Source organism: Emys orbicularis, chromosome 17 (assembly GCF_028017835.1).
Source record: "Emys orbicularis isolate rEmyOrb1 chromosome 17, rEmyOrb1.hap1, whole genome shotgun sequence".
NCBI classification, from domain to species: Eukaryota; Metazoa; Chordata; order Testudines; family Emydidae; genus Emys; species Emys orbicularis.
In genome coordinates, this window is record NC_088699.1 from 1,246,627 (window position 1) to 1,389,065 (window position 142,439).

The 142,439-nt window shown below is 46.0% G+C and overlaps 6 protein-coding genes across 6 annotated transcripts in view; 4 read left to right on the top strand and 2 right to left on the bottom strand.

Annotated features, from left to right (window-relative positions):
* WDR81 (WD repeat domain 81) overlaps positions 1-1,631 on the top strand; it is an 11,774-nt gene extending 10,143 nt beyond the window's left edge. The window contains exon 10 of the mRNA XM_065418270.1: positions 965-1,631. Coding sequence (XP_065274342.1) covers positions 965-1,291 — 327 coding nt within the window. The 3' untranslated portion in view covers positions 1,292-1,631. The remainder of the gene's footprint in view (positions 1-964) is intronic.
* Positions 1,632-7,310: 5,679 nt separating this feature from the next.
* On the top strand, positions 7,311-16,460 carry SERPINF2 (serpin family F member 2). Its single transcript, XM_065418461.1, has 10 exons — positions 7,311-7,426; positions 8,684-8,747; positions 9,413-9,484; positions 10,863-10,937; positions 11,508-11,964; positions 12,316-12,459; positions 12,703-12,906; positions 13,792-13,934; positions 14,521-14,725; positions 16,135-16,460. Exons 1-10 carry the CDS (start codon positions 7,311-7,313, stop codon positions 16,458-16,460), a joined length of 1,806 nt encoding a protein of 601 aa, XP_065274533.1.
* Positions 16,461-23,932: 7,472 nt separating this feature from the next.
* On the top strand, positions 23,933-29,036 carry SERPINF1 (serpin family F member 1). Its single transcript, XM_065418357.1, has 7 exons — positions 23,933-24,010; positions 24,420-24,621; positions 24,703-24,858; positions 25,819-26,022; positions 26,970-27,112; positions 27,990-28,200; positions 28,634-29,036. The coding sequence occupies exons 1-7, from the start codon at positions 23,933-23,935 to the stop codon at positions 28,891-28,893; spliced, it is 1,254 nt and encodes a 417-aa protein (XP_065274429.1). The 3' UTR covers positions 28,894-29,036.
* Positions 29,037-29,383: 347 nt separating this feature from the next.
* Positions 29,384-40,663, bottom strand: SMYD4 (SET and MYND domain containing 4). The gene is made up of 10 exons (XM_065418219.1): positions 40,470-40,663; positions 40,245-40,389; positions 38,354-38,434; positions 36,119-37,289; positions 33,814-33,996; positions 33,169-33,338; positions 32,084-32,216; positions 31,461-31,577; positions 30,958-31,081; positions 29,384-29,779 (listed from the first exon to the last, which is right to left on the bottom strand). Exons 1-10 carry the CDS (start codon positions 40,601-40,603, stop codon positions 29,626-29,628), a joined length of 2,412 nt encoding a protein of 803 aa, XP_065274291.1. The 5' UTR covers positions 40,604-40,663; the 3' UTR covers positions 29,384-29,625.
* Positions 40,664-41,155: 492 nt separating this feature from the next.
* Positions 41,156-87,356, top strand: RPA1 (replication protein A1). Its single transcript, XM_065418160.1, has 17 exons — positions 41,156-41,262; positions 43,702-43,749; positions 44,131-44,209; positions 44,828-44,936; positions 45,889-45,977; positions 59,491-59,580; positions 61,457-61,589; positions 62,456-62,558; positions 63,800-63,868; positions 64,019-64,211; positions 64,965-65,104; positions 70,191-70,339; positions 79,458-79,590; positions 80,905-81,081; positions 82,748-82,855; positions 85,791-85,877; positions 86,274-87,356. The coding sequence occupies exons 1-17, from the start codon at positions 41,230-41,232 to the stop codon at positions 86,382-86,384; spliced, it is 1,851 nt and encodes a 616-aa protein (XP_065274232.1). The 5' UTR covers positions 41,156-41,229; the 3' UTR covers positions 86,385-87,356.
* A 28,259-nt stretch (positions 87,357-115,615) lies between these two features.
* On the bottom strand, positions 115,616-119,764 carry RTN4RL1 (reticulon 4 receptor like 1). The gene is given in 2 exon segments (XM_065418493.1): positions 115,616-117,023; positions 119,757-119,764. Coding segments are annotated over 2 exon segments (1,416 nt in total).
* Between the last annotated feature and the right edge of the window lie 22,675 nt (positions 119,765-142,439).

Consider the following 142,439-nt stretch of genomic DNA (forward strand, 5'->3'; position numbering starts at 1 on the left):
GCTGTGGTGGGGTGTCCTGCTGCCGGTGGCTCCTGCAGTATTCAGAGGGCGGTGGGTAGACATGCCCATTTGTCATCTTTCCCCCACTCCTTAGAAGTCTTTTCAACTCTTGGTTGACTTTTTTTTATTTTAAGGTCACCCCTGTCGCGCCCTTGCCAGGGCTTTGCCTTGGGATTGGGGCTGTCAGTGACTTTTGGTGCCCTAGATTCTTCCAGCTCATGTTCTATCTGAGCCAGCAGATCCCTGGTCTCCTTGCGGATGAGCAGGCGTGGGCATTGTGAGGGGCAGGCCAGACACGTGAGCTGGGGAGGATGGGAGGGTGCTGCTCTCTCCCTGAGGCTAGCAGCCCCTCCCCGCTCAGGACCTCATTCTAATGAGTAACTCTTGTCCATATTTACCTGCCCTGAGGGAGCAGCACTGGCGTTTTTGTGTCCTTGACCCAGTTCAGGTTAAACAAAGTTCACCTGCGTGGGTTGTTTACCCCCTCACAGCACTGCTAGCCAGAGTGCAGCGGCCCCAGCCCTTTGCTCTCCTCAGTGCCGTGTGTTGCACAGTCTCAGCTGGGCCCTGAGCTCTGCATCCCTGAGCGGGGTTGTGCTTTGGGGACCTGGGCTTGGGGAGGAGAGAGTCTGGCAGTGCTGCCCACTCGGTAATAGTAACAGGCTGACAGAGGAAGGGGCAAGCCCCTGATGTGCAGGGAGAGGGCTGTCAGGCGAGGCAGAGATGCATGCTGTAGAGATGCCAGTTGCCAGACTGCACTCATGAGTCTGAGATGGGAGGGTGTCTAGGACTGACAAGTTCTTGCCAGCAAGAGACGCTGTAGGTGCCCTGGTGAGAGACGCTCAGTGCTACTCCTGTTTGCAGGGTCAGCGTCTTGTGATTTGGGGAGAGGAGAGCTGGGCTTTCAGGCCAGGGGTGGTCTTAGCGCAGAAACACTGATTCACTGGCACTTTCTCTCCTGCAGGCTGCAGAGGGCAGTGTGCTAATCAGCTCATCTTCTGATCACTCCCTGACTGTCTGGAAGGAACTGGAGCAGAAGCCTTTGCATCAGTATAAATCTGCTTCTGACCCCATCCATGCCTTTGACCTCTACGGCAGTGAAGTGGTGACCGGCACTGTGGCCAACAAGATTGGCGTCTATTCCATGCTGGAGTCGTCGGCCTTCCCTACCAGCACGACCAAGTTGAGCTCAGAGAACTTCCGGGGCACCCTGACCAGCCTGGCTGTGTTGCCCACTAAATGTCATCTTCTCCTGGGTTCCGATAATGGTGTGATACGTCTCCTGGCATAGTGGCCTCCATGGCCTATCTGCCTGGTCCCCTGTGCAGTCAGTTCCACTAGCTCTGGTAGTGGAACGTGAGGCCAATACCTTCGCTCATGGGGGAAAGGGGTGAGGTATTTCTCCGGGATACAAGATACAGGGACGTGGCTGTTCAGGAGTTCTCAGTAAATCCTCCCTAACCCCTGCCTGCAGTCGAAAAAGCCATAATGGAGGAACCTCCACTGCTGCTGGGAGAAATCCGGGCATTGCAGGGCAGCATCACCCCCCTGCAAGAGGCCTGGAGCCTTCCACACCGTGTGTGCCTGATTCCCCTGGGACTGAGCCGCTCTCCAGAGAAAGGCGGACACTGGGCGTTCTCCCACCTCCCTCCAGCCCAAGAGTGAGAGGAACACAGCCACTGCCCTCCACACTCCAGCCCAGAATCGCTGGAAAGTCACAAAGGGGTGGGGCCAGCGGAGCCTGGGAACTGCCTGGTGTTGGGCATGCTCCTCTATGGGGCCTGTAGGGCACTGGGCTATTTGGAAGGTGAGGGCTGAAGGGACACAGTTGGGTTCTTTTTCTCAGTTTGCTTTATAGTCTGCTGCAGTCCTATGAACAACCCCACCCCCGCCATGGCATCCATCTGGGAACCCTTCCCAGCACCACTGTGGCTTCTCACTGATTCTAGGGCAGGGGCAGGTAGCCGAGCCAGCCATTTACCCAAGGCATAACCACCATCTGTTTGAGGGTGGGAATGTGCCCACAGAGGGGTGGGGCAGCCCCAGCTGCCAGGGGAGGCAGGAACTAGACTTGTCTGGGGGGTTTCAGGCTCCCAGTCAGGCCCTCTGCCCCGAATCTCTGCATGCTCCTGGGCGGGGGGGAGGGGGAGGATGTACATTTTTCCCTAGCTCCTGTCCCAGAAGAGGCAGATCCACGTTCCCCATGGCGGGGGAGAGGGGATTTCTTTTGCGCGCTCTGGAATGAGGCTGTGTTGGCTGCTCCTTTCGAAGTAGGGGCCCCATCTGAGCTGGGTGGAGTTCAGGCTCGCCGGGGAGGGCAGCTTGAGCCCCTCTTTACCTCACACTCTACCCTACAGGCTTAGGACAGTGAGGGGCAGGTCCCAGCATGCCTTGCACCCACAAAGTGCTGCCCTCTGCCCCTGGACTCCACCTCCTGCCAGAGACCGTGGCTAGAACAGCCCTCTCCAGGCAGCAGTGCTTGAGCTGTGCCTGAGGGGAAGAGGGCATTCCCTGGGCCCATCAGTGAGGGTAGCTGCCTGTCCATACCCCCGGCTTCGGTCTGCTGTAGGCTCCCTCTCGGTCTCTTGAGCTACTCTGACCCTTTGCAGAATGGTGCTGAGGGGTTGGGAGCCTGACGAGAGGGGCCTGGCCTGAGATCAACACTCAGCCTGGTGGAGGTGGAGGGGAGGCGACTGGGCAACTCCTGCTGGCTCTGGGTGGAGCTTAGGGACTGTGGGGAAGGGCTGTCATCCGGCCCAGGTGGGAGTTCCAGGGCTACCCACTGCTGGGGGGGGTCTCTACTTCCCACTGCCCTGTGCTTGCAGACGGAGGGTGGGGGAGATGAGCACTTAGTCCCTTGCTATCCCTCCATTCGGGGGTGGGAGGGGAGCTCTGTCCCTTGTTGCCTATTAACCATTTGCAATAGATGTAAATATTTATTCTAATAAACCCTTTGAAAGAGACCACGAGAGGAGCCTTTCTGTGTGTGGTGCTGGGGTGTGCGGTGTGGCTGCATGCGTGTGTTGGGGGAAGAGGGGCAGTAGTTTTACTTATGGGAAAGGGATGATGGCCTCCTTACACACCTTTCTGTAACGTAGGAAAAAACCTGTGCAATCCTGGGGGACGTCAGTCTGAGTGACACATGCTGGTGTTCTCATGCTGCCATTACGAAAACAACCTTGGGACTTTCTAAACATTCCTAACTCAAAAACTGTTGCAGTCAACATGGGAGAATTCTATATTAGACCTTGTCTTAACGGATAAAGAGGAACTGATCACAAAACTAAAAGTTAATGGTAGCTTAGGTGGGCGCGATCATGACTTTATTCTCCTTGCACATTATAAATGTAACGAACTCCAGACCAGTTATATATATTCTTGGTGCTTTAAGAGGGCCAATTTCACAAAGCTGAAAACAAGTATGAGCCAAATCACCTGCAAGGAAGAATTTAATCAGAAAAAAGTGAATGATAGTTGGGAATCATTTAAGAACCCCTTACTAGATGCCCAAAAAAGCCACAAACAAGGAGAAAGGCTCTGCTGATTAAAAAACTGACCTGGGTTAGAGAGGAAGTGAAGGCAGCTGTAAAAAGTAAAAAACAAAAAAACAAAAACCCAACTCTCTCTCTATAAACAAATGGAAGAGGGGAAGCTGTTAGTAATTAATATAAATTAGAAGGTAGGAACTGTAGAAAATTGCCAAGGGATGCAAGGCGAAATCTATGGCCAGCACTGGACAAGGAGTTTTTAAAATATATGGGGGGGAGAATCCTTACAATGGTTTTGGTTCATTACTATATGGAAATGGTAGAATTGTTAATAATACAGAAGTTTTCAATAAATATTTATTCTATATTTGGGGAAAAAACATGATGCAGTGTCATCATAGGGTGATGATAACACTCTTTCCAGTCCATTTGTATCTCTGGAGGACGTTAAACAGAAGCTACTCCAGTTAGGCATTTTAAAATCAACAGGTCCAGATAACTTGCATCTAAGAGCTTTAAAAGAGCTGGATGAGGTGCTTGCTGGACCATTAATGTTGATTTTCAAAATCTTCAAGTACTGGAGATGTTCCAGAAGACTAGAAGATGACTAATATTGTGCCAATTTTTAAAAAGGGTAAATGAGTTGACCTTTCAACCTGACATTGATCACAAGCAAAATAATGGAGTAGCTGATATGGTAGTCAATTAATAAAGAACTAAATGAGGGTAAGGTAATTAATGCAGATCAATACAGGGATTATGGAAAAATAGATCTTGTCAAACTAACTTGATATCTTGTTTTGATGAGACAAAGTTTGGTTGATAAAAGTAATCGTGTTGATGTAATATACTTAGACTTCTGTAAGGTGTTTGACTTGGTACTGCATGACATTTTGATTACAAAAAACAATATAAAATTAACATGGCACATTTTAAACGGATTAAAAACTGGCTAATTGATAGGTCTCAAAATGTAACTGTAAATGGAGAATTGCTATCAAGTGGGTGTGTTTCCAGGGGGGTCCCACAGGGATTGGTTCTTAGCCCTACGCTATTTAACATCCTTATCTGTGACCTGGAAACACAAAATCACTTCTGATGAAATTTGCAGAAGACACAACAATTGGAGGAGTGGTAAATAGTGAAGAGGGCAGGTCACTGATTCAGAGTGATCTACGTCGCTTGGTAAACTGGCTGCAAGCAAACAATATGTGTTTTGATATGGCTTAATGTCAACGCACATATCTGGGAACACAGAATGTCGGCCATACTTATGGGATGGGGACTCTATCCTGGGAAGCAGTGAGTGAAAAAGATTTGGGGGCCGCGGTGGCTATTCAGCTGAATATGGCTCCCCATGTGACGCTGTGGCCAAAAGAGCTAATGTGATCCTGGGATGCCTAAACGGGAATCCTGAGTAAGAGCAGAGAGGTTATTTTACCTCTGTATTTGGCACTGGTGCGACCGCTGCTGGAATCCTGTGTGCAGTTCGGATGCCCACAATTCAAGAAGGATATTGATAAACTGGAAAGGGGTCAGAGAAGAGCCACAAGAAGGATTAAAGAACATGTCTGATAGTGATAGACTCAAGGTGCTCAATCTATTTCACTTCACAAAGAGAAGATTAAGGGCTGACTTGATTATAGTCTGTAAGTACCTACATGGGGAACAAATATTTAACAATGGGCTCTTCAGTCTAGTAGAGAAAGGTCTAACATGAGCCAATGGCTGGAAGTTCAAGTGAGACAAATTCAGACTATAAATAAGGTGGAAAATGTTAACAATGAGAGTAATTAAGCATTGGAACAATTTACTAAGATTGGTGGTGGATTCTCCACCACTGCAAATTTTAAAAGCAACATTGAATGTTTTTCTAACAGCTCTGCTCTAGGAATTATTTTGAGGCAGTTATCTGGGCTGTGTTATACAGGAGGTCAGGCTAGATGATCACAACAGTCCCTGCTGGCCTTGGAATCTATTAGTCTATGGGTGGAAATGGGTGCTGCATGTTGTGTGTGTTTGGGGGAAAGGCCTGGGGTGTAGCTGGATGGTGGAGGTGCAGTGCGGCTGTGTGTTTGGGGGAAAGGCCGAGGGTGTAGCTGGATGGTGGAGGTGCAGTGCGGCTGTGTGTTTGGGGGAAAGGCCGAGGGTGTAGCTGGATGGTGGAGGTGCAGTGCGGCTGTGTGTTTGGGGGAAAGGCAGAGGGTGTAGCTGGATGGTGGAGGTGCAGTGTGGCTATGTGTTTGAGGGAAAGGCAGGGGGTGTATTTGGATGATGGAGGTGCAGTGTGGCTGTGTGTTTGGGGGAAAGGCAGAGGGTGTAGCTGGATGGTGGAGGTGCAGTGTGGCTGTGTGTTTGAGGGAAAGGCAGAGGGTGTAGCTGGATGGTGGAGGTGCAGTGTGGCTATGTGTTTGAGGGAAAGGCAGGGGGTGTATTTGGATGGTGGAGGTGCAGTGTGGCTGTGTGTTTGGGGGAAATGGGTGTGCAGCATTACCAGGGTTGGGGTTGTCGGAGAGGGTTGCAAAGTGACTACTCTGCAGCCAACAGTTTCTCTGCTCTGAGCAGTGACTTGAAAAGAACCAAGCCAGATCTCCTCATGTAGGCTCCCCTGACGGAAGGGGTGCGGTTGAGCAGCCCTCTGCCTTGCCAGCTTGGAGTAGGTTGTGCTGCTGACCCTTGTATCCAACTTCTACCTCAGTATGTTCTAGAGCGCCTCTCCCCCTCCCTGGCCTTTCAAAGCAGCTTCCCAACAGAACACTGACCCGTCCCAAATCAGCCTCCTCTAAAGCAGCTTGTGGTAACAGTTCTCAGGCCTGTCTTGTTTTCACCTGTTCTCCCCTCCCTAAACTCTTAAGGCTTCTCCCTGTAGTCACTGTGGGGGCCAGGGCCTACTCCAGGGTGTATGTGTGTGGGGAGGGGGCAGCGGGCCTCCTGCCCTCACTCGAAGGCTCTAAGCCTAGACTCAGCTAGCACTGCCCTGGCTCAGGCCCTATGGTCCCATTCAAATTCTCCACCCCCCCAGCACTCTAGTCCAACAGTGATAGTAATGCATGAGGCCGCATCACCCCCAGAGACAGGTGAGGCTCATTAGCTCCGCTGTACAGAGGGCAAGCTCAGGCCAAGGTTATAGCGAGCCAGTGAGAGAGCCAGGATCGTGCCCTTCCCACAAGACCATCCTGCCACGTCCGAGTGGGGGCTTTTCTGGTGTGTGTGTGTGTGTGTGTGTGTGTCAAGGGCTCACAACACTGTCGCTGGTGGGGAAACCCAACTCTTCATGATGTGTGGCATGGGCCAGAGGGTGTCAGCTCAGCCCAAGCTGAGGCCACTCCACTTCCTGCTTGGACACACTGCAGCCAGCAACTTGGGCCCCGGCCATGTGTCAAAGGGCTACAGCCCCATGTTTGCTGCAGCAGGAGGAGAGGCTGGGATAGATAGACTAGAAAGCTGGAGTTTCTCGCACAGAAAACTCTAGGAATAGTCGCAGGGAGAGGAACCCAAAAGCCATTAAATCCCAAACCTTGGCTCTCCCATTTGTGGCCAGGCGTAAGGGGTCTGCACGCCCCTACAGGCACAAAGGGGATCTGGAAAGGGGGAGAGACTCAATTAGACAAAAGATTCCACTTGTTACTTCTACTCTTGGACTTTCAGGAGTAACATAAGTTGGTAAAATCAGGGTCACAGCTGTCCTTGGGGTGCAGCGACCTAGAGCCCCACAGAAAAACACCAATTCTCTCCATCCCAGAACAAATGTTTAACCGGATGTACAAGGTCAATATTTGCTGAAAGGGAAAAATCTTCAAATAAGGGGTGGTGCTGAAGGTCATGCCTGTCACTGCCTGGCAAGCGTGGGCTGGACAAGGGGCTTCATCCGCCCCATGCAGAGCCATCGGCTGGGTAGAGAGGGTGCCAGCACCAAGAGAAATGCTTAGCAAACCGAGGTAAGGGGCAGAGGAACTGGGGGGAGGAGGGATTTGGCAATAAACTGGGGGGAACTGCTCCGGAGGGGGCCCCACAGTGTGAAATTGCCCTAGTGGGTGGGGGGGTGGAGAATTCAACAATGAGCTGAGGGCCAGGGGCCTCGGGGATTGGATTGAAGTTTGGGGTTGCATGTGGGGCCAGCTGTAGGATTTTTTTTTGGGGGGGGGGTTGAAATGCCCTCAATCTCTTCACATATGATTGGCAGATGGGGGGAGAAGGGCTGCAGCCCAGCTTTTCCAGGTTAAGCTAGGGACTCCCTGGCAAACTGACGCTGCCCCCCAGGAATTCAGCTCTGTTTTGGGGGTGGTGCTGGGTGTTTACCCAATCAAGGAGTAGGAGAACGACCCCCACTAGACCAGGGTGAGTGCTTGGGGCTGGAGCCGGGTCCCAGCGAGGTGCAGGCCAGTGCGAGTGGGCAGGGCCATGCCTGAGGCACTGACAGGGAGCCTGGCCCCCCAAGTGACAGGAACAAGAGTGTAGCAGTGGGAGGGGCTGTGCTTGCCTGTAAGGGGACTATGTGAGTGGTGGGAAGGGGAGGGCTCTGTGCTGCAGGCCAGCTATTGAGGGGGCAACACTAGTGATCAGCTCTGACATTGCACTTTCCACCCACAACCCTCTACAGGCAGCACCTGCTGAATCCTTGCAGCTCCCTAAAAGGCAGGTCAGTTTCACTGTCCCCCATGGAGGCACAGAGCAGCAGCAGAACTGGGACTGTCTCTGACCATCAGCCAGGGGCCTGTCCCTTCTCCTCAGCTTTGTGTGCCTGGGCGAGAGAGTGGAGAAGCTGGGCCTCTCCCTGGGTTGTGTGGGACAGATTTCATGGGGGAATCATTAGGAAACTGTAATTTGCTCTCCAGCCAAATGAGGGTGAGAGGGGTTAGAAATGCAAGTGTCCAGGGAGAATAAACTCCTGAGCAGTGCTGGGTCCCGGTCTACTCTCTGGCTGCAATGCCTTGGGGTTGGGCCTGGACTCCAGTGCTGCTTCAGGGACTGTTCTCTTCAGCGTCATTCACCTTGCCGGCTGCTGTCTCCCTGAGTTGGTTTCCCAGCAGTTTGTGTCTGTTCCTCCTGGATCCTGCTTTCCTTTCCTCTCCTCTGGACTCATAATCTGTTGCTGTTCTCATTGTAATAATGGGCAGGCACAGTGCAGGCACCCTGGGAGCAGAGAGGACCCAGGGAGTAGCTTGTGAGTGTCACTGACAGCTTTTGTATTCCAGAAATACGGCGATGCTGCTCTGGGGTCTGCTGCTCTGCTTGTCCACTCTGCACGATAGCCCAGGGGTAAGCCACAGGCACAAAGCATTGCCTTCACCCGTCCTGCAGGACATCTCCTCTGTCAGCACACTCTTCACCCCAGTCAGCCGGGGGCAGTGGCGGGAACAGGGCAGGCTGGATTAGAACAGGGCTGATCTCCACACAAGGGCTTATAGACCTCAGTTTCTTTATCCAGTCTGATGGGACTGTGGATGTGCTCATGATCCAGATAAATACCCCTGAGCTTCAATGGTCGCTAGTGGCTGTGAGTTACAGGAGTTCATCAGGCACTGTGATTTCATCCATTTGCCTCCTTGCTCTCATGAGAGCAGATCTAGAATTGCTCAATCTATCTTCTATCTCAGCCACTATTCTGCATGCCTCTCTCCTGTTCCCTCTCTAAGCTAAACAGTCCCGATCTTTCCAGTCTCTCTCTAATAATTTCCATCACCCACCTCGGGACTTCCACTTCTGTTATATCCATTCTACAAAGAGGTTAGAACCATCTCTGCTTCAGTCAGCCAAGGGAACCGCAGGGGACGTGCTAGTCTCTGGCCCCGTCTGGAGGGACGTGGCAGGAAGTGAGCCAGAGGGGAGTGATTTCCTCATCCGAACCTAGAGGAAGCTATTTGGTATCCAGCTCTGGGCCTCTTCCCTTTCCCCCAACTCTGACTCAGGAAATTTCCTTCCAGTTTCCTTTGGCACATGCCCTTGAGATGGAGACTCCCCCCTCTGACCACGCCGCCCAGCAGGAGAGCCCTGAGGTAAGCGGTGACAGGCTCCCATGTGTTGAGGTTACTCCGGGGTATTTGTAAAGCTCTACCAGCTCACCTTGGTCTAGTCCTGCCAGGGCCACCTTCAAACACATGCCAAAAATATGGGGATGTCCAACTTCACTGTGTGCAGAGTTTGCCATACGCACTGCGTCCCAAATATGGTCAGGCAGCCCAGCTCCAACTGACTTTCAGTGACACCTCACTCCCTTATGCCGGTTTGAAAATCCCAGCCTGAAGTGAGAGGCCAGCATATGGTGTAGATCAGTGGCTCTCAACCTTTCCAGATTACTGTACCCCTTTCAGGAGTCTGATTTGTCTTGTGTACCCCCAGTTTCACCTTATTTAAAAACTACCCGTTTACAAAATCAGACATCAAAATACAAAAGTGTCATAGCACACTATTACTGAAAAATTGCTTACTTTCTCATTTTTACCATACAATTATAAATCAATTGGAATATAACTATTGTACGTACGTTTCACTGTATAGTATATAGAGCAGATTGTCTATATGAAATTTCAGTTTGTACTGACTTCGCTAGTGCTTTTTATGTAGCCTGTTGTAAAACTAGGGAACTATCTAGATGAGTTGATGTACCCCCTGGAAGATCTCTGCGTACCCTAGGGGTATGCGTACTCCTGGTTGCGAATCACTGGGTATAAGGGACAGAAATTGATGTGTAAAGAGATTGGCTGGTGAATTAATTATTCAGTCATAAAACCAATAAAGGAAATTACCAGCTGTGGGCCAGCAAGAATAGAGGCTTGTGTCTGAAACTGTCTGTCTTGGCTTTACACTGTGCCCAGCCCTGTGTTACCCGAGTGCTACATGGATCTGTTCAAATACACACAAGGAAACCTCTGTATGTCTCTCCCTCTCCCCCTGCTATTCTGTAGGGAGGGTTTTTGTCATTTAGGTGGAGTTACTGAGGGCCAGCTAGGTCCAAGAAGTGACCAGCATTGTAGATGTAGAGGCTGTGACACCCACAGAGAATGCTGCAGAGATGGTGTGAGGCAGATCTGCAGTGCTAGATGTGTGGAGAGGAGGAGAGTTCGGGGTTGAGGATGATGCTGGAGCTACAGACGGAAGAGGCAAAGGGAGGCCTGAACAAGAAGGGAGCCAGAACTGGGGTGCAGGAGACTCCTCGTGCCAAGAGAAGGATGTTAGCCAGAGATATTTAACTGAAGGAAGCTGAGATGAAGCCATCTTTTCACTTAGACAGGGCAGATGAAGAGAGTAGGCAGAGAGGAGTGATTGATTGTCTTGGAAGACCCCGGCTTGGCCCGTTTTCTTTGGAATAAGGCACTTTCTATTTTCCAAGTTTGTGCTCATGTGAAATCCTGAATAACTGCTTTCAACCTTCAGGGCCCTGCAGTGGAAAATGCCACCAGCATAGAGAACCCGGAGTGGGATCCCTCAGCACAACCACTGACCAGTCAGGTAACAGAGAGGATGGGGGCACTGGCCAGAGCTGGGACTGATCTGCTTCAGGCAGAGCAGTCCAGGCACAAGGGGTGATGCTGTCACTACCTCAGCATATTCTGTCCTGGGATGTACTGTGTCAACACACACCGGCCACCTCGGCACTAATACTCCATAGTCAAAGAATACACACAAGTTTTGAGAAGGGACTGGCTGCAACAGGTCCCTTATCATCCTCCTCTTTAGTGTAGGTCATCATCTGGTTGCTATTATTGTCAGGGGACTTGTTCCCTCTGTTCTTCAGTGCAGCCCTAATAGTAGCTGCTCAGATGTCAGGACAGTGCTGATCTTTCAGATTGCTGATCAGTTCCCTCTGGGTAGCCTCCCTCTCACTGACTACCTGCAATGCTTCATCACAGAGCACGTAGCCTGTGCCAGCTAACTAGGCATGCTGCCTCCCTACCAGTGTGAACTGGACCCATTTGTCCCCTCCCTGTGACAAGCCACATGCAGTCCCAGTAAGAGAGTGAGGATGCAGCTCTGTTTCCCTGCTTTCTCTCAATGTAACTTCCTTCTGTTTCATTACAGCACTCTGAAGAGGCTGGAGCCTTAGAAGGAGATCCACAGTTTGTTCCCACCACCACTCTTCTGCCAGGAGTGGATCCAACCCTGCCAAATGCTGCAGTGTCGGATTCCACCTCTGACACCTGGGAAGACATCCATGGGCCTACACTGCCACTTCCTACCACTACCAGCACCACAAGCCCCGGGGCTGGCCTCACAAGCTCAGGGGGCCATCTTGTCACCGGGACAGTAGGAGATCACAAGCAGGTGCTGGAGGTGCAAGAAGTTGATTCCTCTGAAGAGGAGGGAGAAGGTCAAGAGAGAGGCTGTGACATGTCTCAGGAGCAGACACGCAGGCTAGCAGAAGGTCTGATGAAATTCACCATCGATCTCCTGACAGAGGTCCAGATGGAGACCAGCAAACCCAATGTGATCCTGTCTCCCCTCAGCATCACCCTGGCATTGTCCCAGCTGGCACTAGGTAAATTACTAGGTTCAAACAACACAAGCTTTCGCCCTCTATGATGTTCCCTCTAGGAGAAGCACCCATAGCCAATGTCCAAAATGCAAACACTAAGCTGGGCATCCTCCCGCCAATGTTAATCCTCTGGCTTTATCGACGGTTACCCTCACTTGAGGCTGGTCTCAGTTTCACTTGCTGGGACAGCATGGACCCAGTCAGGAGGTGCTGGGTATTGCCGCTAATGCCTTACACTCAGACCACCAGAGTCTCTCTGGGAAGACATCAGATGCCCAGCCAGAGAGGGAGGTGGTCAGAGCACCTGCCCCTTAGCCCCTCAGATATTGACACAAATCTGACATTGCTTTTAAGGAGCAGCAAACCAGACGGAGAAACGCCTGCTGGAGGCGCTGCACCTGGAATCAGTGCCCTGTCTCCACCAGCTGCTGAGCAGCATTCGCAGGCAGCTCACAGGGTCCATGCTCAGTGTAGCTTCACGCATCTATCTGCAGAAAGGTGAGAGCCAGGAATGGGGAATTCCTGTTGGGGTGTGGCTGCTGAAATAAAACTCTCTGGGACACACACAGATTGAAGCAGCTGTGCTGATAGAACAGTGACACCCCTTAGTTTCCTGAAGTACTCCCTGTGGGGAAGCCCCTGCTATCTGGTGAGCACATCTGGCTTCACACCGCACTGTCTGACACGCTGAGTGAGTTTCATCAAGGCCAGATGACCTCATGTCGAGTTCCTTCCTTGCAGGGTTTGAGGTTAAAGAGAAATTCTTGGAGAACTCAGAGCGATTCTATGGGGCAAAGCCTGTGACCCTGTCTGGGAACAATGAAAATGACCTCATAGCCATAAACAAATGGATAAAGGAGGCAACTGAAGGGCAGATATCCACTTTCCTGGATCAGCTCCCTGCAAGCACTGTGATGCTCCTACTCAATGCTGTCCACTTCCAAGGTGAGCTTCAACGCACTCCACAGTCCCCACTTTCCAGGCCTTCCCCTCAGTGACTAGCTGGGGTTCCGGGTCCTTTCCCCAGGTGAAGTGGCTGCATGTACCCAGGTGGAATCTCCTTTAATTTCTTCCCCATTTTGCTAGATCTCTCTTCCTCCCCCCTGCATGTATGCAGTTCCCCTTGTTTAGTCTTGTCTTCAAATCTCATTACAGCGCAGCCTCCTGACTTCCTCACCTGTGCTACACCCGTTAACTGACCAAGGAGCCAGAACTAACCCACAGCATCCCTGTCACCTCACTGGTCCTGATCCCTGGGAGGCAGCACATCATCTTGCTCTTCTTAGCCAGGTCGCACACACTTCATTAGGTGCCCAGCAAGGTGCTCTGAGGTGCTCCTGCTAAGTCGTGGCCAGGTTACAGCCCAGCACAACCTTAGCCTGGTCTTCCTCTAATTCCCTGAGGGCTGAGTACCTCTGTGCTGTCAGGGGCCTGGCCTGTACACTCGCAGGAGCTCCTTGCACTATCCCTGATGCTGGCTTCCTTCCTCAACCCCTGCATTACTGGCTGCTCTACAGCTGTCTCTCTTCTCCATCCCTGACTTTACCCTGCACTTACAGACATTCTCTACTTCCTCCCCACAGCACCTCAGTCTTCTCCCTCACTGAGGCACAGAGAGGGGATGCCATTAGGCCTTGGCTCATTCCACTGCACCACACAGCCTCTCCTGAGGATAAAGACATCCTGCACTCAAAATTCTTCCTGCTATGGCACTTCTTTCTCCCTGCTCCAGTCATCACTCACCTGTTTGCTGATGTGTTGTCAGGCACTTTCCTTTGTTTTTCATTCAGGTTTGGGTTTGATTAATTATAAATTTATGGCTTTGGACAGGATTTTGGAGGCATAAGTTTGACCCCAGCCAGACTGGGCCAGATGTATTCCACCTTGACGATCAGTTCATAGTTCCAGTTGAGATGATGAAAGCTCAGAAATATTCCCTGAGCTGGTTTACTCTGGATCCCCTGGAGGTTCAGGTAAGAGTCTGTCTGGGGTGCTGCTGGGCAGCTACGGGAATATCCCTTTGTTATTGCAATGCCCCCACTGCATCGACGTTCTATGAGAAGAGATGGGAATACCTGTTCACAGACGCAGGACACAGAAGTTCTTTTCAAACATCCTTTGCCTTCGTTCCCTGAAAGGCTGTAACATCTTTTCCCTCAAATTCATGGGATGATGGACTAGATGGGACCTAATGGACGTTTTGGATAAGTCTGAGAGAAATGAAGCAACATGGAGATGGAATTCTCCCATGAAAAGTGGGAGGATCTCTTCAGAACAGGGCCACTGCAGTGTAAATGCAGTTCATTTTACAGGGGGGCCTTTGTGTTTCTCATATCTTTGGTCTCCACCTGCCTTGTGGATAAATACTGGATCTGAGCATTAGCACTATCTGCTCCAGTCTGACCGCTGACTCCCTGGGATAAACAGCCACTCCACTCCCACCATGCTGCCCTCCTCCCCATGGCTAATTGTTCTATTGACAAATCGCTTTCTGAGCCCTCATTGTCTTTGCTTGGCTGTTTCCTGTTCCACCAGTTCTTCTGATTGGTTTGTTTCCAGGTAGCCAGGTTTCCCTTTAAGGGCAACATGAGTTTTGTGGCCATTGTCCCAAACCAGTTTAAGTGGAACGTCTCCCAGGTGCTGGCGAACCTCAGCCATGACAAGCTGCACAGCCGCTTCCCCAAGGAGAAGCCCACCATGGTAAAGATGCCCAAACTGCATGTAGATTACCAGCTTGAACTCAACCAAGTCCTCAGCCAACTAGGTAATGCCCAGGATGAGGTTTGCACAGCATGAATGGGTTGGGCTGACTGCAGTTATCTGTGCACTGAAGCTCAGAACTGATCTCCTTGCTCCAGGCAACTTCAAAGACCTTAAGGAGTCTGGTGGCACCTTAAAGACTAACAGATTTATTTGGGCATAAGCTTTCATGGGTAAAAACCATAGCTATGCTATGCATCTGAAGAAGTGAGGTTTTTACCCACGAAAGCTTATGCCCAAATAAATCTGTTAGTCTTTAAGGTGCCACCAGACTCCTTGTTGTTTTTGTAGATACAGACTAACATGGCTACCCCCTGATACTTCAAAGACCTTGTAACTCTTTACTCTTCTCCCTGTTCCCACCCTTTGCTTTTTTAGCACCAGCCTTTTCTCTGCCCTGTCTTCACTGCAGTTCCTGTAGCTGTCTCTCCCTATCTTCCCCTCCTTCAGCTCTCCATCTCACTTCCAAACTCAGCTGTGACCACCTTTCCCCTGCCTGTGACCTCAATTTATTTTCCCTTGATGTTGGGATGTATGAACTGCTAAGACAACTGTGCTTCTCAGTGACAATGCAGATCACAAAGCCCAGAACAAAGTGTGTGAGAACTAAGGACAAAACAGTCTTTGTTAAGAGGGTCTGGACCGGGTTATGAAATGGACCTTCCTCATGGACACAGCATTTCCAGCATAGCAGGAATGACATTCACCACAAAGCCCCCGACCTACCCAAGCATCCTTCAAAAAACAAAATCTACAACCAACCAATAAACACCAAGCAGCAAACAAAATATACCCCACCAGAGCTTCCCACCCCTTAGGAAGAAATGCCAGAGACTCTATGAATTCCACTAGGGACAGCACTGTGGAAGGTGCTCAGATACCATGCTGTGGGCAGCAGTATAAAGCCCTAGGATAGATGGTCAGTCCATATGAAAGATGCATATGTTTGGCACTTGCAGCTATCCATACAGGGAAGGACTGATAAATCTGGCCAGAGTGCACTTTTCCTTACTCTGCCTGCCCATTCCCTAGTATGGGATCTGGTATGGTGCACTGTCCAGTCCCTAGTGTTGTGTACCGAATACAGTGATACAGATTGTTGCTTCCTCTACGGAGAGGTTCTCAAACTGGGGGTCAGGACCCCTGGGAGGGTTGCGAGCTGTCAGCTTCCACCCCAAACCCCGCTTTGTCTCCAGCATTTATAATAGCGTTAAATATATTAAAAAGTGTTTTTAATTTATGGGGGGGGGGGGTCGCACTCAGAGTCTTGCTATGTGAAAGGTGTCACCAGTACAAAAGTTGAGAACCACTGTTCTACAGGGATAAAATGAATGTCTGAGCCAATGGCATGCCATGGCACTGAACTAGTGAGTAGACAGGCTTCTGTTTGACCCCAATTTGATTTCTATTTAGGCCTCGGGGAGTTGTTTTCCGCCCCAGACCTGCAGAAGATCACAGATGAGCCTCTCTTTGTATCCAGCATCCAGCACCAGTCCACCCTGGAGCTTGCAGAAGATGGCGTGGAGGCATCAGCTGCCACTAGTGTCATGATGTCTCGTTCACTCTCCACTTTCAGCCTCAACCAACCCTTTCTCTTCATTATCTTTGAGGAGACAACAGGCATCCCACTCTTTGTGGGCAGCATCCAGAACCCCAACCCCAGCGCTGCCCAACAGAAAAAAGAGCCACAGGACTCACCTAATCTGAAAAATGGCATCAAAAATAGTATCCCCAAATAAGGGAGGAGCAGTGCCTAGGAGTCCTGGGACTGCTGCCTGTGAGACCTCTGTAGCAGGGTCTCTCTCTCCTGGCTGGGCTTCCATCAGAAGCCCTTCTGCCCCATCCCAGTGGGTCCCCTCTGGCAGGGCTCTCTCTAGAGCCCCTCAGCACCACTCTTGAGCAGCAGTGCTGGTACCAAATTGTCTTGAATACTCATTAGCTTCTGACAATGTCTCTATGCAATTGGACAAAGACAAGAGGTGTAAAAGCTGCTCTTCCCTCTGAGCCCCTTATGCACATTCCTTGGTCAGGACATTCGCCAAACAGCAGGACTTGCTTGTCACTAGATAGGCAAATAGCAGCTAAATCAAATTGATTAGCAGCCAGTCGCCTTCCCTGGGATGTGAGTCTCAGCTACTATTTCTAATAAAGGTTCTGCCTAGAACATTCCTGCACCAGTCCCCTGGGTACTGGGATCTGCTGGGTGTGTGCGCAAGGGAGGGGGCTCTTTTCTATCCCTGGCACCAGCCCTTCACCTGGGATGTTGGAGGCATCTTTTGTAAAGTGTTTTTTAGTAATTTTTATGTTGGCAGAATAATAAAGAGTGAAACAGATGATGTTTGGCTGAGTTGTCACCTTGAGAGATACCCGGCAGAGACTGGAAAGGGGCATAGCAGGGCAGCAAACAGGCGGAGTAACTGCAAAGACTGGGGGAAAAAAGAGTTACTGGGGCTTGACTGAAGGATGGAAGGTCCTAAAGGGTCTCATGAGAAGTGAGCAGTCCTTTCTCCTTACTCCAACTCACACCACCAGAATGAGGAGCCACAGGATGAGATTAATGGCTAGTAAATATGGAACCATTAAAAGGACATTGCCCATTCCCCTTTGGAAATCTCAGCTGAACATACCAGAGAATCCACTAATGTGGGTGGATACAAAGAGAGGGGCGATCCAGTCTGATGCCGTAGGGTCTGAACTGAGCTGTAGGGGTCAGGAAGGAAATTTCCCCATTAGCAGCACAGCACAACTGGCTGGTCTTTGCCTTCCTCTGAGGGAGGAATTTGTACTGGGCATTGCCAGCTGGCAGGCTGCTGGATGCAATGGATCCGTGGTGTAACCTGGTCTGGCACATCCTACGTGTGGCTTGTTATCTTATGTTGGGTGCTCCTGAGCCTGCAGAACAATGCTACAGGAGTTTGACATCTTCCAGGACATGACTGGATCTCCTTGGGGTCAGAGTCACTTCCTTCTGTCAGTACAGGAATGGTGTTCACCTGGAGCTTCACTTCTGAGCTGGGTACAGCTCACTGGATCCCTGCTCTGAAATAACTCTGCATGTCTGACCCAAGCAGCAAAGACTGATGGTTTGGGGGAAAAGCAACCCCCACCACAGCAATTTAAGCTTTGTTACGTTAGTCTTGCTAGTTTCAGTGTTTCTGTAGCAATTAACAGTGAATGTCTACATGCTGACAAAGGGAATTTAGAACCACTCTTTGTTGGCCGTAGCAGATTCTGCTTCTCATCACTTCTAGGAAGCCCTTCTAGGGTATGTTTACAGTGCATCTGGGAGCGAGCCTCCCACCCTGGTCCACAGACCTGGGTTAGCAGGGCTCACGGTAGTGTGCTAAAGGTAGCTGTGTAGATGGGGTGGTTTGGGCTCTGAAGCCCACCCTCCTCCTACAGGTTTCAGAGCCCAAGCTGCAACATCTACACAGCTACCTTTAGCACACTACTGTGAACCCTGCTATCACAAGTCTCTTCACCCAAGCTGAGAGGCTCACTCCCAGTCACCACACAGATATATCTTAGTGGTTTTGTTTTCGCATGGAAGTAGCTAAAGAGCCAGTCACCTTCCCAACAGCTCCCCCTTTCCTGAGTAGATCTGCCCCAACCAGAGAGCAAGTTGCCTGCTGGCATCTCCCTCACTGACTGTCCTGCACTTTCTGTTGGGATTGGAGGGAGGGGGATCGACTCACTGACCACAAACTTCAGGGACACAAGAAACTTTTTAGAAGAAAGCAACTGGCTCAAACCTGCAATTACCAATAGACAACACACATGGTTTACAGATTCCAAGTCTAAGGGGAGACCAGCTAAGAATAATTCCCAGCCCTGTGACCCATGGAATAACATTTACTGGTCAAGAAGAGGGTGTAATTACTCTACTATGTAATTAACAAGTAAACCAGAAGGAATCCAGCTCTATTACCAGGGCCCTCAGGGAACATTTCAGATTGCTTTGCTCTCATAATTACTGCCTTATTTTAGAGATGCTGGTCCATGCCTTCGTTAGGTCTTGCCTTGGCTACTGCAACTTCCTCCTCCTTGATTCGCACCTTGCTGCATTCCATACTATCCAAAATCCTGCAGCTAAAGTCATCTTCCTTCCACACCACTGCCTTCCGGCTCCCTTTGTGCAGAATGTATTTTTTCTTCTTCTTCAAAGCTCTGAACAACTCAGTTCTTATTTCCTCCTACTCCCCTTCATTCTGGTAGTTCCCTCCTGCTTTTCTTCTCCTACTCCCATCTTCACTTTGTTCCAGAGGGCAGTGGCTAGTTCCTGCTATGCTGTATATAAGGCACAATTAACTTTTTATGGTCAACAAATACTCTGTTATGTCAAAATTAATTCATGAGATTTTGTGCAGTCTTTTGAGGCTCTCTGATGGAGGGGGCTGTAGAAATGCAAACTATTATTAACATCCAGGCTCACGACTTCCCACCACAGGACAATGCTCTTGCTTCCTAACATTCATACATCTTGGTAGTGACCCTTGAACCTATTCTGGTAAAGCAAAGCTCTATCATAGATTGTAAGGCCGGAAGGGATGACTGTGATCTTCTAGTCTCAAATGTATGACACAGGCCATAGGACTTCCTTGAATTAATTCCAGTTTGAACTAGAGAAGGTCTTTTAGAAAAACATCCCATCTTGATTTAAAAAATTCCAGTGATGGAGAATTTCCCATATCCCTTAGTAAGCTGTTCCAATGGTCAATTACCCTCACTGTTAAATTTATACCTTATTTCCAGTCTGAATTTTTTGAACTTCAACTTCCAGCCATTGGATCTTGCTATAACTTTTTCTGTTTGAAATAGTTTGAAATAGTTTCTATTATCAAATTTCTGTTCCCCCATGTATGTACAGGACCTCTGCCCTGAAAACAATTGCCCATAGGGTGAAGCCATCACTAAATTAATATTTCTTGATAACTTTCATATTTGAAATGTTATTGAATTTCTTCACTATAGCAAATCCATATGAATATCAAACATACAAAATGTCCATGACATAAAGCCTAATGCTGTTCAGAAAGAATATGCCCTATTTTAAATAAAATAAGCCACTCAAACCAAAATAAAATGTCCACATGGGTTTGCACTGGTTTAACTAAGTTTGTTTAAACTCACAACTTTAGTTAATCTGATGCAACTCTCCACATAGAAAAGGACTAATTGACTTAGCTAAAGCAAAATAGGTGTGTTCACACAGCCTTTGCATGGGTTAAAAAAATCACACCTATAGTTAAACTGGTGCAACTTTCTTGTGTAGACAAGGCCTTAGTAAGAATCAGCCCAAAGCCTTTCACAAAAGGCATTTTAGTACTAAACACATACATTAAAAAGAGGAAGTGGAGAAAAACATGGGAAATGTCAACTGCTAATCTCCAACAACCAGCGTCACTCAGCCTCAGGTGAATGCAGAAGGGGTCTCAGGGACAAGCTTATTTCCACAGATCTCTGCTTACAATACAAGTCCAGAAGCAGTTTCCACATAAGGCCGTAACTGTCCATCTTATTACTGCTCAGGAAGACTGTTTTTTCTCACTTGGCCATGGTCAATGAAGCAGCACTGACCCACAAGAAACCAAATGGGATGATTTGCTTTTCCAGCTCACAAAGATGCTGGTTTGCGGTTTATGTGGATCTCCAGTCATCCCCTCTTCCCATTAGCTGAGGGCCTGTAGGCGATGAGTGCATGTATGAATAAGTCTCATTGCCTAGAGAGTAAGGCCTGCAGCGCAGCAGGGATAGATTCCAAGACAATCCCAAATGTGGGGTTTGGTACAGCTGCCTTCACTACTTTCAGCATTTCCCTCTAGACAAGCTGCTTGCAGCAACGGTCAGATAGCCACAGTCCCATCCCATCTCTCCTTCACTGAGCATATTAGGTCATTCTTGTTAATACTGACACTGCATCTTGGCTAGAGCCACTCCTGGGTCCTTTCTCCTTAGTTGCTTTAAATTGATATTTGGATCCTGCTGCTGGGTTGAGGTTCTTGCTACGTTAAATGGAGTTGCTGCTATATTAATGATGCTACCGCAGCTCCCACACAGCCATCACCAAGCATTTTATAACCCCCTGAGGTAGGGAAGGAATAGTCCCATTTTACAGATGGGGAAGCTGGGGCACTGAGACGGGAGCTAACTTGCCCAAAGTCACACAAGGAGCTTGTGGCAGAGCACAGAATAGAAGCCAGAGAACTTGGTTCTCAGTCTTGTGCTTTAACCACTGACTGTTTCTCAAATAATGGGCATTTGCTTTGGGAGCTGGATCAAGTGTAGGGTTAAAGCCAGCACAATGCAGTGACAATCACAGGATCAAAAAATAAGAGCAGACCACTTTAAGAGAGCCCTGGGAAGTGTAACCTGAAGCCTGCTGAAGGCTGGGCTTGGGGGCAGTCTGCTGGCAGGCAGCAAAGAAAGCAGATGTGGCTGTTATAAACTCCATGCTGTTCAGACTCTCATCAAGGGTGGTAACATAGGACAGCAGTGGCTGAGAAGAGTCCGAGGTAAGGAACAATTCACCCTGCTTCCAGACCTGTTGGCCCACAGCTAGTAGCAATCGGAGTGCCCAGAATGATGGGAAGGGCACAGGAATGAGCCGGGGGGAGGGGGCTCTCTTCCAGGGCCTGGGAGACAGGAGTGATGGTCCTTGCTATGGTATGGCCTGGAGAGTGAAGAATTCCTCCTGGGGAAACAGGAGTAGGCTGGAAATGGGGGACTCTCCGGCTTCTCCTGGAGCGATTGAGGGCCAGAAGTGTGCTTGGGAACAAGGGTCCCTCCTGCAGGCTCTGAGGATCAAGCATGGATGGGCAGGGGGTTACAATCCTGCATCAATTAGCACTTGTGTTGCAGTTAGATAGTTTTCTTTGCAATAGAAACAGTCTAGCAGAAAACTGAGTCAGACCCTCTTGGTGAGGTGCTCTGAGACACCCCCCCAATAGAGAGAAACAGACCTCATAGGTGGGGTGGCTGTGAGATCCCACACTCAAATGTGCGTAAGGATAGTTAGAGACCTTCAGAACTCTCTAGCCTGGGGGAATGCTGTTTTATTTCAGAGCTGCAGAGATCCAGGGAAGGGACAATTCACGCTTGGAAAGTATCTTCTCAGCTTGTTTCCCAACCTGCTCTTTCTGAGTCTAACATCAAAGACTGCGTGCTCTAGATCTTTTCCTTTCTTTTTAAACACAGCTATATATTTTAAAGTTACGCTAGAAATCACCCCAGCTCTGCTCCAGCAATGACTTTTTCTATCTGCAGTTTTGGCTGTGTGCATCATAACTGCACAAATAGACTCCAGATGTTCAGGCCCATTCAAGCTCAGCAGGGCTTTGTCATTCTAAAATGGAAATCACTTCTTGGCAAAGCCTGAGAAATATGAGGGTGGTGACAATCTTGGCAAAGATGATAAAATCTGGGAATGCACTCTCCATTCTCATGCTTCCAGGAGCACAGAGCAGTTGGGAGCAGAAAGTATTGTAGAGCCTTTTTTCAGAGAAAAGACCACACTTCATGGAAAACCCACATCTCATGCCTAGCCCAGAGCAAACCTCTCACACTAAGCATAGTGGTTGAAAGCCAGGTGAAGAATCTGCTTGCAGCAGGCATCCTCAGACAGCATCCAGCCAGAATCTCTCTGCTCACGTGTTCCACAGGAGGCAGGCCTACTCAGAAATCCCACAAGGCTCACTCTCACAGGAATGAAAAGTCCCTGAATCACATCCACCCTCACACCACCTAACATTGCTTTGGTCCAGTACAGCAGCTCCACTCAGAGCATATTTTCTGCACTGGAAAGAAATCCAGAATACCGCTCTCCTGGGTGGGGGATGGTGTCTGAGCATAGATGCAGGGAGAGAATCCATGAGTCTTGCGAAATTGGACTGCATAGCCAGTTTCATGTCTGCTCTAAACGGAAACAATGCTACAGCGGAATCTCTTTTGGCAGGGATGCTGTAGAGGAACAGTGTTTCCTAAAGCAAAACTGCTACCATGGAGAGAGGGTCTAGGGGAGCTTTTTCTTGTAGGGGAATCCTCTGCCTGAACAGGCTGGTCCCTGAATTGTAGTCGTTGTGGACACGTGGCTTTCAGAGTTTGCAATTCTACCAACAGCCATGTTTGCTTTAGAGCTGCATTTAATCTGAAACACATGTGCAGGCTCCAACTCCTCGGGCTGCACTGGATCACAGGGGTTAGTTAAATACAAGCGCCCTTCCTTTAATTTCTTTGCAATTTATATAAACACTGCTTTCACCCAGTCCCTGTGGCATCTGACCTCAGGGACATGGCATCCCTGCAATAGCTCTAATTTACCGAGGATGAAAGTTTGGGTAACACTACCCCTTGAACCAGACACATCATTGTACAGAATCCTCCCATGGAGACACTGGGGAGGTTAACATTGGATTTCTGAAAAAGAACAGGATAAGTGGGTCTAGGGAGCTTGGTGTTTTTTTTCTATCAGGAATCCTGAGTAAGCCCAGTCCGGTCCTTTACCTCCTCTCTGCTTTAGCCTCTACCCCATGGTATGCATTTAGGGTAGGAAGAGTTCGTGGGAGCCCGTCAATGATGCTATTTAATAAGCTACTGAGCCAGAGTGGTAGTAAGGTGCTCATGCAGCCAGTAATCCTCCAAGGATAGGGCTACTCAGTGAGCAAGCCTGAGGCTAAGAAGTGAATTGGAGGGCTGGGCAGTGTGTGTGTGTGTGTGCATGTTCAGGACAACAGCAGTAGCCCATTAACTATCTTTTATTTCATCCAGCGTTAGTTGTTGCACTTGCTGCTTTTGTATGACTATTGACTTTTTGAATGCATGGGATGTAAAGCAGCAAGAAGAGTCTCTTGTGCACTGATCTGATCTAGTACCTTTCAGGGCCTTGGAGTCTGGTGTCTTGTCTGAGAGCCAGTGTGATTTGCATCACATCTCTACCTCTGCTTTTGGGCTCAGGCAACACCTGCTCACGTGTCCACAAATGTGCATGCCACAATCTCAAGAAGCTCAAAGCAGCTGGAGCTGACCAGCTGAAGAAGCCACAGGCTGAGGATTTGCAACTGATCAGCTATGCACACCAGGTCCTGCTGCAGAGAGAGATGCTAGATGCACATGCAGTTCCTGCTAGGTGTAGCAGACGGAGCTAGCTGGAACAAATAAGTAGGCAGATTGACTAGGGCAAACAGCTCTATTGTGTTCTTCCCTTCTAGGTTCCATCATGCAGACTCTGGTTGTTCTCCTGTGGCTAGGGCTCCTAGCCTCCCCCAGCAGATCTCAGGACTCGGCTGCAGAGCAGGTGAGTGTGATACAAAACGTGACAAGGAGAGTGAGAAACTTGGAGCATAAAACTTCCAAAATTAAAATTCTAAATGGGAATATTAAACACCATCCTCCAGAGCTGCCAAGGACAACCTAGGACCATCATGGGCAATGACATGGGAAAGGTAAGTCCTGCTCTGCCCAGGTAAAAGCATGGTGGAATCTCCAGTAGGTACAGCAGGAAGGACTGGGTTCTATTCCCAGCTCTGCCTATGACATACTGTGTGACCCTCCGTTTTCCCAACAGTACGACAAGGCCAGTACTTCCCCAGCTTACAGAGAAATGTCTGTAAAGCACTTTGAAGGTGAACAGTTCTCTGGCTATCATACTGCTCCTGCCTTCTGACGCATAGCAATTCTAAAGAAGTGTTTCTTGTGCCTGCAAGGACTCCGGTACCCCTGAAGGAGGCAACACAGAGGCAGCTGAGGAGGAAGATCCCTTCTACAAAAGCCCTGTAAACAAATTGGCAGCTTCAGTCTCCAACTTTGGCTATGACCTGTATCGCCAGCAGTCAAGCAAGACTCCTACCGCCAATGTGTTACTGTCTCCCTTCAGTGTAGCTACCGCACTTTCTGGCCTTTTACTAGGTGAGTCCCTACTCCTCCTCCTCACACATTCTTGTGCATGGCTGGAGGAGGGCCTCATGCTCCTTTATTTATGGTTGGCAGGTGCTGGAGAGCGAACAGAAGACCTGATTTCTCGTACTCTCTTCTACGACCTGCTTAACAAGGCTGAGGTCCACAACACCTACAAGGAGCTGCTGGCTAGCATCACTGCACCTGTAAAGGGCCTAAGAAGTGCCACCCGCATTGTTGTGGAGAGAAGTAAAAACCTTTCTTCACCTGCCTACATAAATCTTGTCTTTGTCCCTGAGCAGCAGTCAGTAGAGCAGAATGGATGGGTCACAGGCACCAATGGCTTCAGTTACAGGACCCAGCTGTGTCTGGATCCTAAGCAACTGCTTCTGCCCTGTGCTGATTGCACCATGCAGTAACAATGTTGGGGGTCCCTATATAGAGCTTGGAAAATGTTTATTAAAATCAAAGAAGTGCCAACAGGGCATTTGGCAACAGAGCTGCTGGCACAGAAGGGACCCAAGAAGAACCTGCTTTGATAATTTCATCTCCTCCCTAAGCCTCACTCCAGCTGCGCCTACCTCCCAGGAGCCATCTAATGTATTTTCAATTCCAGATACAGTTTGATTATATCTTTTGCTTTACAATAATGATCAGCCCCAGCCTGAAGACAGATCATATAGGACTGTTTGACCCCTCTGAGTCAGTTAAAATGCCATGTTTCACTCTGCTCTAGACCATCTTGATAAGAATGCTAAAATCTCCCACTTCTCCCCCCCCTTCCCCCCGTCAACCTGATGGCTTGAGGAAGATCCAAGCTCCTCAATAAGCTGTAATCATGTAAGGAGTGTAGGCACAGGGCTAGAGTCAGACACCAAAGTGGTGGCAGCTACAGGCGGGCTTTCGGTTCCTATCACCAATCTTTACCCATTAGTTGAAGGTTTTGCCAGACTACAGCATAGGATGTGGCTGTGAGACTAGATAAATACATCAGTTCCCCACACAGCTTTAGTCAGACTCTCTAGGTGTTTGCACATGCCTGTGTATCACAACAATGGGTATTTAGAAGACTAGGGCTTAGATATCTGTAAGTATGTCAGGAAAGGGCATGGGTTGCTCACTGCCAGGCCTTCAGCTGTACCTCATTGCCTTGGGATTTCGTCTCTGATAGAGGGAGTAGGCTGCAGTAATGGTCTTTCTGCCCCTCAGAACTGAGAATGAAAATGGGGTTTGTGAGCCAGCTGGAGAAGTCCTATGGGACACGGCCCAAGTTGCTGACTGGCAATACCCATTCAGACCTGCAAGACATCAACAACTGGGTGCAACAGCAGACCAAGGGAAAGATTGTCAAATTCCTGAAGGAGATACCTACAGGCATCAGCATCTTCCTCATCGGGGCAGTTTATTTCAAAGGTAAGAGCTTACCGTCGTTCATGGGCAGGGGGAGAGAGGGGGCTGTCTCCTAATTGCATGCCAGAAAACACAGGAGGGAAGATCACATTCTGGCCAGGGCACATTGAAGAGGTAGGCAGAAAGACAGAGTGACAGGAAGAAACTTCTTTGAACACATGGATATAGATTCTCTACTGTGAGTTTAGTAAAGGAGGTGGGACAGATGCCTGATGAACGTGGAAAGAACTTCCCCATGGGAGGAATCACTACTCACAGGAAGCTGAGTCTTGACCTGCTTGCAAAAAGGGGTCAGGGAAGGAGGAAAGTGAAAGCCTGTAAGGATGAAAGACAGAATGTCCTGCCCAATGGAGGGAGATTCATGAAGAGTTCAGATGGGACTGTGCCTGCCACACCACCCCTCTGCATGGACAGGAGATACTGGGGAGCTGTTCTAGGGAATCCAGACATCAAGTATTTATATTACAAGACCAGCTATTGGCCTAGTCAGGCTCAGGGCCACGTTGTGCTGGGTGCTCCCCAAACAGGGGTACAGAGACAGTCCCTGGGGCCTGGAGAGTTAACAATGAGCAAATACACAAAGGGTAGGTGGAGATTAGCAGTACCACTTATAGTTATATTTTATTTATGTAATTATAAATACATCAGCTCTCTCCAGCTGCTCCTCCACCCAACCAGCATATGTCAGCTGACTTCATGTCCAATCTGGCCAAACCTCAGATGGGATGGAAGGGGCCAGAGCGCCAACAGTAACAATAAGACAAAGTTGCAAGTATAGCTGATCCCAGTAACTGGCTTTCTGACCTCTATCATCCTCCACTTACCAAGACCAATCCCCTAAAGCAGGGCTATTTCATGTATGAAACCACAATACCATTCCACTGGCTACACACCCAGGCCTTAGGTTTTCCCATTATTCCTGAATGTTCCTGTTTTATTTTTAAAAATAGGACAGTGGGGGACCAAGTTTGACCCCACAAAGACTGTGCTGCAGGACTTCCACCTGGATGAAGACAGATCCGTGAAGGTGCCCATGATGTCGGACCCCAAAGCCATACTGCGATATGGCTTCGACTCAGACCTCAACTGCAAGGTCAGGTGAAGGACTGAGCAAGAAAGAGAATGTAGCCCCTGTGCAAAATCACCTCGCTCTAGACTAGGGAAAGATCCATCCTCACTCACTAGCTCCCCCGCACCAGGAGGGTGAGTTCTGCCCCTCCCACCAAACTCCTGTAACTCTTATTCTTTACACCAGGGCAGAGAGCTTTGGGTTTGCTCAGAGAACTCCACATCCCCATGATCATATAGCAAGCAACTACAGCTTTAAGTAGCACAAAGGTCTTTCCAGTCTGTGCAGCCGCCCCAGCTGGGCAGGGAGGAAAGGGATAGGTTGCAGGGAAGGACAGGCTTTGGTAGAAGTTTCTGACTCACTGCCTTTCAAAAAGTGGAAAGTTATTCGCTCTACCACGTGGTTCCAGCCTGTTCCTAATGGAGCTCCACCCTCTGGTAAGCATCCTCCCTCTGACAGGGGAGGGAAAGTGCTGCTTCTGGGAATTCATCAAGGCTGTTCCTGAAACAGCTGGAAAAGTTGCTAGTGAGCTAGGCAGGGCTGGCCCTGGGTCGGACTCCCAGAACTGGGGGCTGTGCATAGCACAGCATCAGTATGGGGTGGAAGTTCCAGCTGAGAATTCCGCTCCCCCCCATACTACAATTCAGTACAGATTCTCACAGGAAAGATGTTGCATTTTGCATTTCCTTTCACAGCCGGAGGGACAGGGTTTGGGCAGAAGTCTGTACTGTGGAGGGGCAAGGAGAACCTGTGGTATAGCAGATAAGCAGGGTGGGAAGGAAGAACCTGGTAGGTGGAGTGGCTGGCCGGCCAACCAAGGTTCAGAGACCACAGCTGGCACTGGGAGATTCTGCTGGTGTGTTTAGAGATAACGCCTTGTCTTTTTTTACTACACTTCCAGATTGCCCAGCTACCACTGACAGGCGGGGTCAGTGCTATGTTCTTCCTGCCACAGAAGGTGACCCAGAACATGACCTTGATTGAGGAGAGTCTCACCTCGGAGTTTGTCCGTGACATAGACAGGGAGCTGAAGACAATTCACGCTGTGCTGAGTATACCCAGGCTGAAGCTGAGCTCTGAGGAGGCACTTCGCAGCACACTGCAGGAGATGAGTATGTACACAGAATGGCCCTCTGCAGGCTGCTGGGGCTCAGAGCTGCTCCTTCAGCGTCCCGAGAACAAGCAGCCAATGGTCACAAGCTAGGTCCTGCTGTCATATGTATGGACTTCATTGACAACGGCAGCTCATGCTTCCATTTCTCACATAGGCTCTGCCTGGGGCCCACTCCCACCATCTCCCAATGAGCTCAATGGGCCCTATGATTAGGGCTGCCAATTTTGGTTGGATTTATTCCTGGAGATTTCATCACATGACAATCTTTAATTCCTGGAAACTCCAGGCCAATCCTGGAGGGTTGGCAACCCTACCTATGACTCCTCCCCTCTGCAGCACTAGTAGTACGGCCCCAATCTGCAGCACTGTCTACTTACCCTCCCAGAAGGCCCCTTCTTCCCAGCTAATGGAATCTTCCTCCTTTCCCATAGGGCTCCAGTCGCTCTTCACAACACCTGACTTCAGCAAGATTTCTCCCAAATCCACCAAGCTCTCTCATGTGCAACACAAGGCAGTCCTGGAACTAAATGAAGATGGGGCAAGATCCACACCAAGCCCCGTAGAGAATGCTGCTCGCCTGACCTTCCCCCTCGACTACCATCTAGACAGACCGTTCCTATTTGTGCTGAGGGATGACACCACGGGAACCCTCCTCTTTATTGGCAAAATCCTGGACCCCAGGAGCACTTAGCTCCCTTGACAGCAGCCTGCAATGTTAGAGTCCTCCAGAAAGGCTGGGGTAACTGGGAAGGATGCTGGGTCCCTGCTCTGCTGCACAGTCAAACTTGCAAATCTTATGCCTACATGCTGCAATAAAAGAGCTTTTGCCACGAACATCTCAAAGCGCCGCAGTGTTCTCCCTTGTAACACAGGCCCTGGTTTGGTTTGCATTGGGTCCCCGTACCAGTTTCCCAGAGTTCCTCCAACATCACCATGTGTCCCCTGTGGTGAGCCCCACTGTACTGGCCCAAATTCTATTGAATCCCCTTCATTTTGTGGCCTCATTCCAGCCCTCTGTGTCTCACGTTTGCAGGAATAGGTGTGCTGAATGACAGGCAAGCACTTCAGTTTTCCAAAGCAAACAATAATGGTGGGTGTGGGGGGGCTGTGTGCATAGGGCCAACATTTAACCCTCCAGGGAAGAACCACAACTTCAGAAAAACGCATAATAGGCTCTCAAATGCTTTTCTCAAAAGCATGTTAAGAAATTCTACAGCAACATTCCTTTCTCTGAGACAGCCCTTCTGTCAGTACCCCAGTGGTGTCCTCTCCCATTTCAGCAGTGATCAGCTTCATTCCCTGGCCCTCCCCAGGGACATTTCAGAGCTCACCCAGCTTGTAGCCAGGCCTTGTTTGCATGGCTGCTCTGCCACATGGAGCTTAGCTTCCTGAGGAGAGTCAGCACTGCAGCTTCCTTTGTTAGTCACTCAACCCTGGGAAGGAGGCTTCTGGGCAGCTCCAGCAGACAGGCTCTCATCTCCTGCAGTTCCTGGACCTGGGCATTCTGAGGGCCACAGTGCACACACAAAACTGTCTCTGCTCTTTGAATTGTGCACAGAGCTTCAGACACTGCAAACCTGAAGTACAGAGGGAAGAAGTGTGAGAAAGATTTAGGGGACAAACTTCCCTCAGCACATTTGATGAAGCCATTCATTCAGCACCCTTCATCCTGACCTCCATTTCCCCTAAGCCAGGACAGCTCAGGCACCTCTTCCTTCTTTCACTGAGACAGAAATTCCCTGATCACAGGGGTAGGACTCACCCCCCACATCCCATCACTATCAGGCATAGGCGCTGACTTCGTGGGTGCTCTGGGGCTGGAGCACCCACGGGGAAAAATTGGTGGGTGCTCTGCACCCACCGGTAGCTCCCCACCCCGCCTCAGTTCACCTCCGCCTCCGCCCCTGAGTGCGCCGCTGAGTCCTGCTTCTCCCCGCTCCCTCCCAGCGCTTGCGCTGCGAAACAGCTGATTCACGTGGCAAGCCTGGGAGGGAGGGGGAACGCAGCGCGCTTGGGAGAGGAGGTGGGGCCAGGGCAGGGATCTGGGGAGGGATCCAATAGGGGCAGGGAGGGGCGGAGACTCTGGGGCAGGGGTGGAGTCGGGGGGGTTGGGGAGGGGGCGACCCACTGGTGCTGACAAAAGTTGGCACCTGTGCTGTCAGGTAAATGCCCTCTGTTTTAGCTAGGGAACTCAAAGTGCTTCACCCTTGGAAAAACAGCCATATCTTATTGCCACTCTTGCCAAGGTGGGAGACAGTTAAACCAGAAATACTGATAAAAAAAGGCGTCTACAAAAAAAGTAATGGGATCTGCTGGCCAATGATTAGAAGAGAAAGCATCTGGGGCACTGTCACTTTAAAAGGAAGTGTCAGCAGCACTGTAGTGCTGGGGTCTGAACACTCTATGGTACCTGGGATGCCAGAGAGGCTGTAACAGGAAAGGGGGAGATAGGACAGGAGTGGGACAGAGGAATGGGTGGGAAGGATGCCAAAAGGAACACGAGATGGCTCCCTAGCCAACTGAAGGAAACTTTCATTTGATCCAAATACTTCACAGCCTCCACCTCATCCTGGAGGAAAGGCAGATGTTTCCCCTTTGCCAGAACATCCAGCAGTCCTGGAAGACATCTCGCAAAGGGACTAATGATGCCAAGGACTTCCTGCCACACCCCCATCTCAGAGACACAAGGCACATGGACTAAAGCAGGGAAGAGCTGTAGAACGAAGGGTGAGATTGTTGGAATGGGGCTCTTTACCCATTAAAGAGGATCTGTGCCAGTTTGAAGAGTTCATGACCCGTTTCCACACTGGACGGTCCATGGCGAGCTTCCACAATTTGAATGCTGCGCCGCAGGTGCCTCGCTGCTTCCTGCCACTTTCCTGGCCAAAAAGAGAATGGATTATTATAGCTCCCTTTCTATAGCCACTGCCATGGAAGGAGCTCAAAGGACTTTACAACCTTAGTGAACTAAGACTCACAGTCCTTCTAGGAGGTAACAGAGGGGTGCTATCCTCATTGTACAGAGTGGGAAACTGATGCACCCAAGGTCACATAGCCAGTCCCTGTTGGCTGGGAATAGAGCTTGTGGCTAAAACTAGATTCCTAAGAAGATTCTGCTATGTCAGTTTAGTGGGCTGCAATAAGAGAAGGGAGGTGAGAAAGGGAACAGACCAGTCAGGGAATCTCCTTCTACTGACATTAGATTTAATAGGCCAGCCATAGGAAAATGACCCCAGAGGGGAAAGGAAGACATCTTACCAAGTGTGGCATAACCCTGTGCCAGGTGATCCTCAATCTCGCCCACCAGCATGTGCTCTGCAGACAGGAAGTTCTCAGCATCCACCCGGCACCTCATCAGCAGCTCAACAGCCTGATCTGCAAATCCAGGTAACAAAAGCACTTTACCCCGAGACACAAACCCATTCCGGGTGCCAGTTAGCCATGATCTGTGAAGTGAGATTGGGTCCACTCTCTTCCCGCCCCCCAGCCTTGAGCAGTTAGCCCTGGACTTTATATGCTGTTCTTGCAGAATTAGCTAGGGTCACCGTTTCTATTTCAGTCTGAAGCCTGTCTAACCTAATGCAGTGTCACTGGGGGCAGGGGGGCCTTCTGAAACATTGGGTCTGGGCCCGAACCTTTAACATTTCCCTGAATTCCCTCATATTCCAGTGGAGCAAACGTGAGTTTAGCCTCCCAGTCTGACCAGCAGTATAAGCAGCCTACCACTTGTGCTGGGAGGGATTCCAGCTTCATATCAGCAGTACCTAAATGCTTGGGCAAAACTGCCATCTGGTGGCTGGCACCAGGATTTCGCTATAAAGATTACTTGCACTTGTGTAATGAACTGAACAAGGTCCAAGATAGATGGCTGGCTCTCTTACTGGGCTGGTTGTCTTTGAGAAGTCCCAGTGCTGTTCTAACTTGCAGCCGAAGGTCCCATAACTGGCGTAGGAGGTAATCCCTGCCAACCAATAGTGTACAAGCACCACTGGAACAACGAAGCACATCTTCCCCCTGTGGAAGTCATAGAATCATAGGGACCTCAAGAGGTCTTCTAGTCCAGTCCCCTGCACTCAAGGCAGGACTAAATTATCTAGACCAAGCCACCTCTACAATCATTTCTGCACACAGAAAGCACAGAGTTGTGTATCTCTACACCCCTGTAGTGTATTACAGGGCTATTACACTGTTTCCCAGCCACACTTTAAACAAAGGGCCTGTCCGTGTGCTGGTGTTAGATCTTCAGAGCTCTGGAAGAAAGCTGAAGGAGTAGCCCTGGCAATGGTGCCAGCCTGAGCCCACTTAGATAAGGCCAAAATAGGGCATGAGCCACCCCATTAATCTTCATAGAAAATACACTTTTTCTTCCCTCTTTCTTGAAGACTCATGGCTCAACAGCTGTTTTAGAAGTAAAAACAACAACATGGCTGTGCAGGGTACTTTACAAAAACAGATGAAACAGAGTCTCTACCCTAAGAGCTTACAATCTAAAGACAAGACCAGAACAACAGGAAAAGAGACCACCACGAAGTTGGCGGAGGATTAGGGCAAAGATCATATGATCTTGTGGTTGCTCGAGAGAGTAATGCACACATCCTGTTAGGGTCCTAGTAGGACTGTTTTTAGTTTATAAACCTTCCTTGAGAAATGGGTTTTGTGAAGGGATTACTGAGAGCAAGGGCACAAGGCAGACACATTAAGGGGTTTCCAAACATCTGGAGGATTGTGGGGGTGGGGGTAGAAAACAGTATTGAGTGGGACCTCTGGACAGGCTGGAGAAGTACAAGTCTTCCAAGAGGGTTGCTAGAGAATAACGAGACCATCCCTCACTTCTGCCTAGTCCCAAGAGCAGGGGCCCTGGACTCAGATCCCCACCTTGCCCTCACAGTACAATTCCAGAGTGCAGAGAATATTTAGTTTTACTAACACTTCAAAAGTTACACAGTTGTGATTATGAAACAGTTACCTGCATTGAAGCATGGCAGCTGGAACAGCAGAATATATCCCCTGTGGCTGCTATGCCTGTGACATCAGACCCCAACTCATCCAGGCAGGCCTGGCATCGACACTCAAAGAAATACTGACAAAGGAGCCGTTGACGCCTCTCAGCAGCCCCCATTCTGCATCGGTGAGGCCCTACAAAGGGATGATAACAAGTCAAAGAGATAATACTTTAAGAAAGCAGGAAAGCTGGGTACCCAATTACAGACTAAAATCCACCCTGCCATGGATTGAGAGGGAATATATAATCCGTGGCTTTATTACATTTTGGGTTTCCCACCCACATCTGAGGCCTTGCAATGAAATCAAAGGGACTGAAGAAGGGGTTGGTGTCGCCCAGTGCCTCTATGTCAGGTCTATAAGCTGTGGGTCCCACATCTTGAGATGCAACTAGAGAGTGACTGTAAGAGACAAACAGCAGGAGTAGGAGGTCTCATGCTGATGTCATTGATGCAGGGTTGTGCACACCCACATGCATGTGTGGATAGAACAGAGATAAATGCCAAACATGTTTGGAAATGTGACCCTTGTGGCCATGATACTGCAGGGATTGCAGAGCTGAAAGGTCACTTGCGTACCCTATGTATTCCTGAAAGGGACTGCAACTTACCATAGCAATGGACAATCTCTTGCCCTCTTGGGATTGGCTGCGATGCCCTGACTGTGACAGCAGTCCCACTGAAAGTCACACTAGTATTAGGGTCGCAGGAATGGTTCAGGAGGCTGGTGACCGGGAAGAGGGCTGTGGCCAGGCGCACCTGCTCACTATCTGCAACGATGCTGTCTCCAGACTCTAAAGACCACACAACATAAAAGGGGCCAAATACATCATGAAATCAGACTTAGTGACCTACTTTGCTCATATTCCAGGCACTGAATCTAATCACAGCAAAACATCAGCAGCAAAAAAAAGTTTTTGGTGTCTTAATGTAATAAGACAAATTTGAAAGCGGCCATGCTCACAGTCTGACCATGTGGAGATGGTTTTGGGTAATCAGCTCCCTATTTGAATCCACAGGGAAAGCAAAGAGTTTCTAGACTGATGAAGGTAAGTTCTATTCTTCTAGAATGCTACTATAATACAAATACTAAGTTTAAATATTTGATTTAACTACTGTTTAACTGAAATATTTAAAAAAACAGAACTTAAAATTATAAATTTAGAAATCTTTGCATCCAAATAATTTCTCCCTGCATCCAAATGAAGATCAGATTCCGTAAGGTCTACTCTATAACGTCATTATACTTGACATTATAAAAAGATAAAAATAATCGAATTCTGCCAACAGATGTGTCTATTTTTAAGCATTTCCCCCCAATTTTTATCAATTTAAATTTTCACAGCTGAGAGAAATTATGGGGGGAAGTCAGACAATCATTAAATGGCAGTAGACATTGAGATTCAAAAAGTTAAAGCTTTATAGCTGTTAAAACACAAACTGTCAACATCCCATGTGAAAATATACAAAGTAAATATCTTTAAATCAAACTCAAATCAAACTAGTTCTCAAGCAGCATTTTTCTTACTTTCCCTATTTGTAAATTTTGATGGAAGTATTTTTTTCTGTTTGTGTAGGTATGGTGAAACTGATGTTTACTGATATTTGCTGAAAAAAATCTAATTCTTCTAGTTATCTATCAAACTAGGGAAATGTGGTCTAGATGAAACCATCATAAACTGGGTGCAAAATTGGCTGAAAGACTGTACTCAGAGTAGTTATCAGTGGTTCACTGTCAAACTGGGAGGGCATACCCAGTGGAGTCCTGCAGGGGTCAGTCCTGGGTTCGGTACTATCCAATATTTTCATTCATTCCATTATCCAAGTCATTGAGAGTATGCTTATAAAATTTGCAGACAACAACAACCTGGCAGGGGTTGCAAGTACTTTGGAAGAAAGGATTACAATTCAAAACAACCTTGACAAATTGAAGAATTGGTCTGAATTCAACAAGATGAAATTCAATAAAGATAAGTGCAAAGTACTCCACTTAGGAAAGAAAAATCAAATGCACAACTACAAAATGGGGAATAACTGGCTAGTTGGTAGTACTGTTGAACAGGATCTGGGGGTTATAATGGATCACAAATTGAATGAGTCTACAATGTGATGCAGCTGTGAAAAAGGCTAGTATCTTTCTAGGGTGTATATACAGGAGGTAACTGTCCCACTTTATTGGCACTGGTTAGGCCTCAGCTGGAGTACTGTGTCCATTTCTGGGTGCCACAGTTTAGGAAAGATGTGGATAAATTGGAGAGAGTCCAGAGGAGAGTAATAAAATGACAAGTCAGATTTTCTAAACCTTTTAGAAGGAAAGGTTAAAAAAAAAGGTCATTTAGTCTTGAGAAAAAAAGACTGGTGGGGGGGAGGGTGAGTTGGAAAACAGTTTTCATATATGTTAAGGGCTCTTATAAAGAGGATGGTGATCAATTGTTCTTCATGTCCACTCAAGGTAGGACAAGGAATAATGGGCTTAATCTGCAGTCCTGGAGATTTAGGTTAGATATTAGGAAAAACGTTTTACCTATAATGATAGTTAAACTCTGGTATGGACTTCCAAGGGAGGTGGTGGTATTTCCATCATTGCAAGTTTTTAAAAACAGGTTGGATAAATATCTGGCAGGGATGATCTAGGTTTACTTGGTCCTGTCACAGCACAGGGGGCTGGAGATGATGATTTCTTGAGGTCTCTTCCAGCCCTACATTTGTATGATTCTGTGCTGGGCATACCACTGGGAAAGAATAAGGAAGTTTCCATTGTAAAAGAGACTATGAGGTTTTAGGGAGCTGATACTTACACAAAGTTTACCTGAGTGCAGTGGGATCTCTTTAAGAGTGCTCATCCATTTGCTATATCCCTCCCAAAGGACAATCCAACGAGGACAAGACAGAAGAAGAGTACAGTTTCTCACTGACCTGACTCACGGATTGCAGTCACCGCTTGTGCATTACAGTGCAGCTGCAACATATGTCTCAGCATTGCTTCTCCCAGAATCTTCAGCTCCAGAGACAATTCAGTAGACATCTTCACATGTGCTTTCAGTTTGGAGTGGCTCTCACATGACCCCTGACTCAAAATGGTCAGATCTGCTTCTCGCAGTTTCTTGCATATGGCTACTATGCTCAGGCTGCAAAGGAACTTATGTTCAGGACTGTGCTTTTCAGCATGGGTCAAAAGGTTGAAGACAGCTTGGTAAGAACCCCGGTACTGTCCATCATCCTCACAACCAGGAATCAAAGGTTCTGCTTTCTCAGAGAGACCCTCCATGCCAGCTGTGGAATCTTGTGTCTCATCCCGACTCTCACCTCTGGTTTCAGCCTTGTGAAGTTCCTTGTCATCTTCATGAAACTGCTTCATTAAGCTGCTAACCTCTGCAAATCCAGCCACTAGAACAGTCCTTAAGGCAACATGGGAGAAGACCCCTAGTGTGAGCAGCAATGCCCCTAATGGGCACTCTGTACTGTGATAGTGCTCCCATGCCAGCTGTGCACACTTCTTGCTGCAGTACTTGGCATAGCTACACCCCCCGCAGGGCACTGAAGCCAAGAGCTGCTTCAAGCAGCGATGACAGTGGAGGTCCGCATTAGTGACCCTAGTATCCCAGGTTGTTTCAGCACTATCCTGGAGCAACAGGCTCTTCCCTGGGCTGAGCACACTTACAAAGGCCTCCTCTTTCACCAAGTTCTCCCCTGGCAGAATATCTTTGGTGGCAACCAGATGACGTCCACTGCAGGAGTTAAAGTTCAAGCTCACAGATGAAAATGCACTTGAAATTTTACCATTTTCTTCCCAGAATTCCAAGTCCTTTTGAGTTTTGCTGAGTGCTTCCGGCACCGATACTGGGCTACTCTCCTTCTCGTGTGCTTTCACTTTAAGTTGACTGATTTTTCTTAGCAGAATCTGGCGTGTGGTACTAGTCAGACTCTGATCCATAGCTATTTTACTCTCTATTTTGCTGATGACCCCTGCTGCCTCCTGTAATCTCCCCAGAAGAAGCAGACACTCAGTTTTCCGCAGCAAGATCTTAGGCTGCAATCTGTTTGGATAGCCCTGGGCTTGAGCCCTGTCAATGTCTTCTAGACAATCCTGGAAGCGAATACAAGAGGCCTTTTAAATGACTTTGAAAAATGCCAGAAAGAGATTTTTACTCTTCTGCCCCATCTGAGGTTGGGCACATTTCATTTATTTAGAACTGCATTAACTAAGTTTCTGGTCCATGACTGACCAGGGGTCAGAGTAAAGGCTTATACAATGCTGCCACTTTAAAAGTGAGACCATTCCACAGAGAGAAAGAATGCAGACACTCCCGAGGAATTCAGAAAGGCACCTGCAGCTTGAAACAGTTTTAAAACCATATTGGACCACAGCCTCTTGTTCTGGTATTTAAACTTTGTTCTTTATTAATCTTAATTTGGATTTAAATAAACTCAGGAAGACCTATCCCAGGTCTAATGTACAGGGTTTGGATAATATAGCTTTAATTAGTTAGTAAGCCCTCTACTGGCTTTCCCTCTCTTCTAGGTTTCAAAAGTCACCGTAACACAGAGCAGCAGTGTATAAATGTAGCTAGGCATTGCACATTGTATACAGTTAGTAAATACAGTTATTTGGACTTCACTATGCCAGTGTGGTTTCTTCATATTATGTTTGCTGTATAAAGAGCAAAGGACATAACAACAAGCCCTAGGCACCGTTATCATCCACTAAAACTGTACCATAAAAACTATTACAAAAACAGCAGCAAGAAGACATTACAAACCAGATTAAAATCATCCACCACTCAGATTCCCAAAAGAGAAACCCTACTCTAGTCCTCCCCAAATGCCATTTTAAGCTAATTTGGACCAAGAGCACACAGTGTTGAGCAGTGGTCTCCCACTGAGGTATGGCCTTTTCCAATTTAGTGGCACTTCATTTTAACACCTTCAACTAGCCTGATTGCTGCTGTATTTTGGGAAACATAGTGGGATTATGCAGTGCTGGCACCTTCAGAAACACACAGCATGCCACTTTTTTGAAGTTGTGGCACAGCATATAAAACACAGTTGAATAGCTGCAAATCTTCACTGCCATTACTGGATTCGCTATACCCAGCTTTCAAAACGAATAGCTGCTGGTTTGTCCTTGATTGTGTCAAATCTAGTACTTACCTCAAAGTGACCCAAGTGAAAGAGGGCTGCAGAACGATTGGCATAACACAATGACATTTCTGGGCTGTTGTGGGACACTGCCTGCAAAGACCCAAAAGAGTAGTAGCCACATTAAGAAAGAGGAATTGGTATATGTTCTATGGGTAGCTTGGTTTCTGGGACATGAAATATGCGTGGTCATGGCTGGGAAAGGGAGAGGAGTGGGGTGAAGAGAGTCAATTCAACCTGTTATGTGCCAACACTGGACTATTGTACTGGAGATTTTCATGCCCAATCTGTCATTATCCTATCTTGCTTATCTTGACCTCTTCCATCTTTATTCCACACCATAATGGTTAGGAGGGCTCGTGAGATTCTTGGATGTATAAACAGGGGAATACAGAGGAGCAGGGAGGTATTATTATCTCTGTAGATTACATTAGTAAAACCATTACTGGAATCAAGTATCAGAGGGGTAGCCGTGTTAGTCTGGATCTGTAAAAAGCGACAAAGAGTCCTGTGGCACCTTATAGACTAACAGACGTATTGGAGCATGAGCTTTCGTGGGTGAATACGTCTGACGAAGTGAGTATTCACCCACAAAAGCTTATGCTCCAATACGTCTGTTAGTCTATAAGGTGCCACAGGACTCTTTGTCGCTCATTACTGGAATATTATTCCTGATTTTGATGCCTACTCTTCAAAGAGAGATGTTGATAAATTGGAGAGGGTTCAGAAAAGAGCAAAAATATTACTCAAGCTCTGAAAATCCTGCCTTACAGCAAAAGACTTAAGAAGCTCAATCTATTTAGTTATTATCTAGTTAAAAGATGATTCAATCACAGTCTATAAGTACTTGCACGAGAACATTTCATTATGCCTTTTTCTGTTAGACTAAATTCAGACTTTAAATACATTGCAAAATTTTAACAGAGAGATTAATCAACCACTGGAACAATTTGCCTAAGGACATGGTGGATTCTCCATCACTTGAAATCTTTAAACTAAGATTGGATGTCTTTTTAAAGACACACTATAGCTTAATCACAAAGAATGTATTTGATGTAGGAATTACTGGATGAAGTTCTATGGCCTGTGTTCCGTAGGAGGTCAATTAGATTATTAGAAAGGCCCTTTCTGGCTTTAAAAATGTATTAATCATAATACACCTCTACCCTGATATAACACAAATTCTGATATAACGCGGTAAAGCAGTGTTCGGGGGGGGGGGGGGGGGCCTGCACACTCCAGCGGATCAAAGCAAGTTCGATATAACGCGGTTTCACCTATAATGCGGTAAGATTTTTTGGCTCCCGAGGACAGCGTTATATCGAGGTAGAGGTGTAATTTGCCCTTCTCTAGAGTCTTCCATCCAAGGATCACAATGCATTTTACAAAAGCCTATAAATTAAGCCTCAACACCCTTGTGAGGAAGATGTTTTTATTTTACATATATAGAAACTAGAGAACACAGAGATCATAGATCCAATCCTGAATGTTGCAGAGCATTCTCAGCTCCCGTGAAAATTACCGGGAGTTGAGACAGCTTAGCACCTCTCCAGACTGAGCAAAGACTTGCCCAAGCCCATAGCAGAGATGGGAATCGCATGTGGTCAGGCTATAGCAGAAAAACAGTTACTAGAGAAGACTGATTGGCTACAAGCAGGGTCCGTGCAGAACAAAACTTCTCATGACTGTTCTACCCAAGGACACCCCAGAATGCTATTTCCTTGCTAATCTTACACAACTGCATTAGACATCTGTTACAATATTCACAAACACTTCAGCATTCCTCTGGAGTTCCAGTAAAGTTATCCCCACATCAAACCCTCCTACCAGGAGATGAGCCTGAGGCTGAAGTACCCTCAAAGCAACCATTTTTCCATCTGTGTGAACAACTCGGACTCTTTACCTTGGAATAGAGTATTAGTGCGGCTGTGTATTCCTTTTTTTGAAATCTCTTGTTCCCCTCCTCCTTGTAGAAAAGTGCAGCTCTTGGATCCTTTCCCACCCAGTTACGGGCAGCCAGTCTGTGCAGAAATTCTTCATCTGCGGGCCTGCGAGGAGTTAGAAAGCTCAGTGTCAGGGGCTTGGCTGCCACACAGGTCATACAGGGGGCGGTCAGTCAGCTACTCACTGGAAGAGAGGCAAGCAGAGGAGGAAGGTGTCCCCAAGTGGCACTGCCAGAGAGAGCTTCTGCTGCAGACAGGGGTCCAGCGAGGCCCACTTCCGACGTGCATACGCCTCCCACTTCTCCACAGGCAGCTCCATGGCCCGCGGGCGGGAAGAGACCGGCAGGGCAGAGCCACTCTGCGAATCGGCAGCAGCGGGGCCAGGACGAGAGGGGCCGTCACAGATCCCGCGGCCCGGCTTAGTGTGTCCCCGCTGCTTGGGGGTGTCTCGGCCCCACCGACCGGGGACAGCCGGGACACGGCGCCTGACGCTCACAGCAGCCTAGGGAACAGGCCCGCCGCAGCGAGCGCCTGACGCGGGGCCGGGCAGCGCACGGACCCCTCACGCGCCTGGAGACGCGGGCCGCTGAGCCCCCACCCACCCGTACCCAGCCCCGTCACTAGCGCCCTGGGCCGCCTTACACACTCCCGAGAAGGCTACACGACCCTGCCGCCTCTCCCCCGCCCGGCGGGGCTCTCTCAGTCACGCTCCTGAGCCGTGGGACTCGGAGGAGCCAATGGCGGCGCCCACAGTCACACAAACAACAGGCCAAGGGAATCACTTCCGCCGTACAGGGCACGCCGGCCAATGGTGGGGGCCGCATGGCTAACGTACGTACGTGCGTAGCGTACGTGCTGAGGGGGTGAAGTTGCGCGACGGCCGAGCGACAAGCGGGAGGATTTGGCGGCAGTGCGAAGAGCTCGCGGTCTGGGAGACTACGCACCATGAGCGCGCGGCTGAGCGAGGGGGCCATCGCGGTGAGGGGCTTCGGGGGAGCGGGCGGCGGCGCTGCGGTTCCCCCCCCTCCCCCTCCCCCCGTGGGAGGGAGGGAGGAGCGGGGTTGGGTCTTGAGGTGGGGTTGCCTGAGGCTCGGGGAGGGGTGAGATGGGGGGTGTTTAATGCTCTGGGGGGCAGGGGCCCGGAGCGGGGCATGTGAGGGTCCGGAGAGGAGCTGCGGGGCGGGGCATGTGGGGGGGAAAGGGCCGGAGAGGTGCTGCGGGGCGGGGCATGTGGAGGGAAAGGGGGGGCCCGGAGCGGGGCATGTGGGGGGGAAAGGGCCGGAGAGGAGCTGCGGGGCGGGGCATGTGGAGGGAAAGGGGGGGCCCGGAGCGGGGCATGTGGGGGGGAAGCTCCGGAGAGGAGCTGCGGGGCGTGTGGGAGGGGGCGGGGGGCAGTGTAGTGGTCTGTATTTCCTAGGGACGGGGTAGGGGTTTTCTGTGCCTGTCCTGTTGCCCCCGTAGAGGTTAGGCAGGGTAGTGTACGCCCCCGACTGTTGTAACTAATCTCTGGTAGGGCAGGTTCCCCGAGTTTTCTCAGAAGCGCCTGGGGGCAACTGGGGCCAAGTTGCTGCTTTCACTACACCAGTGGTTCTCAAACTTTTATATTGGTGGCCCCTTACACACAATAAGCCTCTGAGTGCGACCCCTTCCTCATAAATTAAACACAAGTTTTTTATATCAAACACTATTATAAATGTTGGAGGCAAAGCGGGGTTTGGGGGTAGAGACTGACAGCTCATGACCCCCATGTAATAATCTCATGACCCCCAGAGGGGTTGTGACCCCCAGTTTGAGAACCCCTTCACTACACCCCCAGGTTGTTACATTCTTCCACTCCATGGCCACTTCCTCAGTGATCCCTATCACACATACCTCCCTTTCCAGCCCTGAACTTATAGCTGGATAGTATCTGTCTGGCTGTGGATTTCTATGAACACAAACTCTTCTTTAAAGTGGTGGAGCAGCTGGTTAGTTATAACCCCGCCTTTTTGTATCTGAGCTGTTTATTCTTGCTGCCTATCCATAATTTCACTCTTATTATTTTTGAGGTTTATAAAGTTAGAAGGGAGTGCCTGTCATATGTTCAGTGTACCTCTGACAATTGGTTAAATGTACAATTAATATGAGCAAAAGAGAGTCAGCAACAACCCTACAAAATATAACAAAAAAAATAAATAGACCACATTGGAACTGAATCTATCTCGTTAAACATAGCGCGCTCTGCCCCATCTCTTGGATACTGTTTGTGGTCTAGTTCTGTCCCTGCGTGTGTTTGACTACTATGGTTCTGGTGGTTGCCAATTTGATCACACTTGAATGCAACACAGGAGAAATGCACAACAAAGAGCAGGGGTGGGCAGACTACGTCCCAGGGGCCACATCCGGCCCTCAAGCTCCTGCCAGGGAGTGGGGTCTGGGGCTTGCTCCGCTCCGGTGCTCCAGCTGGGGAGTGGGGTGGGGGTGGGGGTTGCCCTGCTCCACATGTGCCGTGGCTCCATACGGCTCCTGGAAGCACTGTCATGTCCCCCTCTCTGGCTCCTATGCGTAGGGGCAGCCAGGGGACTCCGCACACTGCCCCTGCTCCAAGTGCTGCCCCTGCAACTCTCGTTGGCCTGGAACCACGGCCAATGGGAGCTGCAGGGGCAGTGCCTCTGTACGGGGCAGCGCACAGAGCCATCTAGCTGCGCCTCTGCGGAGGAGCCAGAGCGGGGACACATTGCTGCTTCTGGGAGCTGCTTGAGGTAAGCGTGCCCGGAGCCTGCACTCCTGATCTCTTCCCACACCCCAAGCTCCTGCCCCAGCTCTGATCCTCCTCCCACCCTCCGAACCCCTTGGTCCTAGCCCAGAGCACCCTCCTGCACCCCCAACCCATCAGCTGAAGCCCTCACCCCCTTCTGCACCCCAATCATGAGCATTCGTGGCCCACCATACAATTTCCATACCCAGATGTGGACCTCAGGCCAAAAAGTTTGCCCACACTTGACAGAGAGAGAAACGTGGAAAGGGAAGAGATGGGCTTTGGGAACTCTAGGGTCCTTGGCTAAGTTACAGTTTGTAGGAAGTATAACTACTTGCAGCAGCTCCATAGTCTGCCTGAAAGTGCTCCACAGGCCACTGTGTGAGAATTGATGAACTAGTAAATCAGCCTGTCACTTCCCATAAAGTGCAGGGATTTCTGAGGTGAAATGCTTCTCTCAACAAATGGTCTGTCCTTTTCCTTGTATCAGGATGCACTTGTACAACAAATAGAAATTTTGAGGATGTTCACATTGTTGGCACGCTAACCAAGTTTGATTCCCCGTTTTGGGAACAATTTATTATAATCAGTCCAGTTATTTGTTTGCTAATTTCCTCAGTCACAAAGCTTTAAAAATGTTTTCCAATCAAAAGGATTAAATCCTCTATCTTCCTTTACAGGCCATAATGCAGGGAGAAAATAATTTAAAGCCTGTCCTCCAAGTCATTGTGAGTATTCCCTCAAGTGTCATCTTATTCCTATTATCCATAGCTTAGTGTACTTATAATTGTACGTGCTGATCTACAAGTCCATAAAGATAAGGACTCACACTCACACACACCCCTCCGACCGGTGATGAGTTTACAATCCAATTCAGACATGAAGAGGTGGAAGCCTTGTAGGTGAGCAAAGGAGCACTGAAAGGCTCATTGGCATGAATCTGAGTAAGCATGTTTTAGTCCATCTGAGAGAGGCTTTAATTGCTTGTCATCTGTCTATCTTAGTTTTCTGCTTTGAGTAAGCTGTCCCCAATAGGTGTGATCTCGTACTTTGTCTCTGTGTGCCTGTAAAATCAGATAAGGGCTAAGAATTCAAGTGTTTTCTTCTAGAACATCCGTGCCATCGCCACAGGAAATGGGCCATCTCGTTACCGTGTGCTGATGAGCGATGGGGTGAACACGCTCTCCTGTAAGTAATGCATAGTGATGAGAATTTTCAAGTGCATGGCTAATAACTGCACCCAATTGTCAGAATTAATGACAGAGTGGTTTTTGCTGCTGAACTAAGTTCCAAAGGAGTGTGTGAAGGATGTAGAATTTATTTATTTAGATTCTGGGATCTAGAATTGCATTTTAATCTTACAAACAAAATCCATCTTTTTTGAGTTGTTGCAGAGCGTCCAAAAATTCATGTTAATTATGGAGAACAGCTCAGTCATATAGAACAGTGATTAGCGGACTATACTAATAGTGGTGGGGTCCAAGAATCATTTAGCAGCTCATCTTTTTCTAATTTGCTGCATAAATTTTACTTCAGTGGGTTGGGCTACTAGGCAAAATATCATTGCAAGGGTGTTGTGTTCTGCTCTCAAACTTTAGAGAGTTAATATGTGATTTATGTTCCAGAGATATATTCACACTTTCTCACTTGTGATTGCACTGGTTTGTGTGAGATGATTAACTGGGCAGGCCTTAGATCTATGCAGGACCAGTGGCCTGAATGGATTGATTGCAGTTAGCTATGATGGCCATCTTTTCAGGGCTGCATATGCTGGTTGTTTTAGGGTTTTTCTTCTGTTTTTTGCAGCTTTCATGTTGGCTACACAGCTGAATTCTCTAATTGAAGAGGAGCGCTTGTCTGCCCACTGTATCTGCCAGGTTAACAGATACATTGTTAACAGCCTGAAAGATGGAAGGTATTCATGTATATTTAGATATGTGCACACAAATGCATCTGACTAGTGGATGCTGCTGCATGTCACATAAATGATGAGAGGTCAAGTGCTGTTGTTCTGAGATTATTAATAGGTGTATCCATTGGGGTGTGTATGGTGCATGAGGGAGGAGGCATATGGTTCTCCTGACACATCATGTAATCGTGATGGCTGTTTGAGGGCGGCAGAGATAAAAGTTGCTGTACCTGGCTGCAATGTGTTTAGTTGCAGATATTAATATCTGTGTAGTAGTATGTTACCCTCGATGACCAATAACTGACGCTTCAAATTCTCTGTATCATTTATTATTAAATGGAAATAACTGGATAAAATGCATCCAACTGCATAATCGTTAATTAATTCAGTCACTGAAAATTACCTGGTGAGGGTGTGAATGAGGACATGCCCTGGTAATGATTGTTTTTGTATTAAGATGGTAAAGTACTTGAACTTTCTATTGCAAATTAAGGTAGGGTAACAAACCTTCAAGATTGTGTACATGCATGAATGTGTAACTCTGTTAACTTCTGCTGTCACTCTTTCTCCCCAATCCACCTTTTCTATTTGACACTCACTTGTATTTAGTTTTATGCCATTTGGGGCAGAGTTGTAAGGAATGTAGCACATTTTATGTGCTCCTACAATAATGTTGACGGTATCACTACATATCAACATCATGTGCATCATTCAGATGGCTATCTACTCTTCCTGATTAAGTGCTGTATTGTTTCAGTCTACACCACTTCTACTTGCATTGGTTAAATCTCTGGTTGATAATGGAGTGTTTCTTCTTGACAGTGCCTCCCCAGGAAATCTGCCTTCTGTAGTGATTGCAGTGCCTGTGTGTATGCAAAAGACTCATTTATAGCCTAGGGCTATATAGTGTCCAGGAAGATGTCAAGAGTCTTTACTGTTGCTTGCTTTGTGTTTGTAGGAGAGTGATTATATTGATGGATTTAGATGTTCTGAAAACAGCTGATGTGGTTGGTGCAAATATTGGCAATCCAGTACCATACAATGAAGGTAAGGAACTTCCTACAGACAATAGAATTGTTTAAGAGACTCACTATCTTGCTGGTTTTCAGCTGGTTACTCTGTTTTTGGTGAAAAAATAAGGACACTCATTTAATTGTCTTGTGCCTGGAGTCGTGATTTCCATTTCTCCAATGTCACTTGTACCTGTGTAGCTTAGAGTTTTGTACAGTGGCTATCACCACAATATCTAAGCCCAGGCCAAATGGGTTAGTTCCTGCTTCCATGTGTTATGGGGAAGTATCAGACCAGCTGATTGTCACACCTTAGTGACTTTCTATATAGCTCTCAAGTATAATATTGCCTAAATGATTCCATTCTGATTCTTTTTTATCTGCTTGTAACTGTCAGCTTTCAGGCAGACATTTTCCAAGCCACTCTCCTTGAGGTTGTGTTTGGAAAATTGATCAAAAAGTTCAGCTTTCTTAATGAAAGTTGGGTGGTGGGTGGAAAATATATTTCTAATATATAGGGCTTTAAACAAGATTAAAAGGGGCAGGAGACAAAAGCCCAAAGTGTAAAAAGAAATGACCTTAACAGAAGGCTAGCTGTTGTGGGGGGGAGACATGGAAACTTACGATAGGGTCATAGGAGCAACAAGAGGGAAATTAGTGAGGAAATCTGCTTGACAACTAATTGACTATTCACAAATGTAAGGGCTATGGGGAATAAACATAAATAACTGGAAGTCTTAGTCCATGAGCTAAATTATGACTTCATTGGTGTCACAGAGACTCGTTGAGAAGTCTCATGACTGGAATATTGGTATTAAGGGTATAGCTTGTTCAGGAAGGGCAGGCAGGATAAAAAGGGAAGAGGTTTTGCATTAAACCTCAAGAATATATACACTTGTTCTGAGTAAAAGAGGCCAGACCAGTTGAAAGTCTCTGAGTAAAGATAAAGGAGTAAAAAAAATAAGGGTGACATCATGGTAGGGGTCTACAATAGATCACCAAATCAGGAAGAGGAGGCGGATGAGGCATTTCTAGAACAAATAACAGAAATATCCGAAACACAAGACCTGACACTGATGGGGAGCTTCTACTATCCAGACATCTTTTGAAAAAGTAATACAGCAAAACATAAGATTTCTAATAAGTTCTTGGAATGTATTGAGGACAATTTTTTATTTCAGAAAGTGGAGGAAGTAACCGGGGAACAGACTTGATCCTGGCCAACAGGGAGGAATTGGTAGTGAGTCTCAAGGTGGAACGCAGTGTGGGTGAAAGTGATCATGAAATGATCATTTCATGAGTCCAAGGAAAGGAAGGCACGAGATCAACAGAATAAGGACAATGGACTTTTAACAGGGTCGGCACCCATCTCTCATGAGCGCCCCTTCTGGTCAGATGTGATACTGCTGTTCCTTGGTTTGTAGTAACGGGGTAGCATCCACTTCTCACAAGCGCCCCCTTCTGGTCGATGGTTTCTTTGGCAGGTCTTTAGTGACAGCCCTCCGGCTGAGTCTCTCACACTGTCTGTAGGTGGAACAGAACAAACAAACCCCTTCTGGGATATACTGTCTTTACGTTCTGCCAAGGCTTCCTCCCTGGAGACACTGCCCTCTATAACCATCCAACAGGGCCCATCACGGTACCCTCGCTCGGTCTGGCTAGGTTCTGGGCTCAGTCTTTGCTTGGCCCCTGCAGCTTGCCAGGATCTCCTCCTTAGCTCCTTCAGTCTTCGGCAGCCTTCCCTGGGCTCAGTCTTGCTCACACTGAGCTGTCTGTTGTCCTGCTGCTCTTCCAGCCAGCCAGGAACCTGGTCTTCCCTCTTCCAGCTCCAGGAAGTAACTGACTGCTCTGCTTGTTCTGCTGCTTCTTTTTATATGGCCTTCCTGGTCCCTCTGGCTGCTTCCCCTGCAGCCAGTCTAGGCTGCCTAGAGGACTTCTCCTCTGCTCTTCTCTGGGGTGGGGTGAGGTGGGGCCTCTGGACCTAGTCCACCCCATCACCCCAGTAATTAAGAAAATCATCTGCAAACACTTGGAAGATGGTAAAGTGATAGGGAATAGCCAGCATGGATTTGTAAAGAACAAATCATGTCAAACTAATCTTGTGGATGTGGTATACCTAGACTTTAGTAAGGCATTTGATACGGTCTCGCATGATATTCTTATCGATAAACTAGGCCTCAGCTGGAGTATTGTGTCCAGTTCTGGGCACCGCATTTCAAGAAAGATGTGGAGAAATTGGAGAGGGTCCAGAGAAGAGCAACAAGAATGATTAAAGGTCTAGAGAACATGACCTATGAAGGAAGGCTGAAAGAATTGGGTTTGCTTAGTTTGGAAAAGAGAAGACTGAGAGGGGACATGATAGCATTTTTCAGGTATCTAAAAGGGTGTCATAAGGAGGTGGGAGAAAACTTGTTCATCTTAGCCTCTAAGGATAGAACAAGAAGCAATGGGCTTAAACTGTAGCAAGGGAGGTTTAGGTTGGACATTAGGAAAAAGTTCCTAACGTCAGGGTGGTTAAACATTGGAATAAACTGCCTAGGGAGGTTGTGGAATCTCCATCTCTGGAGATATTTAAGAGTAGGTTAGATAAATGTCTATCAGGGATGGTCTAGACAGTATTTGGTCCTGCCATGAGGGCAGGGACTGGACTCGATGACCTCTTGAGGTCCCTTCCAGTCCTAGAGTTGATGAATCTATGAATCACAGACTTCAAAAAAGCAGACTTTAACAAACTCAGAGAACTGGCAGATAAGGTCCCATGGGAAGAATATCTCAGGGGGAAAGTTCAGGAGAGCTGGCAGGTACTCAAGGAGATGATATTAAAGGCACAACTGCAAACTATCCTGATAGAAAGGAAAGATAGGAAGAATAGAAGGAGGGTCAATATTGCTCTATCAGGAGCTCTTTAATGACCTGAAAATCTGAAAGGAACCTTACAAAAAGTGGAGACATGGACAAATTGTTAAGGAGGAGTATAAAAGACTAGCACAAGCATGTAAGGACAACATCTGAAAGGCTAAGGCACAAAATGAGATACACCTACCAAGAAACATAAAAAGCAATAAAAAGAGGATCTTTGAATATATTAGGAGCAAGAAAAAAAAGTGTTTTCTACTTAGTGCGGAAGGAGGAGTAATAACTGAAAACCTCAAGAAGGCTTAGGTGTTTAATGCTTCACTCTTCACTAAAAAGGTTAATGGTGACCAGATGCTCAACACAACTTACATTTCTTCCCCCTTTGCTAATATAAGCCAAAATATGGAAAGAACAGATAGGTTGGATATATTCAAGTCATCAGGGCCTGATGAAATTCACCCTGGGATACTTAGGGAACTAGCTGAAGCAATCTTGGAACCATTAGCAGTTACCTGTGTGAACTCATGGAGGACAGGTCAGGTCCCATTGGATTGTAGAAGGGCAAACATGTTACCTCTCTTTAAAAAGGGGAACAAGGAGTACTTAGGCTGACTGGTCTATAATTCCCCCAACTTCGATACCTGATACTGAAGATATTGAAACAAATTATTAAACAATTAATTTATAAGCACTTAGAGGACAACAGGATTATAAAGAATAGCCAGCATGTATTTGTCAAGAACATAGCATGCCAGATTAACCTAATTTCTTACTTGATAGGGTTACTGGCCTGTCAGTAGATGTGATATATCTTGATTTTAGTAAGGCTTTTGACAGTTCCACATGCCATTCTCATAAACAAAGTTGGGAAATGTGGTTTAGGTGAAATTGCTATAAGGTGGGTGCACAACAGGCTGAGAGACCATACACAGAGAGTAGTTATCAGTGGTTCCCTATCAAACTAGAAGTATCTGGTGGAGTCCCACAGGGGTTTGTCCTGGGTTCAGTACTAGTCAGTATTTTCATTAATGACTTTGGTAATGGAGTGGAGAGCATGCTTATAAAATTTGTAGATGACATCAACCTGGGAGAGATTGGAAGCACTTGGAAGAGAGAATAAGAATTCAAAAAGACCTCAACAAATTGGAGAACTGGCCTGAATTCAACAAGATGAAATTCAGTAAACATAAGTGCATAGTACTTCACTTGGGGCTTGGCTACACTTGTGAGTTACAGCGCATTAAAGGAGCCCCGGGTGCACTAGCTCACTACCCGTCCACACTGGCAAGGCACGTAGAGCGCTCTGACTCCACGGCTACAGCGCTGCTGGTACTCCACCTCGGCGAGTAGAATAACATTTGATGTCCCTCCGCTGGAGCACCCCAGCGTCAGTGTGAACGAGGTGTTGCATTACTGCGCTCTGATCAGCCTCCGGAAATTTACCATAATCCCCTTAAGTCAAGTGGCCACTCTTGTCATTGTTTTGGATATGCCCTTTGAGAGCTCCGTTTGACAGCCGGCATGCTTATCTGCCCCGAGACTTTTCTATGCTACGGGGTTAGGTCAATTTTAGCCGCGTTAGATCGATTTAAAAATGACCGCGTCCACACAACCAACCCCGTTCTGTCGACCTAAAGGGCTCTTAAAATGGACTTCTGTACTCCTCCCCGGCGAGGGGAGTAGTGCTTAAATTGACCTTGCTGGGTCGAATTTGGGGTAGTGAGGACGTAAATCGACGGTATTGGCCTCTGGGAGCTATCCCAGAGTGCTCCATTGTGACCGCTCTGGACAGCACTTTGAAGTTCGATGCACTAGTCAGGTACACAGGAAAAGCCCTGGGAACTTTTGAATTTCATTTCCTGTTTGGTCAGCGTGGCGAGCTCAGCAGCACAGATGACCACGCAGTCCCAGAATCGCAAACGAGCTCCAGCATGGACCGAAAGGGAGACACTGGATCTGATTGCTGTATGGGGAGAAGAATCTGTGCAGGCAGAACTTCGATCCAAAAGAAGAAATGCAAATATATTTGCCAAAATCTCACAGGGCATGTTTGACAGAGGCTACACCAAGGACACACAGCAATGCCGCGTGAAAGTTAAGGAGCTCAGGCAAGCCTACCAAAAGACAAAGGAGGCAAACGGTTGCTCCGGGTCAAAGCCCCAGGCATGCCGCTTCTATGAACAGCTGCATGCCATTCTAGGGGGGGACCCTACTACTATCCCACCACTGTCCGTGGACACCTGCAAGGCAGGGAGTCTCATGAAACACGGAGGAGGATTTTGTGGATGAGGAGGAGGAGAATGCGCTTCAGGCAAGCGGTGAATCTGTTCTCCCCGGCAGCCAGGAACTTTTCATCACCCTGGAGCCAATACCCTCCCAGGGTGGGATCCCTGACCCTGAAGCTGGAGAAGGCACCTCTGGTGAGTGCACATTTGTAACTACAATACAGGGTTCAAAAGCAATAGTGTTCATGGTCACCTGGTTGAAATAGGGGAATTTTTGTAAGGGAACAGTAAAAGGATCCCGTTCATGCTGGGCTGTTTGCGCTTGGCTAAAAGGGATCATCCCAAAGAATAGCCACGCGGTGGGGTGGGGGTAGGTGTGTGCTGCACATCTACCCGAATACTGAAGCCCCTCCTTTTAAACATGAAACCCAACCCATTGCTTGCTCTGAGAAAGGGGGGTGCTGCAGTTTGAAAACATTCCCACATGTTATGAAGGTGTAAGAAGCCAACCCAATTTTACTCTCCCTTTTTATCTCCCCCCCCGGTGCAAATGTTTCTATGCTCCCCCTATCATCTCCGTCTCTGCGGTTATCGCAGATTAGAAGGTGAAAAAAACGCACTCGCGATGACATGTTCTCTGAGCTGATGCAGTCCTCCCGCACTGATAGGGCACGGCTTAATGCATGGAGGCATTCAGTGGCAGAGGCCAGGAAAGAATTGAGTGAGCATGAAGAGCGGAGGCAGGACGTGATGCTGAGGCTAATGGGGGAGCAAAAGGACATGATGAAACGTGTGTTGAGCTGCAGGAAAGCCAACAAGAGCACAGACCCCCGCTGCATCCACTGTATAACCACCAGCCTTCCTCCCCATGTTCCATAGCCTCCTCACCCAGATGCCCAAGAACTCAGGGGGGAGGCTCCGGGCACCCAGCTACTCCACTCCAGAGGGTGGCCCAAGCAACAGAAGACTGTCATTCAAGCAGTTTGTTGTAGCCACGCTAAAAATCAATGTGGCCTTGTCCTTCCCTCCTCTCCCCCACCCCACCCGGGCTACCTTGTCCGTTATCTAATTTTTTTTTTAAATTAATAAAGAATGAATGCATGGTTTCAAAACAATAGCTACTTTATTTAGAAGGGGGGAGGGTGGTTGGCTTACAGGGAATTAAAATCAACAAAGAGGGTGGGTTTGCATCAAGGAGAAAGACACACAACTGTCACACCATAGCCTGGCTAGTCATGAAACTGGTTTTCAAAGCCTCTCTGATGTGCAGTGCGCCTAGCTGTGCTCTTCTAATTGTCCTGGTGTCCGGCTGCTCAAAATTGGACGCCAGGCGATTTGCCTCAACCTCCCACCCCGCCATAAACGTTTCCCCCTTACTCTCTCAGATATTATGGAGCACACAGCAAGCAGCAATAACAATGGGAAGGTTGGTTGCGCTGAGGTCTGACCTAGTCAGCAAACAGCACCAGCGCGCTTTTAAACGTCCAAAGGCACATTCTACCACCATTCTGCACTTGCTCATCCTATAGTGGAACTGCTCCTTACTACTGTCCAGGCTGCCTGTGTAAGGCTTCATGAGCCATGGGAGCAAGGGGTAGGTTGGGTCCCCAAGGATAACTGTTGGCATTTCAACATCCCCAACAGTAACTTTGTGGTCTGGGAAGTAAGTCCCTTCTTGCAGCTGCTCGAACAGCCTGGAGTTCCTAAATATGTGCGCGTCCTGCACCTTTCCTGGCCATCCCACATTGATGTCAGTGAAACGTCCCTTGTGATCCATCAGTGCTTGCAGCATCATTGAGAAGTACTCCTTGCAGTTTATGTACTTGTTGGCAAGGTGGTCCAGTGCCAAGATGGGGATATGCGTTCCGTCTATTGCCTCATCACAGTTAGGGAACCCCATTGCAGCAAAGCCATCCACTATGACCTGCACATTTCCCAGAGTCACTACCCTTGATAACAGAACGCCAATGATTGCATTGGCTACTTGGATCACAGCAGTCCCCAGAGTAGACTTGCCCACTCCAAATTGATTCCCGACTGACCAGTAGCAGTCAGGCGTTGCAAGCTTCCACACGGCTATCGCCACTCGATTCTCAACTGTCAGGGCAGCTCTCATCTTGGTATTCCTGCGCTTCAGGGTGGGGGAAAGCAACTCACAGAGTTCCAGGAAAGTGGCCTTACGCATGCAAAAGTTTTGCAACCACTGTGAATCATCCCATACCTGCAACACTATGCGGTCCCACCAGTCTGTGCTTGTTTGCCTGGCCCAGAATTGGCGTTCCACTGTATCAACCAGCCCCACTGCTGCCATGATGTTCCAGTTGTCACAGCCTGTGCTTTCAGGAATGTCTGTGTCCATGTCCTCATCAAAATCCTCCTCATGCTGGCATCTCTTAGCCTGGTTCTGCATATACTCCAGGACAATGCGCAAGATGTTTACAATGCTCACAACAGCAGCGGTGATGGTGAGCTGAGCGGGCTCCATGCTTGCTGTGGTATGGCGTCTGCAGGAGAGCAGAGTTGCAGCGGAAGTGGTGGATGCCGACGGTTAGCAGTCCTACTGCACTGTCTGCTGACAGCAGCACCCAGAACACAACAGCAATGGTGATGGTGAGCTGAGCTGAGCAGGCTCCATGCTTGCTGTGGTATGGCGTCTGCACGGAAAAAAGGCGCGAAACGATTGTCTGACATTGCTTTCATGGAGGGAGGGGCAACTGATGACATGTACCCAAAACCACCCGCGACAATGTTTTTGCCCCATCAGGCATTGGGAGCTTAACCCAGAATTCCAATGGGCTGCGGGAACTGTGGGATAGCTACCCACAGTGCACTGCTCCATAAGTCAATGCTAGCCACGGTAGTGAGGACGCACTCCGCCGACTTAATGTGCTTAGTGTGGTCATACGCAATCGACTGTATAAAATCGATTTCTAAAAATCAACGTCTATAAATCAACCTAATTTCGTAGTGTAGACATACCCAAAGCAACCATTACTGTGGAATGCTGTGTGTGTGTGTGTGAGAGAGAGAGAGAGAGAGAGAGAGAGGGGGGCTGGGGGAGGAGAGGGAGGTCTGCTGCTGTCTGAACTTATAAGACAGCATGCTGACATGCTCTCAGCCCCCCCAAAACCCACGCTTTTTCTTCCCCCACATACACACACAACACACTCCCTGTCATACTCCACCCCACCCACCCCTATTTGAAAAGCGCGTTGCAGCCACTTGCATGCTGGGATAGCTACCACAATGCACTGCTCTCTGTGGCTGTTGCAAGAGCTGCTAATGTGGCCATGCCAGTGCGCTGGCAGCTGTCAGTGTGGACAGACTACAGCGCTTTCCCTACTGTGATCTACGAAGGCTGGTTTAACTCAGAGCGCTCTATATCTGCAAGTGTAGCCATGCCCTTAGGAAGAAAAAACTAAATGCACAACTACAAAATGGGGAATAACTGGCTATCTGGTAGTACTGCTGAAAAGGATCTGGGGGTATAGTGGATCACAAATTGAATGAGTCAACAATGTGATGCAGTTGTGAAAAAGGGCTAATAACATTCTGTGGTGTATTAATAGGAGTGTTGTGTGTAAGACATGGGAGGTAATTGTCCCACTCTGCTCAGCAATGGTGAGGCCTTTAGAGTACTGTGTCCAGTTCTGGGCACCACATGTTAAGAAATATGTCAAATATCAGGGGATAGCCGTGTTAGTCTGTATCCACAAAAACAGCAAGGAGTCCAGTGGCACCTTAAAGACTAACAGATTTATTTGGGCATAAGCTTTCGTGGGTAAAAAACCTCACTTCTTCAGATGCCCAAATAAATCTGTTAGTCTTTAAGGTGCCACTAGACACCTTGTAGTTTTTACTTTGTGTAATGACCCATCCACTCCCCGTCTTTATTCAAGCCTAATTTAATGGTGTCCAGTTTGCAAATGAATTCCAATTCTGTAGTAGTAGTAGTAACGAGAAACTGCAGAATTGGAATTCATTTGCAAACTGGACACCATTAAATTAGGCTTGAATAAAGACGGGGATTGGATGGGTCATTATACAAAGTAAAAACTATTTCCCCATGCTAATTTTCCCCCTACTGTTACTCACACCTTCTTGTCAACTGTTTGAAATGTGCCATCCTTGATTATCACTACAAACGTTTTTTCTCTCCTGCTAATAGCCCACCTTAATTGATTAGTCTCCTTAGAGTTGGTATGGCAACACCCATTTTTTCATGTTCTCTGTGTGTGTGTATATATATATATATATCTTTCCACTGCATGCATCCGATGAAGTGGATTTTAGCCCACGAAAGCTTATGCCCAAATAAATTTGTTAGTCTCTAAGGTGCCACAAGTACTCCTCGTTCTTTTTGCTGATACAGACTAACACGGCTACCACTCTGAAACCTGTCAGGTAACAATATAATCCATTTTCATTGTTGCTGTCTCCACCTTCTGATTTGGGAAAAGAACAGACTTGCGTGTGGTAGAGTAGCAGGACTGACAACACTGACTGGTAAACTGCTAGGCTGACCAGAAATCTAGCTGAAAAATTGGAGCAGAAATCCTACTTAATGCTGCTGTGTAGAACCATCTTTTTCGATCACTGTTACTTCCATTGTTACTTTTGGAGGAGAAATGCATGCACTAAACAACAAGAGCTTGTTCTTGTGACAGCCATGAAGTTAATCCCAATTTTAAATGTTGTGGTTAATCGTAGCTCTAGACTAGTGTCTTCTGAAAATTTACTGAACAGACTGTTTTATGTGCATGTGTGATTTTCTTCCCAGTTGCTTGTCTGATGCAATAGTATATTTCTTGTTAGCTAGGTGTCTGTTTCAGAGTTGTCATTATTCTTTACTGTTGCTTAGAAGCAGCTTGTCATTTCAAATATTTCTAAGATGCATTTTCAGTTGCAGATTATTCTGAATGTGCAAGTTTTGAAATTATTTTCTGTAGTAGTCTGACTTAGGTTTTAAATTTACATAAAAGTGATTTGTAATAGGAACAGAAATCAACACAGACTGAGCAGTTCTTGCATTGTTAAAATTACTGGAGGATTTTTGCTGTTTGTTTCTTATTTGAATTTACAGCTAGTCAGATCACTAAAGCTGTTGGTATTTGGTCTAATGTAGTCAGAGCAGTGTTAAAGGTTCAGGAGCAAGGCCAATGCACTGATACATTCTGCAGATTAGAGGTTCTCAAATTTTTTCATAGTGTGGACTAAGGATGTAAAATATTAAACGGATAACCGGTAAGTATTAGTTTTACGGTTAACCCACTCTAACTGTTAAGCCTATTGGGGAGTCTGGAGTTGAACTTCAAGCTACTAACCTGAGTTAAAAGCCAAGTTGCAGTGTTTTCACTGTTATTTTAAATTGACCGAACACACTTTTTTTTTTGCAGTTAAGACACATACATAGACTAGTTTTCTGTAATGAAGAGTCAGTCCCTTTTTTAGGGTGCTCCCAAGTGGCCATTGTCAATATACTGACAACTGTCTCTAAGGTGGTCAGAGGCTGTGATGATCCACCTGACTTCCTGTGAATCCCAGTACTGTGGCTCAGGTTGGTCAGCAATGGATTCAGACTTGACTGTGGTGGTTGCTATAATGTGGAGCTCATCATCCTTCATTTAGTGTTTCCATATTTTTTAATTTAGAAAATATGGAGACACTAAGGTGTATCTCGTAGGTTTCTTTATGGTTAGTGTTGAGTCTCGATTTACCTTCACACAGCACCTTTTTCTCTGCATTTTAAGGAGTTTTATTAAATTGTTATATTTTAGCTCTTACGTTGTGCAGTGGTGCAGACCCTACTGCTGAAAGCTGTCAAAAGCTTAAGAACATAAGAACTGCCACACTGGGTCAGACCAAAGGTCCATCTAACCCAGTATCCTGTCTTCCGACAGTGGCCAGTGCCAGGTGCCCCAGAGGGAATGAACAGAACAGGTCATCATCAAGTGATCTATCCCCTGTCGCCCATTCCCGGCTTCTGGCAAACAGAGGCAAGGGACACCATTCCTGCCCATCCTTGCTAATAGCCATTGATGGACCTATCCTCCATGAACTTATCTAGTTCTTTTTTGAACCCTGTTATGGTCTTGGCCTTCACAACATCCCCTGGCAAGGTGTTCCACAGGTTGACTGTGCGTTGTGTGAAGAAATACTTCCTTTTATTTGTTTTAAACCTGCTGCCTATTAATTTCATTTGGTGACTCCTAGTTCTTGTGTTATGAGAAGAAGTAAACAATACTTCCTTATCTACTTTCTCTACACCAGTCATGATTTTATAGACTTCAATCATATCTCCCCTTAGCCGTCTCTTTTCCAAGCTGAAAAGTCCCAGTCTTATTAATCTCTCCTTATACGGAAGCCATTCCATATCCCTAATCATTTTTGTTGCCCTTTTCTGAACCTTTTCCAATTCCAGTATATCTTTTGTGAGATGGGGCAACCACATCTGCACACAGTATTCAAGATGTGGGTGTACCATGGATTTTATATAGAGGCAACATGATATTTTCTGTCCTATTATCTATCCCTTTCTTAATTATTCCCAGTATTCTGTTTGCTTTTTTGACCTCCGCTGCACATTGAGTGGATGTCTTCAGAGAACTATCCACAATGACTCCAAGATCTCTTTCTTGTGTGGTAACAGTTAATTTTGACCCCATCATTTTATATATGACCAGATTAGGGACAGTCCTGATATTTGGGGCTTTGTTTTATATAGGCACCTATTACCCCCCACCCCTGTCCCGATTTTTCATACTTGCTAACTGGTCAACCTATTTTATATGTGTAGTTGGGATTATGCTTTCCAGTGTGCATTACTTTGAATTTATCAATATTAAATTTCATCTGCCATTTTGTTGCCGTCACCCAGTTTTGAGAGATTCTTTAATAGTATCCCTTTAAATAATTGTCAACCCTGAATTCTTTCTAAGTAGTAATAGAAAGTGGTTACTTGTGAAAAGAGATCTGGTTGAGATCACCATATGCTATGGCTCTTCTCAGGATGGTTTGCTGTTGTCTTATAACACATTTGAATGTTAGTGTGTATTCTATGCCATGGGGCTCTTGTGAAAACAAGATTACATCCCATTGTGACACCATGGGTATGTCTCTGCCTCATTTTCTCTTAGTGAGCTTTCCCTAAGTTCAGTGATGCTTGCATACAGTGAACAATGCCCCTCCAGGAATCTAGTTTATTTAATCAACCACCAAACATGCTATGTAAACAAGCCACCACCTGCTTTAAGACCCAGGGCTTCTCTTCTGCCAGGAGCTGTGCAGTCTTTCCCGTGCTAACTCAGGGTTTCTCCCATGCCTTCCTGCCTGAAGAGCTTTGTAGTCTTTCTCCTCTGGAGCGTTCTCTTTGTGTTCTGTGGCTGGTTCCTCTCTCTGGGAGCTTCTGCTCTCCAGGAACACACCACTGGGAGTAGCTTTCCTATCGAGCTCCCCGAGGAGCATCCTCTCGGTTCTGGGCTCCTGCCTGAGGCCCATAAGCCGAGGCCCAGGTGTTCCTTATATACCCGTTCATAAGCCGAATATTTTTGGTTACGGCAAACCGCAGCCACTGGGAGCTGATGGGCTCCGTGTCTGTGAACGCTACAGGTAAACAAAACGTCCCGACCTGCTGACGGGCTGGGAGCCAAAGTTTGCCAACCCCTGAAATACAGGGTCGGCTTATGAAAGGGTCATATTTTTTGCTATTTTGCTATTTTTACCTAACCATCTCGGGGGGTCGGCTTATAAACAAATGGGCTAATGAGCGAGTATATATGGTAATTAACTGCTCCCCAGCTGTTTATCCAATTAACCATCCATAGGTAGATCTGGGTTGGCTCATTCTTTTCAGTGGAGCCTCTCACAGGGAGGCTGGGTGCCTGACTCCACAGAGGGCCAGCCCCTGTGACAGGCATCCTAAAGGCAGTTTTAATTACTTGGGTCCCCATAAAGCAGTTGCTGTGAGAGATCTGGTTGAGATCCATATATGCTGTGGCATTTCTCAGGCTTGGTCTACATTTAAAAGTTAGGTCAATATAGCCATGGTGCTCAGGGGTGTGGGAAAAAGTTCACACCCCCTGAACACCATAGCTATGGTGACATTAACCTCCAAGATGAGTGCAGCTTGGTTGATGGAAGAATGCTTCTGTCGACCTAGCTACCATTGCTTGGGGTTTTGGAGTTTCTATAGTGATGGGAAAAACCCTGCCATTGCTGTAGGACGCACCTGCACTACAGCGGCATATCTATGGCACCATAGCTGAGCTGCTCTAGTGCCCATAGTGTAGACATAGCCTCAGGGTGCCTTGCTATTGTCTTGTAACACATTTGAATGTTAGAGGGTGTTATGTGCTATGGGGCTCTTATGAAAACAAGGTTACATCTCAAAAAGGCACCCTAAGGCAGTTTTAATGACTCTGATCTCCAGCCCATTGCACTATAAGTAGTCTTTTCTCCTCTGATTAACAGGACAGGGGCACCAGCAGCAACGTTCCTCAGCTCCAGCAGCCAGCCCAACACACAGCAAACCACAGCAGCAGAATGGAAATTCAGCAGTAGGTAAGACACTTCTCATTCAGCATGTTTAACTATTGGCTCGCAATACTGAATTGAATTTGAGTCTGAATTTGTTTAGGACTGGAAAGTCAACCCAGCTAGAGAATCCTATAAGAGCAGAGAATGGAGGCAGCTTCAGGGCACCACTTCAAAGTGCCTAGAAAAGAGAGGGCAAGAAGTTGTTCTAAACCAAGAAATGAAAAGTATATCGCAACAGACGAACAGTAAATGACTCTTCATTCACTTACTGTCCCTGAGAGAATGCTGTTCTAGAATCTTTGGAATTTGTTTCCACAGTGAAAAGGGACTACTGCCTTTAAAATATTTGAACACTTCTCTGAGGGAAGAATGATGAGTCCATCTTAAAACACATGAAAGAAACTTGGTAAAAATTCTGGACCTCATTTGGGAAGTAGCATATGTTGCACATTCTTCCTGATTGATGGCTTTTGGTTTAGGCCTCGTCTACACTGCTACTTTATAGCGCTGCAACTTTCTCGTGCAGGGGTGTGTAAACCTCCCCCCCCCCCCCCCCAAGCGCTGTAAGTTTCAGCGCTGTAAAGTGGCAGTGTAGACAGTGCACCAGCGCTGGGAGCTGTTCCCCTCGTGGAGTCACGGCACCACCCCCTCGTGCCATGACTACACAGGCACGTTAAAGCGCTGCCGTGGCAGTGCTTTAACATTGCTAGTGAGGACGTGCCCTTAGTTGAAACTACATTGTGCCCTCTAGACAACTAAACAGATTGTGGTTCCAAACTGATTGAAAGGGTATGTCCGTGCTAAGCCATTGAAGCGGAATGGTTAGGTGTTATAGGGATGAGATTCAATTGAAACTGCCTCTATAAATACTAATTTTTGGCTGAGGGCTTTAAATTGGCATATAAATTGTCTGTCTAGCTGCAGATTTATTTTTCAAGCAAAAAGGTTTCAATCCAAGTCTGAGCTATGAGTAAGATTTGGGACCTGTCTTAGACTTTTTTGGCCAAATTGCACTGTTTGAGAAGCATTTTGAAATAGATACGAGATTTTGAAGCCTGCTTACTAAGACAAAAGTGAAAATGACTCCTACCGTTCTTTACCCCTTACCTTACTTAAACGTATTTGTTTATTCTACATTTATAGGAGCATAAATAGGCTTAGTAACTGTGTGTTTGAGTTCTCCAGGGAGATGCAGGACTGTAGCTAAACTTGCCATATCTTATTGGTGCTGGTTTGTCCTTGCTGATTAATCCGTGGACACTTAGCTGATGATGCTAGCTGAACATCCTTGGAGACTTGCCCATAGCTGCCATTCTTAGTTCATTTACTGTTTAATAGTCATAAAACACTGAAGCATTTCTCTTCTGAAACAATTTGCAGTGACAGACTAGGTACAGTTTGTGACTCAAGAATAGAAGTGCTTTAAAACAGTGAATAACTTCTTTAAAAACATACTGTTCTGTGCCTCTGTACCCTGGTGACTGGAGCCTTATAAATGCCTACATGCATTCCCACTGGGGGAGGGATAGCTCAGTGGTTTCAGCATTGGCCTGCTAAACCCAGGATTGTGAGTTCAATCCTTGAGAGGGCCATTTAGGGATCTGGGGCAAAATCAGTACTTGGTCCTGTTGTGAAGGCAGGGGGCTGGACTCAATGACTTTTCGAGGTCCCTTCCAGTTCTAGGAGATAGGATATCTCCATTAATTTATTTAATTTAATTTTCTACTTGCTTATGTGCATCATCTTCCTGTAGCCTAGTGAGAAAACTTCTGTTGCAGATTGAGTGGTGCCTGGCTTGGCACTGCCACTTGAAATTCATCTTTGTCTATACATAGAAAACAAAAGTGCAAGATCATTTTGTTTGAGTTCTATATAACTGAATTTATGCTTGTTTTTTTAGGCCCCACTACTACTAAGTACCATGGTCCCTCAAAGCAGTTTGGTAAAGCAGGTGGTACTAGCTTCTTGAGCACCCCTGGTGGATCACAGTCCAAAGTGGTACCAATTGCCAGTCTGAACCCATACCAATCCAAGTGAGTTACTCTACCAGCCAGGTTCAAAGAATAATGCATGCATGAAGGAATGATGCTCAGAGTAAATTTCTGCTTGCTCAGAAGAAACATCAGTCTTAAGTCTGCCAAAAATTCTTTAATTTCTCTTGGATACAGTGTCAGTTACTTCAACACAGCTGGTACTAAAGGTATTTTTTTGATTACCCCATGTGCTAGGAACTCTGATAATCTGAGATTAGGCTCTGGATCACCTTGTAAAGTTGGTTCCAGAGTCTGTGGGCTCTGCTAACCTTGACCTGTTACTATGGTATATTGCCTGAAAATCAACTGACATGTTCTACCAGAGGTTTCCTTTTGGTAGCCTATTGATCTGCTCTGCCATAAACTTATTCGTCCTGGCTTCAGGAGAAATGATATCCTGTTTTAAGAGAATGTGGATATAAGTATTTTGGGAACATCAGTAGTTAAATTATACAAACTGATGCACTTTACCCCATATTTTATCAACTGTTTGAACCCAAAAATTGGACTCCTGCGAGGTTCTAATATATGGTCTTTCAGTACAGGTATATTGCTGTACTGGGAATGCTCAGTATAGAAGCGTGAAGGATTAGAGGGTTGATTCCAGGAGAATTGTTTAGTACTTTATCACGCTATATGCCTTAAAAGTGACTTTGTTTTCTTAAATGTTGTTGCTTCTCTATAATTTCTGTTTTAATGGCATAGATAGTATACCCTTTACACAGACAAGTAGAATCACTGAGATACAGTGGAGAATCCTAGGTTCTGAATTAACATCTTAAGAACTGAAAGTCTGAAATTTGTAAGACTCCACTCCATTCTAAAAAAGGACATTGGAGTACTAATTCTTACTGTCTTGTTTCCAGATGGACCATTTGTGCTCGTGTTACCCAAAAAGGCCAGGTTCGCACATGGAGCAACTCCCGTGGTGAAGGAAAGCTGTTCTCTATAGAGCTGGTTGATGAAAGTGTAAGTTCTGTGGTGGGATCCAAGATACTACAGTGATGGGAGCCATAGAAGTACCTAGATAGGAGCAGAGGAGTTCTTGAGATGTCTTTTATGTAAATGAGAGAAGGAAGAACAAAGGAAATAGTTGGCAGATTTGTTATAGAGAATTGCATTCTCTGAGGTGTTAATGTACTTGATAGTCCCACATTCATTTGCTCAGAGTCTTTACAGCTATCTAAAATGACACCCTAAATACAGTTGTTTGCCTCTTTTGTTAACCCAGTCTAACATGTGGTATGTGGCCAAAAATGGTGGTGGCATCAGAATCTGGTATCTACGCAGACAGACAATATCTCTGGTTTGTGGCACTCCCCATTAGTTTGGCAGATGAATCCCATTGCTGTTGCTAGGACTTCACATCCATAATACAAGGAATAAGACACGGAATTTAAAAGAGCATTTTGAAATAGAAACTCATTTTAATTGGGAAATCAGAATGTATAAAAATGTAATACAGGGAAATTCCATTTCTGGTTTGTTTTGAGGAGTGAAGTCTGGTCGATCTAAGTCTGCTCTTGAGGCTTGTTACCCAAATCTCTTGATTAAACTATTTTGTTACGCAGCAGCTTGTTTGTTTGTATGAGATTATTTTTAGTACCAAATGTGTGGTTCATAATTGGACACATCTTCATCAGCCTTTTATTTCACTTCTGTATGCTGTCAGCATTTTGACTGACAGTTTTTATTTTAAATTTTAATATTTCTATTGCATAAATATCTTAACTAGTGGAATTCTAGCTCTGCCATTAATTGTCACTCAGGGAAGAGCTTGTCACAACACACATTGCTGTACTGATCAGATGTGATGTCATCCTCTAATTTGTGAAGCTAAATGCTATATCTAAAATGAGGTATTGCCTAATCTGTAAAATGACACAATTAATGCAAGGTTCGGGCATATATGTTCAGAGCCACACTTCTTTACTACAACGTGATGACATACTACACTCACCACTACATCTCATTCTTTCTGGAGTTTCTTATATGGGGTTATTAAAACATGGAGATGAAATCAGATGGTCAAGCAAAGGATTTATCATCCTAGTTATAGCTAAATATGTATGGAAAATGTGGTTGTTTCTTCCGTGCCTGGAGTGACCTCTACAGAGCATTCCACATCTGTAGAAATGGTGCCACTTTTATATTGGAAAGATTTTGTGTGCTGAATTTTAGTTCTAACTGGCTTTTGCATTTTCCTGCAGGGTGAAATTAGAGCTACTGCTTTCAATGATCAAGTGGACAAGTTCTTTCCCCTCATTGAATTGAACAAGGTACAGTATCATTTATTTTATAAACAGATACGAGCCAAAGAGAGGTGTTCATAGAGTATATAGGGTTGTTTAATGTGAACGTAAGCCATTTGCTTGCAGCATTTCAGTGCAGGTGTATCCTATGTTTCATCACTTCTCCTTCTCCTGTAGGTGTATTACTTCACCAAAGGCCATCTGAAGACGGCTAACAAGCAGTACACAGCTGTGAAAAATGACTATGAGATCACATTCCATAATGAGACTTCTGTTGTACCCTGTGAGGATGCTCAGCACCTTCCTTCGGTTCAGTTTGAGTTTGTGCCCATCTCTGACTTGGAGAACACATGCAAAGACTCAATTGTCGGTGAGTCCGTATCGCAAGATGGGGAGCCATGAGGCTTAAAATTAGTCGTCTTGTATCAAATACTTGAGCAGATGAAGAAACCTATAGTGCTATGCGATTGATATGTTCTCTGTTAGAATTGACACTCAGGTACTGCAGTGGTAGGTACCCCCTAGAAACGCCTGAGGTAGTTACTTTTGCTCGTCTCGCTACTAGGAGCTTTAGAGATGGATGTTCAAGTTCAAAGCAATATAGAGATTAGAGAACATGTGGCAAGAGTTTATCACTTCTAAAGTGTCCAAACATGTTTGGGTTGCCAAATGAAAATGACTTTGGTGTCCTCATCATAGTTTCTAGCAGATGCTTGTCTGCATAATAGCCACTTTACAATCCCTTACTCAAGAGAGCCTCGTACTGGAACAGAAAGTGGTGCTGCAAGGTGAGAATGAAGTCCATTTTATAAAGTGGTAGGAGAGAAGATTGCACAAAATCTTAATCTACTTGGTACGGTGAGTCCTTTACTTTCATGAACGCTAAATTCATGAACAAAATAGTATTGCAAAGATGTAATGGATTTTTCTTTCACTAACAGCCTTTCTACTTTAATATACAGGGTTCCCAGGTTTTAGACTTTTAGAATTTTAATAGTGATTTAGAATCTCACAAAATGTAATCTGATGCTACCTATGTGTGATTTCTTCCCATGCAGTCTTTGCTCATCTGCCCCAGCCATGACCTTCAAGTAATACTGACTGAATTATGCCTATTTTTCAGACATAATTGGAGTCTGTAAGAGCTATGAAGACATCTCTAAAATTACAGTGAAATCTAGCAATAGAGAGGTGTCCAAGAGGAATGTGCATTTGATGGATACATCTGGGAAGATGGTGACAGCTACTCTGTGGGGAGATGAGGTAAGTGCCCTGTTACCTGTTCTGAGTTTTCAGATATATAAAAAGAAGAATGGGTATGGTATGTCACCTGAGGCAGGTAATAGTCATGGGCTAAGGGAGGGGATGCATCTCAGTATTGAGGGCGAAAGATTTAGTTTGGCTTCACTCTGATCTGACATTGTTAGCCTTTCTCCAAAATAACTTTATACTGTGGCCGATCTGGTATAGTTTGAGCAACACTGTGCATCGTGGCTGTCAGGGTCTGAAGATAAACAGGCTTCTGATTCAGGAAGCCAGTGTCAGCATTAGCTCCAGGTGAGTTGCTGCTTGATCAAGGAAGAGCTCTATGACCAAAGGTATCCAGCAGGGTTAAGGTTTATTTGTAGGGCGGGGTCCTTGGAACCCTGACTAAAACCAGTGCTTGTCTAGGGTTGCGAGGAGGAGTCAACCTCAAAAAGCTAGCAGGAATAAAGAGCCAATGAATATATTTGAACTGGGATTTGGGGGACATGAGCTCAATTTTGAACATTGCCATAAATATCTGATGTAGCCTTGAACAAGTCACTTTGTTGTTTTCTAGCGATGTGGTGGGCTCTTGTTGATCTGTGCCCCAGTTTCCTGTCTGTAAAATGGGTATTATTCTGATCCACCTGACAAGGATTCTTTGAGGCTAGATGTTCATAAGTCACACAGCTTCTCTGATGGAATGTGCCACAGAAGAGCTAAATGTTAACTCCGTGCAAATAGCCATTTTGTACAGCTATAAACATTATGAATTGAAACTGTTTTCTGCCACAGACTGGAGAGGGTGAGCAAGCTGAGAGGGAGGAGAGGGGCACAATATGGGTAGTGAATGGCCAGTCTGCTGCTGCAGGCGGAGATCTGTGACCTGTGTGATCTGGCTGGATTTCTTGAATATAAGCACTCACTCTCTTCAATCCTGGTCTTGTATTGCAATTTGTTTGCACGGCTGAATATTGGGGTTGGTGGGGTGGATTGATTTTAAATCATCAATTTTAATCATGATTTAAATCGGCAAGCAGGAAATCTTGGTTTAAATTATCAATCTTAGTCGTGTTTTGCATTTATACTTTTTAGTTATTGTCATAAAAAAGTTGATTCTGGTTGGTTGGTAACAATTATAGCATGTTGATTTGTAACTAAATATAGCCTCTACTCTAAATTTTGTGCTTCTTTTTGCTACCCAGGAAGATGCACTTTACCGATACACAATTCTATAGTTTGTTACATTTATTCAGATTCTTATATTTTTATATTTTTTTATTACTATGGCTGGTGAACGATGTATTTCTTTACTAGATTAATTTTTTTTTACTTGTGCTTTGGGTAAAGCTCTGTGTTGGATGGAAATTCAATTTCAATTAAAAATTTGCATCATTTTAATTTGTTATTAGTTAAAAATATCGTATGTGCTGGATACATAAGGAAAAAAGCTTATCAAAACATGTTTTCTATTTAAAAATGATTTATTAAATAAAGGAAGAATTATAGAATCATATAAATGTAGAGCTGGAAGGGACCTCAATTTTTATAAGCATATTTTAATTTTGTAAGCATACTCTCCACTCCGTTATCCAAGTCATGAATGAAAAGATTCAATGGTACCAGACTCAGGACAGATTTCTGCAGGACCTCAGTAGATACGTCCTCCCAGTTTGACCGCAAACCTTTGATAACTGCTCTGAGTGATGACAGGTTTCAGAGGGGTAGCCGTGTTAGTCTGTATCAGTAAAAACAATGAGGAATCCAAATAAATTTGTTAGTCTCTAAGGTGCCACAAGGACTCCTCATTGTTTTTACTCTTTGAGTATGGTCTTTCAACCAGTTATGCACCCACCTTTTAGTGATTTCATCTAGACCATGTTTCCCTAATTTGTTAATGAAAATGTCATGTAGGTCTGTCAAAAACCTTACTAAAATCAAGATCACACCTACTACTTCCTCCTATCCACTAGGCCAGCAATCCTGTCAAAGAAGATAAATAGGTGGATTTGGCATGATTTGTTCTTGACAAATCCACACTGGCAATTGCTTATCACCGTATTCTCCTCCAGGGATACAGATTGTTTTAATAGTTTTGTTTCTCTGTGTTTCCAAGTATTGAAACTGGCCTATAATTTCCTGGCCCTCTTTGTTCCTTATCAGCTGGGCAGCTGGGCAGCAGCCTATTTAGTGCTGTGCAGGTGCTCAAGGAACCCGCTCGGGGACCTGCTGGGGGAGGGGCGCCCTAGGCGCGGCCGGAGGAGTGTGGACTGGGCCGGCACAAGGCCAGCCAGCCAGCCCCGCCTGACCACGGAGCGACCTGGATCCAGCCGGGGCATCCCTGCCTGACCCTGGAGCAGGCGCGGCTGGGGTGGCCCTCCCCCGGCATGGCTGGCACGGCCTTCCCCGGGACAAGACCTACTGGGGGAGGGACACCTATCCTGCAGCCCTAGCCTCAGAGCTCCCACGGCTGGGAGAGGCGCCTCTCTCTCCCAGCTTAGGCGCTGCTGTGGGTGGAGAGTGCTGGGGGGAGTCCTCTCTCCCCTCCGTAACCCCGGAGCACCAAATCCCTCACTGCCTGCACCCCAACCCCCTGCCCCAGCCCTAAGCCCCCTTCCATGTCCGAACCTCTCGGCCCCACCCCCACCACATGAATTTTGATACGAGCACCCATATGAAGGTGATGTGTCACACATCACCTCCATATTTGTGCACATAAAATTCATTCCGCACATGGGTGGGAAAAATTAGAGGGAACACTGATAGGTACTATATTTCCGCTTGTCCAGTCCCCTAGGACCTCACCCATCCTCCATGAGTTCTTGAAGATAATCACTAAAGGTCCTGAGATAGCTTTAGCTAGTTCTTTAAGTACCCTAGGGTGAATTTAATCAATCCTTGTTAATTTGATTTCATCTAATTATCTAAATGGTCTTTAACCTGTTTTTTCCCTATTCTAATGTGTGTTCCGTCCCCCTGGTTGTTCATATTGATTGTGATAAGCATTTATCTGTAGCTAGTGAACTGAAGTGATTCTTTCTGGTCACCATGCCCTTCAAGATTTTGGAACTAGTAGATTTCATTCTCTTGCAGTGGCACCGGAACCGCAGGGGCCCAGGAGAGCCAAAGCCCTTCCACTTTCTGCCAGGGCGGACCCCACCCCATTCCCCTCCTCTTCCCCCTGAGGCTCCACCCCCTGACCAGACCAGCTTGGAGCCTGGGCAGTTGTGGGAGCTGTGCGGACACTCAACCTGCCTGTGGTGTGGGGGGGCTCAGAGCAGCTCCCGGCCCGCCACCCCTCGCGTTCCCCTCCTGGCCCAGGGCAGGGTACGTACAGGTGGAGGGTTTGCAACTCCACTCCGGCTCACCACAGCTGCCCATGTCGCTCTGTCCCTGACCTGGCTCTGGCTGGGGTGGGAGGCCTTGGAGCTGCTGCCCAGCCATGGTAAGAGCTGGGAGGGCAGCTTGGGGAGCCGTGGACCCTCCACCTGCCCTGGGTGGAGGGCCCAGGGGGCGGGACATGGACAGGGGGCTTCTCTCGGCGGGGCCCCTCACCACAGGTAGGTGGAGGGTCGGCCGTGGCTGCCCACGCACCTCTTATCATGGCTGGGCTGTGGCTCCAAGGCCCTGGCTGGAGCCCGGGTCAAGGAGAATTGCACAGGCAGCTGTGGTGAGCCTGGGTCCCTCCACCTGCCCAGGGTGGGGACACGGGCAGGTGGCTGCTTTTGCCCCCACTCCATGAGGGGGGTGGGGACAGGACCTCCAGGGGAAGGGGGCAGGGCCCCTGGCCCGCCCACCCACCTACTTTTGGGAAGGCTCCGACGCCCTTGTCTTCTTGCACTTAATTTTTATTCATAGATTGGAAGAAGAAAGCAAGTTTTCCTGCTTTTTCAACTCACAACTGGTTTCTTAACTTTTAATGAACTAGTCATTGAACTAAACTAATTGAACAAACTGATCTGAAGATGATGTTCCCTCCGCATCTGCAAAAGAGGTTCCTGTTCAAAGCCTTGTTTACTGCTTCAACCAACTAGTTCCTGGTGCTTCGTCAATGACTTCCACCAGTTCAGTTGTTTGACTTTCTTTAAAACTTGCCAGCAAACACGCACTGCTTATTATTTTTTATATTTAATTTAAATGATTTAAATTGATTATAACATAGGGTGTCTGTTTTAAATTTAATTTTAAATAGGTTTTATTTTTAAGAATAAACCTGTATTTGATTTAAATTAAAAAATCTGATTTTTTTACAATAGTTAAAAAAAAAAAAATCTGTTATCCAACCACAAGGGTGAGTATGTGAAAGAATGTTTCACGATCTCTTTGAGTATGGTGTATGTGACCAACACCATTGCCAACTCTAGTCTCAATCTTTCAGCTTCTCCCCTTGTGTTCACCCGCCACAACATGATGACAACATGACTTCTTGGGAGTTGTCCCTTGTCTGAGGGCTCTAGGTTCTAGAAACTTCTTAATCTCTAAAGAGAGGTGCTGAAGGGTCTGGGCGATGTCTCTTCTCTTGGGCGATGTCTCTGTGACAGTGCCCAGATGACAGCGATCTTAATAAGTCTTGTTTCAGTTAAACTGAGAAAATGGAATTAAAAGAATAAAAGGTTTGCTTAATATATGTAGATTTAAGCTTCTCATAAGCTACAGTAGATAAGGCATTGTCAGTTTTGTTACAGAGGACAAAAAAAAAAAGTAAGTAGCTTGCATCTCCTGAAAACAATCATTTCTCTGACCACTCGGGTCTTCCTGTCAGCATGTTACTGTCTAGAGAGAGATCACCTTCAGGTTAAGTCCCTTCTGATCCAGGGCAACTACCCTCCCTTTCCAAACCATTTTTCTCCAGTTAAATGCGCACACACTAGGGTTTGGGGACTTCCTGCATTCTCTGAGATTGGCCATTGGGGATACAAAAATCCTTTAAACAATGATTAGTAGTCCATTTTCAAAGGCTTAATGACCTAGCTTAGATACTGTACCTCATAGATACAGCTGGATAGTCTGGTCTAGTTTTGGCCTGTTTTTAGTCACGATCTATGAATTATGAACTGAGGTGAGCTGCCACATTGAGCCATTAATATTTTTTGTGTTTTCACAGGCTGAAAGATTTGATGGTTCTAGACAACCTGTGGTAGCCATCAAAGGAGCCAGAGTCTCTGATTTCGGTGGCCGGAGTCTCTCTGTTCTGGCCTCGAGCACGGTTGTGGTGAACCCAGATAGTCCAGAGGCATTTAAGCTCCGAGGATGGTATGACTGTGTACTTGTGTTGAATAGAGGGGACTGCCTATTGCTTGACTTTAACTTATTGAGGATTCTGTTCTTGTTTTACTCCTGTAATCCACATGTGAGCAGTCTACAGAGCATTGGGAAGGGAAGCACGGGATTTGGGTTCTAAATAGAACAGTTTCTATTTCTCTTGGAGGCATTATGGCCTTTGAGAGGTTGGTTTTAAAATTCTTAAACTGACAAACCTGTAATCCCATAGCAAACTAAGAAGAAATTAGAGAAGAAGCAATTAGAGTGGAAGTGGTGCATGTTGACCCAGATCCTTGGAAGGCAGCATGAAATCAGACTTTTAACAACTCTGCTTCTATGGGTTTTACCTGAGAGAATGTTTTTCTTCCACAAGCTTTATCCACTGCAGGATCTTATATGGGTTCAGCTAGTATGGGGGGAGGAACAGTTTTATTCTTGAAAGGTTTTGTTGTTGTATTGCAGTCTCCTTTTCCATTGTTAGATGCCTTTTATGGTATAATAACAAAATAACATCCGATCTTTGTCAGCAAGGTAATGTAATTCCAGAGATTCCCCTAATGCTGCTAGATTACAAGCCCTGCTAAGAGGAAACTACAACGGTAGGAAGGACCTAGTGGATAAGGCACTGGACAGAGGCTAAGATCCTGGATTCAATGCCTGGCTCAGTCATACGCTTCCTGTGTGATCTTGCACAAGTCACTTAATCTACCCTGTGCCTCCATATCTCACCTGTAAAATGAGGATAGTACTTCCATACCTCACAGGACTGTTGAGAATAAAATCATTAATGGTTCTGAGGTTCAGATACTGCTGCGATTTTCATTAGATGCTGTTTTTTACGAAGTGCTGTCAGCATGCTCAGTCTGTACCAGATACAGAAATAGCCCTTCCTTCAAGGAGGTTACGCTCTAGTAGACAGCGAGCATCAGACACATTGGGAAATGTGGAAGAGGGCTCTGTCTTAAGATACATGTTTTGTTTGTTTTAATGTAAATGTAGGCTCATGTTTGTGGGCTCTGTACAATAAGTGAGGTTTGAGGAGGAATTTTAAAGGGGTGGGAGCCTGGTGGAAGGCCCACCGTGGAAAAAAGCGTGAAAATGAGCATGACGAAAGACGAGAGGAGAGGATAAGAAGTAAGAAACGAGATCAAAGATACAGGGAAGAGCAGAGGTGTGCAGTCTGAAAGGTGAGGATGAGAAGCTTAACCCCCCCCATCCCCTGCCTGATGGAATTGCTACCTTTAAATAAACATAACTAATATTGAGCAACATGGCGGGGAATAGTGTATTTGGCACTGTACTTCAGGCTGCTTAAAAATAACTTGGAGCAAGTTAGCCCATGACATGATCTACTAGATCTTCCTGATAGTTGGGCTCTTTCTCATGCTTCACCAGCGTTAATATTTCATTGGTGGTTGCCTATGACCTTAGAGCTCTTAAATTAGTTTTTACACTAAGGGTAGGTCTACACTTACCCGGTAGTTCGGCGGCGAGCGATCGAACTTCTGGGTTCGACTTATCGCGTCTTGTCTGGACGCGATAAGTCGAACCCGGAAGTGCTCGCCGTCGACTGCGGTACTCCTGCTTGGCGAGAGGAGTACCGCGGAGTCGACGGGGGAGCCTGCCTGCCGCGTGTGGACCGAGGTAAGTTCGAACTAAGGTACTTCGAACTTCAGCTACGTTATTCACGTAGCTGAAGTTGCGTACCTTAGTTCGACTTGGGGGGTTAGTGTAGACCTGCCCTAACATAGCCATGTATTGTGATGGTTTAGTCTGATGTCTGTGTTGCACTGTACTGTACTGAAAGTCATCAGACCTTACAGTACAGAGAAGAGTGCATGGCCTCCCAAATGAACTGGAGACCTTTTCCTCCCTAAGAAAAGCTAAACAAACACTACATTAAAGTAACAATGCACAGCAGTTCCTCAGGGATGGGAGAGAGAAACACTAATAATTACTTCAGCTTTTGGGTTTCTTGGCTCTGGAATATCAGAATCCTAAATAGTATCATTATCTTTTTTGAGAGTTATAGATTTTTGTTAGTTCAAGATCATGATGTCCTTCCCTCCATCAGAGAATGGGTTTTGTCTATCAGTGCCACTTGTCACCTAGCTGCGGTTGCTGGAGCATGAAGTGATGGTCTTTCACCATCCTGCTCTCAGCCTCTTCTGACCTTGAGGGGAAGGACAGATAGGGTCATAACTCAATCTCTGATTCTCCCACTTGGCACCATCCGTCTGCTTTTAGACTTACTTTAATATTTGAGGGAAGCTTGGAGAAGATGTGCTTGAGTTCCATTTCAGTGACTCCCAGGCTTTCAAGCCTCCTCTTCACAAGACTTCAGTTCCTCTCTGAGGCCTCCCTCAACCCCATTCAAAGTGTACATAGGTTGAGGCAAGGCTTCCTAAAAAGCCCTTACCTCAGCCCTGCATGATTTCAGTCCGGTTTTCAGTGTGCAACTAAGTTAGCCATGCACATATGGGGTGCTGCAACTGCCTTAGCTGCATACTTCATAAGCTCAGCAAGAGAATTGTATGCAAAGTGCAATTCTTCTTTGAGTGCTTGCTCATGTAGATTCCATTCTAGGTGTGCGCGCGCCCACGTGTGTGGTCGTTGGAGATTTTTGCCTTAGTGGTATCCGTAGGGTTGCCAGTGGAACCCCATTGAGTGTTGCACTCATGCACCAGTATATCAGGCACGGCCAACCCTACGCTCTCTCAGTTCCTTCTTACCGCCCGTGGTGGTTGGTCGGCGCGCCGTCCCTTGCATTGCAAGGGCTAGCGGTTTTCATCTACTGTCTTCGAGCCTTAAGGCCTTGTAAATAGTTTTGTTCATAGCACTTAGTATTAAGTAGTTTAGTTAGCAGTTAGGGTCCCAGCGGGGTCTTTGCCCCAGGCAGTGCATGCCCTGGTCTCCTGGGTTTAAGCCCTGTGTGGACTGCAACAGGCCTATGCCTGTAAGTGACCTCCATAGCAGCTGCCTCAAGTGCTATGGGGAGTGACACGTTAGAGACAAGTGCCAAATTTGTAAGAACTTCCATCCCTGCACGCAAAAGGAGCGGGATATTTGGCTATGAGCTCTCCTCATGGAGTCCGCCTTGCCTCCGGCCTCCGTGCAGCCCCACCAGGACTCGCCGAGTACCTCTGCCTCAGTGCATCCCCGGCATGGTTCCTTGTTGCTGGTGCCCAAAAAGAAGACTAAAGAACATGGCTCCCCAGCACCAAGCAAAAAGGGCCATTGGCCATCGGGCGAAGGACCTGCGTCAGGCCTCCTGGCCACTCCAGAGCCGTGCGCTCACACCGCCTCCCTAGCCGGGGCTCTTAGTCCCATGAAAGGTCCACCACCGACTCCCAGGAGCAGCATGGGACCAAAAACCGTGGTGGCACCGACGCCTTCACAGGCTTCCCTGGCGCCGAGAGAGCACAGGCCTCTGCCCATGCCGCTGACGCAGCATGTGCCCCTGGAACTGGCAAAGGCTCCCCACGAGGGCAAGCCAGCCGCTAAGACCCCTTGGGGCAGTGGAGTGCCGCCGATCTCTTGAGACAAAGCAGTGCTCGCCACCTCTGCACCGCAGGTTGCCGGAGTCGCAGCCCGGACGCTCTGGGGCTCATCCTCGGTCACCAGCACCACGTTCACGGTCGCCACTGTCTCAACGCGGATCGCCTAGAGTAAGATGCCAGTCTCTGTACTACTGACGCTGCTCCCCCTCCCGCAGATCATCCTCTAGGCACAGGTTCTGGTCACCTCCATCATGGGAGAGCTCCCCATCGCCTCTCCAGTCCCCCCGGCACAGATCACCTCGCTCCGGGCACCGGTCCCCGACGGCAATGGCCGGCAAGCAGATCCAGGTGTCGACAGCCCCACCGTGGTCACTGGAAGGGGATTCTCTTGCACGGAAGTCCAGTTCAGCCCCTCACTTAGTCTGCACCAACGCGAATGGGCACCCGAGGCTACGTTGACATTTCCGACTTAGCAGACTGGCCAGTGGCTGGTGCAGTGGCATTATTGTGGCGCATGGGGAATGCCAGTTGTGGCGATGCCCCCTTCTCACCACTCATCGGCTGCTGCCTCGGAGCACAAAGTGCACAGGGCACGCCCGGAGGTCGAAGCAGAAGAAACGGCACCCACCCCTAAGCCTTCCTCCCCCGTGGGGGAAGATGCCCCGGAACCTCCCCTGGTGGTGCAATCATCATCCTCGTCCCCAGAGGAGGTGGTTGCGGGTCCCTCGAGGGCAAGCCTGCTGGACAATTTCAAGGAACATCAGGCTCTGCTGCGTCATGTGGTTGAGAACTTGGCCCTGGAGGTGGAGGAAATGGCTGAGCAGATGGACACCTTGTTTAACGTTCTGTCAGCTCCGCTCCAACCCATGTTGCACTACTGGTGCACGATGGTATCCTTAAGATTGCCAATGCTCTCTGGCAAATTCATTCAAAGAAATACTTTGTCCCGGCTAAGGGGTTTGAGTACCTCTATACCCACCCTCTCCCAGGCTTGCTTGTGGTCTCTGTGGCTAACGAAAGAGACAAGCAGAGGCATACCAGTTTGACTCTCAAGAATAAAGAGGTTAAACGGTTGAATCTGTGAGAAAATTTATTCGACCGACAGTTTGCAGTTCCCGGTGGCAAACCATCAGGCCCTCTTGGGCTGTTACAACTTTGTTATGGGACTCCCTCCATAAGTTCAATGAGTCCCTTCCACAGGGTTTGACCCAAGAATTTGGCACTCTGGTGGAGGAGGGCACTGCGGTCACCAGGTGCTCCCTCCAGATGGCATGCGATGTGGCGGACTCGGCAGCCAGGGTGATCGTGTAGGCAGTGGTGATGAGGTGCAGCTCCTGGCTTCAGACTGCAGGTCTCTCCCAGGAAATGCAGACCTCCATCCAAGACCTCCCATTTGATGGGAAGTCTCTTTTCAGACCAGACTGATGCAAAGCTACGTGGGCTGAAGGACACCAGGGCCACCCTTCACTCGCTGGGAATACATACGCCGCAGCCTGCGAGGAAGCAGTTACAGCTGCCCCTGCCACCTAGGCCTTGGCAGTCTCACCAGGGATCTGCAAGAAGGGACAGAGACGCTAGTTTCAGCCGCTGTCGCCCTTCTTCCTCCCGCTCACCCATGCAACCTGGTCCGACAAAACACTCCAGGGGCCAGAAGCTCTCGTTTTGAGTTTGCGGTCGAGAGTGATGCCCCAGTCACTGTCCAGGATCCACCCCGCTCACTCCTCAACCGTCTGTGTCCCTTCCGTTCGGCCTGGTCCCAAGTCACCTCAGACCATTGGGTGCTGATAGTGTCCTACGGTTACACCCTGCAATTTTCAGTCACCCCTCCCTCCTACCCTCATTCCTCCCCATCTCTCTTCAAGGACCCTTCTCACAAGCAACTCCTTGTTCAGGAGGTCGAGAACCTCCTGTGCATGGGGCCGGTGGAGGAGATCCCTTGGGACCTACTCATGCTACTTTCTAATCCCAAAAGCAAAAGGTGGCCTCAGACCCATTCTGGACCTGTGACGCCTCAACAAGTCTCTCAAAAAGCGGAAGTTTCGCATGATCTCCCTGGCCTCCATTGTACCCTACCTGGATCCGGGAGACTGGTATGCTGCTCTTGACTTGAAGGATGCCTATTTCCACATCTCCATCTTCCAAAGTCACAGACATTTCCTCCGTTTTATAGTGGGCGAATGCCATTTCCAATTTACGGCGCTCCCCTTTGGCCTCTCATCGGCTCCAAGGGTTTTTACCAAATGTATGGCGCCGGTGGCTGCTTACCTCAGAGGTCAAGGGGTCCTGGTCTTCCCATATCTCAAAATGGCTCATCAAGGGCAGGTCCCAGAACCAATTATAGAGAAGCCTTGATCTGGTGCATTCCACCTGCCACAACCTGGGCCTGTTGATGATAAAAGAGAAAAAATCCACCTTAAGGCTAGTCCAACACAGAGTTCATTGGAGCGATTCTCAATTCCACGCAAGCCACAGCCTGCCTTCTGGAGGTGTGTTTTCAGACTCTGTCGGGAGCCCAGCTGGGCGAGCTGAGCACCCAGGGCTGATAGTTGTGGGATGATCTGGCCCTCTACATTAATGTCAGGAAGCTCAGAGCAGTTCCCCTGGCCTGTCAGGCCTTCTTGCCCCACCTGAGGGGCAAAGTGGTGAAGGTCCTGATGGACAATACTGTCGCGATGTATTATATCAATAGACAGGGTAGAGCCAGGTCATCAGCCCTCTGCCAAGAAGCTGTCAACCTTTGGCACTTCTGTGTGCGGCATGCCATTTATCTGGTAGCCACTCACCTGCCCTGCACCAAAAATGTGCTAGCAGATCGCCTCAGCAGGACCTCTTGTCTCGCCATGAGTGCTCCATCTGGAGGCGGCCAGTATGATCTTCTGGAAGTGGGGGACTCCCTAGGTGGACTTGTTCGCCTCCTGCCAGAACAGGAAATGCTATGTGTTTTGTTTGCTCTAGGAGATGGACAGGGATTTGCTGTCAGATGCTTTCCTATTTCCGTGGTCAGGGGCCCTGATGTACGCCTTCCCGCCAGTGCCATTGATCCCGAATCCTCGTGAAAATCAAGCAGGACAGGGTGAGGGTTATCCTGATAGCCCCCGAGTTGCCTCGCCGTGGATCTTTCGGTAGCCGAGCTGCTGCAACTCCCTCTCTGGCCGGACCTGCTGTCTCAGAATCACCGCAGTCTCCTGCACATGACCCTGGAGGTGCTGCACTTGACAGCGTGGCTGCTGCATGGTTACATGTGGACAAGCAGGAATACTTGACCCGAGTGCAACAGGTCTTGCTGGGTAGCAGAAAACGCTCCACCAGTGTGACCTATCAGGCAAAGTGGGAAAGGTTTACATGCTGGGCCTCGGATCGGCACATCTGAGCCCAGCAGGCCTCCCTGCAGGTGATTGTGGACTATCTTCCGCACCTCAAGCTCCAAGGCTTGTCACGGTTGTTAATCAGGGTCCACCCTGCTGCTATTTTGGCTTTCCATCCTCTGTTCCAAGGCAGGTTGATCTTCGCTCACAACGTGACGGCCTAATTCCTAAAAGGTCTGGAGAGTCCTTATCCACACATCCGGGATCTGGTCCCTCTCTGGGATTTGAATCTCTGGCATCCTGCTCTTCTCCTTCTCTACTGGAAGGTGGAGTTCCTGGTGGCGATTACGTCCGCCCTCAGAGTGTCTGAGCTCGGGGCACTTACATCAGAACAACCCTATACGGTGTTCTACAAGGATGTGGTTCAGTTGCAGCCGCACCCAGTGTTCCTGCCCAAGGTAGTCTCCCAGTTTCATACCGGCCAGGACGTTTTCTAACTGGTCTTCTTTCCGAAGCCCCATAATTCCGAAGAGGAGTGCAGGTTACACGCCCAGAGGTCCGGAGGGTGCTGGGCTTCTATATCGACAGGGCACAGCCTTTCCATAAATCAGCGCAACTCTTCATTGCTGTAGCAGACAGGATAAAAGGTCGCCCAGTGTCTGCTCAGAGGATTTCGTCCTGGATCACAGTCTGCATCCGATACAGCTATGAGCGTGCGTGTGCCTCCACTGGCGCTAGTCAAAGTGCACTTGACTACAGTACAAGTGTCATCAGTGGGCTTCTTGGCTCAGGTGCCGATTCAAGAGAGCTGCTACCTGGTCGTCTGTCCACAAGTTTACATCCCTGGGACGATGCTGGCTTCGACAGGGCAGTGCTGCAAGCTGCAAAAGTGAACTCCAAGCCCACCTCCATTGGCATTGCATGTGAGTCACCTAGAATGGAATAGACATGAGCAAGCACTCGAAGAAAAAACGGTTATCTATCTTTTGCAACGGTTGTTCTTCGAGATGTGTTGCTCATGTCCATTCCATTACCTGCCTTCCTGCCCCTCTGTTGGAGTTGCCTGCAAGAAGGAACCAAGAGGGCATAGGGTTGGTGGCGCCTGATATACCGTGCATGAGCACAACACTGAAGGGAGTGCCACTGCCGACCCTACAGATACCACGAAGACAAAAATCTTCTCCGACCGCACATGTGGGGGCGCGCATGCACACCTAGAATGGAATGGACTGGACATAAGCAACACATCTCGAAGGACAACAGTTACAAAAGGTAGGTAACCGGTTTTTTTCAGCAGGTTATAACTTGGTCAAATCCAAACCAGTTTTCATCAGAACACTCAAAAGCACTTCTCAGTGAGGTCTGTCTTCGTGCCAGGTTTCAACTTTCACTCCCTAACCATTTGGGCTGTAGAGCTGTGCAGAAAAATGTTGCAAGAATTTATTACGATAGTTAAGTGGTGTTCCATTCTTATCAAAAATAGTTGAACTGTTATTGCTCAAAATTTCCAGAAGAAAATCCCTTTTGTGCAAAGACTGAATATGAGAAACTTCTGCTTCAAAGTGAGTGGCTGAAAATGGGATTAGAATCAAAAGCTTATGCAGTCTTACCTATAATGGTCATTACTGCTCCGGTGGACTTCTGTTATTTCTTTGATGGATAGATAACTAGTGGGTTTTTGAGAGAGCTTCTGCTACTCAAATCAAATGTGCCGTAATTCAATTAATGGTCATGTCTGTATTGATGCTAGAGGCTATCCTTTTGTGGACAGTGGTCTCTGGGAGGTTTGACACAACTGAAATGAGCTTTCTGATGAAATAAATTTGCCACTACATTGAAATCACATCATCACCTGAGCAGGACTTGTAGCACCAGCTTCACTAACAGACGTATTTGCTTATTTTAATTCAAGAAATATGATCTATTAAACACTGTTTGCTTTTCTTTCAAAGCTGCAGGAAAGATAATGGCAGCATGTAATTTAATTCTAATTATGCAAATATTATCTGGCTGCTTCTAAAATGCATGCAGTTCCTGGTTTGGCCACTAGCTGGCATCAAAGCTATGGACATGTAAACCAGAATTTGTCCACCTTTGAGATTATAAAATACTATGTTAATTAAAACAGTATTAATTTATCCTGAAATGCTATTTTAGTGTAATATGCACATGGTACAGTAATTGTTTCCTGTGGAAGTTGCTGATAAAATCCCTCTTGCATTAAGTATGTAAAACTAAATATAAGATTTTGGGTAAATCTGGCTGATTTGCATTCCAAAAATGGAAGAATCTTTGTGCTTTCAGGTTTGACTCTGAAGGGCAGCTTTTGGAATGTACCTCAATCTCTGATCTGAGAGGTGGACCAACAATTGGGGGAAATACCAACTGGAAAACTTTGCATGAAGCTAAATCTGAAAATTTGGGACAAGGAGATAAGGTAAAATAGGGCTTTAAATGCAAACTATGTATGCTGCATAGAAAATAAGTTAGGTTTTACGCAGGCGTGGTGTTTGAAGTTACCCGTTTTTGAGGGATACCTGTGGAAACGGTTAGAACTTTTGATCTTACTGAGTTTGAACGGAGGTTAATCAGATCCTGAAGTTCATGGTATCACTTATTTATTTTTCATATTATAATAACAGCTAGAGCCCCCAACAGAGTTCTGGGCTCTGTTTTAAAAAAAAAAAAAAAAAAAAAAAAAAAGCTTTCAATCTAAATTGACAAGACTAATTGTGGGAGGAGAAACCGGTATAAAGAGGTGAAGTGACTTCCCCAAGGTCACACAGCAGGTCAGTGGAAGAGTTACATAAGAACATAATGACAGCCATACTGGGTCAGGCCAATAGTCCATCTAGCCCAGTATCCTGTCTTCTGACAGTGGCCAATGCCAGGTGCCCCAGAGGGAATGAACAGAACAGGTCATCATCAAGTGATCCATCCCATGTCGCCCATTCCCAGCTTCTGGTAACAGAGGCTAGGGACACCATCCCTGCCCATCCTGGCTAATCACCATTGATGGACCTATCCTCCATGAATTTATCTAGTTCTTTTTGGGGTTAGAACCCACGTCTGAGTCACAGTTCAGTGCTCTGTTCATGAGGTCACACTGCCTTTTGGTTTTGAAATTTAAATGCTAAAGCTTCATGGCATAAACCTACCAGCATCTAAAGGGTAGGAAGAGACTTTTCATATAGGTAGGTTATTCCATAATTGCCCATTATGGAGTTTTTTATGTCTTCCTCTGAAGCATCTGGTGCTGGCCACTGTCAGACAGACTAGACTTGACGAACCATTGGCATGGCAGTTCCTGTGTTCTTTATTCTGCAGGATGTGGTTTTACTGAATGTTAGTTTGCAGCACACTCTGTTGTATATAGATCCTCTGCCTTTTGTAATTTCACTCTCTAAAGAAGAATGGGGAAAGTATGAAATTTTGTTGTTGTGAATGAACAACAGAACATAACTCTCTAGTCTTGACTAGAGACAATGGGAAAGCAAATGTGCTCATTCTAATAAACTAAGGATTGTGAACATGGTTCAGTGAAGATTTAGGGACTTCATTTAACTTAATGGAACTCAAGAGCAGTGGCAGCAGCAGATTTGAGTTGCAAGTCCCAGTGACCCATAAATGTGAGGTCTATTAGTCATAAAAATCCAGCTATAGTCTTTCATGTTTTCCAATTAGTTTAGAACTCCGATTCAGAAAAAAATCCCAGTGTTTTGTGGGTAATGTTGCTCTCTCATTCTCTCAGGCAGATTATTTTAGTTGCGTGGGCACAGTGGTATTCCTGCGCAAAGAGAACTGCATGTACCAGGCATGTCCCTCTCAGGACTGCAATAAGAAAGTGATAGACCAACAAAATGGACTGTATCGCTGTGAGAAATGCGATCGCGAGTTCCCCAACTTCAAGTATCGCATGATACTCTCGGTAAGTAAAAGGATTAGGTGAAATATAGTGTTGCTCACTGACCACATGCCTAGTATAAACATAATTATATCCCTTTGTCTAAGAGAATGAGGCAGCAGAACAGTGTGGTCCAGAGCGCATGGGTCCTGTGGATAAATGAGCATTAAGCAGCTTATGTGCTTTAACCAAGCAGGTTAGGAGTGTTTCATTGATCTGATTAGCAGTTTGTTTCCTTGTGCTTCAATTAAAAGCTTTTCTTTATTCCAAAAAGTTTCAGGCTAACCCAGTTGATTCTGGTTTGTAAGTGTGGCATGCAGTGCAAAACTTAGATGGCCCACATCTCTTCAGTTATGAAGATAAACTAATGTGAAATGGCAATTCTGGAGAGCAGTAATTGCACTTTTACAGCTGATACCTATATTTAGTTCATTCTTTTGTAGGTAATGTTCTGCGTCTCATGCATTAATGGAACCTGCTTCAGGATAGTGTGTCTGAGAATTGTTATTGTGACACCTGCTTGCACCACTCACATTGAGATTCTTTTCAGCCTTTACATTTATAAAATGCTTGGAAAATAGTGGGTTGTGCCTGCCTTTAGAAGTGCTGTGCTGGGGGGTCTGCTTGGGAGGGGATCTATTGCTGCAATTTCACTTTGGGTAATACAAAGACTAAATGAAACAGTGCTTCCAAACAGAAATACTCATCTTTTTAGAAAATCTAAAAATGTACAAACTACCCTATGAATTAGTATTTCTACTGTGGTGTGTAGGGGGGATGTGGGAGGTGTGCTCATGAATTTCACACCACTTGAGTCTCCTGTTTTTCACAGAAGCCAGGGAATTCACTTAAGGATTTTGCTTGGTCTTTAACTTGTACCACATTGTTGTTCGGTATTGTGGGAGTCTCAAAGTAGTGTGATTTTACATGCTGTTTTGCTGAAATACCTGGATACAATTTGTTTTGAGATGGAGACATTACAATTAAATTAGGACACTAATTGGTTTCTTAAAATGATTGTGGTGATAGAGATTGCAGGCTAAGATAAAGTTCCAGCCATGTCCATTCCTACGCGTGTGTTGGCATCTGAGTTATTGGAGATCCCTGCTGTTCTGTTGAAAGAACTATGCATCTGACACTTAAAACAAACAAAATCTTTGAAGTTTGTCATAGCCTGTGCGTCAAGTCCCAGTTTCCAAATGGGATCTGTACACGAGGCTTCTGCACAGTAACCCTTCCTGCCTGAGTGTAGTGTGGTGGTTATCAATCTGCATGCAGCTGCTGCTCCTGTTCACTGGCATGAAAAAAAGGGGTAGTGCTGCTTGCAGCTAACTTCATTCATTGCTGTGTTGCACTGAGGCTAATGGTCTGTGTTCTGCTGTCACTTACACTAGTACTTCAGGGTGATGGCAGCATACAGCCATTTCCCCCATATGTTTTAATTACCAGCTTGTTGGCCTCTCCTTTTGACTCTGGTTGAAGCATGTTGCTAGACAGTCTGTACTGCCATGAAAAAGATGGTTGCACTTCATCCACCAATGAGTACAAATAGTTACAAAAGGCAGGGAACTTGAGGCTGCAACAGTCACACTTAAATTTTAAAGCTCTCCCCAGCTGTAAAATAAAACTTTGTTCTTGAGTTTTCTTGCGTGGGAGGTGATTGGATTAAATGGCTGTGGATTCTTTTTAGGTGAACATTGCAGACTGTCAGGAGAATCAGTGGGTGACTTGTTTTCAGGAGTCAGCAGAGGTCATTCTTGGGCAAAATGCTGCTTTCCTGGGAGAACTGAAAGAGAAGGTGAGTCAACTAGCTTGTTCCTTTATTTTAAAAAAAAAAAGGCGGATCAAAAAGCGGATCAAAGCAAGTTCGATATAATGCGGTCTCACCTATAATGTGGTAAGATTTTTTGGATCCCGAGGACAGTGTTCTATTGGGGTGGAGGTGTACAAGATTCTGTTTCCATGTGTTTTGTCACATGGGGTTTTGGAAGCTACCAGTGGTAGCTGTAGCATAGTGGCGCTACCCTCAAAAAGGTCTCTTGTCCTTTCTGATCCTGTAGTTAGACTTCTGTGACAATTCACTAACTCTAAAGGACCCTTGACGGATGTAGATTTGGATCCTGCAGCGAGTTCTGTATGGACAGACCCCCATATGCACACACAACACCATTGAATTTAAGAGGGATTTGCAGGGGCCTAGGGTTCCACTCATGTGGCTCTCATTGCCAGATCGGAACTTTGTTTATTGAAATGAGTATACAAGGAGTATCTGAGAGATTCCTGCTATATTTAGCAGGAATTTGATTTTACCCATGGCTTCCTATTTTCTTGTTCACACTAGCATAATCGCCTATCAACTCAATTCTGAGGCTAATTTTACTGGTGCTGCTTAGTGGAATTCAGTTTTGTGGGCCTGACAAAAATTATAACTTTTTATAAATACTGTGTGCAGAGATGTTTTAGACATCTGTCTCACCAGATTAGAATAGTTTGATAATAAACCACTTAAGCTTTAATAAAAATGACAGTCTTTTCTTCTCTTTATGTATACATACCTCTCCTCTACCACAATTTCCCTCCCCTCTCCAACACCCCCCCCAAAAAAACCCCAAAAAGCTTTTTCTAGCTTTTTCTCTTGAAAATGATCTTTTGATGTCAAAGCTCATATCAGACATGAAGCAGGTCATTCAGAAATACTTGGCTTATTAAACTGAAGTGTATTAAATGTTGCTGGATCCAAAGTCTTAGAGGAACTCTGTTGCACAGGATGGTAACATATTTTTAGCAGTCAGCTATATAACTTAATCTGACTTTATTTTGGAAGGATAGTAGCAAGTGGCTAAGCTGTCCGCCACTGAGGTGTGATGCTGGTCATGACCATAGTTATGTTTGTAAAGTTTTCATTTTACATCCCTAACTTAATGAAACTCTCATCTTTCAGACATGATTGGTGTCTGCCTGATTCTGAACAAAAATGGTTCAGCCAATTCTGAGTCAGAGGAAAGTTGGGGAAAATACTTCCCCAATTACAAAACAAACAAAAAACTTATAGGGTGGTGGGTTTTTTGTTTTTTGTTTTTTTAAGAGCCCTATAGGGGAAATGGCTTGAGGTAGAAAGTTGAAATAGTATGGAGAGAGCCCTCGTGGAGAAGAGATGCCTTTGATTGTTCCAGACTAAACTGATTTTGATTTGACAATTTTATGAGCCTTTAAAAACCGTGTTCTGTGCATTCACAGTACATTTTGCCTGACTTTTTTCACTAAATGCTTGATCCAGTGCCCTTTGAAGTCAAGGGGAGTTCTTCCATTGACTTTAATGGGCATTGGATCAGAGATTAAGTGTGTAGCAAAGGCCATGCTGCAAGTGTATGTGTAAGTAAACTTTCGTCTACTCTTTTGCTCAGACCTGCCCAGGACCCATTGCCAAACTTTTCTGGGAAATGTGGGGCCCTGGTAAAAGGGTGGTGCTTCTGTAGGAGCAGCTTTCCCTACATGTCCAAGGTAACAGTCTGTTTGTGGCAGAGCTGGAAACAGATCCCTAGTGTAATGAGAGTGGTGTATTAGCCACTAGCCAATGGTGACACTCAGGAAAAAATCACTTAAGAATGGATGTGCTTAATTATGCAGTGTGTAGAACTAGGTTGCTCCTGTTCCCCCATCTTTGTCATATCTTTTGAGATTGACAGATGAAACCGCTATGTGGGTGCAAAATAGTATGTTTCATAGAAGAAATGAGACACATGGTAACTTGCTAGAACAGCACTTAGGGGCAATAGGCTTGACTTTGGCCTGTGAATCATAAGATCTGGGTTCAACTCCTGGGTTTGACAATTATCTGCTCCTTGACTTTGGATAAGTCACTTTCCCACAGTAGCCCAACTCTATAATGGAGACATTAAAGGAGTATTTATTTGCCTGTATCACTCAGGGGCTGTGAGATCTAGTGAAATGTCTGTACAGTTTTTAAAATATAAAGCTTTGGGGGGGGAAAAAACTGCTCCCACAGCTTGTTTGATAGTGTATTGTACTTGAGAAATGGTATGTGGTCATGTAAGAAAAGTCTGTGTTGTTATAATAGACACATGACGGATAGTTACCATTGCATGTGTAACCTTAACTTTTCCTGACTTTTGAGTGCTTTTCTGTGCAACTTGGAAAGTCATTGTATGGATATAAAAAAAAAAAAAAAAATCACAACACACCCCCTTTTTCTTGTGTGGTATCCTTTCAAATGAATACGTGTCAGGATGCCAGGATACATGCAGCTTCACTAGATAAGCACAGAAGCTGAATAAGTCTGATAAGACTGTTGGCAGTGAAATGGCTAACCATCTTGACATTTCAGTGACTACAATTAAGCATCAGAATTAACCCCAGTTTAGAAGCACGGGGGACTTCACAGCTGTTGATGATCTCAGTTTAGTTCTCTGCAAACTCAAGACAACTGTGCATTGTTTCACATGGCCAATCAAGAGTCTTCAGTATGGACTAGAAGCTTCATCGTTTTAAAAATTTAATTTAAACTACAACTGCGGAAACTAAACAATTTGTTGGAAGAACAGTCCTCCAAACGACTAGATTTTACTATGCCCACACACTTCCATTGTCCCAGCTAGTCTATATTTTAACAAATTCCCTCAAACTTTACAATGGCTGAACTTTTCTGAGACTTTAAGGTGCAGCTGGATGCTTGAATTGTCGTTGTCTCACGTCTGTCTTTGTACTCCTCACAGAATGAGCAGGCATTTGAGGAAGTGTTCCAAAATGCCAACTTCAGCTCATACGAGTTCAGGATCAGAGTCAAGCTGGAGACTTACAATGTGAGTAACCCCACCAGGTGGATGGGGGCATATAGCTTTGCTATATTTAGACTAGATCGACAGGAAGCTGCTTTCTTCTTTTATGCTATGGAGTGGGGGAGGGGAAAGAGCAGCTTCCAAAGGTGAACAGTGGCCATCCTAACTAAAACAGCATGGAATGAGAGAAGAATCAGCGTCATTCTGTGACGCTGCTTTTCTTCTTACTCAGCAAAATCTAGCTTTTCACTTTGTTTTCACTGGAACTATTAGCTCTGGAAGCCAGAACTTCACAATGCTGAGTAAACTTGACACCAAGAGTAATGAAGCTACTTTGAGCAAAGGGAGATTAGAACTCGTGTGTCTGGAGCACGGGGCCCCAGCTCTCCCTCTCTTACATACCACTTTTCTCTTTCAAAGGATGAATCTCGTATTAAGGCCACAGTACTGGATGTGAAGCCTGTGAACCACAAAGAATACAGCAAGAGGCTGATCATGAACATCAGAAAAAACGCAGTACAGCTAGGATAAGAAGGATGGTGTTGATTGAGCTGAAACTAGAAATTCCACACAGAATAACTAAAGAGCTGAAGTTAAATTGATTTCTTCCCACCCCATGTGACAATTTGGCATTAGTTACACAGTGCATGGTAGCCCTTTATAGTGGGTAAGTGATTTCATGGAATCCTGTGTGCAGATATCCCAGTGGTAAGTTAAAAGAAAGTGCACTCAGGAGGCCTTGGTGTATTGTGGACTATCTTGGTCAATTAAACTATGGCAGAGCTAAAGAGGAATCGCTAGACAAACTGATACTAGTTGCTCCTGCAGGCTTGCAACCTGTGTTAAGATTTCATTCTTCAGACATTTTGTATGCCTTTGCTAAAGTAACTTTGCTCTCGTCAGAGATTTAAAGCTAAAATACAGACTTTTTTTTTTTTTTTACACTAGAAGAGACTGGTGATACCCTTGGCACTTTTGACTTGTTCTGAAGTGGGTGAGAAGGAGGGAGGGAGAGACTGTCATACAGCTTTCTGATGTGGACTAAGGAGAAAGGGCCTATTAGCACGAGTCAGTCCTCCTCCTGCAGAATTCAAAGGCTTTCTCTTTCCACAGGTGCCAGGCAGTTGTTAATGCTTGGAATGGCAATATGGTAGAATTATTAATCAAAGACACATCTCTCATATCTGAAGAATATCCTCCCTTCAGGGTTTATCAGACTGAGTCAGATGGGTCTGATATTAATCAAAATTGTCTCTTCTGGGAGAGGCTGATAAGCATTGACTCTCTGTCCCCCCAGGGAAATCTAGGCAACTACAAAGCATTGCTTTAGTTTTCACTTCACATGCTTCCTGCCTTATACATATTTCTTGTGCTGATGTTTAATTTCTTTGTTTTTGTTTGTAAAAGTGTTAATCAGAAACAAGTTTTTAAATGGGGGGGCACTTTATGTTAAAACTGTGTTTCAATAAACAATAACAATAAACAACAAAGCTTTGTTTTGTTCCTGTGTTGTGAATTCTGCTTTCTTTGAACTGAAGATTTCTCATTACTGGAAAGCAATTAATTAGCTTCATAATAAGTGTTCACTTGGGGGAGACAATACCTTTTTTTCAAACTCTAAGGTTAGACTGAGGAATGAAGATTTCTCTGCCTGATGTTGGCAGCAATGGAAATGCAATGTTTTTTTTACCATTTCTGTGCCTGCGAATGCTGATGATCTGGCACTTTTGGGATTTTTATTGACGTTTACACAGCAGTCTAAAGCTAACCAGGCTTTGAGATTTGTACAGACAGTGAGCTAGTACAGAAAACAGTAATTATGCTACTGGGCTTTTCAGTCAGCAGCGCATGCTAGCTGTGTGTGCTCCTAATCACATTAATTATGTGTTCCCTGGCTGCAGCTCACAGCTTGGCATTTGCTGCGCAGCTCCAAACATCCAGGCAGTATTGCGGTCAGTTTGTGGTAGCAAAACTGAGTTTTGTTATAGAACTGTAGCTTGTGTGCTTGATTGGTGCACTCTTTACTTCCTGAGATGTCCTGTTTGTGTCCTTCAGTTTGTGGGTCCTTTTATGTTCAGGAGCTCTAAATGCCATTGCTGATAATGGTCATGAATGGCATTTTCCCAGGCCCATTAAATGCATGGAGAACTCTTTTTCCCTTTTTGGACTCTAAAGGTAGTGAGTAGATCGCACTTGGTTTTTTGCTGATGTTTCAGAATTTTTATGGAAGTACTTGTTCACTCTGACCTTGCTTGTAAAGCGTTGACTAGAAAATTACAGTCTTCAACACTGTTCTGGATTGACAAATTGTGTGTTAGAAGTGACAATCTGTCTTTCCACTCTGCTAACCAGTCTTTTAGTTCTGCTCCTCTCTTATACTTCACCTCCCTCCCAATTTGGGAGCACTGAAAACAAGGTGTTAACGTGAAATGTTCCTATGTGTGGTGAGCCCTTTAGTCTATTTCTCTTGCTCTCAAGTTGGGGGAAGAGGAGACACACAGCTATTGTGGACACATTTTTACTGGGGTGTTCCAGTGAGAAAACAGCTTCACTTTAGATTTCTCTTTGGAGATGCACAAAAACAGGTGTCAGTGTTTTTTTATTTTTTTAGAGTTTGTGTTCCCAGAGGATCTTCTAAATAGATTCTGGCTCCTTGGACCTTATATATTTTTGGAAGTATAACAGCAATAAAGGCCAATTACTTTATTCTGCATAATAGCTTTCACTTATGGATCAATGTTTCTGTCATAGCCACTTTGACATCTCTGTTAAATAATTAAGAAAAAAATAATATTCTTGCCTTTATTTTATAGTACTAGAACTCCCCTCATATTTTATTGTGCAAGAGACTGAAAAATAGTGACCGGTTTCAGAGTGGTAGCTGTGTTAGTCTGTATCAGCAAAAACAACAAGGAGTCCTTGTGGCACCTTAGAAACTAACAAATTTATTTGGGCATAAGCTTTCGTGGGTTAGAACCCATGCATCTGATGAAGTGGGTTCTAGCCCACAAAAGCTTATGCTCTAATAAATTTGTTAGTCTCTAAGGTGCCACAAGGACTCCTCGTTGTTTTTGAAAAAATAGTAATAATCTCATTTCTGTCTATTTCCATTGTTCTGTGCTTTCTGTTAAAGCCCTCCTACTCTCTGGTGTGTTGCACTAACTTCTTGAACTGCCTGGTCAAAAATTCCCCGCGCCCCTTTTTGGAAGGACTGTTTCTGAAAGGTAAAAATATTGATTGAGGTATTTAATACACTAATGAAAACCACAGTTATTGATTATATAATTAATATACTGTCTAAAAGTGAAGTTTGGCAGCACTTATGGAAAAGCTGTATTGACTTGTGCTGCCTTGGCAATGTGCCTTGCAGGTTTTATTTATAGAAAATGATACAGGTTCCTCTTCAGGTAATGATTCAATCCTACTTTCTACTCGCCACAAACTAGAAAGCTACTGTTCCCCTTACTGGCTATCTAAGATTTTCATTTATCTTTGGGGGACTAAAACTTTCAGCATTTAGCTTTTACACCTGTTGTACTAGCTCTTAATACCAAGCTATTCTGCTAGTATATAGGTCCATTTTTTTTTTATTTTTTTTTTTCTTCAAATTTATCAGGTCAGAAGTCTCCAAACAGCTTTCCATTTCCTATAAACAGCTATATCCCAAATGAACTTTGGGTTATGTAAATTCTTAAGAGAAATTAGTACAGCGTTACTCAGTGTAACCAATTCTGCTCTTTTAAAAGCCGATCTGGTGTGAAAAAGCCACAGTTAAATAACAGATGTTCTGATTTAGGCTCAACCAGCGTGGTGGTCAGTTTTGCGTGGTTCAAGCCAAGGTAGCCTTTAATATAATACAGGAAAGAAGGCTCGGCATCTTGCCACTGAAGAACAGAGACATCTTGCTTATGGGTGCATACCTGCCTTGTTTCATGGGCTCAGTGGGACTGTCCATGTGACTGAAGGGTGATGGGAGTGTCGTTGGCTTGTTAAACCAGACCCTACTAATACTCTGAGACACATTCAGCCTTGCTTCTCTCTTTGTGACAATATTGCCTCCGAGTTTAGGTTTACATGTCCTCCTTAGTGTTAGGTCACAAAGCCTGTGTAAAATTTGGCAGGGAAATAAAGCTGCATTTTAAAAATTGTTTTAATTTGTTCCAGTGTCATGTGAAATGGTTAAATTTCTTAAGACCAGGTGAAGTTATTTACATCCAGTTCAGAAGCTGATAACTAAGGTTTTTTTTAGATTTCAAGCAGTTTAAAAAAAATTCTTTCACTCCCAAGTGTATCAGCTTTCTGGTAATTGGCGCTTGTGCTGTCATTAAAAATGACAGTTTTCTCCGATAACATTCCTAGTGCTTGTAAAATGCAGCTAACGTAACCTATATTTAACTTGTATTATCTAGAATTTCCTTTCAGTGGTCGCTTATTCCAGAGTTCTGGGGTGAATAGCTGGATACTTTTTCTCTGTGTGAACGTAGCACCCTCTAACCTAGTTAAGAGTTAAAGATTTTACCCAAGGACCGAACTGGATGCTCATGTGTCCTTGTCATAGCTTCCCCTGTAGAGATTTATTTGTGTTTTCAGCCAGTCATGGAACGAAGACCATCCTTTTTGAAGAGAGAATGCCCTGCACTAATGCCTATTGTAATAAGGCCCGGATTTTGCTTGTTTCCTACTAAAGGCCTTTGAAAAGACTTCTTACTCCCACATTACTCCAGCCAAACAAAATCCCTTTTCTCTTTGTGGTTGGTTGAAAATGTTTGTCCATGGAAACATTAAGGTGCTGTCCTGATAATTGAGATGCTATATCACAATCTGCTCCTCTCCTCTGCCTGGAAGTGTTCCACACAGAGCCCTCTAATTAAATAGAGAATGGTTTGCCATGTGAAACTGCCACTTCTGAATCTAACTCACTCATTTCAAAAGATGCCAACACTATCTTTATAGCCATTCTTAATAATTTTCTCTTGAATTGGAGAGGTTCTAACCTCCTATTTTGCTCCACCAGTTATTTTTTTTTTGGTGTTTTTTCTGTACTTGGAATACTTGTATAGGAATTTGTTTGTGTTTTTTTGGTGTGGAAATACTCAGAGTAACTCTTAAGGGTATAACTTTGTGAAATAGTCTGTTAGGGCTGCTCTGAAGCGTTACTATTTACAGTAGGAGCACATGCAGGCTCTTAGCACAGAGCTCTGTCAATCACATGGCTGTCACATTGGGAGGGTGCTTGAAGAGCACCACTGCCATCCCCATTTGCTCGAGAATGAAGGTGTTTAGGCATTTTACCGGGTTAACATCTATTTCGCAGACAGATGTGTGTGCTGCAGCCACCCTCTGCACATGCCTATAATAGCACCCAGGGGCTAATGGTTTCTATCGAAGAGCTAGAGTGAATAGGAAGAATGTAGGGTACTATTAATGCATGAGGCATGATCCAGATAGGACAAAAATAGCATAGCAGATTACCAGGTAAAATTGGCTTTTACCTCTTCTTCATCCTTCTTGCAGTCTCCTGCCAAACTTCAGCTTGTAAGTCGGTACTCAGAGAAATTCTCTCTTGCTGTAAAGAGACCTCTTGTTACCAGTTAAATCAGTGACTAGTTGGCAGAAAATCTGAGTAGCTAGTATAATTATTTATTACCTTCATTACCTACTGCATCGAGTGTCTGATATTAGTGGCTTCTACTTACCCAACTAAGCATCACAAAGATATTTTGTCTATCTTCTAGTGGTTCTATCTGCCTTCATCCAACTGGATGTAGAGATCCCGCAGGCGATAATACTGGAATGACCTATGCTCAGTTCCTTAAAGGCTCTTAATTCTCCTCATTTGACAGTGGGGGGATGAAGAATGTTTTTCCAACTACTATTACTATCAAACTTCAGCTGGGCTGTAGAAATCCTTCCCAGGTTTGTACTCTATCTCTAAATGCCGGAAGCCTGATGCCACCATCTTCAAACAGTGAAGGAGTAGCAAGCCGACTCCTGACAGTTTGTTGGAGCATATTTATAATTCGAATGCTAATTCCTCCTCTTGACTCATAATAGCTTCTGGATTCTGAATCTTTAAATTCCGGATCTCATGTCTGAGGTTAATCCACTCAGATTGAGAAATAGAATTAATAATTTGGAGAAGTAATGTCAATCTTTCTTTGCTTTAGCCAGTTTAGTTATAGGCATATTGGCTATAGGTCCCACCAGGATACCAATGCATGACATTGGTTCTGTAAACTCTCACCAAAGGCAGATTGTGTCTAATTTATTCGTATGGACAGCATTGAGAGTTTGTCTCCTTTATACCCATGTCCTGACACAGGTTTAGAAGCCTCAATAACTGGCAGTGGTATTAATCCTTTTAAAGAAGTTGTAAGCTTGGAGAAAATAGACTGCAAAATAATCAGGAATTTCAAGTTTCTTCTTCCACAACTAGTGAAAATTTGCAGGGACTGAGGAGAGAGATGGGATCTCTCTGGATTAAAAGTCAAGAGGTACTAGTGGTGCCATATAGCAATCTAGATTTTAAACCATAGAAATTATGAGTAAAAACAGTGAAGAAAACAATAATTCTGGGTAATCAGAACTACATGAGCACATTCGTGGCTCTGTAAAGAGCTGGCTTGAAGTACAAGAAGGCTCTGCTTCTGAAAGTAAGGGAAATGGGTTTCTGCACCAGTCAACGACAGGAGGCAGAGCCTACTTGAATTAGGCTGGAAGTTAAATTTACTGAAGCAGTTTATAGAAACACTAGAGTGTAGCAGCAGAGCACAATCAATAGACAGGATCCAGAGATGATGGCATAAATGTTTCAAATGTGCTCAGGGTAATTAGTTCTGAATTACCATGTGCATATTTTAAACATTTAAATTATCATCCTAGGATTTAGTAAACAGTTTCATGCAGCTTGGTTTGATTTTTCCATAAAGCTGTTAGTGGCTAATCGGGATGCGTAGGGTAGAACAGCCACAACCTGCACTATTGCTGAAGGTAATCAGCAGTGCAGCCACTGGAATAACCGCTGGAAAATGGGGTTTAGGTCATAAACCCTCCCTGTCTCAGCTGTCTCAGACAAGCTGCCTCTCCTAGGAAGCAATATTCATTTTGTACCAGTTTTCAAAATTATTGGCTCAGCTCTTACACCTGCATAAAATCCTTTCAGTTTATGTTGCATTTTCTTATACCTCAAACAGCAACAGAACAAAAACAAAACCAGTAAGTGGTTAATGTGCAAAATGCTATTGTATGCAGTAAACAGAGATTCCCACTCTGTCGGTGGCTGCTGTGTGCACATCACATCTTTCCCCTGCTGTCCTGACTGGGCCTTTGAATCATGTAGACTTACAGCCATGGACCTTCACTGCTTCAAAACTGTCATCACAATCCAGGGTCTATCTAGGCAGTTGAACATGCCTAAATCAACTAAAATATTGGCAGAATTCTGTGCTAAAAATTCATTTTCTTCCATTTAGTATTTTATTTAAAAAAAAAATCCATGTCCAATCTCAGGATTTTCTTTCTTCTGGCCTTTTTTGGTCACAGCCTTAACTTTTAGCATGAAGGGTATTTAATTTAATATTTTTAGGATAATAACTGGCTAATGCGAACCTTCTGTGAATTAATGGTGTATATCCTGGAGCCAGCAGGTGGAGCTTTAAGAATAGAAACCATTTCTAAACTCCGTTTGTGCTAGGGACCACTGAGTGGGAGCTATCTGTGCTGAAATCCTGATTGAATAAAAATTGTTCATTATGCAAACTGTCTGGTTCAGTACGCAGAGGCAGCCCCCAGGCACAAACCCCAAGTAGCTGCTTTCTCTTTGCCCAGATTAAAACATATGAACTGCTTTGATGTAATCTTATAACAAAGCCTAATGGAAATTTTATTTCCTCTGAAGTTGACTGTCATTTCTTATTGCTCCTCTTCCTCTGTCCTCTTAATACTCTCTGATTTGGAGATCTGCAGTTAAATTTGCACTGTTCTTGTTCCCAAACACAGTACACTTTCCCCTTCCATGTTCAGGTTTATTTAAATTTAAATACTGTTATGTTGCATTACAATATATTTAATCTCTTGTTTTTCTACAGCTATTTATCATTTTAATGAAATGCTGTAGAATATTACATTATGCAATGTGTTTAAATTGATAAATTACATTAGAAAAATATTGGATGGGATTTTTTAATGGTTAGTGGGTTTTAGTAGATATATTTTCTCATTAGTAGACTCACTGCACACAGATGGCATGAGGCTGGAATGTTAAGGATTTTGGGATAAGCTGTATTTATAAGTTTTCCGAGACTTTGCTGAGCAAAATGGATGAAGAAAACTTGCCCCAATGCAGTTACTTTTACAACATCAGTTGCCATAACAACTTCATGCAATACTATATTTTTGTCGAAAATTCCTTTTAAGACTCAGTTGCTGTAATTTGTTTCAGCTCTTAAAAGGCATGTTTCTCTTGGTGATGTTTTCAAGGTTCTCGTTACTGTAACGAAAAAGTAGCTGTGCTAATATACTCTTCATTTCAACATATGCAAAAGTTCAGTATCTTCCAAAAATAGAATTTAAGAGTGGAGGTGATGAATCTGCTATAGGATCTCTTCAAGACTAAAGGAAAGAGAAATAGGCTTAGCTGGCAAATTGCCTTAAGAGGAGAGATGCTGCTGTTCTGTATCAGTGATTACTAGACCCAATGGGAGTCTAAAAAAATGCAACTTCAGTTCTGTGTATCCTGCTGTTTTGCATCAGGCATGTTCCAGTTGGCCTTTCATGGAAGACGGACGTATTTGTGTCTCCCAAAGAGCTGGGGCTTCAGCCAGATGTCATTCCAATCATACTAACAGTATTTGACTAATGAGTAGAGATGTCCCTGAAGTATTTGCTTAAGAATAAGCAGCAGAGTAAAGCTTGCTGCCCTTTCTTTCATGATTTAGCTGTTACCTTAATTCATTAGATGACGACTTCACAGGCTATGTATGTATGTTTAGGTTCTGACCACAGTCAGAGGCAGTCTTTAGGCCTCTTGGGTCTGTAGAGTGAGGCTAGACATCTCCTGAATAGACTGCTGTGAGTTTTCTGGTACTGTACTTCCTGCTTCAAGAAGCAGAGCAGAACCAAGAGGGGTACTACACCCAACACTATCTGGGAGAAGTTAGGCAAACTTATGGAGGCCCCAGAGTTCAGGCCTTGTTGGAGTTTTGAGTTGGTTCTTTCATCTGCATGGCTGTGCCTTCCTTCCTTCCTTTCATCAGGCTCTTACTCTTAGCTTCTCCTAAGGTGCCTGTTGCCCTGGTGGTCAAGCCCACTAGAAATGTTGAACAATCTTTATGGTGTCCTGTAAGCCTGTTGGAGGGGTGTGATGCATGCAGTTCAGGTGCAAAGTTGTTCTTGTTGCAGTGTAAAATTGAATGTTCAATGTGTACGATCTTCAGGGGAAATGATGCAGTTAGCCTTGGAGCAGGCCCTTGCTCTCTAGCCCATTGTAGAGGGACGTGTCTGTCTCCCAACCCCAACTTGCTGTGGGACTCTGCCCCACTAGAGAAGGGAAGAGATTCCAAACCCCTTCAGGTCTTTGCAAATGTCATGATAGACATGCCTTTCCTTGAGAGACTCTGTGTTGGACCTTCATGCTGCCATTCTGCAATATGAAGCTTCCATACAGTCTGTTTTAATAGTCTGAAATTTCTGATTTCACTGTTTCCTGGATTTGTGTTGGCTTTTTTAATCCTGTGTGTGTAGTTGAAAGGGTTAAAATGGTCATCTTAGCTCTCTTATGTCTGCTCCAGCCACAGCTCCTAGATGGTTTAATAAAAGCAAAGATGAGGGTCATCTAATTCATGCCCCTTTGTAGAGCAGTGTTTTTTCTGTAGCCCCACAGCAGCTCATCTCAAGTGCTTAATTTTCTTTATGCTTTTTCACAGCTTTCATCCTTAACTGTATTTCTCTGATAAACCATAACTGCATTTTGGTTGTGGCTCCCATGAAAATGACCACCTTATAACTTGCATTCTGTCAGCCTCTGGCTGTGAGATTTGGGCTGGGCAAATCATCTTGTGTGAGCAGAGATTATAGAAAAGGACATCTCTCTCCATGAAAGATCAATCATTCTTCTTCCCTTTGTTCCTTATTGTAGTAACTTTATTCCTGAGGAATTTTGTTACTTATATGAATGTCAAATATGATTCCATCAGAATTACAATGGAATTCAGCATAAATTAGTGACCACTTAGTGTTACAGAAAGCTGCAATGTAAATTTGCTCTGATCTCATCACAGCTCAGTCTTTAGTAGATGCTTCGGGATGGATTCCCCCCCCCCACACACACCCCCCCGAAAGTGGTCATAAATTGCAGCCAGTCACTGGACTCCCTCCAGTCCTAGAGCAATTACTGGGCCAATTTAACTGAAGGTTTTGATCAGGTGTTTTACTAGCAGGATTTTATTTCACTAAATGAATGTCTTCTAAAGGACCAGGAATGTAATATTTACATGTTAAAGTGCTGCTATAATGGCACTGCGTTTAAGTTCACTAGGAGACCAAGAATCCTGTGGTAAAATGTGTGATAACTGCTGCATTTACGAGGGAAATAAATTATAGCAGTTGAATTCCTCCACCCGAACAAAGGCCCATGTTATGCAAGCATCTTTGCTTTATGAAAAATTGTTTGAGCCATTCTCACTTCCTGCCGTAAATGTTCCATAGAGTTCCTGTGCACTGTGGCTATTGCATTCCACATTAGTTGGGGCAGTGTATCAATGGGTGGGGGATTGTTCTAATTTTTCCATCTGAAGTCTTATGAGAACTTCAGGTGAAAGGAGCTATTGAAGTGAAAATTGTTAATGTGCTATTTCAGTACTCTGAGCAGTGATGTAAACAGAACCAGATTCTACCTACCCCAGTCTGCGTGTGCAAGGGGGAAAAGTGCAGTGTCCTTCACTCATGTGTGAAGGAGTCAGCCCCTTTCATGGAGTACAAGCAGCAGGCATGTAAGCTGTAGAACACTTTTAGATGTGTACCATTCATGACAGACAGCTCCAGGGTGTTTGGGCATGGGGCTCTTTGCCCACTATGCCTTCCCACTTTGCAGTCTTAGGATGACATCGGGGGGAGAAAACACTGCACCTCAAGCAAAGTATAGTCTGTTGTGTTTACTTCGGGCATTAGTGCAACCCTGAGGAAGTTGGGTCCATACCTATCCGCACTGCTTCACACCCCTCTCAGCTTTCATCATTACTTCTCCTAATCTCCTTAGCCACTTACTGCTTGTATTCTGCTAGGTCATGAATTGTAAGCAGGTCTCATGCACCGTACATCTCCATGCTCACAGTGCACATGTGTGTTAGTGTCTAAATTCTTCATCTTAACACATAGTTGAACTAATCAGGCACTAACACTCTGCTGCTTAACTTTCTTATTTCTTGGGATAATCTCTTCCAAACTCAGAGTATTTTAATATATTTTGTACTACATAATCTGTTTAATAAAAAAAAAAAAAAAAAAAAAGGGAAAACTCTGCCTATACCAACCCAGCCCCCATAACAGAACAAATCACTTAACTGGGCAATTACCTGTGAAAACCATAGCCCCTCCTTCCTGCTCTGCCTCACCTGCAGCCCAGGGAATGAGGTGGCCCTTGCAGTATTCACTGAAGCTCAACACATGCAGGATTTTTTGGAGTGGGAAGTGAATCTCCTTGTTGAAGACCCTCTTCGGAAAATACCCAGCCAGTAGCCTCTTGTTTAAACCAGGTGCTGGTTGTGAATAACATAACTTGCTGCTCCTCTACATGGAAGGCTGAATTAGTGACAGCCTGGCCCTTTTTAAGCGGCACTAAATGGCTTTTCCTATTGGTGTATATAAACCAGAACCTTACTGATTTTTCATCTTTAATCTCTCTTGCAGCAGCTGACTGTCAGTTCTCCTTGGCAATGCTTTTCCCAAATGAACGAGGAGTTGATGGAGTTAGCTCCATGCTCAGTATCTTGAGGTGAATGACTCCCTGAGCAAACAAGTTCAGGCCTTTGACCCTGAAACTACTTGAGGTGTACTGTGAGTGTAACGTGAGTTGTATGCACTCTGTGGATTCCTGGGTATGATGCTAGTGCTGATTTCACATTTCTTTTTCTATGCCTTCCAGCTGGGAGATGAGTGAGATCACAGAGCCCCACTTTGCCTTTTGCAACGAGACAGTCTCTATCAATGCACTGACAGCTCCAAAAGAAATGTACACATTACTCTTCTATGCATCCGAAGAAGTGGGTTGTAGCCCACGAAAGCTTATGCTCTAATAAATTTGTTAGTCTCTAAGGTGCCACAAGTACTCCTGTTATTTTTGAGGATACAGACTAACACGGCTGCTACTCTGAAACCTGTCATTACTCTTTGTGGGACCTCTAACTTCTTCCTTTCAGACCAATAAGATAGACGCCATTTCGTGACCAGCATTGTGGATAGATGTGTTCACTTTATCAGCACCTGTCTGACTACAGTATAACCAAGGTGTATTAGCTGTTTTAGTGGAGTCCAGCTAATACCATTATATTATATACTTTTCCAGGCAGAGCAGAACGTATGTGCAGTTGCCTCTTAATTCTTCTGTGTAGCATTAGAAATAATAACCTTTCAGGGCTTTTGATGTGAAAGCAGTTAATGATGTATGCTTCCACAATGAAGGGTGTTGTCAAAAAATAAAAAGGGAAGAGAAATTAAATGCTACCCCCAGCAGTAGCAAAAGTGAAATAGAGCGTGTGACCCTAGTCCACAGCAGGTGGCGCTGTGCTTTCCCTGGCTAATTACATTGAGTCTGCATACCTGTATGGTAATGAGGGACTTTTAACACCAGGGTACTCTTTAAATAACACAACATTTAAGCACCATCGCTTTTCCCTTTCATGTATGTTTTGGTCTCATTATTCCTAATTATTGAAGGCATTTGACTTTAGAGAATAGGCCATTTCCTCTTCTTCCTGCTGTGGTTTCACAACCCTTTGTTTATGCCAAGCCAGGCCAGTTTCTTGCAACAGATTGTGATGTTAAACAGAAGGTTATGAACAGTGAAGCAAGAGTAACTCGGAGAGACAAGTTCTCTCAAAACAAACCTCTTGCCATTTAGGGAGGGCTGGGGCAAAAGGCAGAACAGCATCCCAAAAAGGTTAACTAGGATTAGTGTGCATCTTTAGGAACGTGTGCAACTATATTACGGAGCAGTTAGCTTCCAAGTCCACCTACAAAACCATGACTTTTGGCTCCAAGAATGTCCAAAATTACACCCACTCTCATGAGAGCTCTCTGGGCCGGATCACTCCCTCCTTCAGAAAAGGTTGCACGACTGACAGTTAGGTGGAAAATTCTATGCCATTGGGTGGATGAAAATTCTCCTGCGTTGTGGGGCAAGGGCTAAGGCCCCCATAAACCATGAAATGCATGAGGAAATCCCACAGCATGCAGGCTACTCAGGATGGGGCACGGTCCCTTTGTGGTACTGTCTGTGTCTCAACATCCGTGTCAGAATGGCTCCCTCGGGAGCAGTTGCCACTGGCTATGCCTGCTCCAAAAGAAGGGACTATGGATTTAGTGGATTGCGCGTAGCACTTGGAGGCAGCAGCCATGTGTTTTATTCACATTTCTGCTACCGACTGGGTGTGTGGCCTTTGGTAAGTTGCTTTGTCACTGTGCCTCGGTTTCCCCATCTGTAAAAGGGGGATAATACAAATACAAATAATCCTTTACAAAGATGATTGTGTAAGTCTAAAGTATTCTCATGTAGGGACATCGCCATGAGTTTGTAGGGAGGGGTTGTTGTAAAAGCATGACTCACAATTTCATCACTTCCCAGTTACATCCCTGCCCCAGTCAGGCAAAGAATCTCTGTAGCACAAGGGAGAGGAATAAGACAGTCATCGGCATTTAAGTCAGGAAGATAGGGTAGGATGCTTGCTGTTGTAAATGTCATCCTGAGGCTGGAATTTTCACAGACCCCAGCATACGGATATTTAAAATAAAAAGGGAAGCTCCTTCAAGGCGAACACGGGGAAGCTCTGTGAGACCAAGCAATCTGCTTTACGGTATGAGAGGAAGGGACCCTAGGAGAGAACTGTAGCTCATCTTGGCTGCAATGCCATGTAGTCTGTCCCAGGACACCCACTTCTCTGGCTGTGACTCTTGATGGTAGAAGTGGCTAAATGAACAAGTGTAGCAATGTGGTGGTGTTTTCAGAACGTCCCTGGTCACTTTTGTTGGTGTTTCTTTCCCTGTCCCACCTTCTGTTCCTTCGTGCTCAGCAGCCCAGGAGCGGATTTACCATGAAACAAACCGTGCGGTGGCAGCGACGGGGGCCCCCAGCGACGGGGGCCCCCAACATACCGGACAAATATCTGACAACCTGCCCCCACGTCCCTGCCGGCAGTGCAGCAGGGCTCAGGCAGACAGGCTGCCTGCATGCTGTGGCCAATGGCCCCACACTGCTCACAGAAGCAGCCGGCTGCTAGCACGTCTCTGCATGCCCCTGGCGGGGGTCGCAGAGACGTGCCAGCAGCAGGGCTAAGGTGGCCCCTGCTTGCTCTACCTCCCTCCCTCCATACCGCTTTGCTCCCAGAAGTGGCCGGCATGACCCTGCGGCCCCTGGGGCCTGGGGGTGTCTCCACGTGCTTTCCCTGCCCTGAGCACTTACTCCGCAGCTTGGGGGGCGGTGCCTACAGGCAGTGGCACGCGGACACCCCCTGCCCCCCCACCTCCGGTCTAGGAGCCACTGCCAGAGGGGGGGGTGTGCCAGTCACTTTGGGAGCCACGCCGCCCGAGGTAAGCACTACCCCCTGTTCCCCTCCCGCACCCCAACCCTCTTCCCCAGCCCAGACCCTGCACCCAAACTTCCTCCCAGAGCCCACACCCCAAAATGAAGCTGCGCACAGGGCCCCACTAACTCTAAATCCACCACTGCAGCAGCCACATGGAGGCAGAGCCAGGGTAAAGGTACAAACCAGGATTTTGCTGTCCCCAAAACAGACAAACTTCTAAGCCAGATCTGACATGGGGGCCATCTAGTCCTTTTGCCAACAGTGGCCAGTACCCGCTGCCTCAGTGGATAATGCTAGGCTGTGATGTTACTGATAACCCTACGGGTCCAGTTTCAGCTGCTACAGAACATACTGCGCCCTATGTAGAACTCTCTGAAGCTCCCATTCCATGCTCTAGGGTCAGTTAGCTGGTGGAAGCTACTCCCTATCCTTCTGGAATATCTCATGAGTCTGCAACAGTGTTGGTTATTTGTATTCATCTTCAGCAAATGCCAATAGTTGCTGTTTTGGTGTTGGACTGAATACCAAAAATGTTGATTCACTGACTTTTAAAAATAAACTGGACAAAATGCTAGAAGATGTGCATTGACAAGGAGCTGGACTTGGTGACTTATCTACCTCTGACTTTTCCAAATCTTATGGCCCTATTTCAACATAGATTGGGTTGTTTTATTGGACAATTAATTACCTAGATCCCTTTTTAATTTCATGGATATACAGTTTGAGATTGTTGGGGTTTTTTCCATCTTCAGATGCCTTTTATCCTTTCCCCAGTAGACTGATGCTGCTGCCAAATCGAAAGGATTATTTTCTTGGTGGCCAGACTTGTTTGTGCTGTGAAGCCTGCTCTAGGAATTGGGGTGAAAATGAAGTCTATCCAACTTTTCTTTGCCCCACTGGATTTAGTCCCCTGGCAGGCTTCCATTAAAGTCCTGGAAGGGGAAATTCATTAGATGTACCTTAGCATGATTTCCCATGGCTTTGATTTTAATGAAAATGTGGATTTGAAATTGTTTTATCATTAGAATCTGTTGACTGAATGTCAATGAAAAGCAATTCCACCCACCAGCCGTATATAGATGCATCCTGTGCGCTTAGGTAAATCCCACAGTGAGAGTGTGAAACATCAGAAAGGGCAGAAATTAGCCTGCGAGGTTTACAAATGCACTGCAGGCTCATGTTTTTCTGCATTTCAAGGACCTAAGTTCAGTTCCAACAATGTTGTTCCACTTATAATCCATAATGGGAAAACTAATCAATTTAAATGGTCCATTCTTAAACCATTGCAAAAGGAAAGTGATGTTTAGAATAACTGCATTACGTAGCATGAAGGATGTAAGCTAAAGATAAAAGCACGTTATCCCCAAATCTGCAAATCCAGACAATCTCTTTTTCCATGGTACCTGAGAAGAAATTCTGGTGAGACTCTTTAGTAGGTTACCAAGGAGTGTTTATGCATAAGGCAACTGACTTCTTTTTCTCTGAAGACCAATTTATACCAGCCCCAGTGACTGCAATGAGCCTTGAACTCCCAAATCTCAGGACTGCAGCTCAGCATTCTAACATAGGATACCACTGGGACTGCAAAGACAGCTGTAGGGGTTTGGATGTACACCCTTGTACTTACTATAGCTGTAGAAGGAGCAGGAGTGCTCCTAAAAGCTTGCCTGTGTTATTTATACAATATGTGCATTTGAAATCTACCACACAAGTATGCATTTGAATCTATTGGACAGCCTTGCTTTTTTTAGGTCAGTGCAGTGACTAACCCAGACCTGCCTGATTGCCTTGTGAATGAAAACAAAAATGTAATGTAAGGGCTCCTCAAGTGTTACCTTTGTCTTAAGCCACTAAGGCAGGCTGACCACAGTATTTTCAGTGCATCCTCTGGATAAAGGTTAGTATCTGAAGAGTTGCAATGTGGGTAAATCTCCTTTATGGCAATCTGGGGCCAACATCTGCTCTGTTACACCTGTGCAATCTCTTTGCCTCCTACAAACACTAGGTCTGATTTTCCTGTAACTTAGATGGGCGTAAATCAGGAGTAACTGCTGACATCAGTAGTTACACTGATGTAAAAACTGGTGGAAGAGAGGAGAATTGGGCCCCTTCTCAGTATCTCTGCCTTGCTCTCTGCTGAATTCTGCATAGAGATCAGCACTTCCAACAACAAAAGAAAGTAGGTCACTGGCAGGTCCCCCCCAGTCCGCCCTCTACTGCCTCATCAGAAGCATATGTGTTGAATTACACGCCTGCCTTTTGAAGCAGGAATATGCACAATATTTTTCCCATAGGAAGCTGCATGTGGTTTGATGTTTACAGCTCACTAGGTAAAGGTGTGCCATAATGTTCACTTCTTCCCCACCCATCCTTACTGTAGTTGTCAGACACGTGATGCCTGGAAAGTCAGGAGACCTGTTCGAATGTAAATATTGCAGAGGAAAGCTGCCCTAGTTTTGCTGTAGTGCAGCGGTGCTTCTGGGAGCCTGTGAAGCAGACATTGGCACCTGCACGCGTGTGCGCTCACTCTCTCTACCCTGTTATTCTGCGGCTGTATATTTCCTTTGCTCACTATGACCATGAAACTCCAGTTCTACTTGAAAGATTATCCAATGTGCTAATTGGGACTCCTGCTATGATTAAAAAGAAGTTTCAGATTAAAACCACCATGTTGTATAGCTCAGGAAGAAAACATCTCTTTATAAACACAGCAGGACATTTTTTTATTTTTTATTTTTTTTGGTAGCTTTGAAGAAACTGGCTCTTGCTGCTGTTTTTGCCCACAAGGAGTCAAGTATGGACAATCCGAGTGCACTGGTCAGAACTATAACAGGAGGGACATTTGCAGGGAGGTAAAATTGAAGGGTTTTTTCTTTGTTAATGTAATAATCGTAATAGTTTTATCTCTGTAAACCTCCGATCCTATCCACTTGGGCAGGGCAAGTTCCACTGCTTCTAGCTAGAGCCCTCACATGTGTCTGTGACTTTGGTCATATGAACCCATGAACAGGCTAAGTGCTGTTGCAGCTTTGATGGGCAGGGTAGGGCGTTTAGCACATTTAATTTGTTACAGAGCCTTTGCTGCAGTAGAATAGAGCTGCTTTCAGAGATGGCCTTAGCTTGCTGGAAGTCCCCAGAGAGAACTGACTGGTGAGCTTTACTTAGTTCTTAGTCACAAATTGCTATCTTAATAAGAGCAAACTCTTGTCAATGACTGCAATATTTGAGATCCAAATGGTGATGTCCTGGACTTCCCAAATGTTTGCTTTATTTTATTTATTTTTAATTTGTTACACAGTCTCCTAAATTGTGTCCAAAATCTGACCCACCTTCACAAACTATTGCAGTCTTGTGGGGAGTGTCCTCTGGAAATAAATAATCAACTTCTCAATTGAGTTTTTTAAAGAGCTGCAGTTTATATAGGGTGCTGTTTGGCTCAATTCCCAGAGCAGTGATAATGTCAGCAGTGATGCTGCTACACAGACAAAGTTAACAGAATGGGCCAGGTTAATGTCAGCATTATGAGCCTGCTCCTGTTCACGGTGAAGCCAATGGGAGTTTTGCCATTAACTTCAATAGAAGCAAATTTGGACCCTGTAACACAAGAAAATAAAATCAGACTCTGCCAACAGAAAAGATGTGAAATGGCAGTCTTTGTGGCATCGGACCCTGCATTTCTTCAGGCCCTGTTACTCCCACCGTGTGTGTTGCAAGATCAGAGCCAGAGGGTATTCCAACGAAAAGGGGCCTGGGAGCCCTACTAACCCTCTGCTAAATTAATGGAGATATCCTATCTCCTAGAACTGGAAGGGACCTTGAAAGGTCATTGAGTCCAGCCTCCTGCCTTCACTAGCAGGACCAAGTACTGATTTTGCCCTAGATCCCTAAGTGGCCCCCTCAAGGATTGAACTCACAACCCTGGGTTTAGCAGGCCAATGCTCAAACCACTGAGCTATCTGTCCTCCCTCCCTCCCTCAAGCTCTAGTTTGTGTTGGCATTTGTTAGCAGTCCAGAGGAACTGGTTCTGTGTTGACTTAACTGCCCTTTTTCTGCTTTCTCTGGTGTCCAGGGCCGGCTCTAGGCACCAGCAAAACAAGCTGGTGCTTGGGGCAGCACATTTTTAGGGGCGGCATGGCCGGCGCCAGAATGCCGCCCCTAAAAATGTGCCCCGGCCGCCCTAGCTCACCTCCGCTGCTGCTGCCGCTCGCGCGCCGCTACTCGCCCTCCCTCCCAGGCTTGAGAGCCTGGGAGGGAGGGGGAGCAGCGGCGCACGAATCAGCTGTTTCGCGCGCCCCGGCCGCTCGGGGTCTCCCCCTCCCTCCCAGGCTCTCAAACCTGGGAGGGAGGGGGAGATCCCGAGCGGCCGGGGCGCGCGCCGCTGCTCCCCCTCCGTCCCAGGCTTGAGAGCCTGGGAGGGAGGGGGATAAGCGGCGCCCGCACCGCGGCCACTCGGAGTCTCTCCCTCCCTCCCAGGCTCTCAAACCTGGGAGGGAGGGGGAGACTCCGAGTGGCCGCGGCGCGGGCGCAGCTTCTCCCCCTCCCTCACTCCCTCCTAGGCTTGAGAGCCTGGGGGGAGGAGGCAGGGCTGGGGATTTGGGGAAGGGGCGGAGTTGAGGCGGGGCCGGGGGTGGGGTAATTAAAAAACGGGGGGGGGGGGCGGCCAAAATTGTTTTTGCTTTGGGCGGCAAAAATCCTAGAGCCGGCCCTGCTGGTGTCTAAACCTGCCTTTGATGGTTTTCAGTTTGTAGTTAATTTGAACAGAGTTGCATAGCTGGAAAACCTCTGTTAAAGGAATCCGGTTTCTAGCACCTGAGATGAAATGATGAAAACCAGCACAGACAATGGAATAGCCTTTATTTCCAAAGATTTTAAAAATAAAAGAGAGAAGGCAAATAGAAAATAAACTGATTGGTGTAGGTCACAAATATTCACACAAAGGGACAGTGTATTGTATCTTATTAGAAAACATTGTTCCATTGGAACACTGAAAAGAGAATAACATTTCATGATAGTAATAATTGTATTATTGTTTGCACTTGAATTTGTGCGGACTGTTAAGGCAAATATCTGTTTCCCAAACACTACAGTACATACATGTGCATGACATGCTAACGTTGACCAGACAATAAGTCACATGTGCCACCAGAGGAGAGTCCTTTGCATATTATGAGGACATTCTCTGGCCTGTGTTATACAGGAGGTCAGACTAGATGATCACAATGGTCCCTTCTGCCCTTGGAATCTATGAATATTATCTGCACTGAATGCTGTCCCATCTCAGCATCTGAGCAGAAAGAAATGGATCTCTAAACCAGATACTTGTTACTTCTGTATCCTCCTCTCAGGCCTCCCTGAATCTCATCTTGGTCCCCTGTAGTCCATTCAGAACTCAGCAGCGAAGTTTCTTTCCTAGCCAGTGCTCAGACCATAGTCTCCCCTATTGGAATCCCTTCTCTAGTTTTCCCCTCAGCCTCTGAATCAGGTGTATCCTTCTTACTGTCAGGACTTTGCATGATTCCACCCCAACCTATATGTCTGCTGTCACTTCTGACCAGTCCTTTTGTCTGCTGTGCTCTTGCCTCACCTCTCCTTTTGCCTCACTCTCCCATGCTGGCCCCTGCACCTGGAAAGAACCCCTCTCCTGATCCCAATGCACCGCGCTCCCTTCTAACTCACTTCAATGTCTGCTCAATGCTCACTTCTGCCACGCAGCCCCTAAATGCTGCTATCCCCTGTCATAAAAGTGCTGCTACCCACCTATGGTGTTCAGACTCTACAGTGATAGGAGCCATGTAAGTTCCTAGGAAGACAGACATGGCCAAAACTAAGATGATCTAAGGCAGAACCCCCCTCTGCCTCTTCCTATGTGTCTGTGCTGTCCCGCTGTTTAGACCATACGCTTCTCAGTGCAGGGGCCAGGTCTTCTCCTGGAGACTTAGCATACTGACAGCTCTTAACGATAGCAAGTAAAGACGGGATTTCAGAGTCTGCCTATGCCTGCTCTGCAGAGAACCGATTTCAGCCATTCTGTGAACGTGAATGTATCCGGCCCTGCTGAGCTAAACTGAAAACCCAGATAGTGGAGCCAAGCTGTCAGCTCTTCACTTTCTATTTACTATAATTTGTAGGGAAGGACCCAACACATGTATGTTCTCTGATTTTTTTTCATTGCTTTATCCATGTGAAACTGGTACAATGATGAGCCTGGGAGCTGAGTCTTCCTGCTGCCGCAGAGGGCCCTATGACCAGTTTGTCTGGTTTCCACTGTTCTGCATTCTCTGCTCTTCATGTAAGAGCTGGGAACCTGGGGGTGCCCCAGGGTCTCTTCATAGCAGAAATCAGATGAAAACGTGATACTAGCTTCTCAGACAATAGGAATATTTCCAATGGACGGAGGATACAGAGCAGCTTTGAGTTGGGGTAGTCTGCAGGAAACAAACTGAATTTTTGAAGGCTGCTTGATCCTTCCCAGTTGCACTGCACTATACACTGCGTAATATACACACCGAGAGCATAATGCATGGGCATGACCTTAAATCAAAAAGTGAGATTCTTAGTGTAATAGTGCCACTTTGTTTTCCTCCATGTTTAGGATGGTGATTAAGAAGATAGGAACAATGAGGGTTACTGGGTAGCTCCTAGATGTTCTAGACTTCAGACCTGAAGGGCAGTTGTGAAAAAGTAGACCCAAAAGTTCTTTCATAGGTGAGACCTATAAAGAACCCAAGAACTTTGTTCACTGGACATTTTAATCACGGAGGGATTGAGTGAGAGAACCTCTACACCAAACTGTTTCTGGCGAGAGTATAGAATTGTCCCCTACAGTTTGTTGAAACAGAGCAGTCAGGTTACTCTGCACCTAATCCTGTAGAAAATGATCCATGTGTGTGATAAATAGAGTTACATTGTTAGCTTTGAAGTACAGGCACTAGACTCCTCAGGATAAATATTAGGGGAAGCCACACAAGTTCTTTAAGAAAAGTGATTTTGTAGGAACGCAAAATCCCCTCTGGAATTTGGCTTGGAATTCTATGTCCCAGAGACCTACTGTGGGGAAGTAAGACGGGTGATGTACAACTGAAGTGCATGCTGCTTAAGTCTAAACAAAGTTATTCTGTGGAATAGAAAAAGCAACATTGGCTGGTCAGAAGAGGCATCCACCTTTCTGGAAAGCAAAAGGTATGAAGTGGGGAAGAAATTACAATATGTTCTCAGACAAGTCAGAGAATGACTGATAGACATTTTATTTTCTGTGTTAGCCTCCGAGATCTATAGTCTGTTTTATAATGACAGTTTTGCTCTTGAATGGAATCCTGATGCCTTTTTCTTTAACCCTTGACTGAAGGGTTTGGGATGTTGTTAGTTAATGGCTTTTTCTGTCTACAGCTTTTTCTCTTAATTGTATCTTCTCTTTAACACCTGTCTCCAGGGAAGATAGGTTTGCACTGGTTAAAGTCAGATATATTGCTCTCTGTACTGAGGTATGGAGAGAGCTATAATCTCCAGGTACAGTGAAGCTCTGGGGTATGTGGCTATGCAGCTGTCTCTTCTGGAGGTTTGGCTTGCTGTGTCGTTGGCAGGTTGCAGACTCCATAGAGCCAGTAGCCACACCCTGACTATATTCCAATGGGTAGGATATAATTTACATTGGCAGTGATGTTGGGGAGGGATACTGCTGCATTATGGTTAATTGCTATTTCATAGTTGTTAACTAGCAACAATTTGCTCAGCTCAGTACAAGACAAATATAGAGAGACAGTTTCTGTGTCAAGGATCTTACAGTCCAGCAGGAGTCTGCTTAGTTTACGATCCAGACTGAGGGCCAAACCCCAAACTGCTTAATCAGTTTTCACTTAGGCAAAACTCTCGCTGACCTCAGGGAGAGCTTTGCCTTTAGAATCTGTGTGTGAGGTTTTGTTATTCTAAATAATATGCATAACAACCTAAAGACTCCTGTTTTTAGTTCATACTTTATTTGGAAAAACATACAATTCAGGACTTGTGAAAGTTACTGCAGTACTTAGGTAGAATATTTTCTGAGTCAGGGAGGATATGAGACTAAAATAAACAAATTGGGTGAAGAAATGGAAAAAAAATGGAAGTTCTGAGTAATTCTAGCAAGTCCTTTAAAAAGCTGTGTGTGGTGAACAATGCACATGTTACCCTGCGGTTGTCAATAGCACAAGGGCTCTGTGGGAGTGAGGAGCAATGTAAGTTGTTCACGATTCTAAAAGAGTTAAGGTCACGAGAGCTCCTGTTTGCTGTTGACTGTTATTCAGGTTCGGCCCCATCTCTCTTTGGTATAGCTGTATTGTTTTGTTTCCTCTACACATGGCCCAGAAAAAGCTAGACAGGAATGTTACTGTACAATCCCCTTTATCCCGCTAATTTTTCAGAAGACAGATTTCTAGCAAAGCTGGAATTAGTCATGTTAATGTTTTGCAACAGAAGTAAAAAATACTAGCGAGTTGCAGTAAGAGCAAGTGGGCCATGTGCTAATCAGGGGGGTTAAAATGGGACTTGTTTGGTAAAGAGAGTGAGAAATCAGAGCTAACATACAGCGGTTACATTCTGCCATGTGTTATGTAAACAACAATTTGTTAGTAAATATAAGTTATAAACTATATATTAACAACCTGCAAAGGAGGGGGATTGGGAGATTTGTACAAAAATTTAGAAGCAAGTTAAAAGGGCAATTAGAGGAGCAGAAAGAGATATCAAGCAGTGAATTGGAGAGGATATTTTCATGCATAGTCAAAGCTTCTGGAGATATATTCAGAGCAGACAGAAGGTAAAAGAGAAAATTGGTCCATTACAAAATGATATCAGGGAATTGGTGACATGGGAGAAGGTAATGGCTGATTCGTTTAACAGTTATTTTGATTCTGTTTTTACAGAAGAGGAAGGGGAGCTGACTGAGACAGGGATCAGATTTCTTGATAAGGTAAGGGAAGAGCTCAAGAGAATGTAGAGAAATATGCAAATTGTTATGGAATGACTGGACACATTCAAAATCTCAGCCAAACTCAGGAAAACAGTAAAAATAGATTTTATCTAGTGACTCCACAGTGTAATGAGTGTGGTGCATCTCAGTCCAGTTCTCAGGAGTTTACGTTACAAAAAATGCAGCTTCAGTGGGGACTAACTGGCCCCCTTTTGGCAGTCTGGGTAAGAGGCCACGGATGGAATCGGCCTCAGAGACTGAAGGTCCTTTTTGCCCTTAGGGGTGGTCTCTCCAGGATGGGGAAAGGCTGAGCACATTGGTAGAGGATGTGTGGGGGAACCTGGAACTGCCGTTGCTCATGCTGTACCTGTTGTGTGGATAAAGAGATGTTGTTATTCTCCATGGCTGTCAATATGACACCTTCATGAGAACTAAATTCATGTACAATGTGGTCTTTCATCAGAACCCAATGAAAGACTCCTGAGTTGTCTCCACTCCTTTTCATGTTGTTACTAATCGCCCAGATATTTTTGGGTGGCAAAAGCTACCTTCTGTTTAACCTGTCCATTCCAATCACTATCTTCATAATCCAGTGTGTATGATGTCCGAATTCATCAACATGGAAGCAATTGTGATGCCATACCTAGGATTATGGTGTCACTGAATAATCTGAACTGGAGAAGGAGGCTGAGCGAAGGGGAAAAATTCTATCAACATACAAAATCCTGGGGTAGTTAGTAAACTATAGAAAAAAGGAAAAGTTCTTGGTAGCGCAATGGAAAATGTAATATTTGGAAACATTCCCATGTGTCTGGCTGAGGTTCTCTAAGCCAGTGTCAGAAAGCACACCACAGATGCAGAGACAGAGGGGTCAGGGACGACTGAACTCTGACAGCATAGAGTTTCTTGTGTTGGCTTAAGTGAGACTTAAGTGGTGCATAGGTCTTGAGTGGGCCCTCTTCAGGGGGTGGATATCCCTGTCAGAGCAGGTCTAATTCTTCAGGACCAGAAAGTTGGACACAACAATTTTCATCTTAAACAAGGGGCCACAAAGTGCATGAAGCAATTATTGGCCAAGAAGCCCCATATTAGCCATGAGGGGAAAACTAGAAACTGTTTAATTTGATGTCCGCTTGGGATGATGAGAAGGGTTTCTTTTGACTTTCTTCCTTGAGTACTTTGAATTCCTGCCTGGGAAGATGAGAGGGTGTCATATGTTGTGTTTTCAAAGCGCGTATGATAAGTTCCCATGCTAATGATTATGACTAAAAGGTAAAATCATGGGAAGGAAGTAAAATTGTTAGAAAATTGGCTCAAATTCAGAAAACAGCATGTGGCTGGAAATGGGACTCTGTAGTTGTGAATGAATTTCCAGAAGCGTAATCTAGGATCTGTTTGGGGTTCGCTTGTTTATGTACTCTGTGCAAAGGTTTTGGATGAGAAAATCAAAGCTCAGATATTAAAGTTTGCTGAAGCAACCAAATAATGAGGAGCAAGGCAACCAGACTGGGAAGGATTTGGATCTTGCATGTGAGTAACACAGTGAATAGAAAACACAGCTTAATATAGAAAACTATGAAGATGGTAAACCAAACTGGAGAAGGAATACATATTAAATTTTGCCCAAGGAAGGGATTTAGAGGTTGCAGTCCCACTGCGCGAAGCTATTCGCCTAGAGTCTGGCTGCGGTCAGAGTAGACAAACTACCTTCTGAGATCCAGCACCAAGAGGACTGAATGCCGATCCAGAGGTGAGCTTCCTATTGTACCCTGTGTGGGCTGGTGCTCAGTTCTACTCATTGTTCCAGTGGGGCAATATTCTTGCCCTGTTGAAAGGGCAGCAGCAGGGAACCAGGTTATCTATTATGAGGAAAGTTGGGGCTGTCCTAAGCCTGAACAGCACAATCATCTGCTTGGAGCCCTGAGAAGACACTTATCTCAAGGACTGACCCGCTCCTCTCCCTCTCAACCACTGGGACCACAAGGGTAGGGGACTTGAGCTCCCCTCCTCCCCCCCCCCCCCCGCATTCTTAGATGGGGGCTGGAAGGCCTAGGTGGGGCCTGGTTGAATGAGTGAAGAGACTCATAGAGGGAGCATTATAGATTCATAGATTCTAGGACTGGAAGGGACCTCGAGAGGTCATCGAGTCCAGTCCCCTGCCCGCATGGCAGGACCAAATACTGTCTAGACCATCCCTGATAGACATTTATCTAACCTACTCTTAAATATCTCCAGAGATGGAGATTCCACAACCTCCCTAGGCAATTTATTCCAGTGTTTAACCACCCTGACAGTTAGGAACTTTTTCCTAATGTCCAACCTAGACCTCCCTTGCTGCAGTTTAAGCCCATTGCTTCTTGTTCTATCCTCAGAGGCTAAGGTGAACAAGTTTTCTCCCTCCTCCTTATTATGATCTAGTCTGGCCTGTATAACACAGGTCATAGCATTTCACCTAGTAAGTCTGTGTCAAGCCTGTGACTTCTGGTTGAGCCAGAGCAAACCTTTCAGAAAGAGACATCCCATCTTGATTTAAAGTCTCCAAGTAATGGAGAATTCACTATGTCCCTTGGTAAATTGGTCCAATGTTTAATTACCTTCACTGTAAAAAATGTGTGCCTTATTTCTAGCCTGAACTTGTCTGGCTTCAGCTTCCAGCTGTTGGGTCTTGTTACACCTTCGTCTGCTAGATTGAAGAGCCCTCTACTATGAGATGTAGTGGTGGCTCTTCAGGGGAAGAGGTGATGCTGCACTGACACAGAAGCCTTCACAGTGTATGAAGATGTCTGACAATGTGAAGCCAGATACAAACTCTTAACGTAGGCGAGGGATGGAAGTTGGGTGGGTGGGGAACTGTCTCAAAAGAGCAAACAAGGGGCTGTGGCAGAACTGTCTCACTCACAGAGCAGTGAATGTGGAATGGGGCACTGAGGACAGACATCGAAGCAAGCATTATAGATGAGTTTACGCTCAAGCAGATGTGGCCGTAGAGGAAGAGCGGGGACAGAGGCAGACAGTAATAAAGGGAGGGTGAGAGAATCCCACAAGCCATAATGGACCAAGTGTTTTTTCCTATCTAGTGATTTTTTTATGTCTTAGTTTTGATTTTTGAACAGCATCCTTGATTGCCAGGAGTCAGATCACTTGGTTGACAAAGGATGTAATACACGATGGAGTTGCCTTTTAGAGGCAACATGTATATCTTAGAGGAAAAGGATACTAAAAATACAAGTATGGTTTGGGGCCAGGCATAGTCTGTTCTAATATAATTCATCTCAGAATCCTTGGTGCCTGCTGCACCCAAATCATTTATAAATCATTAGCATCTCCTGTGCTGACATTTTTCTTCTATATTATAGGAGTTACATGGAGACTTACAAAAAAATTAATAAAGTGCTTCTCTTCTTCATTCTCCCACTGAGAGCTTTGATTTCCAGAGTATGAAATGAAATAACCAACATAACAACATTCTGAGACTTCTAAGGGACAGTGCCAGACACATTCAGCTGCTATTGGTTATAGTGTGTAGGACGTGAGGGAGCTATTTCAGATCACAGATTATTTGTTTTGGCTGCATTGGACATCCCTTTAGTGGAGGTTTAGAGCCATGTAGACAGAAAAGTTTGGATAGGAGCTGGAACAGAGAGGACTAGATGAGTAATCTATTCTTCCCTCTTTCTGGGACTGTTCCTGTCATTACCCAGGAACTTTGTTCTGAAAAATACATGCTCAAGCCCCCCTCCCTCCCTCTTTGAAAGGCATCCCAGCTCCTGTGCCTCTTCAAGTTTGTGAGGCAAGCAGGAGACTCTGCACTTGTTTCTTATTAAATCTCTAGATGCCTCACTTCAGGACTGAATGGTGAATCCTTGAAACTACATAGACATTTTTTGCCCCCAGAACAATTTGATTAAGGGGTTTCTCTTTCCAGTTCCAGGGACTTCTATGAACATCTCTACCCAACAGGGGCCTGCTATATTTAATAGGAAGTTCTCACTACTGAAGTTTAAATAGCCCTCTTCCCACCCCCCCTGCACTGGCACCAAACATCTCAGGTGGAGGGCAGGCTGATCATAAGAGGGTACCCTGCAGTAAGATGCCCCCAGAAGGATAGATATGGAACATGAGTTATCCCTAGTAGGCTAATTATTTGGAGAACAGGAATTTTCCTGAGGTTTCAGTGAGTCAGCGCATCCTTGCTCAACCAGTTGGTTACATGCTAGAAAATGAGCCGTTTCCTTAGCACTGTTGTCTGGCTCCAAACATCAGCTACAGGCCAGACGTGTCACTGCAGCTGGAGTATTGTTAGGAAATGAAAAACAGGCTTTGCTTGTCCAAGATAATTTTATTTCCCTCTTTTCATTAACTTCAGTGTTTTTCTTCTCACATATCCACTCTGACAGGGAACTAATGTGTACTGTTTGTGTTACATCTAGACATCATCTCTGGTCAATAACACTACCATCTCCACCATACACCAGCCTGAACCAGACCAGAACACACGACCCCCTTCCCCAGCACTCCAGCTTCAGGTTTACTGCCAGTGGGTCAGGATAGAGGTTAGATGGGCAGGCAGACCTGCTTCTTCTACCCCTCCCTTCCACAACTCCCTTTGTATGGCTGCCTTATACATTTTTTTCTATCATGGATGAAAGTCCTGGGCACTCTGTTCCTTACAGGCGCGTATCAGATTCCCAGTTAATCGTTTGCAGCCTCTTTCTGAGTCTCCCATGAGATCTTCCACTTCCCAGGCTGTCAGGACTATCCCTGGAGTCCCTGCACTACTCCACCACTTGAGTGAAAACCTTAGACCAGCTATAAAGGTCCTCACACGGCTAACACTGTTGGGAACTGCTTCTCACTCTTGCTAGAAACGTTTGCCCTGGCCTCACAATGCTATCTAGGAGATAGAGCTCTATAGCTGTGTATGTTTGGTCTGAACACTTCTAATTAATGCCTTTCTTCCTGGCATGTGACAGGTTAGAAAATAGGTCATAAGAGTGAGTTTTGGCTCTTCAGATATTGACTTTGTTACATTGCATACAAAAAATCCCCCAAAATCTAGTGCTCTAAGTTGCTAAGAACATTGGTCCACTGTGGTTCCCCCGGCACACGCTGAGCCTGATGGATGGCTACCCGGCATCTGTAGGCACTGCTGCCAATTGTTTTCTAGAGAAAACCATATACTGTTCTTCTGCTATAAATTCAACAATACAATCCTTACATCTGAAGATATAGTTTCCATATAGTTTATAAACATTATAAGACATACATATGGATAATTGAGGGGAAGGGAACCTGTGCATTTGTTTATTTTATATGTGAACACAGTTACAAAAAACGCACCTTCTGTAGGAATCTCATTTCGTTTAAGTTTTAATATCCACCTCTAATCAGTCTTTCCTTTGGTAGCTGGCTACTCCTAGCCTAGCAGGCAAGCCCTGTTCTGCTGTGTGCCTGAGATATACAGGGATTTGAGATTGTCTTCTAAGAGGATTCTGGCCAGCTTTGGCCTGTGGGATTTGGAGCCAAAAGGGCTAAAATGTGGGAGAACCAATGTCCTTATTATACATTTTGTAAGTGTCTTTGCACACCGTTTCAGATAGATGGTGTAGGCTTAATTGGTGATCATTTTTACAGCAATTATGTTCCCTTCAGTAAGCACAGGGTCTTTCAGAGCTCTCTCAAATTAACAGGATTTCACATAGAGCACAGCTACTGTCCGTGTTTGTCCAGTTGTTATTAATGAAGGCTTAGCTCCTTTTTCGTTATGTTGGCTTTTCTGTAGGTGCTCAGTTGGGGCTGTTTGTGACAAGCATGTGATAATGCCTTTAATCCACTCCTGCTGTGCGCATTCTGTACAGTTCATGTTTATAATCCACTCGTCCATGTATGGAGACCATCAAAAGCCTAAACAACATTCTTTCCTTCACAAGGCCAAATCCTCCATGTACGAAAAAAGAAGAAGAAAAGAAACTCTGGTCCTTTGTAGATTGGTGGCAGTACAGACACTATCACTCACAGCCAGCTCAGCGTATTATGACCACTAAAACCATTATAAAAACTAGACGAGAGGCCCTGATCACCGAGCTCCCAGCTGCCTGCTGTACTCCACTGGGGGGTCTGATGGGTGTCCGCCGGGTGCACTTACCCTTCCGCTTGGGTGGTGCTGTAGGCATCATGCCAAAGCTGAATTTGTGCTGGTAGTCAGGCACATAGTCCTGAGCCTCATGAATGCTTTTCCGTGGCCCCAGAGACACTGGCTTAGAGGTTCGGTTGCGGCTTTTGTGGCTGGTGCAGTTCTTGCTGGGCTTTCTGTAACCTGGACGTGAACCGGGAGGTGCTGCTGGTTGACTGCTGTGTAAACTGTGCTCGACCCCTCTCTCTTTACCCGTCTCCTTGGAGGAGTGGTGTGGGTGGTGGTCTTTGGAGGCTCCTCTGTCTGCTGTGGAGAAAGTGTGTGTTTTGATCTGATGGAGGGACTCAGACCCAGAACAGTTCCTGTAATCCTCTGCTTTTAGCACCTTTAAATCCTTGCCATGCATCTGCTCAGGAGACTCACAGATCACGCTGGAACTTGAACCTCTGAATCTGCGCAACCAATCCCAGAGTGACCTGGATTTGCAGTCACAGCTCCAAGGGTTGCCATTCAGCCTGAGAAACTCCAGGGCTCCCAAGTGGGCGAGGCATTCCCCCTGGAGCTCAGAGAGGCTGTTATTGAACAGGAAAAGGGTGGTCAATCTTCGGAGATCGTGAAAAGCTCGTCTGTGGACCCACTGGAGTTGATTTTGATGGATGAGTAACCTATCCAAGTTTATTAGTCCCCTAAATGTGTTCTGATGAAGGCTCCACAGCTTGTTTCCATGGAGAAAAAGATGGCTGAGGTTGACCAGGTCAACAAAAATATCATCCTGAAGGAACTCTATGTGGTTATCTTGAAGATAAAGATATTGTAGATTGTGGAGGCCACCAAATATCCCACTGGGTAAAGAGCTCAACCCACATTTGTACAGGTACAAGGCATGGAGCTTCACCAGCCCTTGGAAGGTCTCAGCTGCTAAAGCCCTTAAATAGCGATTATCCCCCAAATCCAGCTCTTCTAGATTAACAAACCCATCAAAAGTGTCTGGGTCTATGAAGGTGATGTTGTTGGAATAGATCCACAAGGTGACCATGGATGGACTAAAGTGACCTCGCAGAAGCAATGTGATCTGGTTGTTCTGGAGGAAAACCCTCTCGCTGTTTTCTGGTATCCCCTCTGGAATTGATGCAAAGTTGTGGGCTTGGCAGCTGACAGTCATAGGTGATGGGTAACATACACAGTCAATGGGGCAGCATGCAGTGAAGTGAATCTCAAGTCCCAACAGCATCAGGAGCAGCTCCACAGAACCCCCTGTTCAAAAAAGGGAGAGAACAAGGTCAGTTGAATTACGATGTCTTGTAAATCATTCAAAACCACCTGCCTAGTAATTATAGCCGTGAGGATTATTCCTAGTGAAAAATGTATCCAATTAACTCAACCACTTTTTCTGTCCATAAATTATCCACAAACAGATTGTGATGAGTAGGTTAGTTACTTGTAGTTGTCCAAATTTATTTCAGCCTATGGGGTGTTTGCCAACTGTTTGCTTTGATTATTCCCTGGTTGTTGTTTGTGGTGTATGAATGGCCACCTTAATCACATGGTGTTGTGGCTGCCCTCTGATTGGTCAACTGAAACTGTATAAATAGGGTAAACACTTGCAGTGCAAAGAGCGAGTTCCTTGCTTTGTGTCAAAACCAGGGCTGGCTCCGCTTTTTTGCCACCCCAAGCGGCGAAGAAAAAAAGAAAAACCCGATTGAGCTGCTGCCGAAGAGGAGGAGAGGGAGTGAAGGACCCGCTGCCGAATTGCCGCAGAAGACCTGGACGTGCCGCCCCAATACTGGACAGAGTGCCGCCCCTTTCTATTGGCCGCCCCGGGCACCTGCTTCCTTCGCTGGTGCCTGGAGCCGGCCCTGGTCAAAACACCGTGTTCACCTGAAGAGCAATCATTCAAAATGTTCACATGCTTAAAGCCCTCGTGTAAGTTTGTGGCAAAGCAAACAGAAAGGGTAGCATGTGTGACAAAAGTGCTCACGAATAACTGTTCACACTTCATCCAGCTCTTCTAGTCCTAATGAGAGACAGTGTTTGAGCCCCCGTCAGTTACACCAAGGGGAATGAGGGATTTCCCCCAACTCCGGCTGCTTTGCACACACGAGGCATCTGATTTACAGAACCACTGAGTGTTTGCATCTCCCACTGATTCAGCTGGAATTTGGGTGCTCAGCACCTTTGGAAACCAGCCCTAAATCTCTTGAAAGGAAAGGACACTCTAATTAGAATGGTCCTTTTTTTACTGAGTTGTAACACTCAAGGTCTTTTAAACAGCAACATACAGATTTAAAGAACAAGAGACTCACAGGAAATATGATTTTATCAGCAGTCAGTGGAGAAGGTGCTGAGCTGAAAACTATATTTGGAAGTGGGTGCTCAAACATATTTAAATAGATCTCCTGTGGTGTAACATATTACAACTTCTGCTACCACACAAAGTACTTCTGATCAGGGCTTTATTACAGCAGAGAATAAAGGACAAAAAAAAAAAGAGGAGCAGTAACTATCATTCCCTGTGGTCAGCCATTGTATTGCCAGCTTCACCATCCTGTGCATTTCCTTCTCACACTCCTATCTTCCTGCTTTCTTTCAGGCCATTCCCTCAAACTCATTGCACCAGGCTCTCATTTCTCATTCAAATTCCACTTCTTCTGTTACATCCACAAACGCTCACCCAGGTCTGATGCATTCTGCACTGGACATAACAGGAAACGGGCATCAGATTAGAGTAACATACATCTGCAAGTGCCACCTGTCAATTAAACCCTGGCATATCAGATGGATTATAATATTCCTAAAAAGACGAAGGAGAAGTTCACCAGTATTGGTGCCAGGCTATCACAAGACGTCCTGGGTCATTCTGGGCCATCTGGGCTTTTATGAGCCCCTTTTCCAGGACTCCAAGATGAATCTAGGGTTCAGTATTTAGACCACATGTCGGGAAGAGAGTAGAAACTTCCCTGTTTTTGATTCTGTTCCTTTAAAAGTGTAATTCTGCAGTTGGCTTCTCGTGTAGTGTAGTGTGAGATATTACTACATAGCTAATTGTGAGTGACCTGTCCATCTGGTTCCATTCTTTGAATGCAAAGTTGTCATATTTTTAGAATGATTGCACCACAAAGACTGTCAATAAATCACCAGCAAAGGGCACTTATATCTGAAAGTGCTGTTAATAAAAATTAGTGTGACTTAAAGTAGTTTGGCCAAACAGTCAGATTCCTGTATAACGAGGGTAGCAGAACTTCTGTCAAGTCATGCTCTTCAAAAGTTACAGGTTTGCATTTGCAGATGTGGGTGGTTTCCCATTTTTGCACCAGTGCCAGAGAAGGGCCTTGTGTCAGGAATACCTAATACATAAAAATGTTATGATTATTGATGTTTGTTATTAGAAGCATTTTTGGAGTCACTAACATGACATCTGGCTTTGCTGTTCTGTGGGTTTGATTTCAAGAGGGAGAGGATTCTGGCCCCTTTAGACCTAATCATTGTAAGTCTCCTCACACTGACCGTGACCTCTTAGTGGTCCTTGCCCATCAAGGAACCATCTCCACAATCAGCAGTGGCAGCTGTGGCCTCAAAAACACTGATACCCAAAAGTGCCAGTCACCAAGTCCTTCCCATTCCCAACTGTGAACATGTAAGAAAAACAACCCTTTGCACGTGGTTATAAAAATAGGGTCGAGCACTTTTCATCCATGGATCAAAAAGCACTTTACATGGGTGTGTCAGTATCATTAATCCCATTTTACAGATAGGGAAGCTAAAGTACAGAGATTGATAATTGTTAGCAAAATCTCCCCAGGCACTGATCACTGGGATGTTCACAGGGATGAAGCCTGTTATCACAAATGCCTAAACAGAAGGATCTGAATCACTAAACCATCTCCCACTTCTGAGCAGCATAGAAGAAGTGTGCGCAATGCCCACCACAAACAGTTTAATATACTGTTCCATGACACATTCGTCACCATGATAACAGGATAGCTGATGAGAATGTGTCGGCTGGTAGAAGTCTTATGATTTGGGTGACTTACATGTACATGGTGCTAATGACACAGGCCACTGTTATCAACACACAGTGACAAAGGACACATTGGGCCTGCTTCTTCCCTGCTCTGCACAAAGCGGGTGTGAAACACCACTAATGCCAAATGGCAGTTTCACACTCACTCTGCACAGGGTGAATGACTGCACAAGCTGCAGGGCATGGGAGAATCAGGCCCTTCCTTGTAATTAACAAACACGTGAGTTCATGTTGTCTGACATTACTATCTGAAGGCGAAATTTGTGTCTCGGGCTAAAATGGAAAGTGGTTATGATACAGATTATTGTTGATGTGTTTCCAGTTCAGCTTCCCAGGAATACAATGGTGAAATTGCCACAGCGAGGAGTTTGTTCTGATATCCAGGCGTGAAGGGAATTGTGTGAGGTTGGCAATGGACACAGAATAAATGCCAACATAAATGGATATTTTGGGTGAGGGGACTGGTAAAGCAGAAGAAACTAGGCAACTCTCTAGTGACACCATACAATACTCTAGCCAAGGATGTGAGTAACTTTTGCCCATAACATTTGCTGATTATCTACCACTTTGAATATCATGTTGAGTGATAGTCTGAGTTTTGGTCAGTTTGCGGGTTCTCTCTCATATACAAATCCAGAGGTGTGGATGGCTCAATACCACTGGAGCTGAAATTTAGAACAGAAGCCACTGTTAGGCCCTTAGTCTTATCAATATTGCCAGACTGGGGTGACCTGCAGTATGAATCTGTTTGTATCATGTAATCCTGAGCGTTTTAGTCCTCCTTGAGTTTGAAGGGGCATAGCTCACCAAAACTGAGCCCCCCAGCCTTCCAAGAGCTTCTGTTTGGAAACCAGGGGTCCTTGCTGGGGACCTGTGGGCCCAGCCTGCTGTCCTCATTAGAGAGCCAGAAATTGATTAATGTGCTGAAAAATCTTCTATTATCTCCAGCACAAAGCTTTTAATTTCATCCAGCCAAGGCTGGAGGCAGTTGGAGTGTCATTGGTACATGTGTCAGAACTGACCAGGGAGGGAGAGTTTCAAAAGCTGAACAGAAAAATGCTGGTGGGAGCCTTTTAATTAATTGCTTTAAGAAGATACAGCACTGTTGACATTGGTAAAGATGCCAAGGATCCTGTTAGCGCTTCACACTCCTGTTATTACACATGGGTAAGGCATTGTTTCCTCCTCACCCTCCCTTCATGGGGCCATTCTGCACACCCTTGGTTTTCACTGTGTTCTTACTGACTGGAGTGAATTCACTGGGCTGGCTGAATTATTTCCCATGTAGCATCGTTCTAATTGGGCATTAATTAGGCATTAGTTAATGCCTGCTTGAAATAATTTATCTTTGGACGTGTCCAGCTTGCAGTGTTACTTATATCAGCATTATACTCATTATTAGACTAACATCATTATAAATGTTCTTCATTACCTGCTAGTTTCCAACATATCAGCCTTGTTATTGGAAGTGAAAATCACTCCTCCTGAATGCATTATTAATGAATAAGGACTATCTTTATGCAGCACTGGATTATTGTTATACACTATTACATGGTTAGTGTTACCTTAACCAGTGCTGGAGCTGAAGCGCTCAGAAGGATTTGGGTTCTAGGGGACAGTGTCTGTGTACTTATCCAGACAAAATAGATCTTTTCCTTCCTGTCCATTTTAGGGCAGATTGTCCCTGTGCTGGCACCAGCATGGAGATAGAGGGGAGGCTGCATAGGGAAAAGGGAAAATCCCCCACCTCGACCCTCACCCCGAGGCCACCCCCACCTTTGCTATAGGTTCTCATCTGGGCTAAATGTCTAGAATCTGGATCTGGGACTGGTGAATCTAGGTGTACACCTTTCGTCGGCAGCAGGGCCAATGCTTAGGGCTCAAATGGGCGGAAGAGTGCTAATATGGATCAACGGCCATCGAGCCCCAGGTGCCTGGTGGAGGACCCTCCTTGGACAATGGCAGGAGCCACATCGCCAAGTTAGCAGGCACTGCGGGGCAGATGCAGCACCCTTCAACCATCGAGCCTCGGCTCTCCATTGGGTAAAGATTGCGGCGTCCCAGAGCGTGCATCCTGCTATTACACACCGCAGGTTGCACGTCAAACTATTCTGCGTGGACAATCTAGGGCTGCCGGGGTCAGTGTCCCCCTGCGTTAGGGGGCTTCGTAGGGATCAGGTCTGCCTGCAGCATGCCCTGGATGCCCTTTGTGCTTGGGGTTGCTGTAGAAGGTAGCGGGAGCCAGTGCTGCACCAGGGCAGTGGGGACTCCTCTGCTGAGGTTTCCTTGCACATAGAGTAGGATATTTTAACTCTTATTTCAGGAGCTGGGTAGCAATATATTGATTTGGGAATGTGAATTACTGTTGTTGGCCTGTCTCATGAACATAACCAAGTCCTGACATTGAGCTTAGGGGACAAGTTATTTAGGCTACAAGAATGAATGCCGTTCTCTGTTGATATGCAGTGCAGTTGTAGCTGTGTTGGTCCCAGGCTATTCGAGAGACAAGGTGAGGTAATATCCTCTTCAGCTTGGTGCAAACTCAAAAGCTGGTCTCTCACCAACAGACGTTGGGCCAACAGACGATATTACCTCTCTCCGTTGGGGCTATCTGCATGGCTGTTCTGCTTGACTCCCATTTTGATTTTTACTGCTGTAAAACCCCATGTAGAGCTACTTCATAATGTAAATAATATTTAATCAGCGCAGGATACAAGTGGGGGCAAAGCACCTGGCCCCTGTTCACCATCAGAGTTATCAAGTAGGTAGAAGCTTGGCCATCACTCACTCCCAAGGCCAAATTCACACCTGGTGCAACTCCACAAACTGCCTGTAATGGAGCTGCCCCAATAACACCCTGTTTCTATCAACCGAAGTTTTCTGCATCAAGCCCATGTGAGACGGAGGCACAAAGACGAGGCTAAAAACCCCAGGGGGCATTTACTTTGAACCTTGGGAACTAACTCAGAATGTCACATTTGCACACTGATAGATGGAAGTTGCTTTTTAGCAGGAAAAAACAATCTGTTACAGACTGTTACAATTCCATGTGCTATCTGAGAGGCAGCAAAGGACAGCCTGAGCAGCAGTGGCGCCTTGTCTTTGGGAACAAGGAGTTACGTTTCAGATCAGAGGTAGGATGTTTCAGCAAGTCCGTATCTCAGAGTTGGGGTTATTGGCCCTATCTGTGCTGTGTAGAGGAGAAAACAAACAAACCTGTGCTACATCAGGACACACACTACATTTCCCAGCAACCACCACTTTGTGTTTGGCCTCCACAGAGCAGCAGCAGGTGCCTCTTTGGGATGAGGGCAAAGGAACAGCCTTGCACCACACAATCCCCATTGCTCCAGGGGTAGGAGGCCTGAAGCTGCCGCTGGAAGGCCAGCGGCCTCCACTCATTCACTCCCTGCAGCCATCTGTTTTCAGCACCTGGATGCCGGAGCCAGTTCTGGGAGCGTGTGTTCTCTGTGTGGTGAGCCTGCTGCCGCTGCGATTCAACCAGGGAGTGCCAGCCACCCATCCACCTTCATCATTTCCTGCAAACGGTGTCATAAATAACTGACAGATCCCAGCTGTTTAGAATTATGGTTTCTGATAGAGTGACAGCTGCTTCCAATCCCCCAGTAATCACTCCGGCAGTTCTGGAACATTTCAGGAACATAAAAATCATTGGAGATAATTTTGTTTTTGCCTAATTTGGTGAGGCAAGCTGTGATTTAATAGCTATTATGACCTCGAAAGCAGATGACGAGCTGGAAGGCTACTGTCTCCACACAGCTTTGGGGGCGGGGTGCCGGAGGGACCGTCAAAGTTATTCTGGGGGAAGGAGGGACAAGAGGAAACCCTTTTTACCAACTGCTCAAAACTGCGTGTTTCAGCACTGTTCTAACGTAGATCCCTTGTCTATTTACAAGTGAGAATTCTCTTCCCAGAGGCAGTAGCCCACAAGGGGATGCAGAAGGAATGTCGCTGTGGAAAACGTTGGGAAGAAATGGTATAAAACAATGCATGATGTGGAACTACCTTCTACAGCAGTCAGGAGAAAACTGGGGTCATGACAACAGTTGTAGCCTAGTAACCTCCAGGATCCCTCAGCAACACCCTCTTCCATTCTGGTGACACCTGCGAGTCTCCCTTCAGTGAGCTCTGATGCTGCTTCAGTAACACAATTAAATATATGGGAATAAAAAATACAACTCCCCAGATGTAACCAGCATAAGAGTGAATTGGTTCATAGGATCATTATCGCCTCTCTGCACACAAACATGCTTCCTTCTTCTTTAGTGTTGCTTCTGCCCTCCCACCCCACTGAGTTCCTCTGGCTCTAAATGAAATACCTCCCATCCTGTGGTCCTGCAACACTGCAGCAGTCTCCTATGCACCCAGAGTTCCTGAGCCTGTTTATTTTCTTGCTTGCTTGCAGCAGTGCCATGAATGCTTCTCCCTGCTGTAAGTGACAACAGCTAAGCCTTCTGGGGTGCATGGCTGTTAGTCCAGGCTTGCAGTAAATGAAAAAGAAGCAGGTTCAGGAGCTCTGAGGACATTAGTGGTGGTTCTGGCAGGAGGCACCAACAGGAAAGAAATTCTACTGACCAGCAGGAGAGAGATTGACTTTGCTGGTGGGTATGGGGTTGTATTGGGCAGATACCCCCACCGCCTATGTGTTACCTTTGGGAATAGCCTGCTTGGAGTTTACCTGAAGGTAAAACCCTTTCCTCTGCAAATCTTAATGTGAACAGACTCCTGTGGTCAGCAGTATGCCTGGGACATGTCATCTAGGCACAAGTTCCAGGGTCCCGGTTAAGTTCCAGGGTCCCCCTGCATATGGGGTGGAGGAGGCATTTACCCTACTCTCCCCTTCTCAAGGTCAAACCCAAGGTCATTGGGAAGTTTTTGGAACTTGTACATTTCCTCTTGTTGCAGTTTTAAACCAGAGGCCTATAAATTTCTTAGTGTAATAATGCAAAAATCAATAGCTCTCTTTGGAACAATAGCTTTATCTTTCATTTCAGCAGGGCCCAATGCCTCCCCACAGACTCTGTCCCTCTGAATCAGACAAATTACTAACATGGGAGAGTGTGTGGGCTGCTTCCCCTCACCACATGTGGGGGCTTCTCAGTGATATGGGACTTCTTTATTTATTCCCAGTGCTGTAAAATTCCAGGACAGTATAGGACAGGTTCCTCTGAAGGGAGCTGTCTTATGCTCATTCTCTTCTCTGACATTCAGCCCAAACATGAATCCTTCAGGCTTTCTGTACCAGCAAAGGGGCTCCTAATAGCTCAGGGATCCCAGAGTCTCCACTCTCTGAACAGCCTGCCTTTGAAAAAAGCACAGGTTGCATGTTATTGTGCCCCTCCAAGTAGCTTAGAGAAGTCGAGGAGAGGCTAGTGCCCATGAAAATGCCTTTTTGCCCTCCCAGTTCAAACGCCCTGAACATCAGTCTAACCGTTTCCAAATGAAATAGAAGTTATGTATTTGTATTGCAGTAACACCTAGAGACCAGAGCTCCACTGTGCTAGACGCGGTACAAACAAATAACCAGGAGGTGGTCCCTGCCCCAGTATTGCTTACAGTCTACGTTTAAGACTGGAGACAGCAGCTGGATATGACAAACAGACACAGTGGCACAAGTTATCAGTGAGGCAATTTCAATCCATGTGATAAGCCTCAGTCACAGCACAAGTGTAGTTGAAGCTTTTTCCTGACAGATTTCAGTGCCACTGTACTCTGAATCCAGCTGAAATAAAATTTAGCATCCTCAGCATACATAGCTAAAGCACTTTGAGCACAGAGACGCTACTGGGAGGAAGCTCATACACTTGAGCCCTTCTGGGCACTGCAGGGTCACTGCTGGGAGAAGGCTCACCGCTGTAGTTCTGCTGGACATTGGGAAGGTGCTAACACAAAGAGCCCGCTGCCTCTAGACACATGGACAAAAAGAACAAAACCTGCATTTCTGGAGGTGGGTGGCATAAATGTGTCTGGTATGTAAATTAAAGTGCAGTGTGCCTGGCACTGATTCTCCACATCTGGACAGAAAGGTCTGGTCTCACTCGTTTATTTTCCATTGTTTGCTGTCACACTGGCTTGAAATATGCATTGAAAGGCAGGATTGTCTTTCACATCTTCCTGGATGTGTGATCCTCAGAAACAAATTAGCACCGATTCACTTCTATATAGAGTGCAGCCATCAGGGAATCGCTCCCACATTCACAGCGAAAGAAAGCAATAATGCTTCCAGCGCACTAATCCACTTGACGAGCAGCTCCTGACCCCTCGCCTCATGCGGGGGCTCCATTAGGAATGACAAACTGCATTGAAAAATAATAAATAACTACAGGAATTGACAAGGTGGCTGGAGGTCCACAGGATTTGTACCCGAATGTGGAACTCCCTGTTTAATTAGCGCTGCTCTGGCTCTGGCTCTGGCTCTGTCCGTCTGGCTCTGGCTCTGGCTCTCACTCACTCTCTGTTCAAGCTAAAGCAAATAGGAAAAAATAAGCCCGGTGGCAGCAGCGGCTTTGGGATTGGAAACTCAGATACGGAAACTTGTTTAATTTAAATACGTGGATCAGTACTAATGTAAGCGGAGAATGGAGGGAATGCAGACTAATTTTCTTCATCTAGTCTGCTCTCTTCATTTAACCCCATTTGGAATACACCTTCTGCTACAAGGGTGCGCTTGTGAGAACAGACAAACTGCTTCAGCCGATGCTGAGTACAGATAGTGCCTGTCCAGCTGGCTGGGTGAAGAATGGGCCTGGGAGGCAGATCTCCACCTCTGCCTCTGCTCGCTCCAGTGAACACCTTCCCCTGGAAGAGCTGCAGGGGAGCCCGCTGCAGCTCTCAGACTCATCCCATCATGGGTATAGGCAGCTGAAGGCCTGCCTTGTCTAATGCTGTTTGGACTCTCTTGGAATAAAACCATAGTGGAGGGATATGCAGGTGTTTGGGGTTATGGACAGGCAGATCATTCCATCCTGTGTATTGGGGAGGACAAAGCTGCTTCCCCATCACTTGCCCCACTGTCTCTGGTGAGGATGGCATTACCAAGAGAATGCCCTGGGTCCTTCCCGCACGCTGCCCTTGCCTCCATCTCCCTCTCCTTCAGGGTTAGAATTCCACATGAGAGCAGAGAGGTAGCTAGAAGGGAGGTGGTGAGCAATGCAGGGACCTGTGAGACTCAGACTGGGCTTGGTGACAACAGCATGAGTTGCAACCTGCTTTCAACCAGTTAAAGTAAAGCTCTTGATTCTTAGTGACTGGAGAGTCAAAGCAGAAGCCAATCCACAACTGGGACAGCATCCAACTAGCAGATTGAACCGTAATTCAAATATGCTTCTCAACCTCCTAAATTAAGAAGCTTTGTAAAGTGCAGAGAGCAGCTAAGAAGGTTTTCCTTAATGGCATGAGGGAGGGACGCACCCAGAGATATGGTCAACAGGAGACAATCCCAGCTTCAAGGGAAAACAAACATTCTGTAGTCAGCTACGTCTGGGCTTTTGGCAGGTCTGAGTTAGTCTTTACCTGAGCACAACTGCTTAAGAGGAATTGACAACAAATACATTGTCTTTCTCCAGCTAGCACCTGCTGTGCAGAGCTGCCCAAATGCTGTGCAGACTCTAATGACACTTCGCACACCCCCAGGAGGGGGCAATTATTATCATCCCCATTTTACAGACAGGAGAAACTGAGGCACAGCAGACATGTGACTCACCTAATGTCAAACAGTGAGTCTGTGGTAGAACCAAAAATAGATTCCAGGAGTCCAGACTCTGTCTACAGCTCTAAGCATGAGCGTACAAACCAGTGTTTAAGATGGTGACCTCCCAGCAGCTGGTGTTTGGGAGTCCTGGGCCATCAGTGCTGAGAGGGCTGAGGTGGCCCAATGTGTTCTGCCTTAAGAGGAGGCAGTGTCCTGGTGTTTAGCAGCCCAACTAGCCAGCTGAGGCCAGAACAGATGGGCCCCAGGAGGACCCATGTACAGCCCTCAGCAGAAGAAAGTTCATTGCAATGCTAGGTTGAGAATGAAGTAAAGGGAAATGGCTGAGGATGGGGAGATCCTCAGGTCCTCAAGGGGAGGCTAGAAATTATGATCCCCTGCATGGGAGAGAAATATACTAAGAAGACAAGTGTAATTGATCATCTGGATCGTTTGTCTGTGTCTTATAGTGAAATCATCAGATACTTTTATTCTCTTTTATCCTGAAGTGACAAGCTCTTCCTCGCTATTCACAGAAATGCAAAGAAGTTTGTTCATAATAGCAATAATGATTTTTTTCTTTATAAAGCAACCATCCACCAAAGTCTCCCAGGCACTTGCAGTAAAGAGTCATAGATGAAATGACAAAAATCATCCAAGATGAACACAAGTCAGATCAGTATCAGGCGCTGAATAAGCTAAGATGTGGAGACAGCAGAGATTCGCCAACTCATTTCTTGGACCAGACACTAGCTGGGGACTCCCAAATTTGTTCTGTTTGGTTAGAAACATTTTCAGAGTGGAGGAAAGTGTAGGGGCTGAGAGCAAAGCTCCAGTCTCCTGTGTGCAGGAGTCGCATACACGGCTGTGCTCCTTGCACTCTCAGCATAGGTACTGCCATCGTAGCTCAGATTCTAGTATTCCACCTCCGACTGGCAAATGCGTCAGAAAAGTGAACAAGTGTGGGATAACCTGCCCCCAAGTGAAGATTTTCCTAGTCCCATCTGTTAGTGAGTAACTCATGCTCTGAAGCAGGAGGGTTTTAGTCCTTATACAAGGGTTTTTAGCCTATCTAATATCATTAATAATGAGAGCATTATCTCTATAAATGTCTGATCCTGCAAAGGTCCTGACCTCAACAGTGTCTTGTGTCAGGGAGTTCCACAGGCTAATTATATGCTGGGTAAATTATGTATTTGTTTTTTCTGCCTTTCAGTTTTATTAAATATTCTTGTGTTAGTATGATGAGAAGGCAAATAGGAGTGTACAGTCTACCTTCTACACCATTCAGCAGTGTCCAGCTCTGTCTACAATGGGGGTGAAGGAGAGTGGTGTGTTGAGCATCAAAGCATCAATCTTGGTTACATCTTCCTTCCTCAGAAAGAGCTCGTGTAATTTAGAGAGAATCTGTCAAGCTGTTAGCTCAGTCTGGAATCCCAAGTCTCTCTCATCCAGGCCCTGAATGGATGGCACATTTTCTCCCCCCCCCCCTCCTTTGGTCTCCTTTGAATGCTAGTGTATGATGCCATAACAGAGTGTGAAACATGAGCCCATCTGGTTAATGAGAAGGAACCAGCCCAGCACTGTATTACAGTTAGCAAATCCCTGGCAGAGAAGTGACAGTCTCAGACATCAGCAAAAGGCCAGGCTGCAGCAGAGGTATTTGTTCACTCAGAGAATTTTGTGTTAGAACTGTGACTATAGTGGGACTACTCCTGATCCTGACACGAGCTTTGGAGAAGGCGACAGGGGAGTCCATCTGCATTGATATAGCACTTATCACACAGAATATAAGCACATGTATGAGGCCTCTGTTTGTATTGCACTCAACTTCGAAGCAAAAGTAAGCCTCAGAAAAGTGTCATGTTACAAAGCAAAGGGATGCTAACAGCTGTCCCCTGTGCTCTTTCTGTGACCTATCGAATAGGGATAATACTCCTCTAGCTCACAGGGCTGTTGTGAGGTTTAATTAACTAGTGTGAGCATGTAATGTGCTAGATGAGTGCTAAGCATCAATATGATTACTTGGTGCTGTGAGAAGTGGGCACGAGGAGACATGATGCCTTGTAGATAAGGACCTGTGTATTGCACAGCAAGTGGGATGTAAGTTGTGTGCAAAGTCCCTGACTTCTGTGGTGGGCTAGAGATTCTGCAGCAGCTTTCGATAAATTAAAGAATGGAGTGTCGTTGTGAATTAAATACGAAAATGATTAACGTAATCAGTACAGCACAGAAATGCCTGTGTCAATATTAAATTCAGTGTATTTTTGTAGTGACTGATAGCTGCATCATAGCAGTAAGGAGAAGCTGGAGATTTGGCATCTGGGACTTTTGGCACCTGGGATCATGGGAGGCAGCTTGGGATAAGCACATTAGGAGCACATTAGCTTGGGATAAGCTTCTGTTAAAATGATCAGCAGCAAAATGGTTAACAAGACTGAAATTTGTATTCGTGGCATTAGATTTCAGAATGAACGAACCATTAAGATAGATAGGGCACTTCATCCCTCTCAGAACTTTGGTTTCAGGCTGTCTGCAGACTCAAGCAGGCATCACGGCATCAGTTATACTCTATTCTCCACAGCCATGTGGGCTTGACATTTCTTTTTTTTAAATGAAAGCATAGGTTATGGAGTACAGTTCTGAAGGGTGGGGATTTCCCAGCAAATTCTACAGACAAGGAATCTTGTAACACAGGGCCCTGCCTGTAGGCATTTAAGGCATGGTGCTGGGGTTCAACCGCAGGCAAATCTCCAGCTAGATGCACGCGGGAATGAGTGATGGCTTATTCCTACCAGTACAGTATAGAGTGTCTGTCTTACCCTCCTCCCTCTGCATGAGTCCCAGAGCTCTCCTCTCACGCCAGTTGTACAATGGTGTATTTCCTCTGACTCCTGATTGAGCCTGGTGGAAGTTAGAGGAGAATCAAGCCACCACCTTCATACAGAGCTTTGGGAGGGCATCGTGTACCAGGCAGCCTATTATCCAACGAGAATTGGCACTTCTGATTGCTACATTAGAACTTTCAGAATTTCCCACCTAATGCTTCTGTCACGTGAGTGACTGTTATTATTTATCTCAGAAACTGTCACTTTCTTCTAGCACTGCACAAGGAACTATGGGACAGATGCACAGTGACGCTGTGACTACGGCTTCCCTGCCAAAGAAGGGGTTGTTAGCCAGGATAGCACATCAGTTCACTCTAAAGTCCTAGTGGCACAAAGCACAGGTAGCTTTTACCATGATGCAAGTAGCTGAGCTCAACTGCAGGTGGGAGGTACAGTGCTGACCTTGCCTGGACACCTCACAGTAAATGCTACCTGTGCCTTGTCTCCAGCGTGGGCTAGATACCTGAGTAATTACCCAGGGTTCTGGGTGGTCTTGTGTAGCCTGTGCTGCCACAGCTTCACTGCCCTGGTACTTGAGCTAGTTAGCTTAATCCTAGCTGGAGTCCGTCTACATGAGCTACAGTCACATCCTGTGATTGCACTGTGCACATATCCTGAGTCTCATTTCTACTACTCTGGCAATGTAATGAGGCTGTAAAGTGGATATGTGGTGTCAATGAGAATCAGCCCTGTGTTAGAAAAAAGAAAACAGCATTATCATTAAACTACTCTGCCTCCCTGCTTGCCTGTGCAGCTTCTGCCTATGCCCTTCCCCAGCCCCTCCTGTCTGGCTTCCTGCTACCGTTCTAAAGGAGCCCCACACATAGGCCTTGTCTTAGTTAGGAGTCAGGTTGCCCCTTTCTACAGGGGTGCCTTTCCTGGAGGTGCCAACCTGTTCTTGAGTTTCTGAATCTGTCAGTCTCATGAGCTGCCTACTGCTGTGAAACCTCTTACCCGTGTTTAGAAGAACGGAAGGGTGTGTGGTTAAGTCACAGGTCAAGCTGTTAGGAGACCTGGGCTCTGTTCTCAGCTCTGTTTAAAAGCTTCCTATGTGGCCCTGGGTAAATCACTTCTTTCTGTGTCTGTTTTCTCAGCTGTAAAATGGGGATAATGCCACTTCCCTATCTCACTGGGGCATTGAGGCTAAATTAATGAATGTCTGCAAATGGGGCGGAGGTCCTGGGATTGTACCGCAGGGTGTTGTTATTGTTATTGATGGTCGGGCAGCTGCTGTGCTGTGACACTGTTTATCGGGCTGCTCCGAATGCTCTCACTGATAACTAAGGCTCTCCTGTCTCTGTGGCACCCACCTGCTGTCTCTCGTCTCAGACTGTAAACTCTTTCGGGCAGGGATCGTCTCTTTATGTGCTTATACAGCACTGAGTACAATGGGGCCTCAGTCCCTGACCTCAGTGGGAGTAGGACGGGCCCATAAACAAGGGCCTGCACTGAGAGAGACATCAGGGACCCAGGTGGGTGATGGGGAAAATAGCACTTTAGGCAGTTTTAACTGGATAGAAAAGAGGGAGAAGGGGAACTCGCACAATCTGGCATGCACTCCCCAAAGAGAAGAGAGCATTGCTCTGAATCAAAAGCAGAAGGTTAAGAAAAGTTTTAATATACTGGAGGGTCTGTACACAAATGAAGGTGGTGCTAGAAATGACTGTGACCTAGTGGGCACCTCCAAAGCCTGGACTGACGATTCTTATAGCTGCACTGTTGGCATAGATGGGAAGAATCCCAGGAGAGGCTGAAAGGGAGTAAGTGGCGGAGGGTGGTGCTGAATGTGAAATTTAAAGCTCTGCTAGACAAAGCACTAGGATATGCATAATAGAGAACAATCCTTCACTGGGCCGGGGGGGGAAGAGGACTGGTTGGGTCCCAATAGCCTTTTCCCATCTCTGGATTCTATGATTTTGTACTTAATCTGGAAATAAAAAAATTGTCCCAGTTGTCCCAGGAACAGACAAACTCCCCATTTACTGCCCCTCAGAATGTAACATCTAAGCGGCTTCTGACTCACCCCTACTTTCCTCCTTTGCCCCCATTCTTTAGAGCATTGCCCCTGATCCCTGAGATGCTGGATTCTGCAGTACGCTCCAGGCATAGGAACACAGCTCACCTGACTTCAATCACTTTCCTTCAAGCTCATCAGTCTCTTTCTTACTGTGCCATTGTAAATCCTATTATGATCTCTTTTCACCAGGTAATAACAGTTGGTACAAAACACACGAAGACTTGGGATTGGTGTAAAACCGAACTCACCAGTGTTCAGCTACTTTAGCAACATGATGCTGAAGTCACACATCAGACCCTCTCAAATCAGTTTCCCTTGAGACTGATAAACGGTATGGCAGGAAATTAGGAATATCAGAAGAATTCACAGCTGTGAACAAAAGGGGTGTGCGTGCATGTGTGTGTGTATGTGTGGGTGCAAAAGGATTCCCATCATGAAACACCTGTACATTATACATGTCCCGGCTGGGGACAGACAAGCTGGTGGATGAGACCCAACATATCAAGAGTGTTTAATCTTCCCTGTCTGTATCCTCAATAGAAATGTCACTCTGTGGAGACACAGGGACACATGGGCACTTTGCTTTATGAAAACATACAAATGGGCGTGCTCATTCTCACCCAGAAAGGGAGCTTTACCCTGCAGGGAAGGGGAGAAGTTCCTGTGCAACTGGACTATGGTTGCTGCTGTCACATCAACTCATTTGGATTTACATCAACACTGTATGTCAGTGCAAAGAGCAGCTGTGGCCATGTGGTTAGGAATATAAGAATTCCAGTACTGGATCAGACCCGAGGGCCATCTAGAGCAAATTGTAAGAACCCTGCTGTAGCAGATGTGGGGTAATCTGCACCCCACATTAGGTCTCATCCTGATCTCTGACACTTAGACACTGGCTGAAGCCCTGAAATAGAAGATTCTATGTCCTTTCCAAGATTGTATAGCCTTAACTATTATAATCTGGACTCTGTTATCCATATAAATGTCCAATCCCTTTTTGAATATCACTATGTTCTTGGCCTCAATTACTTCTTGTGGCAACGAGTTCCACAGTCTAATTACATATTGTGTGAAAAAGTATTTTCTCTTATCAGTTTTGAATTTGCTACTTTTTAATTTCATTGAATGTCCCTTTGTTGCTGTGCTATGTGAGAGGGAGAATGGAACCTCCTGATCTATCGTCTCTAGCCCATTCATTATTTTATATGCTTTTGACATGTTCTCTCTTATTTGTCTCCTTTCTAAGATGGCAATCCCAGTCTTTCAAGCTCTCTTTATATTAGAACTTTCCAGGCTCTGGATCATTCTTGTTGCCCTTCTCTGAACCTCCTCCAGTTCTACAGTATCCCTTTGGAGACGGGGGACAATCCATCTGGAAAAGGGTCTCTCCATTTCAGGAGTCATTCATTTCCCCAGGAAATGTAAGTGCTTGGGAAATGATGTTCAGCCTGTCTTCTCCCTAAAATCAGAGCCCAGCACTGGACTCTGTGATTCCCACTCAGTCCCCCACAACCCCTGCCCTGCGGTGGGACAGTCTGTGGACTAGATGGCTGAGGGCTAACCCTCTCCCTTCCCTGCTGTCTTGTTGCAGGACTGTGTGTGTGACTAAGAGCTAATGCCAGCCAACCTGATGCGCTGTCTGCCAGGGCTGTGCCTGTCAGGGGGTTTGTAGTGCAGATTACAGAGTAGACCGAATAGCCCTGCACTCCCCATCTAGCACCAACTGCAGCAGAAATATATTTATGGCAACAAGCAACACCCAGCACCAGGGACATTTCACCCCCAACCTCCTCACGTCCTGGTGCTTAACTACACATTTTACAAAGTTAAAACAAATTATAAACAGCAGAAATAGCTAGTTTATTTTAAAAAGAAAGGGAAAAAACTTGGCAAAAACAAAAAGGAAAATAACTGAAATGCTCATTAAACTGAGGGTCTCTGTTTTCCTGTCCAAGTGGCCACAGCATCTCCAGAGGCTCTTGGGAAGCTTTGAAATGCCTTGTCAGACAAGCCTTTCATCCTACCTGATGTTGGCTGCATTCATGGACCCAGACATTTTTGCTGGAAACAGGAAAGAGGGAGCAGCTCCAGTCTAACTTTTCACTTTCCATCTGATCACTGTTGATACAATTTATTCTTATGACAGCATGTGCTGCTTTCATGGTGTTTTATTCTGAAGTACAACTTGTCTTTGTTAGTCCCATTTTCAGGTCTTTCATCATTTGAATAACCACATAAAAGGCATTTAAACACTACTGCTTATAAACCGCCTTGGTGAGAGGAGCTGGGATTGGAGAAGCTGTGAGCTCTTCTTTAGCCAGCATTCCTACATGATTCCCCAGAGTGTCTCCAGATAAGAGAGGCTGGGAACAGAGTAGCTGGGAGCTCTGTCAAAGCCCATTCCCTTTAGCACCTGCTGTTGGTGATGGTTGATTCTGGAGGCACTAGGATGTCCCTCATGACATTCCCTGCAGAGATCTGTGGCAGATTGTCTACACTACAAGGATCCAATGAAAAACAGAATTGTTGTTTATTTGTTTTTGTCTGGGAAAGCAGTTTTGCAAGAACCCCCCTTCACACACCAACACACAGAGCTCATTCACAGGGCTCCCCTGGAGTGGCCCTGCACCCTGCTCCCCTGACTCAGGTGCAGACTCTGTACATTTGTTAGCCGAGTCTTCTGACACCCTGGGAGGTGCAAAGTCACTCAGCCCTGCTGATTTGTGTTTGTTCACCTGTCCCAAGAACACACTGGCTTTTTATCAATAGCTCTTTTTGCAGGGGCTTCATTACTTCCTAATTAGCCAAACCTCCTTCCTTCCTTTGGAAAATAAATCACATTTTGTTGCTGCTGTTCAAACTTCCAGGATGTTGTTAAACATCCAGGTCCATTAACCCCCACAGCTTATCTCTAGGCATTCTCTGCCTTTGGCTTGGGGAGACTTCTCAGTTTATTGGTACTGATCAGACCTGGAAGTTAATCAGTGCTTTATCCCCAATCAGTGCTAATAGCTCCCACCATGAAATGTTATCTGCTAATTTACTAAAGGCACTTGGTGGTTTACAGCTACCCACAGAAAGCTATTGGAGTCTAATAATAGCACCATAGTATTGCTCTAGCATGGAAGCAAATGCATTTACATTTGTTTGGAGACATCCAGTGACATCACTAGTGACCAAATCCACCTGCTAAAGCTTTGATCCTTCCTTTGACAAAGAAATGTCTTTCTAAGGATGCCACGGCCAGTGGTCCTGCCCTAATCCCTGTTGTGCCTGCTGCTGGGAGAAGCTAGCACTGTATAGTTGAGCATTCTCCACTGCCAGCTTTCCTACCCCTTCTCCCTAGAGAGGCTGGGACTGGAAGAGCTGTGAGCTCCCTCCTATAATTCCCTGCTGTGATTCATGACAGATTCTCCACAACTACAAGGATCCATTGAAAAATCAGAATTGTTTTCAGAAAAGAAGTTTTGTGAAGCTTCCGTGCACAAGCCTGCTTCACAGAATAAATATGTTTTAAAGTCATCGTGTGAACCTCTGGGGTTCACATACACCACGGAACTCATTTCACATTTTATAATCCATACAATCAGTGTGCTGAGCCTGTGTCATGCTAGCAGTCTGGGAGAGCAGCAGTGACTGATTCCCATGGAAAGCAGTGGAGTGCACAGGTTTGCCCATTTACTCTCTATGCTTTTGTGCTCATGTAAACATCCTTCCGTGCTCAGTCAATAGTGGTGCTAGGCACAAGCAGACTAAGCAACAGCTTAGGGCCCCAAGCAGTTCAATTGTGTGATCACCCGAGTCTTATCCCGCAAACGCCCAAAGAACTGATCTACACTGGAAAATGTGCTGCCTCTCATTGGAACAACCTTTCAGGCTTAATTTAGAGCCTCTCTCTTCCCACTGAACATTCTCATCCGTGAACGCTTTACTAATTGCAACTTTTAATACATTGGACTAGGAGACCACAAGATCAAACACAGCTGCTGCCATGTTGCATGTCCTTTTACTCAGCTGCAGCGGAACAAGCAGAGGATGGACCTTACTAGGACAAAGAGTTCCCTTCTGCTCCTTTACCCTGCTCTTTGATCATCGCACCCAAAGGCAGAGAGAACACTGTAATTTAAGACTTTTATGGGCCATAATAAAGATTGCATCAGGAGTAACTAATGTAAACATACCCATTCTGACCAGCTGCAGCCAATGCAAACATGTTCAGTTCTTGTGAGGGGCATGTCAAAAAGCCAGTGCTGACATCTCTCAGAAGGGAATGAGCAGAGCACCAATTCAGATCCTGTAGCAGGTCCCGTCTGCACAAGCAAGGATGTCAAGGTTACCCTCCCAGCACCCAGAGTGAAATCAGACATTGCCAGCTGGGGAGAGAGGCCAGAGACCCTGCTGGCATCTGACATGTGGCCGGCCTAGTGCTCGAGTTCACCATCCAAGCCTCACACAGCATGGACCAAAACTGCAGAATTGGAAGAGACAGACAGGGAGGTAGATTATAAACCTGTCATTCAATCAAGGGGGTTCAGATGATGTCACAGTGAGAAGAACTGTCGTTATCAATACGTACATACTGGGTATACAGTCGCCTTTCCACTCAATTATCTCCTTCCAGCCACTCTTACTGATAATAAATAGAGATGATTTAATGGAGCTAAACACTGAACTGATACTTTACTAAAAATGCCAGGAAATGGCTGCATTTTGTGCATCGGTGTCCCGAGGAAACACAACGGGTGGACGCGCCAGCCTACAGGGGAGAGGGGTGGCGAGGCAGGAGTGGAGAAGGAGTCCCAGATTGGAACTGGAGTCCAAACAGTGGGGGCAGCTAGGAGGAGGGTTTGGAATTTATGAAGCATTAGAATATTCTCTGTGGCTGGAGACTGCTTATGTGAAATGGTCTCCACTTAAACTGAAGTGATTTTGATCTCCTATATTAAAAACTGACAGACCACATAAAGTGGGATTCAAACTGCATGGCAAAGAAGGAGAAAGGGAATTTTCAGTTAACACAAATAATCTGGTGTGTAGTTCCAATGTTCAAAATGAACAGAAGATGGGCTCTGGAGGACACAAGATGAAGATTATGAAGAGTCTTAATGCATCCAAGTATCAGGGGGTAGCCGTGTTAGTCTGTATCTACAAAAACAACAAGGAGACTGGTGGCACCTTAAATCTGTTAGTCTTTAAGGTGCCACTAGACTCCTTGTTGTTAATGCATCCAAGTGTTTTTACATCAATCTACGGCGCACAGAATACAAGCAACAAGAACATGAAGTGCTGTTTAATAATTGACATTATGATCTAGTGACATGACTAAAACTTGGGAGGATTCTCATAATGGGAACCTTCTTTTTTACCCTTGTAAGGTGTTCAGATACCATGGTGATGAGCCTGGCATATAAAATTAGACAACTATTTAGATAGATAAGTATGGATGGATACAATCAATTCAGAGAGATAGAGAGGAAGGAAAATGGAGGGCTAGTGCTATATTTAAAACCATTTGCAAGGCCACGTCCAACAATAAAGAGGCTGGTAGTGAAAGATTCTAGTTAAGAATGTGAAGGGGGGAGAAAATAAGAAAGTATTGTGGCCAACTGTTATAGACTCCCAGGGGAGGCGGAGAGTGAGAACAGAAAATCCCACAGCTGATATGCAGTATCCAGGAAAGTCCTACATTTCACACTAAGACAACCTTGTGATCCAGACAGTAACTTGTAGCAGAAGAGAAGCCTGACTAAAAGGAATGGGGCTAGGCTGGCTGGTGCCACAACAGCAACAAATTCAATAGTTCCAAATAATGAAATGGTCTGAACAATGGCAAAGGAGTAAAATTGCTAGAGTTTCTGAATTTTAAATGGAATGAGTCAAAATATATGGGGTTTTAGCGGGACACAGCACAGCCTTTTACGTTGGACTAACCTCGCCTGAAAAACACCAGCATGAGCATTAACTTGGGAAAATCATATAACATTTTGCATAATTTCAGGAACCCTCCTCACCAGCCAATGAACTGAAACATGACCCTATTGGCCACCCTCAATCCAGGCCAAGGTTGCCTGTAACAGGGTGACTTGCCCCTTCGGGGCTGGAGGGCTGGGGCTAGCTAATCCTGATTGCAGAATGAGCCACTCCTCAAAGAGGTCAGGGTAACTGCCCTCTAAAGAGCAGCAGGAGGCTACAATGGCGGGGGGGCGGCACAGCGGACATGTTTCACATGGAACCCCATGAGTGAACACTAGCTTCGCTGACGAGGAGGAAAGGAACAATATGCTTCAGTCTGTATGACATCGGCGTGAGAGATTCCACTCGTGACATTATCATTGTGCTATGGGATGCCATTGTCATGCGGGGAGCCAACGCTAGGACAGCTTGGCCGGAAAGTGTTGGGCACTTTTTTGTGGACGTGACCACAGACAGTTACAGTGAGCGACTACTCAAGCTTTGTGCTACAACCGGACTCCATGGTTCTGACACCGATTTCCAGGAGAACAACATATACACGTGGACTTGGTATTCAAATGAGGGATGACCTGCAAAGCACTAGATCCCCCCTTTCCAGAGAGCCCGGTCGCCTGCCAGGCCTTAGAACAGACCAGTTTGCAACTGGGGGTGATGTGACGTGACTTCCGCATAACAGCCCTGGAACATGCAGATGATATGGCTGTATTCCCATCCGCATAAACTAGTCTCATCAGTGCCTGAATATACTTACAGAAAAAGCAAGTACGCTTGGTCTTCAAGTCAATTGGAAAAAACCCAAACTGATGGGAGTGGCTGATGGACCTCTACTCTACCCAGCGTAACTGTGATGGGCAAGAAGTTAAATTCATCAGCTCATTTGAGTGTTGCTTTGCTGACATGAAACGTCGAATCAGGAAGACTATGGGTGTTATGCATGCTCTTTGGAAGCTCTGTGGCATCAACGCCACATATCAGCTTGGACTCAGATGGGTATTTATCTGGAGTATGCTCTCTGTGCTCCACAAGCCAGAGAACTAATGAATGATGAGGCTGCAATGAAGGGTAGGGAAGCTCAGGAAATTGTAGAGAAACTGCAGCGAGGGTGAAGGTCCCCTGCAGGGAAAACCCTGACACCAAGGGAGCAGGAAGCTCCTGTGGGGAAACCCAGATGGGGTTTTGGCCTAGAAGTTTGAGGGGCTAGAGGCCGGGCCAGCTCCAGGGTTTTTGCCGCCCCAAGCGGCGGGGAAAAAAAAAAAAGCTGCAATCGCGATCGGCGGCAGCTCCACCACGCCGCTTTATTCTTCAACGGCAATTTGGCGGCAGGTCCTTCCCTCCGAGAGGGACAGCGACCCTCTGCTGAATTGCCGCCTAAGAGCCCGACGTGCCGCCCCAAGCACCTGCTTGCTCAGCTGGTGCCTGGAGCCGGCCCTGGCTAGAGGCCAGTTCCTGAAGGCTGAGCTCCAGCTAGGAAGAGCTGTGAGAACAGACTGGGACAGATGAAGAGCTCTGGCTGTGAGGGAAAACACCAGAGCTAAATATGGATTTCCGTGTGGTGATAGACTTTATATTGTGACCCCAAGGACTGTTATGAACCATTTCTGTTATTAAACTGGCCGCACTCAGGGGTAGTGATAATCCAGAGAGCAGCTTGCGTGCAGTCCTTAGGGGCCTCTGAAGAGGGGGAAGCAGAAGCAGGGTGCCGCAGAGGCACCCCTGGCTGCTTGGGGGGATGCAGGAGGCAGCCAAACCTGTTACGTTCCCCAAAGGGGAAGAGGAAGCGGGGAAGGAGGCTATCTTTGTCATTCGTTTACATTGATGGGTCTGGACCTCTGCAAAGGGAAGGGGCCTTCATGGGCCAAACTGACTTTGCCTGGTTCACCAAATGTTATTTGTCTTTCTGGCCTTTCCTGTCCATATGCCTGTCCTCCACTTCCTTATTTTCCCTATGTACTAAAACCCCCAATGCGTGGCGACATTGATGAGCTGTGGAATGGAGTCTTTATACCTTGTATTCACAGGTATTCAGATACACTGGCATTCTGCCTGTGAATCTGACCAGCTAGAGACTCCGTTCCACAGCTCTTAGGCATTTGGTTTTGGAAATGTTGCTCCCCATAATGAATTGAGTCTTGAAGCCACCTGCCCAGCCTCTGCTCAGAGAGTTCCATTCTGAGCTTCTGAACAAGAGAGAGATGCTGATCCCTGAAGAAACAAGGTAGAGAAGGAAAAATCCAGTTGTGCATCATGCTGCAGCTGCCATTAACCTGTCTATGAACTTCTGTGACTGTCCATTTCTTTCCCTTTGACAGCTGGGACTGCTCTGAGCATGCTTTGGCCGTAGCATAAAGGGATTTGTTTCTTCTTGCTGCAGTGGCACACCATGGAGTGACTGAATTCTGCTGCAGGCATTTCTCTGATACTTTGCCCTGGCTCCAAAATGGAGAGCTAGCTAAACATATACCTTAGTGAACTGGATATCCACAGCATGGCTTAGCTTAGCAGGATAAACTGTCACTGTTGGAAAACTGCTAGAAGCAGCAGGCTTCAGGCTCCTTCAAGAGTAACTGTATTAGCAAACCAACATGCTGTGAGCTCCATTCCATTACAGCTCCAAGCTCCAAACATCTCAGCATATTCCAGACTCATTCAGGAGACTCACAGCCCTCCTCCTGCACCTTCCAGATCAGAAAGACTTTACAATAAGGAAAGAAGACAATGTAATGAGGACATCATGCTTCTTTGGGAGGATTATACAGCCATATGCGAAAACCAGGATACAGAGAGCAAATCCCGTGCAGATGGAATTCAACAAATAGCACAGCAGCTTCCATCAGAGAATCAGGGGGACAGAATAGCAGAGCAGACGTGGATTTTACATTTCACGACAGACCTTTCAATGCTCTTTTAAAGGCACTTTCCCACTCCAGGTACTAGTGTGTTTCTAAAGCTCACAGGGATCTGTCTGAGTAACACTTTGTTGACAGAAGGCGCCAGGCATGAGTACTCAGGCTATGACCTTCCTAGGTTAGAGAAAGTTGCACCGGTGTAACTGCATCACTGCAGTTGTTTGTGTAAATTGAATGTCAGTTTAAGGGAGTTAGAAGGGCAAGTTCTACTAGCCAGATAAAATTGACCTAAAGGCGTTAACCTGCATCTGCATGAGGAAAAAGGTGGTGTTTAGGTGGAGCTTAAATAGCATGTGTTAGCTAAACCTGACCTTACCTTGACCACTTGTCTGAGTCCTGGTCCACACTTAAAAATTAGATCAACCTAGCTATGTCACTCAGGGCTGTAACAGGCTTTGTACCCTGAGAACCATACTTAGGTCAAACTCAGGAAGATGAGGATGCAGGAAGGTCAACGGAAGGATTCTGCCATCAGCGTAACTACTGCCTCCCAGAAAGGTGGACTAACACCATCACCAGAAAAACCCCTCCTGCCGCTGTAAGAAATGTCTGCACTCCAGTGTTACAGCAGCGTACCTGCAGTGCTGCGGCTGTGCCCGTGTCGTGCTTGTAGTCTAAACAGAGCCTGAGTCAAGACCTGAGGCTTAGCACCAGTTGAGTTACATGCATGTGCCTACACCACGGCATATTTCTCTAGTGTGGCAGGACCTGTGTCAGCAATGTGCACTGGCTCCTTAGATGGTCTGAATGTGCTGGCACCAAGCTAGGTTCCCCTATACAGTAGGTCTGATTCTCCACTCTCTGGCACCCTTGTGCTGTCATTTGTGCCTGTGCAAAGTGAGCATAAAATTTGATCAACTCCGAATTCTCCACAGGCTCACACTGGCAGTGGCATTCTACACCCACTCTGGGCAGGTGTAAGTGACAACACATGGTACAAGAAAGGGGAGAATCGGAGCTTTGCACCAGTTGAAAGAAGTGCTGCAGAATGAGGGGGTGGGAGGAGGGTTCACCCCCACTCACAGTGCAGTTTAGTCTCTGGTGCTGGCCACTACAATGGGGGAGCGGAGTCGCTGCCAGCTCCTAGTCCCCTCGGGCGGTGCTTGCACAGCCGTGGTGTCTTTTATTGTTGCCTATTTGTTATTTTCAATCTCTATGTAGCACTAACTAAAAATCAAAGGCTTGACCGTTTCCTAATTTA

Coding starts and splice junctions, on each gene's coding strand:
- SERPINF1 (XM_065418357.1), top strand. CDS start 23,933: ATGCAGACTCTGGTTGTTCTCCTGTGGCTAGGGCTCCTAGCCTCCCCC. Junction 24,011..24,419: donor AGGACTCGGCTGCAGAGCAG/GTGAGTGTGATA, acceptor TGTGCCTGCAAG/GACTCCGGTACCCCTGAAGG. Junction 28,201..28,633: donor CAGCACACTGCAGGAGATGA/GTATGTACACAG, acceptor CCTTTCCCATAG/GGCTCCAGTCGCTCTTCACA.
- RPA1 (XM_065418160.1), top strand. CDS start 41,230: ATGAGCGCGCGGCTGAGCGAGGGGGCCATCGCG. Junction 44,937..45,888: donor AACAGCCTGAAAGATGGAAG/GTATTCATGTAT, acceptor TTGTGTTTGTAG/GAGAGTGATTATATTGATGG. Junction 45,978..59,490: donor TCCAGTACCATACAATGAAG/GTAAGGAACTTC, acceptor TCTGATTAACAG/GACAGGGGCACCAGCAGCAA.
- SMYD4 (XM_065418219.1), bottom strand. CDS start 40,603: ATGGAGCTGCCTGTGGAGAAGTGGGAGGCGTATGCACGTCGGAAGTGG. Junction 32,217..33,168: donor GCTGCCATGCTTCAATGCAG/GTAACTGTTTCA, acceptor TGACTTCCACAG/GGGGAAGATGTGCTTCGTTG. Junction 31,578..32,083: donor TCTCAAAGACAACCAGCCCA/GTAAGAGAGCCA, acceptor CTGGATTTGCAG/ATCAGGCTGTTGAGCTGCTG.
- SERPINF2 (XM_065418461.1), top strand. CDS start 7,311: ATGCCTGTCACTGCCTGGCAAGCGTGGGCTGGACAAGGGGCTTCATCC. Junction 10,938..11,507: donor CACAACCACTGACCAGTCAG/GTAACAGAGAGG, acceptor GTTTCATTACAG/CACTCTGAAGAGGCTGGAGC. Junction 12,907..13,791: donor CAATGCTGTCCACTTCCAAG/GTGAGCTTCAAC, acceptor GGCTTTGGACAG/GATTTTGGAGGCATAAGTTT.